The sequence below is a fragment of the Malaclemys terrapin genome, chromosome 20 (genome assembly GCF_027887155.1).
Source record: "Malaclemys terrapin pileata isolate rMalTer1 chromosome 20, rMalTer1.hap1, whole genome shotgun sequence".
NCBI lineage: Eukaryota > Metazoa > Chordata > Testudines > Emydidae > Malaclemys > Malaclemys terrapin.
Window position 1 is genome coordinate 981,079 of NC_071524.1, and position 135,803 is coordinate 1,116,881.

Genomic DNA, 135,803 nt, shown 5'->3' on the forward strand with positions numbered 1-135,803 from the left:
GGTTAAGGATATTACTGTGTAAGACTCTTTCACTGGTAAAAGGCCCCGCAAACCTGGAGAAGATTAGGCCCTGAGCCCTAGGAAAATTAACTGGATTACGCCTTAAGTCCACGGAAGGGTAAAGGTGGGGTGCCATAGAGTGTGGGTAACATGTTATCTATATACAGAGAGCCTTTGACAATAGCTCTTAGAGGCATGAACTGCCCCTATTCATGCTAGCTCAGTGGTTTGGGCATTGGCCTGCTAAACCCAGGATTGTAAATTTGATCCTTGGGGGGCTATTTAGGGATCTGGGGCAAAAATCTGTCTGGGGATTGGTCCTGCTTTGAGAAGGGGGTTGAACTAGATGACCTACTGAGGTCTCTGCCAACCCTGATATTCTATTATATGATTCTATGCTGAGTGATGTGTTAACTCTGAAACCTAATGATGACCGTCAAACCTTGAACCTGCCTCACTATTATCATTTATTTGTATCTTTAAGTAGCAACTAGAGACCTTAACTGAAAGTGGGGCTCAGTCATGCCAGGGGCTGCAGTCACAGAGTGACTGAGACAGGTGCCCCATCGCACCGGGCACTGCCCAAAAACAGAATCGCTGAGATCAGGGCCCCATCACGCTGGGCACTGCCCAGACAGGGAATCACCAAGACTGGAGTCCCATCATGCTGGGCTCTGCCCAGATACAGAATCACTGAGGTCAGGGTCCCATCATGCCGGGTGCAGCACAAACCAAGAGACACCCTAGCGGCTTCCGATCTATATAGACAGAGAGGAAGTATTCCTACATCTGCTTCTGAGCCCTTGACTTTGCATGTTTAATGGCTTCTTCGCAGATTGGTTTGGTTTTTTTTCCCTTGTGCATGTGGAAACGGAATTTCCCAGGTTTTTCTTCTGCAATTCCCTCCTCCCTCCCCCTGCAACCCTCCAAACCAAACCATCTGCTTCCACCAGCAGGCCGGAAAAAGGAGAGACAGCCCGAAAGCTAAGCCAGCTCCGGGTAGGCTGCTCCCGGCCAAATCAAAATGGATTTGCACAGAGACGGAGAAAAGAACTAAACTGGCCCAAGGGCAATTTCGCTGCCAAACTTCCACTCCGGCGCCCCAGCTGGTGTGGGTGCCAGCGCCACGTTTAAAAAAAGACATCAAAGTTTACACCGTTTTGAGGTCTATCCTGGGCTATTCTCTCCACAGCCTCTGCACTTCCAAACCGCTTTAAGGCACAGCCTGGAATAGCAAACAAGGTTGGGCCAGGAGCACAGACGGGGCCTGGGGTATTTAACCCTGGAAGGGGAACAATATGAGCATCTTTAAAAAAAGGGTCTTGGAATTGGAAAGTTCAGGCAACCTTAGCTAGAGATGGGGACAAAGCCGGACTAGACTCCAATTCCTTTCCAGGTCAACTTCCCGCCTGTATTACAGCTGTCGGGAACCCCAAAACTGAGACACCCCTGCATCTCCTCCTGCATTTCAGCCCCCAGGAAGATGCCATGCTGTGTGCTAAGCAGGATTCCCGCTACGGCACAGGGCCATTGCGGGTCGCGCCGGCGGTGCAGCGGGGGACCCCCATGGATACGTACGCAGGAGATACTCTGCGCTGTCGTGGTCGTAATCTGTGTCCTCGGGGAAGTGGTTAATTTTCACGCACACACCCCTCTTCAGGCCTGCAACAGAGATGGAGAAATCAGAGTTTGGGACCTCTCTCCCGCCCAGTATCCGGCTCAGACCAATGGGGATGCCGATGCTGCGAGCTTCCCCACAGCGGTGCCCAGATGGGGATGCTGATGCTGTGAGCTTTCCTACAGCAGTGCCCAGATGGGGACGCTGATGCTGTGAGCTTCCCCACAGCAGTGACCAGATGGGGATGCTGATGCTGTGAGCTTCCCCACAGCAGTGTCCCAGACAGGGACGCCGATGCTGCGAGCTTCCCCACAGCAGTGCCCAGATGGGGACACTGATGCTGTGTGCTTCCCCACAGCAGTGCCCAGCCCGGGATCCCCAAATGAAGGTACCTTCCAGGCAGCATATCCTCCAGAGGCCAGAGTGAGTGAGGCCCCCTGGGTCCTTCTTGTCCTTGTGGGGCATCTCCTCACTGGAGATGTTGGTGGTGTTACAGATGAAGGCGCGGGCGTAGAGCCAGTAGTCAGTACCAATGGCGATGGTCATGAGGCCGAAGGCTGCGAAGGCCCCGACGGTGGTGAGGAGGATCTGAACCCCCTTCTCACACCACACCACCCTCTCCTCATTCCAGCGCTTCAGGGACTCCAGCTTGACAGGGGGACGGGGTGGGGCCACCCACCCAACCAGACAACGGGGACTTCCTTGCACCAGCACCCTCCTCCCCACTTGTGGCTGGAGACAGGGGATCGTCTCTAGAACCCAGGAGTCCTGGGTCCTAAAACTCTCTAACCACTAGACCCCAATAACCTCCCACAGTGGGGGAAGAACCCAGGAGTCCGGGCTCCCTGCTCTAACCACTAGACTCCAATAACCTCCTGGAACCAGAGATAGTACCCAGGAGCCCTGGCGTCCAGCCCCCCCGCTCTAACCACTAGACCCCACTCCCCTCCCAGAGCACAGATCTTCTTCCTTAAGCGGGTGTCTCCTTCCTCGGCTTCAGTCCCTGGTTCTGGACTGGAGGCCGAGTGAGTCGAGGGGTGCGGGCACCCGTACTGGCAGCCCCAGGGGCGATTCCATGGGTGGCGCCAGCCCACCTGGTCTGTCCTCAGCGTGGGGCACGGTGCCAGCCGACCTGGGGGTGGGAGAGAAATGGAGAAGGGGGGAGATTAGCTGGGGATGGGCAAGGAGATGGCCTGACACCCAGCACCCCCACACACACATGCCCCACTGACACCCAGCACCCCCCATACTCCTCTGACACCCAGTACCCTCCACATACCCCTCTGACACCCAGCACACCCCCCACATAGCCCTCTAACACCCAGCAACCCCCCCTGCACCCATCTGACACCCAGCACCCCCCCATGTCCCTCTGACTCCCAGCACCCCCCACTCCCCTCTGACACCCAGCACCCCCACACACACATGCCCCTCTGACACCCAGCACACCCCCATACTCCTCTGACACCCAGTACCCTCCGCATACCCCTCTGACACCCAGCACACCCCCCACATAGCCCTCTAACACCCAGTACCCCCCCATGCCCCTCTGACTCCCAGCACCCCCCACTCCCCTCTGACACCCAGCACCCACACACACACATGCTCCTCTGACACCCAGTACCCTCCGCATACCCCTCTGACACCCAGCACACCCCCCACATAGCCCTCTAACACCCAGCACCCCCCCATGCCCCTCTGACTCCCAGCACCCCCCACTCCCCTCTGACACCCAGCACCCACACACACACATGCTCCTCTGACACCCAGTACCCTCCGCATACCCCTCTGACACCCAGCACCCCCCCACACACCCTTCTGATACACAGCACCAATCCCATCCCAGTATTCCATTCCCCCCACCAGCCTGCGCTCCTAACACCACCTGCCTCCCTGATCCACCCCCATGGCCTGTAAACTCCCCCTTCCCCACCCTGCGGCCCCCTGCATCCCCCGCTGCAGGAGTCCCTCCCGGGTTCCCCCTCCCCAGCCTGCACTGCTGTGGAGGGGTGCTGGGAGACTGGCAGCCAGGACTCCTGGGTTCTCTCCCCAGCTCTGGGAGGGAAGTGGGGTCTAGTAGTTAGAGCGGGGTGGGAGCCAGGACTCCTGGGTGCTGTTATTGGCTCTGTGACTCTGTCTCTTTCCCTCTCTTAACCTCATTGAAAACAGAGAAACTGAGGCAAACACTGTTTGCACCCCGCCAGCATGGGAAGATGAAGATGGGCAGGGTATTGGGGTCCATGAATGCTCCCCCTGGGCATCGAATGCCTCGAAGGACAAAGCGAGACCCACCCCAAGCCCGATATTCCTCTGTCTGGAACAGGAGCACTTGGCACGGCTGCATCCGGCCTCACTCCAAATTTCAGCAACTCTTCCAGGCACCAAAGGGCAGAGCCCTGTGGAGCCCGGGGGAAATTGGGGAAGCCGGAAGAGGACAAGTGGGGCCTGGCATCTGGTTAGTGCAGCCGGTCGCCTTCAGCCAGGCCTGTGGATCAAAGAACCAGCTGCCGGCAGAAACCGAGGCCTCCCAGCGGAGCAGCACACCCGAACCAGCGCTGCCCAGCGTCCCAGTAGACAAGGCCACGTAGACACCCTGAAAGAGTGATGTCCGGAAACAAGGGAAAGGAGTGAGGAGGAGAGAGAAACGGATGCCTTGTCATGGGGGAAGATAGATAGATAGATAGATAGATAGATAGATAGATAGATAGATAGATAGATAGATAAGGTGTATGGGGATGGATGGATGGATGGGGGTACGGGGATGGATGGAGAGACAGGGAGATGTGTATGGGGATAGATAGATAGATAGATAGATAGATAGATAGATAGATAGATAGATAGATAGATAGGGTGTATGCGGATGGATGGATGGATGGATGGATGGATGGATGGATGGATGGGGGTACGGGGATGGATGGAGAGACAGGGAGATGTGTATGGGGATAGATAGATAGATAGATAGATAGATAAGGTGTATGGGGATGGATGGATGGATGGATGGATGGATGGATGGATGGATGGATGGATGGATGGGGGTACGGGGATGGATGGAGAGACAGGAAGATGTGTATGGGGATAGACAGATAGACAGAGGCCTCCAAGCCCGACCCACCCTGCTCTCCTTGAATCTGTATTAACTCCTCAGCAAGGGGGAGGTCTCTTTGGGTTCTCCCCCAATCCAAGGATCTGCCTCCGTGTCTGGGTGCCTTCCCCACCCACTCACCATGCATTAGGTCCATATTCCTCCGCATCGGCTTCCCCGCACCCCCGTGCCCCTTACCTCTAGCCCCCACGAATCCCCCCTCCCTCCCTGCCCTGACCCCTTATCCTCTCTGTCAGCTCCTGGAAGATGGAGTCAGGGGTGCGGTTCCAGCGTGTGCCGTTAACCTCGGTTCACAGCGAGCGCACCAATGTGTGTGTCATTTACACAAGCGCCTGCCACGAATCGTGGCTAGAACACCCGTGCACGTGTCATTCCCAACATGTTCCATGCGCACACGACTCCGGCCACGTCTCTCCCTTCCGGTTCCCAAATGGCAACTGCGGCCTTGTCCACCCAGCCTGGCTCCTGTCTGAGGGTGTCAAACGGAACACAAGCGTGTGGGGAACACACACAGAGAACATCACACACACACGCACAAACATCACACTGGGACACACACACCATCACGTCACACACCGAGGCAACACCAAGACACAACATCACACACACACAGAGACAACATCACACTGAGACACACTCAGGCAGAACACACACAGAGTCAACACACCGAGACACACATACCATCATGTCACATACAGAGGCAACACCAAGACACATCATACACACACACACCACCACCACCACCAAGACACAGACAGGACAGACAACATCACACACAGACACACTTAACCAACCTGCCCAAATTAGTGAGTTGCCGAGAGAGAGAGGGGTGTGTGTGTGTGTGTGTGTGTGTGTGTGTGTGTGTGTGTGTGTGTGTAAATATCTCCTGCTCCCAAAAATCCTGGCCTGCTAATCAATCAGCCCCTCCACACGGTCCCCCCTCCCCTCCCTTTGTGCATTTCATTGCTTTCTTTGCAGCCGCTTGGAGATGCAATTTCCTTCCCAGATGCAGAACACAGTCCCCCCCACCCCATCTCCGGCAGCCAGAAGCCCCCCCCCCCCGCCCCCGCATCCCCGACAGCCATTGCCCTGACGGCTTGCAATAAAGCTACCCCCCTTCACCCCACCCCCCTTTTCACTTCAGCACCACTTGCTCCCAGTGCACCCATTAGCTGCCAACCATCCCCCCCCACCACCCGAGCCCGCGTGCGCCATGCGGCCAGGAAATCGCCCAGCAGATCTGTTGCATTTTCCACGCGCGTTTCCTCTGTCCCCCTCCTCTGTCCACACCCCTAAACTCCAGCCACTCTGCAGGACTGGGGCTCACTTCCCCTGCACCCCCACCCCTATCCAGCCCCCCAAATCCTTCCAATGAGTATCACTGGGGCTCACTTCCCCTGCACCCCACCCCCATACAGCCCCCCAAATCCATCCAATGAGTATCACTGGGGCTCACTTCCCCTGCACCCCAACCCCCGTACAGCCCCTCAAATCCTTCCAATGAGTATCACTGGGGCTCACTTCCCCTGCACCCCAACCCCCATACAGCCCCTCCAAAATCCAGCCACCGAGCATCTTTAGGCCTCATTTCTTCTCACCCACAAACCCCCCCAAATCCATCCACCGAGCGTCTTTGGGTTTAATTTCCCCTGCTCCCCCAAACACCCCTAAATCCATCCACTGAGAGTCTTCGGGTTTAATTTCCCCTGCCCCCCCAAATGCCCCCAAATCCATCCACTGAGCGTCTTTGGGTTTAATTTCCCCTGCCCCCCCAAATGCCCCCAAATCCATCCACTGAGCATCTTTGGGTCTCATTTCCCGTGCCCCCCAAAACACCCCCAAATCCATCCACCAAGCGTTATTAGGCCTCATTTCCCCTGCCCCCCCAAACGCCCCCAAATCCATCCACTGAGCGTCTTTGGGTTTAATTTCCCCTGCCCCCCCAAATGCCCCCAAATCCATCCACCGAATGTCTTTGGGGTTCATTCCCCCTGCCCCCCCAAACACCCCCAAATCCATCCACCAGCCTCTTCGGGGCTCATTTCCCCTGTCCCCCAAATCCATCCACTTGCGTCTTCTGGCCTCATTTCCTCCCCCCCATATACCCCCAAATCCATCCATGGAGTGTCTTTGGGGCTCATTTCCCTTGCCCCCCACCACCCTGAATCCATGCACGAGCCTATTTCAGTCTGCCCCCCCCAGCTCCTGCCCCCCAAGGAGGGGTCTCCACGCGTGGGCAGAGGCTGGCACGACCCCCGGCTCTTTGGGGGTCCCAGGCAGGCCCCCCCCCCGCAGCCGGGGGGTGCAGAAGCCGAGGCCGCGCGGGGGGGCGCCTTACCATGCGGATGCAGAGCGGGGTGGGGGGGGTCTCTGGTCCAGCGCCGGCCCCGGGAGCGGTCAGGGGGCGCGGGGGGCTCCGGGGCGCGTGGCGAGCTCGGCGGGGCGCAGGGCGCGGGCGCCCCGGTCCATGCCCCGCTGCAGAGCGGCTCGGGGCGGGGGGGGACGCAGCAGCCGGCGCGCACCCGGCAGCCCGCTCGTATGGCACCGGGAGGGACCGCGGGCGGAGGCTGAGAAGGAGCTGGGGGGGGAGGGGATGGGGAGAGGAAGGGGGAGTGGAGAGGAGGGGAAGGGGGCAAAGGGAGGTGGGAGGGGTGCAGGAGAGGAGTGGGGGTGCAGGGGGAGGGGACACGGTAGGGGGGAGGAAAGGAGAGGGAGGAGGGGATGGGGTGCAGGGGGAACTGAGGGGTGGGGGAAGGGAGATGGGATGGGGTGCAGGAGGAGAGGGAACATGGGGTGCAGGGGGGAGAGGACATGGTAGGGAGGGGGAAGGGAGAGGGAGGAGGGGATGGGGTGCAGGGGGAGGGGGAACTGAGGGGTTGGGAAAGGGAGATGGGATGGGGGTGCAGGAGGAGAGGGAACAGGGGTCATGGGGGAAAGGGACACGGAAGAGAGGGGGAAGGAAGAGGGAGGAGAGGAGTGGGGATGCAGGAGGGGTGGGGCACAAGGAGATGGGAGGGGGTGCAGGAGAAGAGTGGGGGTGCCAGAGGAGGAGACATGGAAGGGAGGGGGGAGGGAGAGGGAGGAGGGGATGGGGTACAGGGGGTGGGGAATCTGAGGGGTGGGGGAAGGGAGATGGTTTGGGGGTGCAGGAGGAGAGCGAACAGGGGGTGCAGGGGGGAGGGGACACGGAGGGGAGGGGGAAGGAAGAGGGAGGAGGGGATGGGGTGCAGGAGGGGAGTGGGGATGCCGGGGAGAGGACATGGAAGGGAGGGGGAAGGGAGAGGGAGGAGGGGATGAGGTGCATGAGAGGAGTGGGAGTGTAGGGGGGAGGGGACATGGTAGGGAGGAGGCAGGGAGAGGGAAGAGGGGATGGGGTGCAGGAGAAGAGTCGGGGTGCAGGGGGAGAGGACATGGAAGGGAGGGGGAAGGGAGAGGGAGGAGGGGATGGGGTGCAAGGGGAGGGGGAACTGAGGGGTGGGAGATGGGAGATGGGATGGGGTGCAGGAGGAGAGGGAACAGGGGGTCATGGAGGGAGGGGACACGGAGAGGAGGGAGAAGGAAGAGAGAGGAGAGAAGTGGGGATGCAGGAGGGGTGGGGCACAGGGAGATGGGAGGGGGTGCAGGAGAAGAGTGGGGGTGCCGGAGGAGGAGACATGGAAGGGAGGGGGAAGGTGGTGGGATGGGGTTCAGAAAGGGAAGGAAAGGGGGGAGGATGTGGTGCAGGAGGAGAGGGGGAGGGAATATGGGGAGGGGTCATGGGGTAGGGGAGGAGAGGTGGGGGAAGAAGAGGGGAGGGGGAAGGGAGGTGGGATGGGGTGCAAGTGGAGAGGGGGAGGGTCATGAGGGGAGGGGACATGGGGTGAAGGAGAGGAGAGGTGGGACGGGGTGCAGGAGTAGAGGGGGAGGGATGATGGGGAGGGGAGGGGAGAGGGGGTGAAGGAGGGGAGAGAACACAATTCGGGGGAAGGCAGGTGGGATGGGGAGGGGGAAGCAGGTGGGGGGGCAGGAAAGGAGGGGGCACAGGGAGAAGGGGAGGGGGCACAAAGAGGTGGGATGGGGGGGCATGCAGGAAAGGAGAGGTTGGAGGGCCTGGACGAGGCTGGGTGGCTGGATGGATATTTCCTGCTGGCTTCTGGGTGCGTGTCGTATGAGCTGTGCTCTACAATCTCTTGGCGTGTTCTGTGTGTGTGTGTGCGTGTTCTCGGTGTGCACTGGGTGTGGTCAATGCATGCCTCCCCTGCGTGCCCCGGGTGTGTCTCTCACATGCAGGTGCATCGTGCGAGCATCGGGTGCCCGTGTCTCACGTCTATCACGCATGTAGCGTGATCCCAGGAGATCCGCCCCTCTGTGGGGGAACAGCCATGTGAACACAGAAGGCCCGTCGGTCCGGCAGGCCAAGGGCTAACTCCATCCAGTGGCTGGAAGTCGAAGCTGGACGAAGCCAGACTGGAAATAAGGCGTCAGTTTTGAACAGGGAGGGGAATTCATCCTTGGAACAAGTCACCCCGGGTCCTGGTGGGTTCTCCAGCCATGGTGAGTTTTAAATCACATATAAAAGCCATGGTCTAGTTCAAACGGGAAGTACTCTGGGGACGTCCTCTGGGTTGCGTCATACAGGACTGGCTGATCACAGGGAGCCCTGCTGGCCTTAGACACTAGGAAGTTTTGAACTGTGCACCGTATGTGCTCATGCATGTGTCATGCGTGTGCATCATGTGCATGCACTGTGCTTGTGTCTCCTGGTTGTGCCTTGTGTTGACATTCACTGAGTTCGTGTCTCATGGGTGTGTGTCGTGTGTGCATGCACCATGTTTGTGTCTCATGTATAGGTGTGTCATGCATGTGCACGCACCGTGTTTGTGTCTCGTGTGTGCATCCTGTGTGTCAGGCACCTGCATAAAATGCATGCCCAATTTGCGTGGCATGCATATGCAAGATGTGTCTCGTGCGTGTGCGCCCTGTGCATGCATCGCATGTATCAGGGGTGTGCGCCGTGTCAGGCATGTGCGCCGTATGTGCACCGTGCGCGTGCATCACATGCACTGGGAACGTGTGGCGGCGTGCGGCTGTGCAGGGACGGGGATGTCATACGCTGTGCCGCAGCCTCCCCCTCCCCCTCCCCCTCCCGGTCTCCCCCACCCGCCTCCAGCTCCGGTCGCCATGCCAACGGGAATGCTCGGAGCCGGCGTGTGCTGTGCTGCACTTTGAGGGCCCCGCCCCCTCCCCCTCCACTGCGTGACAGGCTGTGGGGCCTCCCCCCAAAAAAATCCTGCGTTCTAGAGCAAGGTGCTAGCAAACCCCCATGTTCTGGAGTGAGTCAGGCAAATACAGCCGTGTTGTACAGCAACGGGCCTCGAGTCTGCAGCGCTCTGGTCCCATAGGTCCCAATGCTGCATCGCTCTAGAGCAATAGATCCCAGTGACACCACGCTCCAGAACAATAGATCCTGGAGCAAGATATCCCAATCCCACAGTGCTCTAGAGTGAGATTCCCAATCCTGCAGCACTCTAGAGCGAGATACCCATTCCCGCAGCACTCTAGCACAAGACATCCCAATACCTCAGTGCTCTAGAACAATATATCCTAATACCACAGCGCTCCAGAACCATAGATCCCAAAGCTGCAGCGCTCTGGGGCAAGAAATCACAATGCCACGTCGCTCTAGAGCAAGATATCCCAATCCCGCAGGGCTCTAGAGCGAGATACCCAATCCTGCAGCACTCTAAAGCATGGGATCCCAATCCCATCACGCTCTAGCACAAGACATCCCAATACCTCAGTGCTCTAGAACAATATATCCTAATACCACAGCGCTCCAGAACCATAGATCCCAAAGCTGCAGTGCTCTGGAGCAAGCTATCACAATACCACGTCATGCTAGAGCAATATATCCCAATCCCTCAGCGCTCCAGAGCGAGCTACCCAATTTGAAAGCACTCTAGAACAATAGACCCCAATGATGTGGCACTCTAGCGCCAGACACCGCGGTGCTCTAGATTCTAGAACAATAGATCCCAATACCGTAGCACGCTACAGTGCTGTGCTCTGTAAACTGCAGTGCTCTGGAGCAAGCTACTCCAATACTGCAGCGCTCTAGAATATATTCTTATCCTGCGGCACGCTACAGCAAGATATCCACTTCCGCAGCACTCTAGAACAATAGATTCCCAATACCCTGGCACTCTAAAGCAAGATACCACAATGTCACGTCGCTCTAAAGCAATGTATCCCAACCCCGGGGCATGCTAGCACAAGACATGTGCACTCCTGTGCAAAAACATGCCATTTGCAAACACCGGGAGGATGAAGGGGTGATCACCGGCAGCCAGCCTGGATTTCCCAAGAACAAATCATGCCATATCAGCTTGATTCCCTTCTTTGTTGGGGTAACTGCTTTGATGGATGGGGGGAATGCAGAGGACATAATACACCTGGACTTCAGCAAGTCTTTGGACACAGTCCCACAGGACATTCTGCTACGTCAGGTGGAGAAATGCGGGCTCGACAGAGCTACCATTAAGCGGATACAGACTTGCTTAGACAACCGCAAACAAAGAGTAACCGTTAATGGAGTGATGTCAGACTGGAAGGAGATCTCAAGTGGGGTTCAACAGGGATCTGTTCTGGGTCCAGTGTTGTTTAGTATCTTCATTAATGACCTGGCTGTGGGACTAGCGAGCAGACCGATCAGATCTGCAGATGACACAAAGCTGGGGGGGTTGCCAACACTTTGGAGGGTCGAGCTAAAATTCAGGGATCTTGATCCATTGGAGAACTGGTCTGTAGACAACAAAACAAAACTCGACAAAGACAAATGTAAGGGGCTACACTTAGGGAAGAAAAACCAAATGCACAAGCACAGGATGGGGGCTCACTGGCTTGGCAGCCGCACTGCTGAGACGGAGCGGGGAGTTGTGGTAGATCACGGCCTCAACGTGAGTCAGCAACGCGATGCCGTTGCAAAACAAAAGCAAATGCAATGTTCGGCTGCATTAACAGAGGTGCAGCGTGCAAGTCACGGGCGGTGAGAGTACCGCTCTGCTCGGTGCTGGGCAGGCCGGGAGTGCTGTGTCCAGTTCTGTGACCGCTGTATAGAAAGGATGTGGAGAAACTGGAAAAGGATCCGGAGGCGAGCAACAAAGATGATCAAAGGGCAGGAATGCAGCCACGTGAGCAAAGGCTGAAGGAACTGGGTATGTTTAGTTTGGAAAAGAGGAGATTAAGCGGGGACATGACAGCGGTCTTCAAATACTTGAAAGGCTGTGATAGAAAAGATGGAGAAAAGTTGCTCTCTCTTGCGCCAGAGGGCAGGACAAGAGGCAGTGGGTTCAAACTGCAGCAGAGCAGATTTAGATTAAATCTCAGGACAAACTTCCTAACCGTGAGAATAAAAGGACAGTGGAACAGACACCTTGGGAGGTCATGAAGCTCCTTCATTGGAGGTTTTCAAAGGGAGTCTGGAGCCACCTGTCCAGGATGGTTTAGACCCAACAAATTCTGCATCTTGGCCGGGGGGTTAGACGAGACGACCCTTGCGGTTCCTTCTGACCCCGTGGTTCTGTGAATCTGAGCGATCAAACCACGTCACTCTAGAGCACAGGGTCACAATCCTCAATGCTCTCGAGTGCAAGATCCCAACATAACAGCGTTTTAGAGCAAGATATCCCAGTCCCCGTGGTGCTCTAGAGCAGGGGTTCTCAAACTGCATTGCACCGCGATCCCCTCCTGACAACAACAATTCCTACACCACCCCAGGAAGGAGCACTGAAGCCTGAGCCCACCTGAGCCCTGCTACCCTGGGGTGGGGGCAGAGCCCAAGGCCTTCAGCCCCAGGCAGGGGGCCTGTAACCTGAGCCCCGTCTCTCAGTGCTGAAGCCCTTGGGCTTTGCGGGGTTCTGGCTTCAGCCCCAGGCCCCAGCAAGTCTAATGCCAGACCTGGCGATCCCATTAAAACAGGGTCCCGACCCACTTTGGGGTCCCGACCCACAGTTTGAGAACCACTGCTCTAGAACAAGGGAGCCCAATAACGCAGCACTCTAGAGCTCCCGATCCCAATGCCCCGGCACTCTAGAACAAGGGATCCCATATTGCAGCACCCTAGAACAAGGGATCCCAGTGCCACAGTGCTCTAGAGCAAGGGATCCCCACACCACGGTGTTCTGGAGCAATAGAGCCAAATAATGGGCCATGCTAGAGCAAGTCCACATGACACTGCAGGATTCTGGAGCAAGGCATCTGCACCTTGAACACGGCACCATTCTAGAGCAATGCCATAAATCCTGCATGCCCTCTCAAGCAGGGGTTCTCAACCCATGGGCCAGGCCCCAAAATGGGGTGGCCGGAATGTGCCAAGGGGTCCCGGGGTTGGCTGGGCTCAGTTCTGGGCATTGGGGCCTAGTGCACAGGGTCCCAGCGCCGCTCAGGTACCCGGCTGGGCCAAAGTTGAGTGTTTCATGCTGCCCCTCCCCCCAGTTGTTGGGGTGAGGGGGTGTTCCTCATCAGGGGGGTGCCAGCAAATACCGGCCCCCTCCAATGTAACCCTCACAGCCAGGTGATGCCCCATCTTCCATACCCCCATTCTGCTCCCCCGCCCCCCCCCCCCAGTATAGCTGCTTCCCCACAGCTGGGCGACTCCCCCTCTATCATGCATCCAGATGTTCCCCCGCTGCCCCCCCAACCCTTCTACCCCCCCCAACTCCTTCCCTCCAGCCCCCACCCACCCTAACCCAGGACCCCAAATCCCTCCACCCCTTTACGCTGATTTGCCCTCATGAGACTCCAAGGGGCACAGACCGAGGGGGCCCATCTCGCCCGGCAGCCCATCTCCTCCACCTGCAGCTCTGGGCTGACCAGCGCCTGGGGAGCCCTCAATGCTGCCCCCTGCTGGGGTGGGGGGGGACTTGTCAGACTCTGTGTGTGTGTAGGCCAAGACCCCCTCTGCAGTGGGAACCCAGCCTCCTGGGCGTAAAGGCTGCATTGCGGGACGGGCGGGGGGGATGCATCAAGTCTCAGGTTCTCTCCCCTGGGGCAACCACTGGGGGGAGGCCACTTAAAGGACACCCCTCCCTCCCCCCGCATGCATACTCCAGCACTGGGGGGTGGGGGACAGAATACCCACACATCTCTTTCTCCTACCTCCCCCCCCCCCCCCCCCCCCCCGTAATAGCCAGGCTCTCTGCGGGCGCTGCAGCTCGAGGTACCAGAGCCTGGCAGGTCACCATGGCGACCGTTAACCCCTGCTGTGCTGGTCCGCGGCCAGGCTGCTGAGCCATCGCCAGCCTCCGCCCGCTGGCGCCCTTTCAGCTGCCAGCCTGCCAGCGCCTTCGCTCCCCTCCCACGCCCTCCAGTCCTGGCTCCCTCCCCCCCCCCCCGCTCTAACCACTAGATCCCACTTCCCTCCCAGTGCTGGGGATAGAACCCAGGAGTCCTGCCCCCCCCCCCGCTCTAACCACTAGATCCCACTTCCCTCCCAGTGCTGGGGATAGAACCCAGGAGTCCTGCCCCCCCCCACTCTAACCACTAGATCCCACTTCCCTCCCAGTGCTGGGGATAGAACCCAGGAGTCCTGCCCCCCCGCTCTAACCACTAGATCCCACTACACTCCCAGTGCTGGGGATAGAACCCAGGAGTCCTGCCCCCCCCCGCTCTAACCACTAGATCCCACTTCCCTCCCAGTGCTGGGGATAGAACCCAGGAGTCCTGCCCCCCCCCACTCTAACCACTAGATCCCACTTCCCTCCCAGTGCTGGGGATAGAACCCAGGAGTCCTGCCCCCCCCCGCTCTAACCACTAGATCCCACTTCCCTCCCAGTGCTGGGGATAGAACCCAGGAGTCCTGCCCCCCCCCACTCTAACCACTAGATCCCACTTCCCTCCCAGTGCTGGGGATAGAACCCAGGTGTCCTGGCTCCCAGCCCCCACTCTAACCACTAGATCCCACTACCCTCCCAGTGCTGGGAATAGAACCCAGGAGTGGGTGTGGGGGGTGGATGGATGGAGGGAGGGGTATGGGAGTGGATGGATGGATGGAGGGCGGAGTGGATGGACGAGTGGGTGTGGGGGTGGATGGAGGGATATGGGCGTGGAGGGATGGGTGGGGTTGGGGGTGGAGGGATGGAGGGAGGGGCATGGGAGTTAATTGATGGGTGGGGATGGGATGGATGGAAGGAGGGAGGGGTATGGGAGTGGATGGATGGATGGGGGGTGCATGGATGGATGGAGGGAGGTGGGGAGTGCATGGATGGAGATGCGGGGGGGGTATGTTTGGATGGATGGAGATGTGGGGGGGGTATGGAGGGAGGGAGGGGGGGTGCATGGATGGAGATGTGGGAGGGTATGGAGGGAGGGAGGGAGATGGGGTGCATGGATGGAGATGCAGGGGGTATGGAGGGAGGGAGATGGGGGTGCATGGATGGAGATGTGGGGGGGTATGGATGGAGGGAGGGAGATGGGGGTTCATGGATGGAGATGTGGGGGGGTATGGAGGGAGGGAAGGAGATGGGGGTGCATGGATGGAGATGTGGGTGCATGGATGGAGATGTGGGGGGGTATGTTTGGATGGATGGAGATGCGGGGGGGTATGGAGGGAGGGAGGGAGATGGAGGGTGCATGGATGGAGATGTAGGAGGGGTGCATGGAGGGATGGGGGAACAGCCAGACAGCCAGACACGGGAGGTGTTTGAAATAAAGTTTATTGCAGTCTCTCAGTTCTATGTACATATGGTACAGAGTAAATAAGGGGGGGTTGGCCCCGGGCCCCCCCCAGCATGGGGGGGAGAAGAATATATGACAATAAAAAGGGGTCCCTCCTTGGTTACCAGTGTAGTATGCACATCCACCCATCCCCTCCCCGACCCCCCATCCCACCCTGCAGGCTAAGAACCTATTTCCCCCACACACACACTCTCCCATCACAGGTGCCAGCCGGATTCCCCCACCCCACCACCCGTTCACAGTGATTGGAGGGGTGGGGGGGTGTAGCTAGTTAGCTTTCCTCACCCCTGCCTCCACCATGCCCTGTGCCCAGGGGCCACTTCTGTGGCTAGATTTTTAACCCTTTCTTTTCCACCAGGTCCCAAGGGTGGGGGTGCCATGACCTTCCTCCTCGACCTCCCTTTGCCAGGTCTAAGTGCTGAGGGGTCCCCTGGTCCCCGGGAGCATTCAAGAGCAGGAGGTGGGATTTCTAAGGGTGGAGGAAGAAGGAGATTTCTGGCCCTTTAAGTGGTCAGGGGCAAAAGATGGTGTCTCCCACTTCCTGAGGGCACACAAACTGCCCCCACACACACTTCCGATATATCCCATAGACATCACTCCCCTGACAGAACTGGAGGTAGAACCCAGGCATCCTGGCTCCCAAGCCCCCTGCTCTAACCACTAGACCCCACTCTGCTCTCAGACCCAGGGAGAGAACCCAGGAGTCCTGATTCCCAGCCCTCTCCCTGCTCTGACCACTAGACCTCACTCCCCTCCCAGAGCCAGGGATAGAACCCAGGAGTCCTGACTCCCAGCCCCCTTGCTCTAACCACTAGACCTCATCCCCCTCCTAGAGCTGGGTCCCACCCAGCATATACCACCCTCTGCTGGATGCCATAAGAACAGCTCCTCTGTATGTCATAGTCCCATCATCATGACAAGAGATGAGGAGGGTGATTCTCCTTTAGGTCCCTGGCTGGGAGGCACTGCCGTGGGGAAGCACGCAAAGTCAGGTACAGATGACCTTGTCAAAGGAGCCCACAAAAATACCCACACGGGACAGGGACCGAACAGTAGCAACCAAGTCCACAGCAAGGGTCCTGGGTCCTGGCAGGGCCTAGCCAGCAGGAGGTGCCTAAACCCACCTGTGATTCCAGTTCCCCGCACTGATCCATCCCTGAAGGCCCAGGTATCTATAGCCTACCCCCTTTTCTTTCCTCCATCACCTCCCTCAGCCTCGTTTCTCTTCTCTCCACCTTCCCTTCACTCTCTCGTTTCCCTCTCCCCTATTTCCCTTTCCTCCTCCTCTCCACTGGCATTTTTCTCCTCCTCCGGCTATATTTGCTCCTTCCTCGTTTCTGCATGGATGGAGACACCTACCCCATCTACAAACACAGTCACCGTGGCAAAAGAAATGCAGCCCGAGATACACCCCAGCATGCGGAGGTGGCTAAAAGAGAAGGGAACTAACAGAGAAAGAACAAAAGAGAGTAGAGAAAGGAAGAGGAAAACAAAAGGGGGGTGGGGAAGGGACCTGTAGATGGACATATAAAGAAAATCAATAAAGAAGTGCCGAGAAATGAACAAAAGAAGGAATGGACGAAAGAGTGCAGAGAGAGGAAGGAATCAAAGAAAACTTGCAAATGGAAACAAAAGAGAAAAGGGACAAAAGAAAGAGTGCAGTGAAAGGAAGAAGGAAAGAGCCAGGAAATGGAAAAGAAAAAAGGTGGCGAGACTGGAAGAAGAAAGCAAATAGAAAGAAAGGAAAGATCAATGCAGAGCATGGGGGCAGCTGGCCTCAAACTGGGTTAACATGGCCCACGCTTGCTAAGAAAAGGGCTTCTTCGAACGTTCTTTGGAGGGAAGAGAAAGAGACGGGGCCCCCATCTGGCGGTTGAGGGGGGAGCGGGTCTCTGAGGGCGAGGTGTTGGCAGCCAGCCGCCGCCGTTGCTTTAGCCGGACGGACATTGGTGCCTATATTTTCAGCTCCCCTTGAGTCATCTCTCTGGGTTGGGTTGCTTCCGAGGGAAGAAAGTGGCCTGGGCCCTTCTCTGTGTCCCCATTTGCTGATGCGGTTCCCCCATCTGGTTCATTTGGAAAACAACAAAGATGGCGGAGGAGCCATTTCCTCTCAGGATCTGGGGGTGGGGGAGTGCGGGAGGGACCAGTGCAGCAACACAGAAAATGGCTGATGAGTGACTTCCTGTCAGGGTTGGCCATTGTGGGGCAGCAAAGGTGGCAGAGAAACCATTTCCTCTCATGACCTGCGGGGGAAGGGACTGGCATGGCAACAAGGAAAATGGCTGACGAGTGACTTCCTGTCAGGGTTGGCCATTCTGGAACTGAGGAAAATGGCATTAGGAGCCATTTCTTCTCAGGATCCATACCAAGGGGAGCTGGTACAATGACAACCAGAATAGCAGACGGGCAGTTTCCTAACCGGGGTTGGCCATTATGGGGCAAAAAAGATGGCAGAGGAGCCACTTCCTGTCAGGATCTGGGAGGAAGAGCTTGGAGCAGGGAGGGATCACTTCCTGTTAGGAATTGGCCCCTGTGGGGACAAAAAAAGTATCTGGAGCTGGCCCTATGATGACAAACAAAATGGCTGACAGGTGGCTTCCTGTTGGGAATCCCGGCACCTTCCTGTGGCAACCAAAATGGCCGATGGGGTGACTTCCTGTTGGGAGTCCTGCCACCTGCCCATGGCAGCCAAAATGGCCAACAGGTTGCTTCCTGTCAGCAATCTTGCCAAGTTCCCATGGCTACCAAAATAGCCAAAAAGGTGACTTCCTGTTGGGAATCCTGCAGTGACCAAAATGGCCAACGGGGTGACTTCCTCCTAGGAATCTCACCACCTTCCCATAGCTATCAAAATGGCCAACAGGATGACTTCCTGTCAGGAATCCTGCCAAGCTCCCACGGCAACCAAAATGGCCGACAGGGGGACTTCCTGTCACAAATCCTGCCAAAATGGCCAAATTGGGGAGGCCTCCAGGGATGGTGCAGAGGGAGCGAGAAAGGGGGGACAAGGAGAGGTTTCAGTCCAGTAGCACCCCGTCTGTGATCTATGGGTGGGCCCCACTCCGCGCAGTCTCTGGGGTGGGGGGCAGCTGGCAGGCCCCGGTGGGAGATGGTCGGGGGGACTGGCCTAGCAGGGCGAGGTGGATATGTGCATGTGCTCAGGGTACTTGATAGCAGGGGGGTAATTCTGGGTCATCTGGATGGAGACGTCGCTGGAGATGTCGGAGGGGCTGCGCCCGCGGTGCCACACCTCCGGGTGCAGGAACTGGCCCGAGTAGTCGGAGCAGTCGCTCAGGCGCGGGCGGTAGAAGGCTGGGTGAGGACGGTACATCTCCTCCTCCGCATAGCGCTTGGTGAACAGGTACACGGACATCACGCCGGCGCCCTGCAGGAGGTGGGGCGGGGGGACAGTGAGTGGAAGGGGAGGGAATGGGACAGCAGAACCCTGCTCCCCTCCCAGAGCTGGGGTGGAACCCAGGAGTCCTGGCTCTCCCCTGCCCCCAATCCACTAGATCACACTCCCCCCGCCCAAGCTGGGGATAGAACCCATCCTGACTCCCAGCCCCTGCCTGCTCTAACCACTAGTCCCCACTCTCCTCCCAGAGCCGGGCATAGAACCCAGGAGTCCTGGCTCCCAGCCCTCCTGCTCTAACCACTAGACCTCCCTCCCCTCCCAATTGGGCCCATCTACCTCATCTATTTTAAGGACTCCACAGTTTGTAATTTGAGGTCAGAGACTTTCTAGGCTCCCCCAACAGCTCTCGCCACTGCCCCCTGCTGGATAGATTAGAACTGCCCCCCTCCGTGTGTCACAGTCACCATACGGTGCCAGCAGAGGGGGATTCTCCGTTAGTTCAGCCTGCAGAATCAGGGAAAAGGGGTTCTAAGTCCTACCCCAGGGGGCAGCACAGAGCCAGCCAGGAATCTCCAGGGCCCCGAAGAGGAGGGGTTGGGATGAGGTGTGGGGCAAGGTCCAAACCTCTTTGAGGAGGAAGGAGGAGGCTGCGAAGGCGAAGGACCAGCCGTAGCGATAGTGGAAATACTGCTCCGACCCGCTGGGCCGATTCATCACCTCGTCGTTGATGCTGGAGATGTAGAGAACTAACCCCACCACGAGAGACAGGCCTGCAAGAGACAGGGCCAACGATAAAACTGCTGAGATGCAGCCCCCTCTGGGAGCTGTTCAGACAGGGACCCCTCGCCTCGCTCAGATGCGACCGCCTCTGGGGTGAGGCGTGGGGTCTGCTTATACAGGGACCCCTCGCCCAGCACTGAGAAGCAGCCCCACTAGGATGGGATGCAGGGGCTGTTTATACAGGGACCCCTCGCCCGGCTCTGAGAAGCAGCCCCACTAGGGTGGGGTGCAGGGGCTGTTTATACAGGGACCCCTCGTCCGGCTCAGAGATGCGGCTGCCTCTGGGGTGGGCATGGGGTCTGCTTATACAGGAAGCCCTCGCCCAGCACTGAGAAGCAGCCCCACTGGGGTGGGGTGCAGGGGCTGTTTATACAGGGATCCCTCGGCCCGCGCTGAGATGTGGCTGCCTCTGGGGTAGGGTATGGGGTGTGCTTATACAGGGACCCCTCGCCCAGCATTGTGGGGTGCAGGGGCTATTTATACAGGGACCCCTCGGCCCGCACTGATGCGACCACCTCTGGGTGGGCCCGGAGCCTGTTTACACGAGGACTATAAAAATGTCAGGATGGAAGGGACCTCAAGGGGGTCATCTAATCCAGCCCCCTGCACTGATGCCAGACCAAGTAAACCTAGACCAGTGCCGACAGGGGTCTAGCCAACCTGTTCTTAAAACCTCCCCTGACGGGGATGCCATAACCTCCCTTGGGAGCCGATTCCAGAGCTTTCCTCCTCTTAGAGTTAGAACATTTTTCCTAATGTCTAACCTACATCTCCCTTGCTGAGGATTAAGCCGATTACTTCTTGTCCCACCTCCAGCGGACGTAGAAAACACCTGATCACAGCCCTTTATAACAGCTCTTATGTGAAGACTGGTCTCGGGTCCCCGCCTTGGGCTTTTTTTTTCTGGACTAAACATGCCCAGGTTTTTAAAACGTCCCTTGGACCAGGTTTCTGGCTCCCCTCTGGACTCTGTCCAATCTGTGCCTCTGTCCCAAAGGGCGGTGCCCAGAACTGGACACAGCCAAGGTCTCCACCAGAGCGGGACAATCACCTCCCGCGTCTTACGTCCGACACGCCTGTTACCCAGCCCCAGAAGGACAGTCGCTTTTTTGGCAACTGCGTCGTTGCCTCGTATTCAGTTCATGACCTATTTTAACCCCCTGCCCCTTGCCAGCTAGTCCACCTTTTGTAGCCGTGCATTGGAATTTTCCTTCCCAAGTGAAGGACTTGGCCCTTGTCTGGACTGAATTTCATCTGGTCCATTTCAGACCACGTCTGCAATTCGTCCAGGTCGTTCTGAATGCTAATCCCATCCTCCAAAGGGCTCACAACCCCTCGCGGCTTGGGGGCATCTGCCAATGCCGCTCTCCGCTCCATAATCCAAGTCATTAATTAAAAGAGTGAATAGGACCGGACCCACGACTGACCCCTGCAGGCCTCACTAGAGCCACCTCCCAGTTATCAATGGTAACGACGCTTAGAGTACGGTCTTCCAACCAATGATGCATCTGCCTTATAGTAAATTCATCTAGAAAGAGCCACATTTCCCTAGTCTGCTAATGAGAATATCACACGGGCCTTGCTAAAAATCCAGATCTCTCACGTCTACTGCTTCCCCCCGTCCACTTGGCCAGTAATCCTGTCAAAGCAGGAAATGAGGTTGGCTTGGCGTGATTTGTTCTTGACAAAGCCGTGCGGGGCTGTTCCTTACAACACCGTTATCCCCAGGTGCACAGCAAACTGGTTCTTTCATATTTGTTCCAGTGTCTTTCTCTGGTGGGGCGTGGGGCCTGTTTATACCAGAATTCCACACCAGGTGCTGAGATGCAGCCACCTCTGGGGTGGGACACGGGGATTGTTTATATGGGGATCCCTCGCCCAGCCCTGATGCAGCTGCTTCTGAAGTAGGGCGCTGGGGGTGTTTACACAGGGACCCCCCACTCCTGGCACTATTCAATGGCTGCACCACACAAAACTTTGGGATGGGAATTGAAAGAGAATCTCACATCCAACCACAACCTCAGGCAGGATTTCGGGGGGCGCTGACTGCTAGGGGACAGCGCCACCTACTGAGCCCCCCACTCCCTGCAGGACAGCGCTTCCCTTGTGCCACACTGGGGCATTGGGGCCAGCCCTGACTCCCAGGGCAGAGCACCCCCTACCGAGCCCCCCCACCCCGCTCCCAGGCCCCTCACCAGAGAGGATGAAAAAGATGCCGGAGACGAAGGCCAGGATGGTTCTCTGTGGCCGGATGTGGCCGATGTTGCTGATGACGAAGGCCGTGAAGACAAGGAAGAGGCTGACCATGGGGAAAGGGGTGGCCGTGCGAACTGTCTCTGTGGGGGGAGGGGGACACCAGTCAGAGCACCTCCACCACTGTCCCCCACCCCATCCCAGGGGGTAGGACCACCCTCTCTCAGACCCCCCAACACTCTCCTTACCTCCCATCCCCCATGTACCCCACCTGCCCATGGGAACACCTCCTCCCGCATCTCCTCCTGTCCCCACTGCCCCCTACAAACTCCAGCTCTACCCCCCCTAGGTCCCACCACTAACAGCTCCCAACCCCACGGAGGACCTGGGTGCCAGGTAGCTGGGCTTCATGCTGCATGCCGTCTTGCTCGGAGCTGCCCACAGAGTCCTGGGACACGCCTGTGACACTGCTGCCATCTCCTCTCCACAGCATGTGGGACCTGACCCGTTTTCTCCCCGTGCACACCCTCTTGCTCGTGCGCTCTGTCTCAAAGGCCCCCGGGCTGGGAGGGGCCCCTCTCACTTACTCAAGATGTTCTCCGTGTTTTCCGTCACCAGGTTTATCTCGGGTTCCAGGAAGTACTCTGATGCCACGCACCGGCCTTTCTCCCGGCCTGCAGGGGGCAAGAGATGGCGTTACCTGGCAAAGCCCCAGCCAGGGCACTGCTCTGAGGAAACTCGCAGCACCAAGGAGTCACCAGCCAGGGCAATGCTACGGGGATGCAAAGAAGCCCTAGCTGGGGGCACTGCCGGGGAAGCTCAGAACACGGGGCTCGTACCGGCGAAGAAGCAGACCCTCCAGAGCCCGGCGTGCAGCGCCATCTTGATCTCGGTGGTCTGGTTCTGCTGCAGCACGATGCCCTCCTCCATGTAAAGCCAGTAGTCGGTGCTGACGGCGATGCCAACCAGCAGCAGCCCACAGGCCCCGAACACGCTACTGAGCAGCGTCAGCGCGCGGCTGCTGCAGTTACTCATCCTAAGGGACGGGGGGCGCCACACACAGCACGCGGACCTGGGCAGGGAGAGAGAAACAGGCTCAGTAGCCACAGCCAGCCATCCCCACACCCCTCCGCTCTAACCACTAGACCCCACTCCCCTCCCAGAGCCCGGGACGGAACCCAGGAGTCCTGGCTCCCAGTTAATCTGCACTCCCCACACCCCAGTGTCCCCCGCTGAACCCCCCGCCCTGCCCCCCGCAGCCCAGCGCCCCCCGCTGAGCCCCCCGCCCTGCCCCCCGCAGCCCAGTGTCCCCTGCTGAACCCCCCACCCCGCCCCCCGCAGCCCAGCACCCCCCGCTGAGCCCCCCACCCTGCCCCCCCGCAGCCCAGTGTCCCCCGCTGAACCCCCCGCAGCCCAGCGTCCCCTGCCGAGCCCCCCGCCCCACCCTCCGCAGCCCAGCCCTCCCTGCTGAGCCCTCCGCCCTGCCCCCCGCAGCCCAGTATCCCCTGCTGAACCCCCCACCCCGCTCCCCGCAGCCCAGCGCCCCTTACAGAGTCCCCCGCCCCACTCCCCACAGCCCAGCGCCCCCTGCCGAGCCCCCCGCCCTGCCCCCTGCAGCCAAGTGCCCCCTGCTGAGCCCCTGCCCTGCCCCCCGCAGCTCAGCACCCCCTGCTGAGCCCCCCAACCCACTCCCTGCAGCTCAGCACCCCCTGCTAAGCCCCTCCCCCTGCAGCCCAGAGCCCCCTAGCCTTGCCCTGGGCAATGGGGCCAGCCCTGAGGGTGAGGGTAGAGCACACACACAGTTGGATGTAGGGGCAGGTCTATGGGGCTCAGCCGCACAGCAGCCAGGGAGCCCCCTGGCCCCAGCACCTGGCCCAGGCAGAGAAGGGTCCCATTCTCCAGGGGCTGGGCTGCTCCCCTCCCTCCCCCGGTCCTGCATCAGCCGGAGCTGTCCGGAGCAGAGCTCTGGGAAATATTTTCAAGCCCCCTGGAGTTTTCACAGCATGTTGGGGGGGGTCCCCCTAACCCCTGTGGACGGGATCTGTTAATATAACCCCAGATAACAAACCAGCGCTCCTGAGAGACCCTACAATAACAAAACAGTATGGACAGCCCCCATGCCTCAGAGACCCACCATAACAAACCAGCGCTCCTGAGAGACCCTACAATAACAAAACAGTATGGACAGCCCCCATGCCTCAGAGACCCACCATAACAAACCAGCGCTCCTGAGAGACCCTACAATAACAAAACAGTATGGACAGCCCCCATGCCTCAGAGACCCACCATAACAAACCAGCGCTCCTGAGAGACCCTACAATAACAAAACAGTATGGACAGCCCCCATGCCTCAGAGACCCACCATAACAAACCAGCGCTCCTGAGAGACCCTACAATAACAAAACAGTATGGACAGCCCCCATGCCTCAGAGACCCACCATAACAAACCAGCGCTCCTGAGAGACCCTACAATAACAAAACAGCAGAGACAGACACAGCGACTGACAGACCCTACCATAACAAGCCAGCACTCCTAAGACACTCTACCTACCCCCGTCTAGCACTGTACGGGCTCCCCCACCCCACCACTGCATAGTGACTGGTCTCAGAAACACACCAACTGTGTAGCAAGCAGCCAAACAGCACACAACACAACTAACACAAACACAACATACCCTAGGACATCACACCTAAAGACACACTAGGCCCACACCCACCCACCACAAAACAGCCACCAGTACACACGACACAGACACTAGCGCAATGCACAAACACACACCACTCAGAAGCACATATTAGCACACACTAAAACTCAGTAACTGACACCAGCGCAACACACACCAGCCACTAGCGCACACTAACTACACTAGCACAATGCACACAGTAGTGCACATCAACACCACACACACACATGTTCAGAGAGGCACTAAGGAAATCACACCGACAATACTGACATTGCTCAGAAACTCTCACGAATGGCACACACAACTTGCCACCTACTGGAACAACCAAGCAAAATGTGTGTGCGCACCCACATACACGTACACACACATGCACAAAGATACACATGCAAAACTTCACAATGCACTCTACACAACATCTCCACAGGATGCATGCACACCTACACATAGAGCAGGGCTCATCCCCTCCAGCAGGGGGCAGCAGGGGCACACACACACACACACAATTTACAGTTCACAACGGCAGCAAACAATTCTCACACACCTACAGGGGCACATACCCTAGCACAACTCCTCACATGAACACACACACACCACAATATACTGTACACAACAACATCTCCAAATAAAGCATGTGCATACACACAGGAGCACTAATGATTATCACATACACTAGCACAACTCTCACTGCCACACACAGACACCCTCCCTCCATCCTTGCACTGGAAAATGGGTTGGGAAAATGAAACAACAACTGAGGCTAAAAGTCACCAGCTAGCGGTGCGGACAGAACTCCATAGGAGAGTACAGCAGGAGACATGCACATACATATAGAGTCACACACACACACACACACACACACAACAGGAGGCAGCACCACTCTTTCTTCCTCTCACACACACACTCCCATGTACTTATGTACATACACACACACACACACACACACCAGGTGTATGTACACACACAGACTCTCTCTCATACACACATAGTGTAGGTACACCCCTCCCAGTGTATCCCCTCTCTCTTTCTCACACACTCTCACGCACACATACACATACACACACATGGTGTACGTAAACCACCTCTCCCTCCTGGTGTGCCCCCCTCACATACACTTGGTGTACATACACACACACACACACACACACACCCTACACACAGTGTACTCACACAAACACACACATAATGTACATACACACACAGAGTGTACATACACACACACACACATACACGATGTACATACACACACACACACACCTGGTGTACCCAAACATACAATGTACATACATGCGCACACACACACACAGGGTGTACATACACATACACACACACCAGTGTACCCTCACACACACAATGTACAAACACACACAGACATGGTGTACCCCACACGTGTGCACACACACACACACACATTATGTACACACACACACACGATGTACACACACATGGTGTACACACCCCCAGTGTACCCCCCACATCCAGTGTACACACATACACACAGTGTACACACACACCAAGTGTACCCCCCACACACACACACAGTGTACACACATACACGATCTACACAGCCGGTGCACATCCAGCCCGCACCCCCGGCGCTCACCTGGCCCTTACTCCCGGGGGCGCTGGCCGGCCGGCGGCCCCCACATGCTCTGCCCCCGCCGCTCCGCTCCTGCGCCGGCCTCAGACCCTCCGGCAGCGGCTCCCCGGGCCCCCGAGAGCCATGGGCGGGGGGGGGGGTCTCCTCCGGGAGCCGCAGCAGCGGCAGGGGGGAGCCGGGGGAGCGCAGCGGGGGAAGGAGCCGGAGACCCGGGCGAAGGGATGCAGCAGTGTGGGGAGGGGGCAGAAGGGAACAGGGACCGGCGGAGGGATGCGGCGGGGGAGGGAGACAGGGACCTGGCGGAGGGATGCGGTATGTGTGGGGGGGGGGGACAGGGCCCGGCGGAGGGATGCGGCGGGGGGGGGAAGAGAGACAGGAGCCCAGCGGAGGGATGCGGTGGGGGGGGGGCAGGGCCCGGCGGAGGGATGCGGAGGGGGGGGGGGCAGAGGGAAGGGGACAAAGATCCGGGCGGAGGGATGCAGCAATGGAGGGGGGGAGGGGCCCGGCGGGGGGATGAGGTGGGGGGAGGGAAGAAGACAGGTGCCAGGCGGAGCGATGCGGCGGGGGGGGGGGGAGGGAACAGGGGCCCGGTGGAGGGATGCTCTGGGGTGGGGGAGGACTGGGGCCCGGCGGGAGGATGCGGCGGGGGGGGAGGGAACAGGGGCCCGGCGGAGGGATGCGGCGGGGGGGGCGGGGAAGGGAACTGGGGCCCGGCGGGGGGATGCGGCGGGGGGGCGGGGAAGGGAACTGGGGCCCGGCGGGGGGATGCGGCGGGGGGGCGGGGAAGGGAACTGGGGCCCGGCGGGGGGATGCGGCGGGGGGGCGGGGAAGGGAACTGGGGCCCGGCGGGGGGATGCGGCGGGGGGGCGGGGAAGGGAACTGGGGCCCGGCGGGGGGATGCGGCGGGGGGGCGGGGAAGGGAACTGGGGCCCGGCGGGGGGATGCGGCGGGGGGGCGGGGAAGGGAACTGGGGCCCGGCGGGGGGATGCGGCGGGGGGGGCGGGGAAGGGAACTGGGGCCCGGCGGGGGGATGCGGCGGGGGGGGCGGGGAAGGGAACTGGGGCCCGGCGGGGGGGATGCGGCGGGGGGGCGGGGAAGGGAACTGGGGCCCGGCGGGGGGATGCTGGGGGGGGGGAGAAGAGAGCGAAAACAAGCTGCGCTGGAGGACGGGGGTGCAGGGATGGGGGGGGGGGCGGGCTGGCTCCGGTCGGATCGCGGGGCTGGACCGGGCCGGACGCTCCGGAAAACGGCTCCGCTCTCGCTGCTGGAGAATCCACGGGAGCTTCCCCCCCCCCCCGCACCCCCCACGCGCCGCGGACACCGTGATGTCACGGGCCCCGCGCTTAAAGGGACAGACCCGGCCACCCCCCCCCTCCCCGCCTCGAGCCCCTCCCCCCAACCCCTTCCCCCAGCCCCTCCCCCACAGCCCCTCCCCCCAATCCCTCCCCTCAACCCCTTCCCACAGCCCCTCCCCCCATCCCTCCCCTCAACCCCTTCCCCAGCCCTCCCCCAGCCTCCAGCCCCTTCCCCCCATCCCTCCCCTCAACCCCTTCCCCAGCCCTCCCCCAGCCCCTTCCCCAATCCCTCCCCCAACCCCTTCCTCTAGCCCCTCCCCCACAGCCCCTTCCCCCCGATCCCTCCCCTCAACCCCTTCCCCAGCCCTCCCCCAGCCTCCAGCCCCTTCCCCCCATCCCTCCCCTCAACCCCTTCCCCAGCCCTCCCCCAGCCCTCCCCACAGCCCCTTCCCCAATCCCTCTCCCAACTCCTTCTTCTAGCCCCTCCCCCACAGCCCCTTCCCCCCAATCCCTCCCCTCAACCCCTTCCCCCAGCCCTCCCCACAGCCCCTTCCCCAATCCCTCCCCCAACTCCTTCTTCTAGCCCCTCCCCCACAGCCCCTTCCCCCAATCCCTCCCCTCAACCCCTTCCCCCAGCCCCTCCCCCATCCCTTTCCCCAGCCCCTCCTCCAGCCCCTTCCCCCCAATCCCTCCCCTCAACCCCTCCCCCAGCCTCCAGCCCCTCCCCCACAGCCCCTCCCCCAATCCCTCCCCCCAGCCCCTTCCCCCGCAGCCCCCCGCCCTTTGCTTCTTTCTTCCTTCGCTCCCGTCCTTCCTCTTTGTTTCTTCCTTTCTCAGTCCTTCCTTCCTTCTTTTTTCTACCCCCCCCATGTCCCCCACCCGCCCATTTCTTCCCCACTCAGGCACTGCTTCGTCTGGCTCCCGGACTCCTTCCTTCCTTCCTTTCTCGCTTTCTTTCTTTTCCAGGCCCTTGTTCAGGGCTTTGGGGCGCGACTCCTGGGGTCTCTTTCAGGGGCCGCTTCGCTTTTCCTTTCTTTCTCACTCACCCCCACACACACAAACCCCCCTCTCCCCCCCCCCAGACATCAAGGAAATTCACCTTCCTGGACAGTAGGAAGATTTTTTAAAAGAGGGAGGTGGGCTGGGAGCCAGGACTCCTGGGTTCTGTCCCTGGCTCTGGGAGGGGAGTGGGGTCTAGTGGTTGCGGGGAGCAGGACTCCTGGGTTCTCTCCCTGGCTCTGGGAGGGGAGTGGGGTCTAGTGGTTGCAGGGGGCAGGACTCCTGGGTTCTCTCCCACACACACAATGATATTTCCCCTTGGATTTGCTTCGAACGCACCTTTCGGGATTCTCTCCCCCCCCAGCCCTGGAGAGGATTCGATACATGAATGACACACCTGGGAGAGGGGACAGGCCCCGGCCCCATTCCCCACCCCCCTGAGCCCACCAGTCCCTGCCCTGGGGCTGTATCCCTGTCAGTGCCCCTGCAGGGGAAAGGCCCCGCAGCCTCTTCCTCAATCATTAGTAACCTCACGTCTGCTCTCCTCCCAGAGCTGTGGAGCCTGAGAATTATAATCAGTATTGTGGGAGCACAGAAGTGTTTGGAACACGATCAAACGCTGTCCAGACCGAGAGTCGCCGAGATCGGGGCCCCATCGGGCCGGGCGCTGCCCAGACACAGAGTCACCGAGATCGGGGCCCCGTCGGGCCGGGCGCTGCCCAGACACAGAGTCGCCGAGATCGGGGCCCCGTCGGGCCGGGCGCTGCCCAGACACAGAGTCGCCGAGATCGGGGCCCCGTCGGGCCGGGCGCTGCCCAGACCAAGAGTCACTGAGATCGGCCCCGTCGGGCCAGGTGCTGCCCAGAGACAGAGTCACAGAGATCGAGTCCCCATCACGCCAAGCGCTGCCCAGACCGAGAGTCACCGAGATCAGGGCCCCAGCGGGCCGGGCACTGCCCAGACCAAGAGTCACCAAGATCGGGGCCCCAGCGGGCTGGGCGCTGCCCAGACCAAGAGTCACCAAGATCGGGGCCCCGGCGGGCCGGGTGCTGCCCAGACACAGAGTCACGGAGATCGAGTCCCCGTCACGCCGGGCGCTGCCCAGACCAAGAGTCACCAAGATCGGGGCCCCGGCGGGCCGGGTGCTGCCCAGACACAGAGTCACGGAGATCGAGTCCCTGTCACGCCAGGCGCTGCCCAGACCGAGAGTCGCCGCGATTGGGGCCCCATTACACCAGGCACTGCCCAGACCCAATCACCGGTGTCAGGACACAGAGGAGTCGCTGCCTGCCCCGAAGAGCCCGCAGCATTGCTCTATATTAGCAGATGATAGGATGACACAAGGCGCTTTGTTTCCTTATTGAATCCATTCCCCTGCCCCCCCATCCCGCCCCAGAGCTGCAGGATGGAGAAACCTGAGCCGCAGACAGTGAAACTAATGGAGGCACCAGGACGGAAGAGGAATGAAGAAGAAGCTGCTAATTTCCATCGACCTGGCTAGCTCAGTCCTGACTCCCCCACCCCAGCTCTGCCGGTGCCCCTCACTCCCCACCCATAGCCCCTGCTAGCTCAGTCCTGACTCCCCCACCCCAGCTCTGCCGGTGCCCCTCACTCCCCACCCACAGCCCCTGCTAGCCCAGTCCTGACTCCCCCACCCCAGCTCTGCCGGTGCCCCTCACTCCCCACCCACAGCCCCCTGCCAGCCCAGGCCTGACTCCCCCACCCCAGCTCTGCCGGTGCCCCTCACTCCTGACCTGCAGCCCCTGCTAGCCCAGTCCTGACTCCCCCACCCCAGCTCTGCCGGTGCCCCTCACTCCTGACCTGCAGCCCCTGCTAGCCCAGTCCTGACTCCCCCACCCCAGCTCTGCCGGTGCCCCTCACTCCCCACCCGCAGCCCCTGCTAGCCCAGCCCTGGGCCCAAGGTCGGAGTCGGATTTCCCCGAGCTCAGCACTGCAGGCTCCGAAATGCTGAATGCTCGGTTCTTTCTCTGTCTGCCAGTGTCTGTTTCCAGGCCTGGTACACACACCCCCCCCCCACGGCACTGCACAGTCCCCTTGAGTGGCTGGCGTGGAACAGGGCGGTGGGGGAAGAAGGGGAAGAGCGGGGGTGGGTGGGTGGGTGGGGGATCTCCAGCCCTTGGCCCCATAACCTAGAAAGCCCCCACTGCCTCCTATAGCTCCCCCCGAGAGACGCCCCCCCAAATCTCCTCCCTCATAGCATCCTCCCCCTCCCTCCCACAGTGGCCACGCCAGCCCTTGGCCTCTCTGCTGGGGGGAGGGGGATGTGGCCCAGTTTGGAAGGGGGGATGGGGCTCTGCAAAGAACCTGCCTCGGAACCAGTCCAAGAACCAGCAAACTCATTACACGCATGAGCCACAGAATGAGACGGGGGGAAAGCCCGCACCCCATTCCCCATCCCCCTGAGCCAACCAGTCCCTGCCCTGGGGCCGGATGGGAGCCGGTGCCCCTAGAGGGGAAAGGCCCTGGGGCCCCATTACTATCCCTACCTGGAGGCCCCTTTAAATCCCTGCCGTGTTCCTGTCCCCCCCCCCCCCCCCGCATACGCCCAAATTTCATTTCTAAGCCACAAATCTTTTAATCTCCTCCTTGATTCCTACCTTGCAGGCAGCTGCCAGACCCCTGGGAGTTGGGGGGGGGGACGGCGGACAGGCCACAGGAATCCAGATCCTCCCTTTGTCCAGATGGGGGGGTCCAAAAAGAACACCCACTCCCCTCCCCACCAGCCACAGAACCAGGTTCACTGGTCTGGACAGAACGGGGGGGCTTGGCAGGGAAATTGCAAGGGGGCGTGAGCTCTGGGGCAATAGAACCAGCCCCCGAGGGGTGCAAGGGATGTCCAGGGAGATCCCGGGGGGTGGGGTTCAGAGCGGAGCCTGGAGGGGGCAGACGGGCAGCATGTGGGGCCCAGAGCAGGATGGGGAGCCCAAGGATGTGGGGATGGGAGCAGCAAACAAGATATGGAGAGGGGCAGCCCCAGCACCCCCTGGACCAGGCAGTCACCCCAAAACCCAGGAGTCCTGGCTCTCACACACACACACCCCAACCACTGGACCCTGCGCCCCTCCCCGAGCTGGGGAGAGAACCCAGGAGTCCTGGTGCACTCTCTCACACACACATACACACCAACCACTGGACCCCACACCCCTCCCAGAGTCAGGGATAGAACCCAGGAGTCCTGGTTCCCACCCCGCTCCCCACCCAGCACACGTCAGAAAGGAGCCAGAGGCGCTGCTCGTTGGATAAATACCTTTTATACCGAACTGCGGAGCTCAGCCGGGCTCTTTACATCCTGACACAGAGCGGGGGGGGGGGTTTCGACTGGGGGGGTGTGGAAGACTCAGACCAGGGCTAGACTGAACGAGGGAATGGGGGGGGCAGGGACCAAGAACAACCCCCCCCCCCATGGAATATGAGTGGGCTCATCTCGGGACAACAGCTCCCCTCACTTTGCATTCTCTGATCCTGCAGGAAGGGCTGGGAGCCTGGCCGCCTGGGTTCTCGCCCCAGCTCTGGAAGGGGAGTGGGGTCTAGTGGTTAGAGCAGGGGGGGGCCCTGATTAACAGCCCACTCCCTACAGCTCTAACCCCTAGACTCCATTCCCCTCCCAGAGCCAAGCTAGACCCAGGAGTCCTGGCTCCCAGCCCTCCTGCTCTAACCACTAGCCCCCACTCCTCTCCCAGAGCTGGGGAGAGAACCCAGGAGTCCTGGCTCCCTCCCCGTTCTCCTCACCTCCTCCAGGTGAGCCCTTGCCCCACACCAAGCCTGAGGCTGGGAAGGGTGGGGGAAGGGTGTCTCCTCCAGCCTGGGGATTGTCTGAGACTCTGACCCCGGGGCCCCAGCCCGAGCATTGGGGGGCACAGATGGGAAAAGCCGCGGTGGATTGGCCTGTGCGTTACAGCTGTAAATATAGGTGTAAATATATGTACTCCATGCACCAGAGAAGGGGGTCAGTATGTTGGGGGGGGGGGCATGTTAAGGAGAGATTGAGAAAGCAGTAATTGTCCCCCCTGACCTTCAAGCTCCCCCCAGGGTTATGTACAGGTTCAAAGCTATTTAGTACTGGGGGCCCAGCAGGGGGCGCTCTCCCCTGGCAGGCAGGCTGGTCCTAATGCCCCAGGGCAGTGCTAGGGGGCAGCAGGGGGCGCTCTCCCCTGGCAGGCAGGGCTGGCCCCGATGCCCCAGGGCGGTGCTAGGGGGCAGCAGGGGGCGCTCTCCCCTGGCAGGCAGGGCTGGCCCCGGTGCCCCAGGGCGGTGCTAGGGGGCTGTGCTGCAGGGAGAGGGGGGCTCAATAGGGGGCGCTCTCCCCTGGCAGTCGGTGCCTCCTGAACTCAGGCTCGCAGTTGTGTTTGGGTGTGAGATTCTCTTTCACTTCCTGTCCCAAACTTTAGGGTTTTGCTGCATAGCCATGAAATAGGGCCGGGCAAGGGGTCCCCATGTACCCGCCCCCTGCTCCCCACACCACAGGAGGCTGCATTTCTGTGCACACAACCCCGGGGGGTGTCAGACCATGTGAGGGGTAGATGGGGGGGAGCGCTCAGGTTCTGGGCAGGTTAAGCCAGGGGGGAGCCGGCGGGTCAGACCATGGAGATGGGGGAGGTGGGGGGGCGCAGCGAGAGGTGCACGAAGTCGGGGTTGATATAGGTGAAGCCCTGGAATTCGCTCTGGTCCAGCCCCGCCATGACCAGCTGGTCCGGGGGGGTCAGCGCCGGCACCGCCCGCGTGAAAAACTTGTCGAAGTTCTCGCCGCTCCTCCCGCACTGGGACAGACGGACGAACGGAGGGACACACGGAGACAGCCCGAGAGAGGCAGACGGACACGGACAGAGACGCAGACGGACAGACAATGAGAGACAGATCCAGACAGACAGCGACGGACAGCCAGCAAGACAGATTGGGGGGAGGAGGGGGAAGAGAGAGAAAGAAGAGCTGGGTTATTTCCCTTGGCCCCCACCCCTTCACTGTTCCCCCCACCCCATTACGCCACTCCCGCTCCTACTGGCTCAGACCCTAGTGCCCCTCCACTTCCCCCCCACAGCGCTCCCTCCCTGCAGTCACATGGGGCTAGGGCAGAGCTGCTCCCATGGGGTCCCCCTAATCACAGACTCTGTTGGGACCCCCAATTCCCCATAGGGCCCTGCACCTGCTCTGGGGGTGGCTACAGGGGGTGGCCAGGTGGGGTTGGGGGTTCATTGGGAGAGTGAAGAAAGCTGGGTTAGGGGTGGTCACTCTCCAACAGGGAGTGAAGGGTGGCGGGCTGGGGGGGGGTCACTCTCCAGGAGGGGGTGAAGGGCGGCAGGACGGGGGAGCAGAGAGAGCGGGATGGGGGGTCACTCTAGGCAGGGGGGTCACTTTCCAGGAAGGAGGAACACGGAGCGGGATGGGGTGGGGGTCACTCGAGGAGGGGGCCGGGATGAGGGGTCACTCTCCAGGCAGGAGTACCAGGAGCAAGATGGGGGGAGGGTCACTCACCAGGCAGGGGCAGGCTGCGGGGTCACTCTCCAGGAGAGGGTTTGGGGAGTAGGATGGGGGGGGGTCATTCTCCAGGCAGGGGTACATGGAGCGGGATGGGGGGGTCACTCTCCAGGAAGGGGGAACACGGAGCAGGCTGGGGGGGGGGGGTGTCACTCACCGGGCGAGGGGTGAAGGGCGGTGGGATCTCCAGGCGCTCCAGGCTCTCCCAGTCCATCCAGCGGAAAAAGCCGTGCTCCCGGATGTCCTGCTCCCCGGCCGGCCCCGAGCCCAGGCGTTTCAGGGGGTGCTTGGTGAGGAACTAGGTGGGGGGAGGAAAACATGGTGACATCAGCCACACAGAACCCCTGGACCAGCTGATCCGCCCCTCCCAGCCCCTTGGGGGCGGGCACCCTCCCCTCACCCCAACTCGCCCCCGCCACGGCTTCACCCCAGCCTGCCCCTCCCCCAGAAATTGCAGGGGTCAAAGGTCAGGGTGGCGCCCCCCCCCAGATATCACTCACCCCTTTGCAGATGGAGACGGCCTCGCGGGACAGCGACTTCGGGTAGGACACCGTGTGCTCCATGATCGCCTGGAAAAGCTCGTCCTCATCCTCCCCGTCAAAGGGGGGCTGGGGGGGAAGAGCAGGGGGGATCAGAACCAGTCCCCCCCCAGCGGAATCTGCCCCCCCCGCCCACCCCAGGGCACTGAGGCCAGGCTGCCCCACCAGCCTCCCCCTCCCCCCCCGGGTACTAGCACCAGGATTCACCCCCCCAGCTCCCCCATAGGATCTATGCCCCCAGCACCCCACCCCAGTTACCTGCCCCGCTAGCATCTCATAGAGCAACACCCCGAAGGACCACCAATCCACCGACTTCCCGTAGGGCTGGTAGGCAATTATCTAGGGCAGGGAGAAAGCAGGGGCAAGTTAGGAGGTTCCAACCCTGTATCACAGGCCCCCAACTCCATGACGGGGAGAAACCACCTTATGGCAGAGGAAACTCCCCCGCATAAGCCGTGAGCTACAGTGTCCCACACACACACGGAGATTTAAAAGGCGCACTTCCCCTTTAAGAGTATCCCCCACCTGGCATAGCAAACTGGGATTTGGGGGAAGAGAACATCTGCAATGGGGGGCGGTGCTAAAGCACAGGAGGCAGGACCAATGTTGCTACAGCCCCTCCCATTGGTTTATCCCTCCCCAGCTCCCAACCCTAGGAGATAATGTGGGGGGTGGGTGGGAAGGAGTCACTGCCAGGAGACCAACCCTCCAAAAAGCAGACACCCACTGTGCCACCCTATACCCCATGTTCACTACTTGCATATGGCTATTTTACATTTTGTACAAAGCATGCCTTGTGAGGCATTATTTGAAAACTCATAATCTGCTGAACATCATTGTCCTGTGATAAACTGTGTACCAACGTTGTATATGGAGTTATAAGATTTTATGGTATGATTATTACTGAAATGTGTTGTAATGCTGGGTGACACCCACAAGCCAGTTTCTCAGAGACAAAGGCACACTGGCTTGTCGGAGCCATTACCTGTTTATTCAGACATTCAACAGAAAGAGAGGGAAGGTATAAACAAAAGAATGTATCATTCATATAAAGGACCGATTGCACAGCCCGTATGCCAGGACACCGCCTAACCCCATGACCCAGCAAGGACAGAGGCCGGGCTTGCAGCCGGGGAGCTCAGATGCCCAGCTGGGAGCAGGGGGGTCGGGGCTGGAGAGGGGGAGCAGGCAGAGCCCACCTGGGTGCAGGGAAGACTGGGATGTGCTGGGCTGAGGGAGGCCAGGACTGAGGCCCTGAGAGTTTCCTGTGCTGTGTTCAACTCTCAATAAATCCTCCTGTTTTATGCTGGCTGAGAGTCACTCCGGTCTAGAGAATAGGGTTGCATCAACCCCTTCGGGGGTGGAGGCCCAGGGGGTCCAGAGCGAGTGGACTCCCTGAGGGGGCCCACGGCGAGAGAGAGATGTGCTAAGGCTCAGAGAGGTGTGGCTCCAGGAGGTGGAGGGGACTGACCCCGAGAGAGAGTGGCCCCCCGAGAAGGGCTGTCGCACTGAAAGGGGCACTCCCCCCGCGGCCCGCACAGGGCCAAGAGTGGGCACGATCTGTGCGTCCGTGACACAGGGCAATTCAACAGTCCAGGCCTGGTACCCCCTCCCCCCCTCCCGGTACTGCACAGTCCCCTTGAGTGGCTGGCATGGAACAGGGCGGTGGGGGAAGAGCGGGGCTGGGTGGCTGGGGGAGCTCCATCCCCACCAGCAGAGGTCCCCCCCCACCATTCCCCCATAACCAAGTGCTTGGGTTGGGCGTGGGAGGCTGGGGGTGACCCCCCCCCGGGTACAATCTGGACTGTGGGGTCTAGTGGTTAGAGCAGGAGGGCTGGGAACCAGGACTCCTGGGTTCTCTCCCCAGCTCAGGGAGTGGGGTCTAGTGGTTAGAGCAGGGGGGGGGCTGGGAACCAGGACTCCTGGATTCTCTCTCCAGCTCAGGGAGGGGAGTGGGGTCTAGCGGCTGGATCAGGGGCACTACCTCCGGGGCGATGTAGTCGGGGGTCCCGCAGAAGGTCCGGGTGGTCACTCCGGGGAAGATGTTCTCTTTGCACATCCCGAAATCCGTGATCTTGATGTGGCCCTCGGCATCCAGCATCACGTTATCCAGCTTCAGATCCCTGTGGGGAGAGACAGGGCTGGGCTCTCGCCTCCAGGGGGTGCCGGCTCCCATCCGGCCCCAGGGCAGGTGGGGAGCAGAGACTGTAGCCAACAACCCGGCAAAGGCAGTTTCCACTCACCGATAGATGATGCCCTTGTTGTGCAGGAAGAAGAGGCCGATGGCGATCTCTGCTGCGTAGAACCTACAAGGGGGGGGGAGGGAGTCGGGGGGGAGGGAGCCGGGCGGGGGGAGGACAGAACAATCAAAGGTGACTTGGAAAATCGTTTCATCACCTTCAACGTCCCTTCAATGTCTTCGCTGCTCCATGGCCACAGAGTGTTTCACGGAGACCCCTCGCCCGGTGCCGGAATGCGACTGCCTCTGGGGTGGGCACGGGGGCTGGGTATCCGGGGACCCCGGGCCTGGCGCTGGGATGTGGCTTCCCTGGTGTGGGGCGTGGGGGCTGGGCATCTGGGGACCCCTGACCCGGCGCTGGGACATGGCCCCTCTGGGGCGGGGGCGGGGTATCCGGGGCCGCGGGGGCTGGGTATCTGGGGGCCCCTGGCCCGGTGCTGGGATGCAGCCCCTCTGGGGCAGGGTGCACGTACATGGCATGAGGCTCCTTGAACTTCCCGACCTGCTGGATGTGGTACATGAGATCTCCGCCATTGACGTATTCCATCACGAAATAGAGCCGATCCTGGACGGGGCGAGTGAGACGGGGCCGTGGGGGACAGAACAGACCCCCAGGACCATCTACCCCAGTATCCCGCCCCGTCCCTGCCCCCTGAAGCAACTCCACGGGCCCACCTACCCCGGTATCCCGCCCCCTCAAGCAACCCCACGGGCCCATCTACCCCGGTATCCTACCCCGTCCCTAGCCCCCAGATCAGCCCCCAGGCCCATCTATCCCGGTATCCCGGAATCCCGCCCCGTCCCTGCCCCCTGGATCAGCCCCACAGGCCCATCTACCCCGGTATCCCACCGCCCCGGGGGGTACCGTGGTCTGGAAGGTGGAGTGCAGCTGGGTGAGGAAGTGTGGCCGGTCGCTGAGCGCCAGGACCCGCTTCTCCACCATGGTACATTCCACGTCATCGTCCTGGATGATCACGTCCTTCTTCAGGATCTTGATGGCGTAGAGCTCGTCCGTGCCCCGCCGCTCGGCCAGCATCACCTGGGGGGGGCCACAGCCCTGAGCCAGCCAGTCCCTGCCCTGGGGCCAGGTGGGAGCTGGTGCCCCCTAGAGGGGAGAGGCCCTGTGCCCCATTCCCCACCCCCTGAACCAGCCAGTCCCTGCCCAGGGCCAGGTGGGACCCGACGCCCCCTAGAGGGAAAAGGCCCCGTGCCCCATTCCCTGCCCCCCTGAGCCAGCCAGTCCCTGCCCTTGGGCTGGATGGGAGCCAGCGCCCCCCTGAGGCAAGGGCCTGGTTGTCTCTCTACTTCAGGAGGCCAAGGGCCACTCTAAGATCACAGCTTTGGGGATATGCAGGGAGAACGTCTTCCCCAGAGCGACCATCCGGACCTTCTGCGGGACCCCGACTACATCGCCCCGGAGGTAGTGCCCCCGATCCAACCACCAGACCCCACTCCCCTCCCAGAGCCGGGGAGAGAACCCAGGCATCCTGGCTCCCAGCCCCTACGGCTCTAACCCACCAGCCCCCACGCCCCTCCCAGAGCTGGGCAGAGAACCCAGGTGTCCGGGGCACCCTCACCTTGCCGAAGCTGCCCTTCCCCAGCACCATGAGGAAGTTGAAGTCAGAGATGTGGAAGCGGCTGGTCCCGAAGAAGCTGCCGTGCTTGGAGTCCGTGGGGCTGGGGGTGGGCGAGGGGCCCGGGCCGTGGCGCACCTTCTGTGGGGGGCACAGATGGGGCACGGTGAGCGGCTAGCCCCAGCCTTGGGGGGAGGGGAAGCAGGTCGGGGGGGCAGGGAGAGCTGGGGGGGGGGGCAGTAGCCACTGGGTCAACACTGGGGCCCTGGAGAAAATCTGCTCCCGGGCAGGGGAAGCCTGGAGCCCCGACCCCGGTTGGCGGCAGCAGCACAGGGCAGGGGCCAGAGCTTCTCCGGTCTTGGGGATCGGGGGGGGGGGGGGGGGGGGGAGAAAGGAGCAAACAAGTTGCAGGGCTGCAGCGGGGGTGGGGGTGGCAGAATGGGGCGGGACCATGGGTGGAATAGGGGCGGGACCCCGGGGAAGGGGCCGAAAGCGGTGGGGCCGTGGGCGTGGCCACCAGCAGAAGGGGCGGAACAGGGGCAGGGAGGGGCCCCCCACTTCCTCTGGCCCAGAGCCCCAGGAAACCTTAATCCACCTCTGCGAGGAGAGCTGGAGGGTGGGGGGAGGGGAATGGGGCAGTCAGGTGGCTCAGGGTGTGGGGGCACCATGATGGGAACGGGGGCAGAGGTGCTGTGGGAAGGGCTAGTTGTGGGGTTCGGGGTGACAGGACAGGGAGTGAATGGGGCAGGCACACAGCGGGGGGTCAGGAATCTGTTGGGGGCCAGGGTGGGGGTGGGGTGCCTGGGGGCAGAGTGGGGGGATCACAGTCCAGGGTCTCTCCCCCAGAGGCAGCCCCCCCTTGCACAACTGCACCCCCCCAAACCTTCCCCCACCCCTTTACCCACCTCCCCACAGAGGGGGATTCACTGGAGTCCCCCCAAACCCAGAGAGCAGGGATCCCCCAAACTGGCCCTGACTCTTTCCACCTGTGCCAGACGGCTCCGGTCACTGCCCCCCCAACAACAAGCCCCACCCTCGGAACCTCAGAGACTGTTTCCAAGCAACAGGAGTTAATTAAAGAAATACTCAGAGGGGGGTGGGGGGTGGGATTGGGAGCCCCAGGAAGTGTGAGACCAATGAGGCCAGGAGAGTGACACAGAGAGAGTGGGGAGAGAACCCAGGAGTCCTGGCTCCCGGCCCCCCTGCTCTAACCACTAGACCCTGTGCCCCACTGGGGTTGGCTTGAGGCTCTTTGCTTCACTTTGCTGGAGAGAGGGGGAACAGCCACCCAGACCATCCCCGCCCCCTCCCCCCGCGCCCCAGGCATTACCTGGTACAGCTCCAGGGGGTAGTTACAGGCCTGCAATAGAGGGGGGAGAGGGTCAGTGACCGAACGCCGCGTCCCCCAGCCCAGGAGGCCCCACCGCTGCTGGGGACAAGGAGGAAGGGAGGCCGGACCGGGAATCTGTCCCCGGGCACCGGGGTTCATGCCCCGACTCCACAGTCCTCTGGGCTTTGGGGGGTTATGTCACAGCTGAAAGATGGGGTCCCTGTGGTACAGCACCCCCTGCCGAACTCCCCACCCTGCTTCCTGCAGCCCAGCGCCCCCTAGTGCTGTGCTGGGGCAATGGGGCCAGTCCCCCCCCCCCCCGCAGCACGTGGGAGTTTCTCAGTCTGCCATCCAATAACTGAACTGGCCCGACCCTGCTTAGCCAGCGGGGCAGGAACAGGAGAGCTTTGGGGGAGGGGTTACCTCAAATTTCTGCAGCAGCCCACAATTTTCGGCATCAGCCACAGGGACATTGTAATACTCCCCCTCCTCCTGGTTGAGTAACTTGTACCTGAGACAGGGACAGAGACAGGCACAACACCGGGGGGGGGGGGGGGGGCAGGGGAAGAAAGAAAGAAAAGTGCAAAAGAAAGAAAGGAGGGTGCAAAGAAAAAAGGGAAAGTGTACAAAGGAGCGCAAAGAGTGAAAGTGTGCAAAGAAAGGAGTGAGAAGAAAAATGAAAGTATGCAAAGAAAGTGAAAGGGAAAAGAAAGAAAAGGTGAAAGTGTGCAAAGAGAGACGTGCAAAGGAAAAGTGAAAGTATGCAAAGAAAGTGAAAGAGCACAAAGAAAGAAAAAGTGAAGGGGTGCAATGAAAGTGAGAAGAAAGAAAAAGTCAAAGTGAAAAGAAAGAAAGTGAGAATGTGCAAAGAAAGGAGTGCAAAGAAAAAGTGAAAGTATGCAAAGAAAGTAAAAGTGAAGGGGTGCAAAGAAAAGCAAGTGCAAACATGTGCAAAGAAAGAAACACGGAGTGCACGTGTGCAAAGAAGAAGTGTGACAGTGCAAAGAAAATGAAAGCCGCGAGTGCAGAGGGGACGCAGGTGGAAAGGCCAGCGGTGCAAGAACCGCACGGGGAGGGAGCACGGGGACGCGGCAGCGCCGAGGCAGCCGGGCACAGCCACCGGGCGCAGACAAATACCCAAACAGACAGAACGGTGGAGAGAGAGAGCGAGAGTAAGCCATGAGCCTGGCTTCCCCCCTCCCCTGCACGCCCGCCCCGGGCGCAGCCCCTCCCCCCCACTTACCATCCGTCCGCGTGTCCCTTGAGCAGCTCCGACACGCCGAAGGACATGGCTCCCATGAAGTCATTGCGTGAGGTGCGGTCCCAGTCCCACACCTCGACGGACAGCCGCCGCTCCACGTCTCCCGGCCTCAGCGTGCTGGGGGGGGGGGACACAAGGGGAGGGGGATTAAACCACTGACCCAGCCACCTGCCCCTTTAAGTGGGGGGTGGGGGTGAATGTTTGCCCTCTGGACAAGAAGTGTGGATAAAAGCCCTACTATTGCTGCTGCCAGGGCAGGGGGGGAATCTTCAGGAGTGGATCGGACTGCTTTGGAGGGGCTACAGAATCCTGGTTTATTTTGGGGGGAGGAGGAATCATGGCTGACCGGGGGGGGCTACTGTCCCCCCAACCCCAGAAGAGGAGGGGGGCACTCTGGGTACATAGGGAGGGTACTTGGGGGGGGTTAGGATACAGACACCCGTGGGAGCTCCGGCAGGACCATGTTTCGTGGCTGTGTCCAGACACCCTGGGAGCTGTAGGACCCCCATATCTCCAGTCCAGGCACGTCCCAGGCACATCCCCACGCCCACCTGCCCGCCCGTGCCCGGGGCACTCACAATAGGAAGGTCTCGTTCCACACGGGGTTCAGAGTGGATTTCACAGTCCGGGTTTTCTGCTTGCTCACGTTCTTGGGGTCCGGAATGAGTTTCAGCTTCACGTAGGGGTCCGACAGCCCATTGGGGTCCATGGGGATGAGGTTCCGGGCCTCACCCACTAGGGGGGAGGGTCCACAGATCAGCACGTGGCACTGAGAGCTCAGTCTGACCCCCTTCTAGGAGCGGGGGCTGGGAGCCCAGACTCCTGGGTTCCATCCCCAGCCCAGCAAGGGGAGTGGGGTCTAGTGGTTAGAGCGGAGGGGGGGCTGGGAGCCAGGACTCCTGGGTTCTCTGCCTGGCTCTGGATGGGAGTGGGGTCTAGTGGTTAGAGCGGGAGGGAGGGGGGTGGCTGGGAGCCAGGACTCCTGGGTTCTCTGCCTGGCTCTGGATGGGAGTGGGGTCTAGTGGTTAGAGCGGGAGGGAGGGGGGTGGCTGGGAGCCAGGACTCCTGGGTTCTCTCCCTGGCTCTGGATGGGAGTGGGGTCTAGTGGTTAGAGCGGGAGGGAGGGGGGTGGCTGGGAGCCAGGACTCCTGGGTTCTCTCTCCACTGCTGACTGTGTTATGTTGATCCCAGACGGCAGTGTACGCGCTGTGGTATCCCGTGCCCTCCCGCCCACACCCTGGCCCGGGGGGAGCAGGACTGTGGTGGTGGTGGCGGAGGACGGCGTGCAGGGAGCTGCCAAGGAATCCCCGTTATGTAAGCATGGCTGGACGGGTTTCTTTCCACCTCCTACATGCTCCCACTGGGAGCGCGAGAGTGCGAGGGAGGGTGTGAAGGGGAGAGGAGGAGAGTGCTGAGCTGCATAGCCAGGAATAGAACCCAGGAGTTCTGGCTCCCAGCCCCCTGCTCTAACCACTAGCCCCCACTCCCCTTCCACACCAGGGAGAAAACCCAGGAGTCCTGGCTCCCAGCCCCTCCCGATCCAACCCACCAGACAGGCTGAGAGCACCTGGCAGCGCAGCACAGCGCCCCCTGGGGCTGGCAGTGACCGCCAGGAGAGAGCCCCCTACTGAGCAAATCCCCACCCCTGCCCCGCTCCCGGCCACCCATTGCAAAGCGAAATCCCACCACTAGGTGGCAACGTTAGCCACTAAAAGAGGGATAGATGGGGATGGGGTGTGTGGGGAGGGATGCCTGGCTAGAGAGGAGGGGGGTGGATGAACGGATGGATGGGCAGAGAGATGGGAGGATGGATGGGTAGATAGATAGAGACAGATGCGGTGGGGGATCGGAGAGACAAACAGACAGATGCGGGGGAGGGGTTGGAAAGATAGACAGCTGGGGGGGTGGAGAGACAGACAGATGCCGGGGGGGGGGTGTTGGAGGGACAGACAAATGCCGGGGGGGGGGGGGGGGTTGGAGAGACAGAGACTGACAGCTGGGGGGGGGTTGGAGAGACAGACAGACAGCTGAGGGGGGTTGGAGAGACAGACAGATGCCGGGGGGGGGGGGGGTTGGAGGGACAGACAGACTGACAGCTGGGGGGGGTTGGAAGGAGAGACAGACAGACAGCTGGGGGGGGGTTGGAGGGACAGACAGACTGACAGCTGGGGGTGCCAGCCCTGCTGTGCTGTGGCTGAGAAGCTCCCTGTGGCTGGCGGCCGACGGAGGCTCTGAACCCCACACGGGCACTCGGGTTGCCTTGAACTTTGCTGTGTTGGGGGGGGGGAGGCAGGAGGGGTAAGTCAGGGATCCAAATTTGCGGTGATCAGAGCTGGGGCACCCAGGACACAGCCCCCCACTCCACCCCCAGCCTCTTTCCCAAGCTGATCCGTTCTAGCCAGGGCCTCGGGGCCCCAACCCCAGCACCCACTTTGCCCCCACGGCATGGCAGCCCCGACAAGCGCCCGGCCCCTGGGGGTCTCCGTGGGGAGACCTGGTGATGGCCAAAGCCGAGGCCTGTGGAATAGACAGGTCCGAGCGCCGGAGCAAAGCCAGCTGGGGGCAGCGGCCAGGAGAAACCCCCTCCAGCGGCGTAGGTAGCGTCTACACCACGGCAGGGCCCGAGCTCCAGCCAGGCACCGTCGGTTCGAGTCCGACTCTTGGCCGAATTTGATGGAGATCTGCCCTGGGCGGGCCCGGACGTCATCTGGGGCAAGCCGAAAATTCCAAACCCACCCCCCGAGCCCCCGTACCGAAGACGCGGATCTCCTCCCCGCCGAGCGTCTCGATGCGGAGCTGCAAGCGGCCGCGGCGCTCCGTGTGATCCACCCCGCACAGGCTTGGCACACTCTGCACACAGCGCTTGTGCACGTTCATCTCGCAGCCTGCGGGGGGCGCCAGAAATTGAGGGGGGAAAAGGGTTCTCGCCCCTAGGCTGCCCCCCCCACAGCCCTAACGCCAGGGTTGGCACCTCCCCCCACCTGCCCCTGGGCCTCAGTCTCCCCCATATCTCGCTCCCGCCCACCCCCAGGCCTTGCCCCTCCTTCCTGCAACCCACCCACACCCCACATCTCACTCCCCCACTCCCATGCCTTGCCCCTCCCCCACATCTCGCTCCCTCCCCCACACCCAGGCCTTGCCTTTCCGCCCGCAACCCACCCCCACCCCACATCTCACTCCCCCACCCCCATGCCTTGCCCCTCCCCCACATCTCGCTCCCTCCCCCACACCCAGGCCTTGCCCTTCCCCCCGCAACCCACCCCCACCCCACATCTCTCTCCCCCACCCCCAGGCCTTGCCCCTCCCCCACATCTCCATCCCACCCCCCACCCCCAAGCCTTGCCCTTCCCCCCACAACCCACCCCCATCCCACATCTCGCTCCCCCACCCCCATGCCTTGCCCCTCCCCCACATCTCACTCCCGCCCCCAGGCCTTGCCCCTCCCCCTGCAACCCACCCCCACCGCACATCTGGCTCCCCCCCCCCGTAACCCCCAGGCCTTGCTCTCTGGTCTCTCCCGCCCGTTTGACCTCACTCCCAAATCTTGCTCCCAACCCTCCACAGCCCCCAGGCCTCGCTCCCACCCCCTCTCTGCCCCCCTCCCCCCAGACCTCACGCCCACTGCCCCCCATCCTCCAAGGCCTTGCTCCCACCCCCTCCCAGCTCACCCCTGCCCCTCCCCATCCCCCCACCTTGCTCCCGCCCCCCCACTCACAAGAGCACTTCATGCCCTGGTGCACCAGCCCGTAGAGCAGGGAGCCGCAGTGGTCGCAGAAGGTCGGGCTGCTGTAGCTGTGGGTCTTGAATTTGTGCTTGTTCCGGGGGTCCTGGGGAGGGGGAGCAGATAGATTTTTAGCCCCCCCCCCCTTGCGCAGGTGAGGGGGGTGCGAGCTCACGCTCTGTGCAGGCACCGAGTGTGAGTTTGCACGGGGGCGTGCAAGGCTAGCCATAAAGACCAGAGGTGCAAGCGGGAGGATGAACATTCTCACCCAAGGGCATGTCCGAGTGTGCGCATGGGAGCTGGCACGGGGAACGGGCGTGTGCACAAGTGTGTCGAAGCGTGCAGACGTGAGCTAGCACAGGGCAGGCGTGAGCGTATGTCCATGTACACATGTGAGCTTGCACAAAAGGCTTGCATTTGTATGCATGTGCAAGGGGTGTTAATGTGAGCTTGCACAGGGAATTGCACACATGGGAGTGTGCAAATAGGAGCCTGAATGGGGAGTGGGTGTGGATGTGCAAAGGATGGAGCATGCACAAGTGTGTGTCAGCATCCCGAGTGTGCACAACTTGCATTGATGCATGCACACGCATCTAGATGTGCACAAGAGAGCTTGAATATGGTATATGTGTGTGTGTGTGTGTGCACACGCACATGTGAGCTTGCATGGAGGGTGTGCATTTGTGTGAATGTGCAAGGAATGTAAGCATGAGCTTGCACAAGGAATAGCACAAGTGTGTGTGCAAATGTGAGCTTGTATGGGGAGTGGGCATGCATGTGCAAAGGGCAGAGTGTGCATATGTCTGTCTAAGCGTGCATATGGGAGCTTGCACAAAGGAATGCACTAGCATATCTGCGTGTGCAAATGTGAGTTTCCACGGAGAGGGTGCAAGTGTGCAGGTGCGTGCAAGGGGTGTGAATGTGAGCTTGCCCAGGGAACTGCACGAGCACTTGTGTGTGCATGCAGAGGTGAGCTAGCACGGGGTGAGCGTGCAAAGGGGGAATGTGAGCTTGCAGAGAGCCTTGCACGGGTGCCCAAGGGGGAGTTGCACACGGCAGGCATGTGTGTGTGCGCAAGGAAGGAGTATGAACCGGGGTGGGGTGTGTGCATGGAAGGGATACGACTGCTAACGACATTCCCGCTTCCTTTCCCTCCCGCCCTCTTCTCTTTCACCTCCCTTCCTCCTTCTCCCTTTCCAGGCCAAGGACAGTAGAATCTGGGCCGTGTCCGTGTTTTCCACCGTGCTCCGCCCCCCACTCGGGCAGTAAAAATAGCCCGTGAAATTGGGACGCTCACCTGGGGGGTGGGGGCGGAGCTGCCTCCTTCCCCACCAAAGAATTTCCTCCAAAGCCAGGGACAGAACCCAGGTGTCCTGGCTCCCTGCCCCCCCACCCCATCCCCGCTCTAACCACTAGACCCCACCCCCCTCTCAGAGCTGGGGAGAGAACCCAGGAGTCCTGACTCCCTGCCTGCCCCTCCCGCTCTAACCACTAGACCCCACCCCCCTCTCAGAGCTGGGGAGAGAACCCAGGCGTCCTGGCAACCATCTGTCACTCACATCTGTTTGGGGTCCTTTCCCGGCTCCCGGGCATTCGAAGGTGACAAATTCATGGCACCGTTTGTGTACCACGAAGCTGCAGACTTGGGGGGGGGGGCAAATGGGGAGGCAAAGAGAGCCATTAGCAGAGCAAGTTCAGGACAGTGCTGTGACACCCCCCCAAACCCCGCCCCATTCAGACCCCTCCCAGAGCCCAGATTTAGGGCAGGGAAATCCTGGATCAACGGACCCCTAGATTTGTAGGTTTATAGCACCTTCTCTCTGCTGTGGGGGGCGGGCCCCCCACAACCCTGGGACAGCCAGCACCAGAGGGACAGGCCAGCTGGGGGAGTAGGGGTGCATTTGGGGGGGAAGGCTCGGCATGTTGGGGGAAGGTTTGGGGGTGAATTTTGGGGGCAGGGCTGAGGTTGGGAGGGAAGGTTCTGTGGGGTCGGGGGTAAGTTTGGGAGGGATGTTTCGGGGGGTTGAGGAGAAGATTCAGGGGTTCGGGGGAGTTTTGGAGGACAGGTTGGGGGAGTCGGGGGGAGTTGAGGGGATAGGTCTGGGGAGTTGGGGGAGTCAGGGGGACAGGTCAGGGGAATCGGGATGATTTGGGGGGGACGGATCAGGAAAAGGCTCAGGGATGAGTCGGGGGGACAGGTTGGGGGAGTCGGGGACGGGTCGGGAGAAGGCTCAGGGACAAGTCTGGGGAGTTGAGGGGATGGGTCTGGGGACAGGTAAGGGGAGTTGGGAGAACGGGTCAGGAGAAGGCTCAGGGACGGGTCGGGGAAGTCGGGGGGAGTTGAGGGGACAGGTTCGGGGAGACGAGTCGGGGGGAGTTGAGGAGACAGGTTCGGGGAGTCGGGGGGACGGGTCGGGGGAGTCGGGGGGAGTTGAGGGGAAAAGTTCGGGGGGAGTCGAGGGGAGTTGCTGGAACGGGTCGGGGGTAGTTGAGGGGACAGGTTCGGGGAGTCAGGAGGACAGGTCGGGGGAGTCGGGGGGAGTTGATGGGACTGGTCGGGGGAAGGCTGAGGGACGAGTCGGGGGGAGTTGATGGGACTGGTCGGGGGAAGGCTGAGGGACGAGTCGGGGGGGGACGGCTCAGGGGGGCAGAGGACAGCTTGGGGGGGGTCGTTTCTCTCCCCTCCCCCCTCCCGCAGCATCTTAAGGCTCCAAGGAGCGAGACGGGGAGATTTGGAAGACGGGTCTCCATGGAAACAGGCAGGAGCAGAAACCACAAGTGCCAGGAGCTGGGGGGGCGGCAGATTGGACTTGGGGGGGAGTGGGGGGGGCTTCTCCATGCATCCTCGGAGCCGTCCAGCCCCCCCATGCCACACGGGCTGCTCCCTGCTCCCACTGCTAGACCCAGAGCCAGGGATAGAACCCAGGAGTCCTGGCTCCCACCCTCAGTCAAGCTTTCTGCCCTGGGTGGGGAGTGATGGGGGCCCCCAGGGATCTGGGCTGGGACGAAGCAAACTCATTACCTACGAGGGAGGGGGATGCAATGAACAATCCCCCCTTTGGGACTTGCCTGATGGCTCCCATGGCAACAGCTCCCCCACGTTGCCTCCCCCTGGCCAGCTGCACCAAAAAGTGAAGGGAGGGGGGTGGGTATCTGGGAACCTGCTGCATCCCACCGCTACCACCAGCCACCCCGGCTCTGCCTGTCTCCCAGGGGGCTGAGGCTCCAGGAGGCACCCTGAGCTCCCCCTGCCCAGGGTCCATCCAGAGTCCCGCCCCACATAGCCACACGCACCAGCCGTACCCTGGGGCAAATACATGCCCCCTGCCATTCTCCCCTCCACACACCCCGTGTGCACGCTCCCCCCGAATCACAACCCACCTTGACAGTGCCTCCTGCACACCCACCCCTGCACACACCCCAGAAATGCTCCACACCCCAGGGCCATCCCCGTGCACACCCAGCTACGCTTGTGCAAACGCACCCCTGCCTCGTGTGCACCTTTCCCCCGCACTGCTGCATATATACAAAGGGTCTGCATGCACACCTCAATCCACTCAGCCCAATGCACACAAACATGCACACACTCGTGCAAATGCAGACACCACACATTTGTGCAAAGACATGCACTTGTGCATATGCACACATTCACCTGCATACTCCTGTGCATATGTGCAATCGTGCATACTTGTGCAACCCCTGCACGTGTGCAAATTCACACACTAGTGCACATACCCTGCATCCTTGTGCAAATGCATACACTCATACAGATGCACACTCATGCAAATGCACACCCATTCACACGCCCAGCCACCAATCCCACAGATCTGCGCCCACCAGCTCTACCTTGCTGCACCAACACACACGTGTGCAAAAGTCAGCACACTCATGCCCACCGCCGACATGTCTAGCCAGTCGCGCCAACAGTCTCCACATGTGTGTAAAGGCACCCCCCACCTAGCCTCCGGCCACACACTTGTGCAAGGGTGTCTGTGTCACACACACCCCACGTGCCATCTTGGCACCTGCACACCTATCCCCACACCTTGACACACTCGTACACAGCCCCGGCAGCTTGACACTAACACCCCACTTGCTCTTGCACACCCGGCCCCCAAATACATCCACCACCACAGCCTTCCTCCCCATCACCATGCACAACCCGTCACGCCCCCCCCTTGACCCACCTCATGAGCACACACCCCCACCCACTGTCACCCCCACCCCCATGTGCACACACCCCCATCCATCCGTCACACCCCCCTCCAACCACCCCCATGTGCATGTTTCCCCCATCATGGCCCCCTGCACACACATGGCCCCCTCTTAGAGGACACTAAGAACCACCACCATCCCATCCATTTGGTCCCCCCCCCCAATCACTTAACACTCATATCCCGCCCCCACCACACTGGGCCTCACGTTGCCAGCTGGGGGAGGGGCAGAGTCCCCTAAAAACTCTGCCCCCACCCACTCTAGGACTAGCAGGAACCCCCCCTCCCGCCCACCCTGCCCAGAGCTGTTCATCGCTTGGCAACCGCTCCCCCAATTCATCACCAACCAATCAACTGCAGAGCCACACCCCCATTCGGAGCATATGGGGATTTCCCCATTATCCCCCACCCCCCCACACACCTACCTGCAGGAGGGGGGAGGCAGGAAGAAATCTCCCCACCCCATCCAGAACCCCCAGATCCCCTACACAGCCGCCCAGCTAGCCCCACAGGCCTCCTACCCCGCACGAAGCCCCCCCCCGATACCCCATAACCCCCACAGAACTCCCCTAAACACAAAACCCCCAGATCCTCCACTCCCAGCCCCCACAAATACACACTCTCCTCTCAGAGCCAGGCAGAGAACCCAGGCGTCCTGGCTCCCAGCCACCCCTCTGCTCTAACCCAGCAAGGCTGATGCCAAAGCCGCCCCCCATCCCTGGCTCAGGGACTCTGACCTCCTGGCCAGACACCCAAGAGCAAAACAATCCCAAGTCACTGGAGAGAACCCAGGAGTCCTGGCTCCCCTGCTCTAACCGCTAGACCCCACTCCCCTCCCAGAGCCAGGGAGAGAACCCAGGAGTCCTGGCCCCCAGGTGTCAAAGAAGCTTAAGGAATAAAGCATCAAGCATTTGAAAGGTCACCTGGTATTAGCTATTTTGGGGCATTTTAAAAACAGAAACAGAATTTTCCAGCCAGTCCCTAAAATAGCCAGAGTCAAGAAATCTAGTTCAGAGCCTAGAGCGCCATGGGGCTCTGTGCTGGGAACGGGCGGCAATGTTCCCCTCCCAACCCGCCGACATGCGACCACATCTGGGGTGCAGCGCGGGGGCTGGTTATACCATCACCAGTAGCCAGAAGAGAGGACCCTAAGGCTGAGAGTGGGAGTGACAGTCTCCCCCCGAGCATGGCTCTCAGTGGAGCAGGGGGGTCACTGACCCTGCAGGCTGGGGGTCTCTTACCTAGACACTGCAGTCCCTGCTTCCCGATCCCCCTGAAAGCAAGAGAGCAACACAATGTTACTTTGGACCTCACCGCTGCAGTGAGCTGCCCACACTCAGTGCACCCCAATACACATATTTAACATGCGCCCCACTCCTCGCCTCCCCCAACATCTGCTATGCCACAAAGTCGGAGGCTGGGAGCCAGGACTCCTGGGTTCTGTCCCAGGCTCTGAACCAGCCAGTCCCTCCAGATATGCTAAGACTAAAGGAAGGGTGGCAGCAGCAAACTCATGGGGGGGGGGGGGGCGCTAGGAGGTGCTGGGGGGGCGCTAGGGGGGGTCTCACCAGATGAAGTCCGTGCAGTGGCTGCAGAACGTGGGCTGGGGGGATCCTGGGGGGCGCTAGGGGGCACTAGGAGGTGCTGGGGGGGGCCCTAGGGGGGGTCTCACCAGATGAAGTCCGTGCAGTGGCTGCAGAACGTGGGCTGGGGGATACTGGGGGGGCGCTAGGAGGTGCTGGGGGGGCGCTAGGGGGGGTCTCACCAGATGAAGTCCGTGCAGTGGCTGCAGAACGTGGGCTGGGGGGATACTGGGGGGCGCTAGGAGGTGCTGGGGGGGCGCTAGGGGGGGTCTCACCAGATGAAGTCCGTGCAGTGGCTGCAGAACGTGGGCTGGGGAGATACTGGGGGGGCGCTAGGGGGCACTAGGAGGTGCTGGGGGGCGCTAGGGGGGTCTCACCAGATGAAGTCCGTGCAGTGGCTGCAGAACGTGGGCTGGGGGGATCCTGGGGGGCGCTAGGGGGCACTAGGAGGTGCTGGGGGGGGCGCTAGGGGGGGTCTCACCAGATGAAGTCCGTGCAGTGGCTGCAGAACGTGGGCTGGGGGGATCCTGGGGGGCGCTAGGGGGCACTAGGAGGTGCTGGGGGGGGCGCTAGGGGGGGTCTCACCAGATGAAGTCCGTGCAGTGGCTGCAGAACGTGGGCTGGGGGATACTGGGGGGGGGGCGCTAGGAGGTGCTGGGGGGGCGCTAGGGGGGGTCTCACCAGATGAAGTCCGTGCAGTGGCTGCAGAACGTGGGCTGCTTGAAGAATCGCGCCGTGAATTTGTGGCTCTTGACCTCGTGGATCAGTTTCTGGCGCAGCGCCCCCTTGCGGCAGAAGAGCGGCTTGGTCAGGCACTCCAGCTCGGTGGGCGAGGTGACCAGCGCCATGGCCCCACCTGGGCCCCCCAGCCTCGGGCGGGGGGAAGAAAGACAAAAAGAGGAAGGGGCCCTGGAGGGATGGAGGGAAGGGAGGGACTGGGTGGATGGAGGAGTGAATAGAGAGGAGGGATGGATGTAAAGAAGGGAGGTCGAAGGGATGGAGGGATGCACAGAACAGAGAGGGGAAGAGAGAAGGCGGGGGACGGACGGAGGGGTGCAGGAGGGAGAGGAGAGTTGGAGAGAAGAGGAGGCAGAGGAGGGAGGGAGGGAGAGAAGGGGAAGAGGCAGGGGACGGAGGGATGAGAGAAGGAAGGAAGGGAGGGATGAGAGGAGAGAAGGGGAGATGGGGGAATAGAGAGAAGGTAGAGGACGGATGGAGAGAAGGAGGGTAGAGAGAAGGAAGGAAGGGAGGGATGAGAGCAGGGAAGACAGAAGAGGAGGCAAGGGATGGAGGGAGAGAAGGAGGGGTAGAGAGAAAGAAGGAAGGGAGGGAGGGATGAGAGAAAGGGATAAAGAGAAGGAGGGATGAGAACAGGGGAGGTAGACGAGGAGGCAGGGGACCGAGGGATGGGGGGGTAGAGAGAAGGAGGGATGGAAGGGATGAGAGAAGAAGGGATAGAAGAGGAGGCAGGGACCGGAGGGCTGAAGGCGACGGCGGAGCGGAGGTTTCCAGCAGGCGCCGCAGGAGGCCGAGGTGGGGACGGGCGCGCCGGTACGGGAGCTGACGGCCGGTCGGGCCGTGTGTCTGCTGTGGGGGGAGAGCAGGATGGGGGGAGGCGGGTCTCTGACGGCTCCGGGGGGAGGAGTCGGCCTTAAAGGAGAAAGGGGCGGGGGGGCGTTCCCTGAGGGGGGCCTGAGGACACCCCCAAATGTGGAACCCCACCGTCCTGACACCCGAATCCCCCCCCCAGATCCCGGATCCCCTCAGATCCCCCCAGATCCCAGCTCTGGGAGGCTACGGGGAGGAAAGAGGAGTGAGGTGGCTGGGAGCCAGGACTCCTGGGTTCTCTCCGGGGCTCTGGGCAGGGAGCGGGGACTAGTAGTTAGAACGGGGAGGCTGGGAGCCAGGACTCCTGGGTTCTCTCCGGGGCTCTGGGCAGGGAGCGGGGACTAGTAGTTAGAACGGGGAGGCTGGGAGCCAGGACTCCTGGGTTCTCTCCGGGGCTCTGGACAGGGAGCGGGGACTAGTAGTTAGAACGGGGAGGCTGGGAGCCAGGACTCCTGGGTTCTCTCCGGGGCTCTGGGCAGGGAGCGGGGACTAGTAGTTAGAACGGGGAGGCTGGGAGCCAGGACTCCTGGGTTCTCTGCAGTGACGTGGGGCTGTTTTGCTGTTGCGTGCCTGGCCGGGAGGTCAGAGTCCCCTGGCGAGGGGTGGTTAATCGATAACCAGGGGGAGGGGGCGATATATACCCAGGCCTCGGGGGCACTGGCTTCACAGGGACGTCGCAGGACCCCGCCCGTCATGCCCCACGGTGCCCCCCTCCTCCTGCTGCTTCTGCTGCCCTGGGGCAGTCACTGCACCACAGGTGAGGGGCAGGGGACCCCCCCCCGGGCTCCCCATCCCTTCCCCCCACCCGCTGGGCTCACATGCTTCCTCCTCCCCTCTCTGAGGGTTCCCCCCGACGCCCCTCCCCCTTCTCCCCTCCCTCGTCAGGGTAACCCCCCAGCTCACTCCCCCCCACCAGCCCAACTCCTACCCCCACCCCCGCTGCCCTCGCGTCCCCCTTCCCCCGTCCTCAGGCCTGTCCCCCTCCCCCACTAGGGAACCACCCCCCGCAGGCTCCCTGCCTTGTCCCCCTCCCTTCCCCCAAGGGGTCCTTCCACCCCCTTCCCTACCCCCCAGGGAGGGGGCTATAGACTGGAGGGGGATCCCGCACCCCCAGGAAGGGGGGCTGTAGACTGGGGGGAGGATCCCGCAGCACCCCGGGAAGGGGGCTGTAGAGTGGAGGGGGGATCCCGCACCCCCCCCCCCGGGAAGGGGGGTACAGACTGGAGGGGTTGACCCTGCCCCCCCGAGGCTCAGACGCCTGCCCTTGTCCCATGTGATTTTGTTCCCAGGTAATTGTCCCGGCCGGGTCTTTAGACAGCCCTTTGCTAGAAACCAGGGAGGGCCCCAGTTCGCAGCTCCAGAGAACCGACCCCGGGGCCCCCACCACGGGCTGAGCAGGGTAGATAGATAGATAGAGGGGGGGGATGGGGATAGATAGATAGAGAGGGTGAAGGGAGATAGATAGGGGATGAAGGGGGATGGATGGATAGATAGAGGGGGTGGATGGGGATAGATAGATAGATAGAGAGGGTGAAGGGAGATAGATAGGGGATGAAGGGGGATGGATGGATAGATAGAGGGGGTGGATGGGGATAAATAGATAGATAGAGGGAGTGGCTGGGGATAGATAGAGAGAGGGGGTGAAGGGAGATAGATAGGGGACGAAGGGGGATGGATGGATAGATAGAGGGGGTGGATGGGGATAGATAGAGAGAGAGGGTGAAGGGAGATAGGGGATGAAGAGGGATGGATGGATAGATAGAGGGGGTGGATGGGATAAATAGATAGATAGAGGGGGTGGCTGGGGATAGATAGATAGATAGATAGATAGACGGGGTGGATGGGGATAGATAGATAGAGGGGGTGGCTGGGGATAGATAGATAGCGAGGGTGAAGGGAGATAGATAGGGGATGAAGGGGGATGGATAGATAGATAGAGGGGGTGGATGGGGATAGATAGAGAGAGAGGGTGAAGGGAGATAGATAAGGGATGAAGGGGGATGGATAGATAGATAGAGGGGGTGGATGGGGATAGATAGATAGAGAGAGAGAGTGAAGGGAGATAGATAGGGGACAAAGGGGGATGGATGGATGGATAGAGGGGGTGGATGGGGATAAATAGATAGAGGGGGTGGATGGGGCTAGATAGATAGAGGGGTGGATGGGGATAGATAGATAGAGAGGGTGAAGGGAGATAGATAGGGGACGAAGGGGGATGGATGGATAGATAGAGGGGGTGGCTGGGGATAGATAGAGAGAGAGGGTGAAGGGAGATAGATAGGGGATGAAGGGGGATGGATGGATAGATAGAGGGGGTGGCTGGGGATAAATAGATAGATAGAGGGGGTGGCTGGGGCTAGATAGATAGAGAGGGTGAAGGGAGATAGATAGGGGATGAAGGGGGATAGATAGATAGATAGAGGGGGTGGATGGGGATAAATAGATAGATAGAGAGGGTGAAGGGAGATAGATAAGGGATGAAGGGGGATGGATAGATAGAGGGGGTGGATGGGGATAAATAGATAGATAGAGGGGGTGGATGGGGATAGATAGATAGATAGATAGATAGATAGACGGGGTGGATGGGGATAGATAGATAGAGGGGGTGGCTGGGGATAGATAGATAGCGAGGGTGAAGGGAGATAGATAGGGGATGAAGGGGGATGGATAGATAGATAGAGGGGGTGGATGGGGATAGATAGAGAGAGAGGGTGAAGGGAGATAGATAAGGGATGAAGGGGGATGGATAGATAGATAGAGGGGGTGGATGGGGATAGATAGATAGAGAGAGAGAGAGAGTGAAGGGAGATAGATAGGGGACAAAGGGGGATGGATGGATGGATAGAGGGGGTGGATGGGGATAAATAGATAGAGGGGGTGGATGGGGCTAGATAGATAGAGGGGTGGATGGGGATAGATAGATAGAGAGGGTGAAGGGAGATAGATAGGGGACGAAGGGGGATGGATGGATAGATAGAGGGGGTGGCTGGGGATAAATAGATAGATAGAGGGGGTGGCTGGGGCTAGATAGATAGAGAGGGTGAAGGGAGATAGATAGGGGATGAAGGGGGATAGATAGATAGATAGAGGGGGTGGATGGGGATAAATAGATAGATAGAGAGGGTGAAGGGAGATAGATAGGGGATGAAGGGGGATGGATAGATAGAGGGGGTGGATGGGGATAAATAGATAGATAGAGGGGGTGGATGGGGATAGATTAAATAGCGGGGGTGAAGGGAGATAGATAAAGGGGGTGGATGGGGATAGATAGATAGATAGATGGGGATGAAGGGGAATGGATAGATAGAGGGGTGGATGGGGATAGATAGATAGAGAGGGTGAAGGGAGATAGATAGGGGATGGATAGATAGATAGATAGAGGGGGTGGATGGGGATAGATAGATAGATAGAGGGGGTGGATGGGGATAGATAGATAGATAGATAGATAGATAGAGGGGGTGGATGGGGATAGATTAGATAGAGGGGGTGGATGGGGATAGATAGATAGATAGATAGATGGGGATGAAGGGGGATGGATAGATAGATGGGTGGATGGGGATAGAGGGGGGCGGGTATGAGGCTGGATGGTGTAAGGGGCCAGGTGGAAAGACAGGTGTCTGGGGGATGGACACCCCTCCAGGCTCCCCAGCCAGTACGGAGGGGAGAATTCTGCACCCCTCCCGGCCCCCACCCAGCAGGGCCCAGAGGCACGTGCAGACCTGCGCCTCTAGCGGGTGGCTATGGTGGGGATTGCAGGGGCCCTTCCCGGTAAAGTCAGGGGGGCTTCAGAGGGAAATGTTTGTATGCGGCCCACCCCCTGCTTCAAACTTCTCCATTTCTAACAGTACGGGGTGGGCATCCCTGTGGTAACAGCTGGCTGGGAGCCAGGGCACCTGGGTTCTCTCCCCAGCTCTGGGAGGGGAGTGGGGTCTAGTGGGTTAGAGTTGGAGCAGGGCTGAGAGCCAGGACTCCTGGGTTCTATTTGCTGTGACATCCTTCCCCTCCTTTTGCACCTCAGTTTCCCAACCCATACAAACCACTCTAACAGCTCTCCTTCGTGTCCTGCCAGGCACAGATGGGCCCAGTCTCTGCCCAGCCCGGAGGGAGGAGCCAGCGGAGGGAACAGGCCAGACCTGCCAGAGGACCTGCACCCAGGACCGCGACTGCTCAGGCCGCAGGCAGTGCCTGTGCGATGGGGCCTGCGGGCTGAGCTGTGTGACACCCGGTAGGGGCCAGGGCTGCTGCTGACTCCCAGCCCCCTTCCCAGCTCTAACCTTCAGACCCCACTCCCCTCCCAGAGCCGGGACAGAACCCAGGAGTCCTGGCTCCCAGCCCCCTCTAACCACTAGACCCCACTCCCCTCCCAGAGCCAGGACAGAACCCAGGAGTCCTGGCTCCCAGCCCCCCAGTTCTAACCATTAGACCACACTCCCCTCCCAGAGCCGGGACAGAACCCAGGACTCCTGGCTCCCAGCCCCCCTGCTCTAACCACCAGACCCCACTCCCTGCCCAGAGCCGGGACAGAACCCAGGAGTCCTGGCTCCCTCCCTCCCAAATGTTTTTGTCCTTCCCAGGCCGGACCTGCCCATGGCCCGTGCAGATTGATAACGCCGAGACGCGTTTGGCCCAGGCTTCCCGTGGCTTCGGGGCCCTCATGGAGGTGACCTGCCAGCCGGGCTTCAGGCTGTCCAAAGGGGAGGGAGTGGCGCTGAGCCGATGCCAAGGGGACAGGAAGTGGAGTCTGACGGCACCCTGCGAACGTAAGGGACAGGAACGCCACCGCCAGTCACCAGCCAGGACCTTCACCATCATCCACCCTGCAGTGCCAAGCACCGTGACCCGACCTCCAGCACCGTCACCTAACATCCGCCCCCAACCCCGTCACCCTGCCCCCAACCCCGTCACCCTGCCCCCAACCCCGTCACCCAACAGCCACCCTCAACACCATCACCCTGCTCCCAACACCATCACCCAACATCTGCGCCAACCCCATGACCCCGCCCCAACACCATCACCCAACAGCCGTCTCCAATTCCACCACCCTGCCCCCAAGACCATCACCCAACATCCTCTCTGGCCCCAACTCCCACCTCTGTCACCCCTCCCCAACCCCGTCACCCCACCCCAACACCACCACCCAACAGCCACCCTCAATGCCATCACCTTGCCCCCAACACCATCACCCAACATCCACCCCCAACCCTGTCACCCTACCCCCAACCCCATCACCTTCCCCCAACACCACCACCCAACAGTCACCCTCAATGCCATCACCCTGCCCCCAACACCATCACCCAACATCCACCCCAACCCTGTCACCGTACCCCCAACCCCATCATCTTCCCCCAGCACCATCACCCAACACCCGCCCCCAATACCATCACCCCACCCCAACACCATCACCCAACATCTGCCCCAACCCTGTCACCCCACCCCCAACACTGTCACCTTCCCCCAGCACCGTCACCCAAAACCCGCCCCCAACCCCATCACCCCGCTCCCACCCCCGTCACCCAACAGCCACCCTCAATGTCATCACCCTACCCCCAACCCCATCACCTTCCCCCAGCACCGTCACCCAACACCCGCCCCCAACACCATCATCCTGCCCCAACACCATCACCCAACATCCGCCCCCAACACTGTCACCCCACCCCGAAGACTGTCACCCCACCTCCAACACTATCACCCAACACCTACCCCAGCTCTGTGACCCTGCCCCAATACCATCATACAACACAACACACTCACCCCACCCTTAACATTGTCTCCCAACAGTCACTCCCAACACCATCACTCCACCCCAAAACTGTCACCCAATACCAGCCACCAACACTGTCACCTTCCCCGAACACCATCATCCAACACCCACCCTCAACACCATCACCCCATCCCAAACAGTGTCACCCAGCACCTGCCCCATCATAATCACCCCACCCCAACACCATCACCTGACCCCAACACAGTCACCACACCCCAACACCTGTCCCCAACACCGTCACCCCAACACCTGCCAACAACACTGTCACCCTGCCCCCAAAACTCAACACCATCACCCACTCCCAGAACCCACCACCAACACTGTCACCCAACACAAACTACCAAAACACAATAGTGTCACCCACACCCAACACCTGCTGCCAACACCAACACCATCACCGTATACCAGTCACCAACACCCCACAACATCACTTCACACCTCCAGCCTTCTCCACCTTCCACCCTGCGTCATCAGCTGCCAACACTGTAACAGAAAAACCAACACACAAGGTCCTGGATTGTTTTTTCTTGTTTCCTGGTCTCTTTACAGATGTCCCAAAACTGGGGAGAGAACCCAGGAGTCCTGACTCCCAGCCCCGCTGCTCTAACCACTAGACCCCACTCCCTTCCCAGAGCTAGGGAGAGAACCCAGGCGTCCTGGCTCCCAGCCACTCACGCTGGCAGTTGCCAAGGGCAGGTTGCTCTCTAGGCAGTGAACTGATCAGGATGAGTCCCGGGGCCGATTCAAGGGTAATGGATCCCCTGGCAAGCAGAGACCTAGATAGGGAGGCAAAGCAGCTATCCTGGTCCTGCGTCCTCCCCCAGCCCGCCCCCAGGCGGAGCCAGGGGACCCAGCATCTGGAGCAAGAGGGCCGGCGCTAAATAGGGTTAAGGGGCCGCCTCCCCGGAGGGATCGAGCTCTGGGCCAGATGGAAACTGTCCCACCGCCCCCACGACAGTACACTTGGGGGAGGGGCTGGGAGCCAGGACTCCTGGGTTCTCTCCCCGGCCCCGGGAGGGGAGTGGGCTCTAGTGGTCAGAGCAGGAGGGGCTGAGAGGCAGGACTCCTGGGGTCTATCCCAGCTCTGGAAGGACAATGCGGGGTGGGGGGGGGCTGGGAGACAGAACCTTCACCTCCAAAACCAATTGACTCCCCTGAATTTTCCCCTCAAAGCCAAGACTCTGCCTCCTCCCCTAAAATGCCAGTGAAATAAGAGAAACTTTCCCCTCCGAGCCCCAGATGCTGCCCCCCCAAAAAAATTAGAGCCAGATCCTCAATCTAAACTCTGAACCCCCAAATTGGGTGACCCCTCCACTCCGAGGTGATCTCTGACCCTTGGGCTCCGAAGTCTTCTTTATTCTCCCCCCACCCCGCCACCCAGGAGAAAGATGGAGCCTGTTGGGGGGAGGAGAACCCAGGAGTCCGGGAGAAGTAGCACGCGGGGAGGGACCTACTCCCAGCGAAACCCATGGGGTTCCCCCCCTGGTCTGGGAATTACAGCCTCGGGGGCGGGAGGGGAAGGCTTTGGAGAAGGAGAGGTGGGGCTAAATAAGGGGAGGAGCCAAATGTGGAATGGGATGGGGCCTGCTGGGAGGGGGAGGAGGCAAATGGGGCAGAAGGGGAGGCATTTACACTGAGAAGGAGGGGCCCAATGTCTTACAATGGCAAATAAGGGAAGTGCAGGGTTTAATGGGACACTGAAGGGCCCAGTGGGGATGGAGTCTACTAAGAGGGAGGGGCAAATTGGAAAGGGGAGGGGCCTATTGGAAGAGGGCGGGGCAAGGGCCTGTCTCTTAAAGGGAGACTGCCCCGCCCCCTGGCGGTGTTTAAGGGGAAGGAACCTAAAAAAATCTTCCCCTTGCTGAGGCCTTTAATGGCTCTTTGTGTCTGGAGGATGCCAAGGGTTAAGGGGGGAGGAACTTGGCTGTGAGACAGGGGTGACCCCCCCCCTCAGTTGACTCCCCTCCCCCTTCCGTCCTCTGTTCCAGGGGATCTGACCCCGGCATCCTTCTGCAGCCCCCCGCCAGAGACCGACAATGGCTTTTACAGTGGCGCCTCCTACAGTGCAGGCGGGGAGGTGCGGTACAAATGCAAGCGCGGGTGAGTTTCCCCCCCCCCAGCTCTGCCGGTGCCCCTCACTCCCGACCCGCAGCCCCAGCCCAGGGCTCCCCCCAGCTCTGCCGGTGCCCCTCACTCCCGACCCGCAGCCCCGCTAGCCCAACCCTGGGCTCCCCCCAGCTCTGCCGGTGCCCCTCACTCCCGACCCGCAGCCCCTGCCAGCCCAGCCCAGGGCTCCCCCCCATCCCTGCTGGTGCCCCTCAATCCCGACCCGCAGCCCCGCTAGTCCAACCCTGGGCTCCCCCCAGCTCTGCCGGTGCCCCTCACTCCCGACCCGCAGGCCCCCAGAGAGCCCAGCCCCATCTCCACCCTCACCTCTCCCTCCCATCCAGGTACCGGTTGGAAGGCCCAGAGACCATCCGATGCCAGGAGAACCAGGAGTGGTCTGGACCTGCCCCGACCTGCCGCCGTGAGTAGGGGGAAGGGGGGCATGAGGGGCATCCCGGTTTCTCTCTGTCCCCGTCTGCCCCCATGCCAGGGCTGGCCATCCTCCCAGGCTCCAGCGCCAGGCCAGGCCCCCTCCCAGCTGGGAGGGAATGTGGGGGGCTGGGACTGTGCTCTTGGAAGGGGGTGCAAGGGAGCTTGGGGGATGCCCTAGAGAGAGAGATCCCCCCCATATACCCTGCATCCCTGTACCCTCCACATCGCTTCCAGCCAACCAGCCCCCACACCCCCATTCACCCACACACCCCTCCAGCCATCCAACCCCACATCCCTCCAACCATCCACCCCCACACCCTCACCTGCCCCATATACCCTGCATCCCGGTACCCCCCACATCGCTTCCACCCCTCACAGCCCCATCCGCCCCCCTCATACTCCTGTATCCATGTACGCCCCACGCAACCTGCATCTCTCCACCCAGCCCTTTGTCCTTCCCTCCCTCCACCCCCCGCCCCACTCTGTCCATGCTCAGGGCCTGTCCGTGACCCCGTCTCTCCCCCAGCCGTGTTCTGCCCGCCCCCCGGGGACATCACTGAGGGCTACCTGGTGGCGGTGGAGAAGCCTCAGTACCGGGCCGGGGAGCTGGTCTATTACCTCTGCAAGCGCAGCTACCTGCTGGATGGCACCAACCGGGTCACCTGCCGGGGCAACGGCACCTGGTCGCCCCGGCCCTTCTGCAGAGGTACCGCCCCTCCTCCGCTCCCCTCCTCCCCAGAACCCCCATCCGGAGCCATGGGCCCATCTACCCCAGTATCCCGCCTCCTCCCATCCTCCCCGGATCAGCCCCCGGGCCCATCTACCCCAGTATCCCGCCTCCTCCCATCCTCCCCGGATCAGCCCCCGGGCCCATCTACCCCGGTATCCCGCCTCCTCCCATCCCCCCCGGATCAGCCCCCGGGCCCATCTACCCCGGTATCCCGCCTCCTCCCATCCCCCCCGGATCAGCCCCCGGGCCCATCTACCCCGGTATCCCGCCTCCTCCCATCCCCCCCGGATCAGCCCCCGGGCCCATCTACCCCGGTATCCCGCCTCCTCCCATCCCCCCCGGATCAGCCCCCGGGCCCATCTACCCCGGTATCCCGCCTCCTCCCATCCCCCCCGGATCAGCCCCCGGGCCCATCTACCCCGGTATCCCGCCTCCTCCCATCCCCCCTGGATCAGCCCCCGGGCCCATCTACCCCGGTATCCCGCCTCCTCCCATCCCCCCTGGATCAGCCCCCAGGCCCATCTACCCCGGTATCCCGCCTCCTCCCATCCCCCCTGGATCAGCCCCCGGGCCCATCTACCCCGGTAACCCGCCTCCTCCCATCCCCCCTGGATCAGTCCCTCAGTCCATCTATCCTGGTATCCCACCACCTCCCTGTCCCCTGGACCAGAGCCATGGGCCCATCTACCCCAGTATCCTGCCACCCCCTGTGATCAGCCCCACTAGCCATCTACCCCGTCTCCCGCCTCCTCCCATCCCCCTGGATCAGCCCCCGGGCCCATCTACCCCAGTCTCCCGTCTCCCCGCAGCGCGCTGCCTGGTGCCGGCCCAGCGGAGCCGTGTGCTCTACCAGGGCCGCAAGCTCTGGATCCACGAGATCCCACAAGGGCAGGTCCAGCACGGGGAGATCGTCACCTTCTACTGCCGGAGCCAGAACCAGACGCAGACCCAGACCCAGAGCTGCAGCTACCAGGCCCCCGTGCGCTGCTTCGATGGCCTGCTGCCCCTGCCGGCCTGCTACGACGGTGAGGGGCAGGAGGCTGGGGGGGGCAGGGAGGGAGCCGTGGGGCGAGCTATGGGGCAGTGGGGGCAGGGAGGGAGCTGTGGGGGGGCCATGGGGAAGTGGGGGCAGGGAGTGAGCTGTGGGGGGAGCTATGGGGAAGTGGGGGGCAGGGAGGGAGCCCTGGGGGGGGGGCTATGGGGCAGTGGGGGGCAGGGAGATAGCTGTGGGGGGAGCTATGGGGAAGTGGGTGGCAGGGAGGGAGCTGTGGTTGGAGCTATGGGAAAGTGGGGGCATGTAGGGAGCCCTGGGCGGGGCTATGGGGAAGTGGGGGCAGGGAGATAGCCGTGGGGGGAGCTATGGGGAAGTGGGGGACAGGGAGATAGCCGTGGGTGGGGCCTTAGGGAAGTGGGGGCAGGGAGGGAGCCGTGGGAGTGCGAGATTTACTGTGGGGACAGGGAGCTGTAGGGAGGCAGCAGGAGAGGGGTGGGGTGGAGAGCTGTGGGGGGAGGGGTATGTCCACGGGCAGGGGGTGGGGGAGGTGGATCCTGGGGGGGAAGAGGGGAGTCCTGGGTGGGGGGAGATGAAGAGGGGTGGGATTCAGAGGGGAGCCGTAGGGGTTCTGGGGGTATTTTTACCGCACTCCCCTCCTCACCCGCCCTGTCTCGTTTCAGAGCCCACGTGGCTGCAGTACCAGTTCTTCCCCAAGCGGGTGGTGTCCGAGATCCGCCCCTGCTGAGCCCCCCGCGGCCCCCCGACACCCACACACAGCCTGACCAGATGGACCGCCCACACGGCGGGGAGGAGCCAGCGGCCAGCAGGGGACCCGTTGACAATGGTCCCTTCCTGGGAGGACCAATCGTGTGAAAGCTCCTCATGCGAGGACCCCAGAGTGCAAAGACTGCTTGTGCAAAGGTGCAGTTGTGTGAGGAGCCCGTCGGGCGAAGACCCCATTGTGCAAAGAAGCTTCCATCATGCAAAGGCCCCATCATGCACAGACTGCAATGCCAGGGCCCCAGCGTGTGAGGTCTCATCGTGCAAAGGCCCCGTTGTGCAAAGGACCCTCGTGCGAGAGCCCCATCGTGCACAGGCTGCAGGGCCAAGGACCCAGCGTGAGATGGTCCCATCATGCGAGGTTCCGTCATGCAAAGTTCCCGTCATGAGAGGGCCCATCGTGCAATGGTCCCGTTGGTACCAGGGCCCCATTATGCTGGGCGTGAAAGAGCTGTGGGGGGGAGGGGCAGTGGTAGGAGGCTTCCCTGTCCCCATTCAGTGCATTCCAGCTGGCAGGAGGATCCAGTCCTGGCTTTAGAGCCCATCTCCGACCCCAATAGAGAACGGGGGGGGGGGGGGCGGTGGGGGGCTGGCATGCCATTCCTGGGGGGAGGATAGAAAATCCGGGCAACTCCATTCCAGCTGGCAGTGGAATCCAGTGCCGGGTTTTCCCTCCCCTCTCCCCGCATGTCCCAGAGGACCAGTCCACGCTTGGGGAGGGGGGGCTGGGGAATCTAGTCGTGTCCATTCAGCAGCCAGGATAATCCAGTGCCAGGTTTTCTCCTCCATGTGGCCTCAGTGAAATCCCGGCCTGGATTTTCACACCTGGAGTGGACTCTGAGCCCATCTCTGTGGCAGGAGGTGGGGGGCCGCGCCGGGGAGGCCTCTGTTCTCTGGAGGGGGAAGGGGGCGGGCCGGGGGCTGTATGTTCACTTGTATTTATTGGCTGTGAGTTTGCCATTTTTAGTAGAGAAATAAAACAAAGCAAGACGCTGAAATCTCTCCCAGAATCCTCCGGGGCCTGGAATGGGGTGGGGAGGGAAATGCCCCACTAAGGGATGATCTTGGGGTTCACCAGAAGAACTCCCTGCTATGGGATAATATCAGAGTCACCCAGGGAATCCCTGCTACAGCATACCAGGGTTCACCCTGGGGGAATTCCACATATAGGATAATATGAGGGGTCACCTGGGGAACTCCCTGCTACAGGATAATAGCACAGGTCACCTTGGGAACTCTCCACTATGGGATATATCAGGGTACCTGGGGGTACCCCTCTGATATCAGGGTTCACCCAGGGAATCCCCCCCCGAGGGTAATAGTTTTCATTCTCAGGGTCCCCCCAGGATAATATTGGTTCACCCAGGATCTCCCTGCTATGGGATAATATTGGGGGGGTTCACCAGGGGACCCCTGCCCTGTGGGATAATATTGGGGTTCACTCAGGAGGACCCCTCTGGGCTCATACCAGGGTTCACCAGGCGAAATCTCCCTGCTATGGGAAAATATCCGGGTTGAAGGCAGGGAATTACCCCTTGTAAGCTCATTTTGGGGTTCAGCCAGGGGAACGTTCCCTTGACAGATAATTTCAGGGTTCAGCTGGGAAGCTCCCTGCTCCAAGGGGTCCCCCTTTTCCCTCCTCCCCAGTGCTTCTGCCACCACATCCCAAAATCCCTCTCCCAGGAATCCCACATGGGGGGGGGGGGCAAATTCCCCAGGGCTGGGTGGTGGCGTTGTGGGGGCTCACATGTCCCCTTCTCCCAGGCAGGCGGCTTCCTGGAATAGGGCCTGGGCAGCGTCCAATGCAGGCAGCCAGGGAACAAAAGGCCAAAGACCTGATACTATTCACGCACAAACAGAGCAGGGGCACGGAGGTGAAGGACTCTGGGAGGGGGGGGGGACAAGGATGGAGGGGATCAGTGTGTCCATCCCTGTCCCACCCAGACCACAGCCGCTTGCCTCCCCCAACCCCAGGAGCGGCGACCCCTGCTGTTAAACCCGGGACATGTCTTTAGCCTGCGGAACTGACCGCTACATGAGCACCAGGGGCTCAGGGGCAGCAGAACCTCCTGGGCCCAGTGTGAGGTCAGGAAGGGGTGTGGGGGTTCCCTCTTCCCCCAGACGCATTAAGTGTGGGGGAGTAGGGGGCTGGAGGAGCCTTTCCTTATGGGGAGTTATGCCTCCATTGCCCATGTGGGGCATTTGGGATCTTCCTCCTTTCACTTTGATACAGCTACAGCTGACCACTATCTGAGACCGAGGTAGATGGGCCCATGCCTCTGGTCTGGGGGGCAGGGAGCGGGTGGGATACCAGGGTAGATGGGCCCGTGGCTCTGGTCCAGGGGCCATGGAGGGGGCAGGATACTGGGGTAGATGGGCCCATGGCTCTGATCCGGGGGGCAGGATACCTGTCAGCTCTGTGTTCTTGGGGAACCAGGGCGCAGTATCCAGCCTGTCTGACTCACGAAAGACCTTCGCCCCCCCCCCCGCCTCTGCTTGCACCAAAGTCGATCAGAGACAGACTTACAAAAAGCAATGGAAAGGCTGTGGGAGACCCACCGAAACCCCTGGGACAAGGGTGACAGGATTAAGGAAACTCCCCTGGCCTCATCTGCATGGGAGATGGGACAAGGAGGCATCTCCATCAGCTACAGACTGGAGACCAGAGATTCCAAGGCAAGAACCGCAGGGAACTCTGGGGTCAGGGAAGCAGGGAAGCAGTGCATGATGGGGGATCTCTGCTCCAGATGTTAATGAGCCCACCCCCAGCTCAGCAGTTATCAGACCAATTCTAGTAACGAATCCTCCATTGGTATCCGAAATACTGAAGCTCCCTAACTGCACTGTGAGCTCCCTCCAAGGTACACCGTCCATGGCCAGGAATGATCAGCTCCTGTTGTGTAGCCTGAACAAAACAACTTTGGTCTTCTCCCTTGAGCCATCAATTTACTCACAAACACACCTAGTGTCTCCCCTGAACCATTGTTCTTGCCCTACAAAAACCCCTTCCCACGCTCAAGTCAGTGCTCTGATGCCTGGATCCAAACTCTGCATCAGTTCCATTGGGACGACATCTTCTCCTGACTGATCGTGCTGGGGGCTCCGCCTGTCTCCAGCACTCCGGACCCTCAGCTACCAACACCACCTGGGACCCCCGATCGAGTCAAGCTTCACGGAGTGGTGAGAACCCATCTCTCTCTCTCTCTCTCTCTCTCTCTAGGTGTAGCCTTCTGACCCTGACTTGTGTGATCAGTTATAATTTTTTAAACCTTTTATAATCAAATTTAAGTTTGATTTAATATTATAACAGTTTTGTTTGTTTGGCTCCCCTATGGTTATTACCTGGCAATAAATAACTGGTTGCTTCTCGCTCTGCCCCCGCCCCGTGGGTGTTGTTTGGCTTCCCCACTCGCCCTGCAGCGACGCTCCTCGTACCTAAGCTAAGTATCCCGGCAGCGCCCAAAAATCCTGTGGGGTTTGCTCATCACATGGGTTCCTGCCAGAACAACTGTCACGGGAAAGTGGGGACAGGGACATGCTGAACCTGGGACATCAGGGGGTGGCAGCTTGGAAATGCTGCTCGACCCAGTCTGCTGAGTCCAGGGTCAGCTTGGGAGTGCTGGTTAACCCGGTCCTCAGAGAGAGAGAGTGAGTGTGGGTGGGTGGTTCTGGGGCTGGAGGAACCCAGCCCAGGGGAACCGAGGCCCTGCAGCGTCGCTCCATTGGGAGGGGACTTGCAGCAGGGAGAGGTAGGTCTCCGTGTGAGAACACAAGTTGCACATTGATAGAAGTGCTCGACCTCCCTCTCCCCCCGCCCCGAAGAGTAACTCTAATAAATGAGCAAACCCCAAAGTACCTGGCAAATCTGGTAACACCGTGGCTCTGGTCTAGGGGGCAGGGAGGGCGTGGGATACTGGGGTAGATGGGCCCGTGGGGCTGATTGGGGGGCAGCGAGGGGGCAGGATACCGGGGTAGATGGGCCCGTGGGGCTGATCGGGGGGCAGGGAGGGGGCAGGCTATGTCCTGCGCTCTAGGTTGCCCATGGCCCTGAGGGTTAATGATTAGAGGCTGGAGGGGAACAGGGGCCTTATCAGAAGTCCAGGGAACAGCTGCGGTGGGGAGGATTTCCCAACCCAGGGGGCTGGGGGAAGGGGAGTAGAACAAACAGCACAGGAAGACATGGTTCCCATCAGCCCTTGGGGCCAGGAGGGGCGGCACCCCCTCCCCAGGGCAATCGGGGAGCCTAACAGGGGAGCCAAGGGTGGGGATGCTGTGGCACAGGTAGGGAAACTGAGGCAGAGAGAGGGGCAGCGACATGGCCAGTGTCATACAGCACAAGAATGGAAGAGCCGGGGAGAGAACCCAGGAGTCCTGGCTCCCAGCCCCACCCCCTCTAACCACTAGACCCCACTCCTCGCCAGGAGTCTCAGAGGCGGCGTTTGCGGGGGAGGGGATGGAAGCAAAGGGGCTGCCCTGGGGCGCTGTTTTCTGTTGGTCTCACAGCAGCCAGCAGGTGTCGCTGCAGCCCCAGCGTTTCAGCCAGTTCCACACTTGGGGGGGCTGCAGCCCAGGCAGGGCTGGGGCAGGGCCGGATCAACCTTTTGTGGGGCCCCCGTGGGGGCAGTGGAGCATGATGTAGGGGGGGTCGGTCCCCGGAGCGAGGGGCCGGCCGGGGGCAATGGGGCCTGGCGAGGCTGGGGTCGGTCCCTGGAGCGAGGGGCTGGCTGAGGGCAATGGGACATGGCAAGGGGGAGTTGGTCCCAGCAGCGAGGGGCCGGCGGGGGGCAATGGGGCATGGCAAGGCAGGGGTCAGTCCCTGGAGCGAGGGGCTGGCCGGGGGCGATGGGGCCTGACATGACAAGGGCGGCCTCGCTCTGCCCAGCCCATGCAGGGCGCTATTTACAAACCGGCGGTTAGCAGACGCACAGTGGCCTGCCTGGCCCAGTGCTACCAGCATGCCCCTTCCCCTCTGGGGCAGGCCCATGCAGTGCCACACAGCCCCCCTACCCAACACTGGAACACACACACACACACACACCCGATTCCAGAGCCCCCCTAGCCCCGCTATGCTCAGCAGCCCCCCCCCAAGCTCTCCCACAAATGCACAGCGCCCTGCACGCCACCACCCCTGCCCACAGCCCCACCACAACTGCCCACCCACCCACACAGACTCCCCACTCCCTCGTGCCCCAACACACAGAGATCTTCCCCACCCCCCTCACAGCTCAGCACCCCCTCAGATTTGCCAGAGACCCACTCCCACACGCCCTGCCTCCAGGCCACATTCTGGGCGGGGGGGGGGAGGGGGTGGATGGAGGGGTGAGCGGAGGGATGCAGGAAGGGGTGTGGGCGGAGGGATGGAGGAAGGGGTGCGGGGGAGGAATGGAGGGGTGGGTAAAGGGAGGGAAGGAGGAAGGGGTGTGGGGAAGGGATGGAGGAAGGGGTGTGGGCAGGATGGAGGGAGGCATGGGGGAGAGGGATGGAGGGGTGTGGGGGAGGGATAGAAGAAGGGCTGGGTAAAGGGATGGTTGGAGGATGTGGGGATGGATAGGGTCGTGGATAAAGGGAGGGATGGAGAGGTTGGGGGGAGGGAGGGAGTGCTGGGGGCGATGGCTGGATGATGCCCCACTGCATGCTGGGCCAGGGCAGTGTGGGGTGCGCTGCTCGCTGTGGGGCACCCCAAGTAGGTCCCGTTCAGCCCCCATACCAAGCAGCCTTCAGCGGGTGAAGGTGCCTACCGAGAATAGCTGGTCCCTGACTCACGCTGTGGACGCACCCCGCTTAGCTCATGTCCCCCTCCTCCCCCCCCCCATCCCGGGACCAATAAACCTCCCTTTCCTGAGAACAGATTGACTCATCCAGGCTAAAAACAGTTGGGGGAGGGGGGGCTGGGACTGGGAGCCAGGACTCCTGGGTTCTCGCCTCGGCTCTGGGAGGGGAGTGGTGCCTAGTGATTAGATGGGGGGGCGGGGAGGCTGGGAGCCAGGACTCTTGGGTTCTCTCCCCAGCTCTGGGAGGGGGTGGGGTCCAGTGGTTAGAACAGGCGGGGGCTGGGAGCCAGGACTCCTGGTTTCTCTCCTTGGCTCTGAGAGGCTTCTTGGCCCAGAATCAAGGTTCCCACATCCTACATCTGGTCGGGAACCCCACTGCGCTCCCACCCCACCGAGGCCGAGCAGGGCTCCAGCCGCATTTCTCAGCGCAACACGTAAAGACAGAACCGCTCCGGCCCACACAAGGCCAGCAGAAATCCCGGGCTGCCTCGACTCGGGCCTTGCCCATCTGCACATACCCGTCCTCGGGGAGAGGCGGACATGGCCCTGGCGTGGCAAACTGGCCTGCTGGCCCTCTCACCTGGGAGGCTGGCCGGTGTATTCAGTGCCGTGCCCAGCCTCCTGGCTGGGGTCCATATCAAACCTTCACGCCCTGGCCATGTCGGCCTGCCCTTGTCCTAGACTTGAGGGTCTTAACGAGTGTCGCTTGTTACCACGCATGCCGGTCGGTTGCCAAGGCAGCTTCGGGGTTAAGCGACCCAAGAACCTGGTATCAAACACCCCCCCTTGAGCCCAGTGGTCCCGGCGCCCCAAAACTCAGGGTGGCTGCCAGGCCATTAGGCCTCAAAGCTTTACATGAACTGTTTACGCCCGTGCCTTATGGCATATAGGTCCAGAGGCTACTGCTACACCAAATCCAATGCCACCGCTAGTGGTATGGGCTACAGGTCTAGTGGTCAGAGCGCGGGGGCTGGGCTTGGAGCCAGGACTCCTGGGTTCTCTCCCTGGCTCTGGGAGGAGAGTGGGGTCTAGTGGTTAGAGCAGGGGGGCTGGGAGGACAGGACTCCTGGGTCCTCTCCCTGGCTTTGGGAGGGGAGTGGGGTCTAGTGGTTAGAGCAGGGGGGCTAGGAGGACAGGAGTCCTGGGTCCTCTCCTTGGCTCTGGGAGAGGAGTGGGGTCTAGTGGTTAGAGCAGCAGGAGCTGGGAGCCAGGACTCCTGGGTTCTCTCCCTGGCTCTGGGAGGAGAGTGGGGTCTAGTGGTTAGAGCAGGGGGGCTGGGAGGACAGGACTCCTGGGTCCTCTCCCTGGCTTTGGGAGGGGAGTGGGGTCTAGTGGTTAGAGCAGGGGGGCTAGGAGGACAGGAGTCCTGGGTCCTCTCCTTGGCTCTGGGAGAGGAGTGGGGTCTAGTGGTTAGAGCAGCAGGAGCTGGGAGCCAGGACTCCTGGGTTCTCTCCCTGGCTCTGGGAGGAGAGTGGGGTCTAGTGGTTAGAGCAGGGGGGCTGGGAGGACAGGACTCCTGGGTCCTCTCCTTGGCTCTGGGAGGGGAGTGGGGTCTAGTGGTTAGGGCAGGGGAGGCTGGGAGCCAGGACTCCTGGGTTCTCTCCTTGATGCTCTCCCCTGACTGTGGAGGACAGGGCTGGCGGGGAGGAGAGGGCAGGAAGGGGTTAACACTAGCCAGACAGCAGCGCCTCCCGTCACTCCTTCCCCAGCCCAGACAGGGCTGTTTGAAGGAATCACCTCATTCCAGGCCGGCCTTGCCCAGCCCCTTCTGGCACCAGCCCCAGGAGCGCACCCTAGCCAGCTCCTCCCCGCGCTGGAAAACAGAGCCCCCCAGTTATACATAGCAATGACCTCACCCGGCGCTGGGACGTGGCCACCTCTGGGGTGGGGCGCGGGGGCTGGGTATATGCGGACCCCTTGTCCAGGGCTGAGATGCAGCTGTCTCTGGGGTGGGGCGTGGGCCCCTGCTTGTCCCAGTGGGGTGACTGGAGTTGCCAGCGCGGGAGATGGTGACATATCCTCTCTCTGGGTCTTTCCCCGGCCCATCCCTACGCAACAACAGCTGCGTTCAGAGAGCTCCCCACCGAGGAAACGGAGCTCTGAGCTGGAATTTCCACTGGGCCGGACGCCCGTCCCTTCTCCACGCCCAGCCTCAGCCGCAGCCTCTGCAGAGAAACAAGCCTTTCACTGCCGGGGGTTGCCCCGCATGGCCCCTCCTCCATGTTCACCCCACCAGTCAGCCTGCCCCCCAACTCTTGGGCGGGATCAAAGCCAGCTCCCCCTGGAGGGGAAAGGTCCCATTCCCTGCCCCCCTGAGCCAGCCAGTCCCTGCCCTGGAGCCGGATGGGAGCTGGCGCCCCCTAGAGGGGAAAGGCCCCACACCCCATTCCCTGCCCCCCTGAGCCAGCCAGTCCCTGCCCTGGGGCCGGATGGGAGTCAGCGCCCCCTAAAGGAGAAAGGCCCCCATACCCCATCCTCTGCCCTCCCTGAGCCATTTTTCCGTGTTCAAACTTCCTGCCCTGGCTTATCCTTATCGGCAAAGCTCTAAACAGGAGAGACGACAGACAAACACAGAAAGTACCTTTCAGTCATTTATTGTTTTCTCTCTATATATTTATACATATATAACCCACCCCCTGTAATTTGTTACGTCAATCGTGACACAAACACTTGCAACGAGGACCATAATACCTTTTGTCTGCGTTTATACCAGTGTAAAAAATAGATGTATAAAAAAACCAGATGAATGATACAAAAAGAGAGACTGGACAGATGTAAGCAGCTAGCTACATTCTAGCACGGTGAGGCACGGGTCCGGCGACATCACCTTTAAGATAATGGCCGCCAGGACTATTTAAAACCCCTGGATAAATATTCAAGAACCAAGCAAATGGGGGTTTGGGGGGGGGGTTTGGTTTTTTTTTTTTTTGTGTTTTTAAATATCCAGCTAGAGGGCTGATTCTGTGATTTACCTTTAAGGCTCCAACAGGCAAGGGTTTTTGACCGCCAGACAAATATTTTCATTAAAGGCTGCATGCCGTTTAACCACTAGAGGCTTTTTCTTAGGAAGGCGCCAGAGTGCACCCATTACCTTTAAGACTCCAGCAGGCAAGCATTTTTAACCACCAGACAAATATTTCCATTAAAGGGGAGTGGTCACCTCTTTCCCATCCTCCCTCCTGTTCCTCCCCCCACTTCTGCTGGGATTGGAGGTGTTGGTTTAAAAGGCCCCAGTGGTCCCTGGGCCCTGCCTGTCAGGCCACCAATTTTTCATCCGCCACAGCTCCCGCTGGAGAAAAGGAACAGAATGGCCCGTGGTCAGCCATGATTCCTCCCCCACTCCCACCCCCAGCCACCGTGGAGGGGAGGCAACGAGCATCTTAGAGGGCTGGGCTAAGGCAAAAAGGATAACATTGTTATTACAAGGGAGTGGGTACGCCTGGACGGGGAGTGCTGGGGGGGGGGGGGGGAGAAGGAAAAAGAATGAAAGCAAGAAAATGAGAGAAAAAGAACAAAAGACCAAGTGAAAGAAAAGAAAGTGAGAGAGAGCTCCAAGAAAAGAAGGAATAAATGAGAATGATCAAAAGAGAGAGAAAGAAAATAAATGAATAAATACATGACAGGAAAAAAAGGAAACGAATAAATGAATGAATGAGAGGAAATGAAAGAAACGCAAGAGAGCAAAGAATAAATAAGAAAGACAAAGAGAGGGATAAAGGAAAAGAATACCTGAAAGATAAAGACAGTAAATGAAATAGAAAAAGAATGAATAATTATAAGAAAGAAAGACAATAAACGAGAGAGAAAAAGGATGCAAGAATAAGGAAAGAAAAGAAAAGAATGAATAAATAAATGAATGAGAGGACAAGACAGACAGATGAGATCCGGAGAACCCGGTGGGAGACCAGCCCTTATCCCCAGCCCTCAGCCGGCCCAGCAGCCCCCGGCGCGGCTAGGCCTGGATGAAGATGAGCCGGGCGGAGTACACCAGGTCGGCCAGGTAGACCAGCAGGTTGATGGCCGTCAGCACGGCGACGGCCACCAACTTATCCCAGTCACAGAAGCGATTGCTGTGGCCGCTGCACCTGGAGGGCCGGTTCGGCTCGCCACCCTGATTCTTGTTGAACTTGTAGATGGGCCAGATGACGGTGGCCGTGGCATACATGAGCACAGCCAGCAGCGTGTAGCCACTTAGGAACTTATTGAAGGCACAGGGCAGCCAGCCGGTGCACTCCCCGATGCACAGCACAATGACCACCAGCGAGAGGATGAAACAGATGCAGTAGACGGCCAGACACCACTTCAGCCCCTCGTGTTGGTCGTAGGAGACCGGCTCGCTGATGAAGACGAAGATGATGCAGGCCACGAAGGTCTCTACCACCTTCAGCAGCCCGGGCACGGAGGCCATGTAGCCCGTCACCTCGCCCGGCTTGGCCCGGGTCATGGTCACCTCCACCGAGTAGGCCAGGCAGGTGAGGCAGGAGAAGACGGTGGCGGCGATGCGGTAGTCCTTGGTTTTGCCATAGGCGGCGTTGTGCTGGATGTGGGTGACCGGGTAGATGACGGAGGCCGAGAGGCACATGAGGGTGGCGTACATGGCGAAGGTGATGGGGAAGTTCTTCCAGGAGACGGGTATGCGGTGCTGGAGCCCGACGAACTCCACCAGCAGCACCAGCAGCGTCATGGCAAAGCAGAAGCACCAGCAGAACATGCACCAGTCACCGTTACGGCCATTCCAGCCCCCCTGGTGCACCACCAGGCTGAAGGTGACGCAGGCGAAAAGCGCCTCCAGCAGGCGGACAATGCCCACTTGCGAGGTCAGGGCCTGTGTGTTGCCCACGGACTTGACGCGCTGGATCGGCATGGCGGGGTCACCTGGGGAGGAGGAGATGGGGGAGGAGAGTCAGGGCGCGGTACAGGAATCCGGCATATGCACAGAGCTGGGCAATCTCCATCCACTCCAGCAGGGGGCAGCCGGGACGGATGGACAGACGGACGGACACACACATTCTCTCTCTCTCTCTTTCTAAGGGGGCTGTTTCAGTGCCTCTGGTCCGAGGTAGACACCCCATCCCCAGTCACCGGCAGGGCCCGGCTGAGCTGACCTTGGGGTTCATGACCCCAATGCCCTGTGGATAGCGCCAGGCTGAAAAGCTTGTGGAAAGGGGGCTGGGAACCAGGACTCCTGGGTTCTCTCCCCGGCTCTGGGAGGGGAGTGGGGGCTAGTGGTGAGAGCACGGGGTGGTGGGAATGTGCACCTCTGTAGCATGAATTGGGTGGGGAGGAGAAAGGGAGATGGAGGAAGAGAGGGAAGGAGAGAGCGGCCGAACGAAGGAGTGATGGAGGGCTCTGGGCTGGGACAGAAAGATGGGAGCATGATGGGGGGCCCCCCAAGGCTGCGTGGCAGAGTGGGGGATGGGTCCAAGCCACCCTGGAGGCACTGCCAGGCATAGGGCAAATTCACAGCGGGAAAGATCCCCCCCCGACCGGTCCTGGGAGCCAGTGCCCCCCCTCCAGCCCAACCTAGTGTCCTGAGGCCAGCGCCACCCCCTCCAGCCCCACATGGATCCTGGGAGCCGGCCCCACACATGTCCTGGGAGCCAACAACTGCCCCCCTCCCCCGGCCCCACCAATGTCATGGGAGCCACCGTCCCCCCTCCGGCCCCGCCCTGGGTCCTGGGAGCCACCGCCCCCCCCTCCGGCCCCGCCCTGGGTCCTGGGAGCCAGCGCCTCCCCCTCCCCCCCCCTCGGCCCCACACCATCTTGGGAGCCAGTGTCCCCCTCTCCAGACCCACCTAGTGTCCTGAGGGCCAGCCCCCCCCCCCGGCCCTGTCTGGATCCTGGGAGCCAGGGCCCCCCCCTCCTGCCCCCCCCGGGTCCTGGGAGCCAGGGCCCCCTCCCCCCAACTCCAACAGCTGGAACTGCTCAGCCAGGCCTAGAAATATCTTGTCATGGAGCAGGGAAGTGTGGGGGGGATACACATAGGTCCCCTCCCCCCGAACCAAGCGGTCAGACGGCTGCTCCCCAATATGTCCCACTGCTCCCCATTGCCACCCAATGCTGCCCTGCTCCCTCCCCACCTAGCTTCCACCCACTGCCCCCCCGCCACTCTCCCTGCTTGCTTGGATGCGGGGGTGAAAGGGTTTTGGCCCCTGGGGCAGGCCAGGAACCTTCAGATTGAACTGGGGGGGGGGACATATGGTTTATGAAGGGGGGCAGGGAGGAGCTGCGAGCCGGATACTTGGAGGGAGACCTGTTCCCGTACCCAAGTCCTGGGGTCCCTCCACAGCGGAGCAGTGGGCCCAGCCTGACGGTAGGGGAGGATGATCTAGTGGTTAGAGTGGGGCGGGGGGGCTGGGAGCCAGAACTCCTGGGTTCTACCCCTGACACACTGTGCACCCTTTGCACCACTCCTGCCCCTCTGTCTGCCTTAGTTTCCCCACCTCTGAGGAGAGGAGGGGCTGGGAGAACCAATCACTCAATCAAGTTAATTAGACACTGACAGCGGGGGTGATGGAGATGGAGATGGTGAAGGCAGTTAACGGCTCCAGTAGGAGCCATGTCACTTCCTCTCGGTCCCTCCCTCGCACAGATCCGCTATGTCGTTGTCTGTCAGGCGGGAGCGGTGGCTGGAAACTCGCCCAGCCCCGGCCCTGCCCATGACGCTGGGAGCCAGACACCGGATCCCGCTCTGCCTGGGAAGAAACTAGGCAACTGGGCTGGGAGCCCTGCTCCTCCCTGACCATGGAACCCAGGAGTCCTGGCTCCCAGCCCCCCCAGCCAACCCACTAGACCAGTGCTTGCCTGTCTCAGAGCAGCTCCCTTGGTCTCTCGGGTAGTGCTGGGCTGGGGGCCAGAGAGGAGGGGCAAAGGGAGGGGGAGGAAGGGCAGTGTGGGGGGGCAGCCTGCAGCCGCTGCCCTTATAAGGCCTAGAGAAAACCCATCCCCAGCATGTTATTTTCCACCTCCCTTCGGCATTTCAGGGCCTTGGTCACAGGCCTGGAAGGAGGCTGGGCTTCCCCAGCCAGGCGAGCGCAGCAGGACGCCTGGGTTCTGTCCTGCCTCTGTGCAGGCAGTGGGGTCTAGTGGTTAGAGCAGGGGCTGGGCGCCAGGACTCCCTGGCCCTGCTGGGCTATCTGGGGCGAGCCACTACCCCACTCTGTGCCTCTATTTCCCCAGCTGTGAAACGGGGCTCACGACCCCGCGCCTTCCTGCCCCGAGCCCTTTGAGCGAGGTCTACGGGCGCCCAGCGCTGGCCCAGGGCAGCAGATCCCCATAGTGCCAACAGCCCAGACAAAAGTCCCCCCACCCCCTTCTCCAACATTTCGATTCACACCTCCCTGGGCACTGGCCCTGTTCAGCCACAGGAAGTCCAGGTCTCGGCTCTCTCTGGCAGAACCCACGGCCCATACAACCCTGCTGATGCCAGGGCCCCACCCACTCTAACCACTAGCCCACACTTCTCTCTCCCTAGCCCGCAGAACCCGCCAGGCGGGGCTCCTGCATTGCCATGTTGTGTGACCTCCACCCCACCCCACCAGGGGCAGTTCTGAGCCCTCCCTATAGGGGGCAGCGGGACAGACGGACACGCCCCACCAGCCCGCCACCCCCTGCAGGGCCCACCCGCCAGTGGGACAGACAGACACTGCCTGGTAAACTCCTTCCCCCAGCCGTGAGCCCCCCTCCCATGTCACTCAAGGGACCAAGAGATCAGGGGATGAATGATAGGGGCTCACAGTCATCCCCCCCACAATCCCCTCTTCTGGGGGGCTGAGATTCTTCAGCTCCCTCCTTTTTGTGGGGTAACCGCCCCCCCCGGCAAAATATTTACCCCAGTGTTGGGCCAAAATTCCTATGGGGGAGGGAATATGTTAAGAGGCATGGGGGCAGTGTCCTGTGGTGGGGCTTTTTGGGGGGGACAGAGGGGTAGCCCCACAAATGCTGCACCCCAGGTTTGACAGTCCCGCCCAAATCTCAGTGCAACCAGGGTGTGGCTGGACCCTGAGCTGCCCAAAATATCCTGCCATCCACAGGGCATAGCAACCCCCCCCCAGAGGGACCAATCCCCCCCCCAGAGGGGCTGCCCCCAGCCCCAAATCACAACGGACCCCTCTAATCTTGCAGAGCACCAAGTCACCCCACCCGCTGCAGCCCCCCCCACATGCTCCACTCACCCCCCACTAAACCCCCCACTTTTTGACCCAGCCTCCAGAAATCCTCCCAAGCCACACACCCCTCATTCTCCCCACAACCCCCCCAAAATGGTGATGCCCCCAAACCCCACATTGGGCTGGGTCCCCCAAAAAGTTCCGCTCACCCCCCCCCCCCCAAAAATAACCCCTCGGTTCCGATCCAAGCCCCACACAGAGTCTGACACCCCCCACACGCCGCTCCCAGAGCTGGGGGTCCCCCAGACACGTTTCCATTGCGCTCTAGGCGCGATGCGTAGGAAGCGGGGGGCGCATGGAGCAAGAGATTTACCTGGCTGGGAGCCCGGAGAGGCGGCTGGGGCGCGGCGCTGGGGGCCCGGAGCGGATCTGGGGTGCGGCGCTGGGGGCCCGGAGAGGCGGCTGGGGAGCGGCGCTGGGGGCCCGGAGCGGATCTGGGGCGCTGGCTGCTCCGCTGCGCGCTAGCTGCAGAGATTTGGGAGCGCGGCGCTGGGCGGGGGGGTCTCTCTGCTCAGGGCGGAAAAGGCGTGGGGCGGGGGGCAGACACCCCGCCCAGCCGGGACAGTGGCGTACACGTGCCATCCCGGGGAAGGGTGGGGCAGTGTGTGTGTCCCCGCCCCTCCCCTTCCCGCCCACAGGCAGAGACGGGACCCCCGGGCATGGACTAGGGACATAACCCCGTGCCCGTGTCCCCCGACTCCCCCCCATGTACCCCCACCTTCCCTCACCCCGGCAGACACACCCCAGAGCTCCCCCCATGCACACAGCGCCCCATCCCCCAGAGCTCCCACCCCCCTGTGCACACAGCCCCCCATCCCCCAGAGCTCCCACCCCCATACACACAGCCCCCCCATACCCCAGAGCTACCAGCCCCCCATGCACACAGCCCCCCATCTCCCAGAGCTCCCACCCCCATGCACACAGCCCCCCCATACCCCAGAGTTACCAGCCCCCCATGCACACAGCCCCCCATCTCCCAGAGCTCCCACCCCCCCATGCACACAGCCCCCACATACCCCACTGCTCCCAGCCCCCCATGCACACAGCCCCCCATCCCCCAGAACTCCACACCCAGGGGCAGGATACCAGGGTGGATGGGCCCCGGGGGCGGATCCGAGGGGCAGCATACCGGGGTGGATGGGCCCCAGGGGCAGATCCGAGGGGCAGGGCAGGATACCGGGGTGGATGGGCCCCGGGGGCGGATCCGAGGGGCAGGATACTGGGGTGGATGGGCCCCGGGGGCGGATCCGAGGGGCAGGATACCGGGGTGGCTTGGCCCCGGTGCGGATCCGAGGGGCAGGGCAGGATACCGGGGTGGATGGGCCCAGGTGCGGATCCGAGGGGCAGAATACTGGGGTGGATGGGCCCCAGGGGCGGATCCGAGGGGCAGGGCAGGATACCGGGGTGGATGGGCCCTGGTGCGGATCCGAGGGGCAGGATACCGGGGTGGATGGGCCCCGGGGGCAGATCCGAGGGGCAGGGCAGGATACCGGGGTGGATGGGCCCCAGGGGCAGATCTGAGGGGCAGGGCAGGATACCGGGGTGGATGGGCCCCGGGGGCGGATCTGGGGCAGAGAGGTGAAAAAGGAAGTGATCCAGGGAGGGTGCAGGGCAGGGCCGGGCCCTGCAGAACGGTTGTTATGGTATTGCTCAGAGAATAAAGGTGTTTCCTGTGATTGCGGTAACTGTCACATCACTTCTGCAGTAGTGTCCCCAGCAGTGCCCCAGCTGAGGACTCCAGCGCTGCGAGCTTCCTCTCAGCAGTGCCCCACAGGCGGTAGCTGTGTTTGGTGGGACTGTTTTTGGTTTCCATGGTGACAGGAGTGGGGATGGGGGAGGGGCTTCCCAGCTGCACTCCACATCTGGCCCAACTTCTGTTACCAGCGGGTGGGGCAGGGGTGACAGCAGCGCCCCTCCCCCAATACCGGGATGTCCCACAGGAGGCCCCGCCCCTACAGGATCTCAATATTTGGTTGCCCAGACAACCCTAGTGCCGCCCCCAACTTCCAGCATCTGATCCAGGGGTTCTAAAACGTCATCGCACCCGGATCCGCTTCTGACAACAAAAATTACAGCCCCTAACGCCAGCCCTGCCGACCCCATTACAACGGGGTCGCGACCCACCGTTTGATAACACCCCTCCTGACCCCTATCGGGCCCCTCTCCCTGCCAGTGTGGCAGAGGGGAGCAGGGTCTAGTGGTTAGAGCGGGGAGAGGGGGCTGGGAGCCAGGACTCCTGGGTTCTCTCCCCAGCTCTGGGAGGAGAGTGGGGTCTAGTGGTTAGAGCAGAGGGGGCTGGTAGCCAGGACTCCTGGGTTCTCTCCCCGGCTCTGGGAAGGGAGTGGGTTAGAGCAGGAGGAGCCTGGGAACCGACAGAGCGCTCTGCACTGCCTTTTAGCTCTGCAAGCCAGGAGGACCCCCCACAAATGAAAATTCCCAGCCCCCTCCCCCCCCCCGACTGGCCAAGCCGCCCCACCCCCCACACTCCCTCCACAAGGCAGCCGCTGGTTCCACTTCCCCTTTCCTTGGTGGCAGCAGAGAACAAAAGGTTCATTCACCCCCCAGCCCGGGCCCAAAGCTCCTTCCTGGAAGGGGGGGGCAGGGAATGGGGCTGGGGGCCTCTCCCCTGTGGGCACTGGCAGAAAATGGGACATGGGGCCTTTCCCCTCTTGTCAGGACCTACCCAGAGCTGCCTCCTGTGGCCAGAGCCGGCATTGCAAGAAGCAGCCAACACTTTTCAGCAGCTCTCCTCCCGGCCCCTGCCCTCAGTCCACTTGGACCCCACTGGTTACAGCACGGACAGCGAGCCAGGACTCCTGGGTTCGCTAATTGGCTCTGGGAGATCTGGGCAGCAGGGAGCGGGGCAGGGGCTCAAAAGGGGGCGCTCTGCTCTGGCTGTCAGCGCTGGCCCCAGTGCAGTGCTAGGGGACATCAAGCCAGCAGTCCCCGGATACCCAGCCCCCGCACCCCACCCCAGAGGGGCCGCATCCCAGCGCCGGGCGAGGGGTCCCCGGATAACCAGCCCTCGCGCCCCACCCCAGAGGGGACGCACCCAGGGCGTGGGGAGCTCACACAAACGCCCAGCAGGAGGCAGCACTGTTTCACACAATACAACCTTGTGGCATTTATTACGGATTCCATCCCTCCACTGATACAATCCCACCGCTGGTTCCCATGCAGCATTCTCCACTTTGGGGTTGGGGGTCTGCCCTCTCCCGGTTCGGGGGGGAGGGGGAGGAAAAATTTCCATCTCACCGGGAGGGGGCAGCCTCACTCCGTATCTGGGCATGCTCCTTGGGGACCATCTGGCTGTGGTATGAGGGGGGCATGGTGTGCATGGGGCGGGGGGGTCGTGCATCTGGAGCAGGTCAATTTCAGAGTGTGAAATTAACCAGCTTCCATCCATGATTGATTGGCGGGAGAGACCTGAAGATTAGACAAGATTCTCAGAGTGGAGGTGTGGTTTGGGGGGCGGGGGACAGTGGGAGGGTCTCACCTCGCCCGACACCCACACCCTGCTGTTGGGCCAAAGGAACCGGCCACTTCAGCAGATGGAAAGGGGGACAGCTTGATCTGGTGTGGGGGGGCGTCAGTACTGGGGGTTCCCACCATAGCTCCCCGAGATCTAGGGCGACAGGCAGCCCGGGAAGGCAGAGGGGACGATGGTGGCAGGGTGCGTTCAACTGGAGAGGCGCAGAGGTGGAATCCAGTCCCAGGACAGTGCCGATGGGGACAGGGATGGGGGGAGAAGGTAGAGAAAGAGGGGAACAAGGGGGTGGAGGGAAGCAGCACACACTACAGGAGTCTGACCGGGATGCTATTTGCCACAGGAGACCCAGCTCCGACCCCAGCCTCTGCCTCAGGCCTCCATGGGCCGCCGGGCCCCCCCAGCCGCCCGCAGCCCCCCCGGCTCGGTGAACTGGGTCTTCTTGGGGGACGGTGTCTCCTCCTTGCTCAGCACCTGTGGGGAGGCAAACGAGTTAGCTTGATTCAGGAAGAACTGGGGAGGGAATCCAGGAGTCCTGGCGCCCAGCCCCCTGCTCTAACCACTAGGCCCAACTCACCTCCCGGAGGATGCGGTCTCTCAGTTCACTGTGGGTGAGGGGTCGCTCCTCTTCCTCACTCCCAGCTTCATATTCCTCCCTGGGGAGAAGATAAAGAGAATGAGGGGGCTAAGTATGTGTGAACTCCTGCGGGAGATAGAACCCAAGAGTCCTGGCTCCCAGCCCCTCACCCTGCTCTCACCACTAGACCCCACTCCCCTTCCAGAGCCAGGAGAGAACCCAGGAGTCCTGGCTCCAGACCCCCATCCTGCTGTAACCACTAGACCCCACTCCCCTCCCAGAGCCGGGAGAGAACCCAGGAGTCCTGGCTCCCAGCCCCCCAGCTCTACCCCATCCCTCTCCTGGGTCAGGTCTTTCTAGACCATATGTGCTGTGGATGGCAGGGTAGGAGCCCCCCCCAATCCCATGGCTGTAGGGGGTTGGGGACACGGTGCTTACCCAGCAGTGGGGGGCCGCAGGGGGTACGCTGTGGGGGCGTAACCCTCCACCTGCCCCAGGAGCAGTCGAGCCGTCTCTTCGGGGTCGTAGGGTAGATCGTAGTTCTGGGGGGAGGGAGAAAAAGTTGGGGGATGGTCTGGGGGTGGGGGGCTCATTTCCTGCCCCCCCCACATCCCCGTCAGATCATCCCATCCCCTGATCTCTGCCCCAGCACACATCCCCCGCACCTCATCCCATCCCCCCCACCCCATCCCACTCCCTGCCCCCGCCCACTTGGGACACACACACCCAGCACCGACCCCCGCAATTCCTCCCACCTGACATAGACCTGCCCCCTCAATCCTTCCCCCAGCACAGATCCCCCGCCCCTGGTTTCCCCATCCCATCCCATCCCCCAACGCTCCCCTCCCCGGCTCCCCCTCAGCTGGCACGGTCCCATCCCCCACCACTGTTGCCAGTACAGATCCCCCCCAGCTTCACCCCATCCACAATGTCCCATCCCCCAGCACCCCCCCATGCAGAACTCCCCCCCGCCCAGCTGCCCGTACCTTGGAGGCCAGGTAGGAGCGCATGGCCAACAGCTCGTGGGCCCGCTGCTCCAGGAGACCCAGGAACACGGGGATGTTCCCATCCCGCACCACGGCCGAGCCCCCCAGTGCCTCGTCCAGCACCAAGCACTGACAGTCCAGCTTCCTGAACAGCGACCTGATCCCTGCGGGGACAGACAGCCCGGACGCCTGGGTTCTACCCACAGCTTGAGGAGGGGGAGCTGGGAGCCAGGACGCCGGGTTCTATCCCTGGCTCTGGGAGGGGAGTGGGGTCTAGTGGTTAGGGGAGCAGGCGGGCTGGGAGTCGGGGCTCCTGGGTTCTCTCCCCAGCCCTGGGAGGGGATTTGGGTCTAGTGGTTAGAGCAGGGGGCTGGGATCCAGGACTCCTGGGTTCTACCACCGGCTTGCAGAGACGATGCGGGTCCCGGGACACCCCCCCCGGCTCCGTACCCTCTTTGAGCTGTTCCAGGGTTTTCCTGGCCACCTTCTCTTTGCTCAGCAGCTGCTGGGCCTCCTGCACGACAGCCTCCTGCTGCATCTCCAGCGCCCGGGTCTGCGCCCGCTGCTCCTGCTGCTCCTGCTCGTCCTGGGCCCGCGCCGCCTGGATCTCCCGGTGCACCTGGGAGGCCGCAGAAGGGTACAGGGAGGGCGTGGGAGGGGAGAGAGGCAGGCAGAGCTGGGTATGGCCCTCAGAGGGGGGGCGGGATTTGGCATGGCCCTGGAAGGGAGCAGGGTTGTCTATGGGGAACAGGGCCCCGGGGGCAGAGCCATGGGGGACAGAGGGGGAAGGGCTGTCTATGGGGGGGCGTGGGGGGCAGGACAGTCTATGGTGCAGAAGGCCCTGGGAGAAGTTGGGAGGATGCAGGGCTTTCTGTGGAGGGGCAGGATGCTGGTGGTCAATGGGGGACAGGGTCTATGATGGGGGACAGTGGGGGGCAGGGCTATCTGTGGGGGGCAGCGCCCTGGAGGGCATTGGGGCAGGGCTGTCTGCGGGGGGCAGAGCTATCGGGGGCTGGCCCCCCTCACCTGGGCGATTCGCTCCCCCAGTCGCTCCAGCTCGTTGTTCTGCTCGTTGACGTAGTTGAACTGGGCAAAATTCCGGTCCTCAACTGGGAGGGGGAGGGAGGTGTCAGAGGCCCTGACCGAAAAGAGCCCCCCACCCTCCCCCGACAGATCCCTTCCCCCTGACTGGAGAAACCCCATAGACACCCCCCCGGACCAGAGAGACATCCCCCCCCTCCGACAGACCCTTCCCCCTCCACCAGAGTCAGATCCCCCAACAGAGTCCAGCCCGCGGACTGGAGAGAGAGCCCCCCGCCTCGGGCCGGATCCGAGCCAGCGCCCTCTGCCCATCACCTGCTATGAATTTCTCCACCAGCACATCCAGGTCGTCCTCCCCTGTCATCTGTTGGATCTGCTTGAAGGCAGCTTCATAGGACTCCAGCAGCTCCTCCCTGGGGTCCCGGTGCTTCCCCTCGGCCTCCTCTTGCTCTGAACGGGGAGTAAACCGGACACGGTCAGAGCCCCTCAGTCACCGAACTCAGGAGTCCTGGCTCCCAGGCCCCGTGCTCTAACCACTAGACCTCACTCCCCTCCCAGAGCCAGGGAGAGAACAGAGGAGTCCTGGCTCCCAGCGCCTCCCCCACCCCCCGCTCTAGCCACTAAACCCCACTCTCCTCCCAGAGTCAGGAGAGAACCCAAGCGTCCCGGCTAGTACCTCTCTTGCGCTTGGCCTCCAGCGCCTCCTGGGTGAACGTCCGCTCCTGCACCTTGACATCCAGGAAGTGGCGTAAGCGCCGGTCGTGGTCCAGGACCCGCTGCAGCTCCTTCATCTCGGCCCCATGCTGGGCCAAGTCCTTCTCCGCCTTCTCCCTCAGCTGCCCCAGCTTGGTCTGGGCCTCATCCCTGCAGGACGGGAGGGGAGCAATAAAAGTGGGTACCCTGCCCACAGACAGCCAGCAAAGCCCTGGACAGAACCCAGGAGTCCGGGCTCCCAGCCTGCCCCCCTGCTCTCCCCACTAGACCCCACTCCCCTCCCAGAGCCAGGGAGAGAACCCAGGAGTCCTGGCTCCCCCACTTTATGCAGTAGGAGATACCAAGACCCCGGCCCTGCCCTTCCCGGGCCCCCATGAAGGGTGCAGGGGGCTCAGTTTCCACAGCCCGACTAGCCCTTGGCTTCTGCTGGAGTGGGCAGTGCCCTGAGGCAAGATCAGACAGGCCCGTGACATGTGTGCGGATGGGATGGCCGATCCTGAGTGCACGGAGCAGCGGGTGGGGGGGAAGATTGTGGGGCCAGCAGAGGGGCACCCTGGAGACAGGAGGGGTTGCTGTGGGTCTCCTTGGCACCATGTGTCCAGCAGGAGGCACCAGGGGCCAGCAGGGGGCGCTGTGGGCCAGCGGGAGGCGCTGTGGGCCAGCAGGGGGCGCAGTGGGGCTAGCAGGTGGTGCCGGGGGCCCTACCTAGCATCAAAGGCCGAGGAGGAGGAGTCAATCACGGCTCCAATGGCTTTCCGCGTCTCCTGCAGCTCCTGGGAATCAAAGGGAGAAGGTCATAGGTTTCTCTTGGCCAATCAGATCCTTCCGTTCTGGCCCCGTGTCATAGCAGGAGCTTCACTGGCCAATCAGACCTCTCCATCCCACACCACTTTCTTAACAAGACCTTTGTTGGCCAATTAGATGCCTGCTTCCCACTGGGGCCAGCATCAGCCAACCACAACCCTTCATTTTATGCACATCACCGGGGGGAGGGGTCCTATCAGACACCAATCAGAGCCCAACTGGTGGGTGGGACCAAACCCTGTGTGCACCTCCCAGTGGTGCCCATTGGTGCCTCAGTTTCCCACGTTGGGCTCTGTGGGGACTGATGGGTCCCTGGTCACCATGTGACAGGCTGGGTGCAGGGGGTACGTGCAGCTTGAACCATGAAGGGAAAGACGGGGTTAACAACCACCACCACCGGCTCTAACCTTTAGACCTCACTCCCCACCCCCAAGCCGGGGAGAGAACCCAGGCGTCCTGGCTCCCAGCCCCCCGCTCCTCTGGCAGAGCTCTCACCCTCTCCAGCCTGCGGTAAAGGTGTTCGAAGCGCCCACGTTCGATGCGCAGGGTCTCCAGCTCCTCGCGCAGGCTGGCGTTCAGCGCCAGCTGGGAGTTGAACCGGGCTGATGCCTGAAGAGAACCAGGGGTGCTGGCATTAGCCCCCCTGAGGGCCAGGGCGCCTGGTGAAGCCTCCCAAAGTGGAACACAGCCTCACTCCCCGGGGCCGGCATTTACACCCCATTCCCCTCCCCGAGCCGGGAGAGAATCCAGGCGTCCTGGCTCCCAGCCCCTCTGCTCTAACCCCTATCCTCCACTTCCCTCCCCAAGCCGGGAGATAACCCAGGCGTCCTGGCTCCCAGCCCCTCTGCTCTAACCCCTATCCTCCACTCCCCTCCCAGAGCGGGGGATAGAACCCAGCCCCCCCTCGCCTGCTCTAACCACTAGTGTCCCCTCCGGCAGTGACAGCCCTGCCCCCCCTCACCTTGTCCAGCTGGTTCTCCAGGGTGCGCACCCTCCTCTGGCCCTGGGCCTTGTGCCGCTGGTTCACTCCTGCACTGCCCGCCTGCTTCGCCAGCCCGGCCAGCCGCTTCTCCCAGCTCCGGATCTGCCGGGGGGGGACACACCGTTAGGAACCACAGCCCGAGCCCCACGGCCTCACTGCCTTGGGTGCCCCGTAGCACCCCCAAGAGCTTCTGGGTGATGCCCAGCAGTGCCTTTGGGATGGATAGAGGAAGGGGGCACCAAAGCCAACCGCCAGCCAGAGGAAGGGGGACATCTTGGCCTGATCCCCCAGGCTCTGTCCCAGAGCATGCTGGGATGCACTGTAGCATCACAAGAACACAAAAACGGCCATACTGGGTCAGACCAAAGGTCCATCAAGGCCATTATCCTGTCCTCTGACAGTGGCCAATGGCAGGTGCCCCAAAGGGAATGAACAGACAGGTTATCATCAAGTGAGCCATGCCCTGTCACCCAATCCCAGCGTCTGGCAAACAGAGGCTAGGGACACCATCCCTACCTATCCTGGCGAATAGCCATTGATGGACCTGTCCTCCATGAATCTATCTAGCTCCCTTTTGAACCCCGTTATAGTATTGGCCTTCACAACACCCTCTGGCAAGGAGTTCCAGAGGTTGACAGTGTGTTGCGTGAAAAAAATATTTTCTTGTGTTTGTTTTAAACCTGTTACCTATTAATTTCACTTGGTGGCCCCTTGTTCTTGTACTATGAGAAGGCGTAAATAACACTTCCTTAATTTACTTTCCCTATACCACTCATGATTTTATAGACCTCTATCATATCCCCCCTTAGACGCCTCTTTTCCAAGCTGAAAAGACCCCGTCTTATGAATCTCTCCTCATATGGCAGCCGTTCCATACCCCTAATCATTTTTGTTGCCCTTTTCTGAACCTTTTCCAATTCCAATATATTTTTTTGAGATGGGGTGACCACATCTGCACGCAGTATTCAAGGTGTGGGCGTGCCATGGATTTATATAGAAGCAATAGGATCTTTTCTGTCTTATTATCTATCCCTATCTTGATGATTCCCAACCTTCTGTTCGCTTTTTTGGCTGCCGCTGCACATTGAGTGGATGTTTTCAGAGAACCATCCACACTGACTCCAAGATCTCTTTCTTGAGTGGTAACAGCTAATTTAGACCCCATCATTGTATATGTATAGTTGGGATTATGTTTTCCAATGTGCATTACTTTGCATTTATCAACATTGAATTTCACCTGCCATTTTGTTGCCCAATCACCCAGTTTTGTGAGATTCTTTTGTAGCTCTTCGCAGTCTGCCTGGGACTTAACTATCTTGAGTAGTTTTGTATCATCTGCAAATTTTGCCACCGCACTGTTTACCCCTTTTTCCAGATCGTTTCTGAATATGTTGAATAGGACTCGGCCCAGTACAGACCCCTGGAGGACACCACTATCTACCTCTCTCCATTCTGAAAACTGGCCATTTATTCCTACCCCTTGTTTCCTATCTTTTAACCAGTTACCAATCCATGAAAGAACCTTCCCTCTTATCCCGTGACTGCTTACTTTGCTTAAGAGCCTTTGGTGAGGGACCTTGTCAAAGGCTTTCTGAAAATCTAAGTACACTGGATCCCCCTTGTCCACATGCTTGTTGACTCCCTCAAAGAATTCTAGTAGATTGGTGAGGCGTGATTTCCCTTTACAAAACCCATGTTGACTATTTCCTAACAAATTATGTTCATCTGTGTGTCTGACAGTTTTGTTCTTTACAATAGTTTCAACTAATTTGCCTGGTACTGAAGTGAGGCGTACCGGGTGCCTGTAATTGCCAGGATCACCTCTGGAGGCCTTTTTAAAAACTGGCGTCACATTAGCTAGCCTCCAGTCAGTTGGTACAGAAGCTGATTTAAATGATAGGTTACAGATGACAGTTAATAGTGCTGCAATTTCATATTTGAGTTCCTTCAGAACTCTTGGGTGAATACCATCAGGTCCTGGAGACTTATTACTGTTTAGTTTATCAATTTGTTCCAAAACCTCCTCTAATGACACCTCAACTTGGGACAGTTCCTCAGATCTGTCACCCCAAAACAATGGCTCAGGTTTGGGAATCTCCCTCACATCCTCAACAGTGAAGACCTATGGAAAGAATTCATTTAATTTCTCTGCAATGGCCTTATCGTCATTGAGTGCTCCTTTAGCATCTCGGTCGTCCAGTGGCCCCGCTGGTTGTTTAGCAGGCTTTCTATTTCTGATGTATTTAAAAAACCTTTTGCTATTACTTTTGGAGTCTTTGGCTAGCTTCAAATTCTTTTTTGGTCTTTCTAATTATATTTTTACACTTCATTAGCCAGAGTTTATGCTCTTTTCTATTTTCTTCATTACGATTTATCTTCCACTTTTTAAAGGATGCCTTTTTGCCTCTCACTGCTTCTTTTACTTTGTTGTTTAACCACGGTGGCTCTTTTCTGGTTCTCTTACCATGTTTTTTAATTTGGGGTATACATTTCAGTTGAACCTCTATTATGGTGTCTTTAAAAAGTTTCCACGCGGCTTGCAGGGATTTCACTTTTGGTACTGTACCTTTTAATTTCTCTTTCACTAACCCCTACATTTATGTGTAGTTCCCCTTTCTGAAATCATTCAAGGCCTTGTGGGTAATTCCCCGCATAGCATTGTGGGATAGAGGAAGAGCCACACCGAGCCTCTCCTCCACGCCCATCCCATCCTGTTCACTCACCAGGGAACAGGAGAAGGGGGGAGCCCTGCCAGGGACACAGTCTGATTGCCGCAGCCCCACTCCCGTCCCCGAGCCAGGAGAGAACCCAGGTGTCCTGGTTCCCAGCCCCTCTGCTCTAACCACTACATCACCCTACCAGTCCAGTGGTACCTCCTGGTCTAGCTGGGTCACCGTCCTCCTCTCGGCAGCCGCCTGCTCCTCCACCTGGTCCTGGTTCCGCAGCAGGGTGCGTAGGCTGCCGGCCTGCTCCTGCTCCCGCTGCCTGTTGGCACGGCCCTCCGCCACCCGCAGGTCCCACAGCAGCCCCTTCCGCTCCTTCTCTAGCCGCTGCAGGTCGGCCCTGCCGGAGACACCAGGGTGGCCAGCAGAGATGGGTGGCAGGGAGAGGCGCCGGGTGGCAGGCAGCGCTGGGGTGGGATGGTGGCAGCGGTGGGGCCCCATGGCGCAGGGTGGAGGGTAGGCGGGGTATGCTGGGGCCCAGCACGCAGGGGGCAGCGGGGGCTGGATCTACTGGAGGGTGTGGAGCATCGGGGGAAGAGGATGGAGAGAACTTGTGGGAGGGTGTGCGAGCTAGTGTGTGTGATTGTGTGTGTGTGTGTGTGTGTGTGATGTGGTGGGTGTCAGTGTGCGGGATCAGGTGGGAGATGGTGTGTGCGTGATCTGGTGGGTGTCAGAGAGATCTGGTGTGTGATCTATGGTGATCTGGCATGTGTTGGCGGGATCTAGTATGATCTGGTGTCTGCGCAGTGTCATGTGCGAGTGGGATCTAACATGGGATCTTGTGGGCAGGTAAGTCTGGGTCACCTGGTATGTGTGTGTGAGCTACGGTTTGAGTGTGGGTGTTCAAGTGTGCGAGTGTGATCTAATGTGAGCTTGTCTGACTGTATGCCTCTGTGTGATCTACTGCGTGTGATCCAATGTGGGACTCGTGTGTGTGATCTCGTCCGAGTGAGTGTGAACATGTGAGGGGAGCGGGGCGGAGGGCAGTGACCCAGTCTAGTGTGTGTGTGTGTGGGGGGGGAGAGTGTTGCTAGGCCCACGTGGGTTGTTAGGGGGCTGAGTGTTACATCAATAACGCATCAGTGTGCAGAGGGGAGTGTGTCAGTCTGTGTTACGGTGTGTGGGGGGTGTCAGTTGCGTTGTATAGGTTTGTGTGTTGAACCTGCCACCCAGCCCGGTGACCCCGACCCCTGGAATGTTTCCTGGGTCCCTCCCTCTAGCCTGGTGACCCCGCCCCCTGGGATCATTCCCAGACCCCTCCCCCAGCCCAGTGACCCTCCTCTCAGGGATAATTCCCAGGTCTCCTGCCCCAGCTCGGTGACCTGGGCCCCAGGGACCGCAAGGGGGTACGTACAGCTGCTTGCGGATGGTCTCCTGGGACTGCAGGGTGTAGGCATGGCGGTCACCCTCTAGCAGCCGGAACTGGCGCTGCAGCTTGGCCAGCTCGCTCTCAGCTGGGGGGGGGGTGAGATGGGGGGGGCAGAAAAGGGGGGAAGGGAATCGTTAGAGAAGGCAGCAGATGAGTCTGAGGCCTTTGTCATCTGAGGACAAGATTATCTTGTCACACCAAGGCCCCGTGACGTCAAGCCAAGGCCATGCCCCATCACACCAAGGCCCCATCATGTCATGCCAAGGTCTGCCATGGCCTCACCCTGTCACGTCAATACCCCCATCCCATCACGCCAAGACCCCTTATCATACCAAGGTCCCACTTCCTCATTCCAAGGTCCCACATTTTGGGGTGAAGCGTTGGTGTCATCCCAGCCACAGGACAATGCTCCGGACTGGGACAGAGTTGGGGGTGGGATATCAGGGGATCGGAGGGGCTAAAGGCAAAGGGCAGGGCCAGGTTCTCATCTCAGCCCCCGCCTCAGGGCCAATCCAGAGTCACTCCTATTTGCAATGGGGACAAAGCCAGGTTCTGATCTCAGCCCCCTGGGGTCAATCCAAAGTCTGTTAAGTTCAGCAGTCTGACTAAGTGGGGTGCTGCCCCCCTCCCAGATGCCTTCCCCACAGCCTCTGGCTGCTGGGATGACTCATCCCCAAGGCGGCCTGGCAGGGGGGGGGAACCCCTCACCCTGGCTGGGCTGATGGGGTAGTGCTGGGAGGGCCGGGGTATTGTTACCGCCAGCTCCTGGGACCGAGGGCATGGGGCAGGGATCGGACAGAGATGTGGGGCAGGGAGAGAAAACAGGGAGGGCACTAGAGTGGTGGGGTTACGAGTAGGGAGCCCCATGTGGCACTGGGACAACAGGCTGTGAGGGGGGGCACCCAGGGGGCTAGATAAAGGGGCGGGACCATGCTGGGGGGCACTGGAGCCAGAGCACAGGGGACAAGACCGCACAGGGGGGCATCAGGGAGGCAAAGCACAGAGGGTGGGACCATGCAGAGTGCGTGGGGGGGGGCGCAGGAAGGTCATGTGATGGGTACCGGGGGTAGAGCACGGAGATGGGGCCGTGTGGAGTCACTGGGGGGACAGCGCACGGGGGCGGGGCCACACATGGGCACTGGGGGTGCAGAGCACAGGGGGCAGGGCCACGCGGAGGGCACTGGCGGCAGGTCCACGCTGGAGGCAGCGGGATAGCTCCCATTCTGTCTGGTGGCAGCCAGGAGATGCCAATCCCTAGACTTCCCACAATGCCCTGGGGCACAGCCATTACCGATGCCCTCCAGGTCCAGGTCGCTGCCCTCCGAGCGGGTACTCGAGGCAGATCGGTGCAGCGGCATCTTCTCCTCCTCCTCTTCGCCGACAGGTGGCCAAGAAAGAGACTGAGGAGAGAGAGAGAGAGGGCTTTTAACTGGAACCCGGCTGCCATGGCCCAGAGAGAGACAGGGGTGGAGGGGGCGCGGCTGGACACTGGGGGCACGCCGGGGGTGCCCAGCCCAGCACTGGGGCATCAGGAGAGGGGGCAACCTCCCGAGGCTCTGGGGCAGGCCTCGCACTGTCAGGCATGTAGCTGATTCTGGGAGGGGCTAACGCTGCCCCCGTCCCCCACCTCGTGCTTTGGAGGGGCTGGGGAAGGCGTGGGGCTGGTGCATAGGGGCTAGGAGGGTTTAAGGAGTTGGAGGGTGGAATGGGATTGGGGGGGAAGGTTCAGGGAGCTGTGGAGTTTGGAGGGGGGTCATTTGGGAGCAAAGAATCAGGTGGTTCTGTGGCTGGGGGCAGGTTCAGGTGGTCAGGGTGAGTTTGGGGGAAGGTTTGGAGAATCGGGGGGAGTGGAGGAAAGATTCAGGGGTCAGAGGTGAATTTGAGGGGGAAGGGTCAGGGGGTAAGTGGGAATTTGGGTGGGTTATAATAAATATATGGAGATATACCTATCTCATAGAACTGGAAGGGACCCTGAAATGTCATCAAGTCCAGCTCCCTGCCTTCACTAGCAGGACCAAGTACTGATTTTGCCCCAGATCCCTAAGTGGCCTCCTCAAGGATTGAACTCACAACCCTGGGTTTAGCAGGCCAATGCTCAAACCACTGAGCTATCCCTCCCACCCTGGGTTCAGGGGGTCAGTGGTGAATTTGGGGGGGAAGGTTCAGGGGGTTGGGGTGAGTTTGGGGGAAGGTTCAGGGGGCTTGGGGGAAAGTTCAGGGGTTGGGGTAAGTTTGGGGGGAAGATTTGGAGGCTCAGGGGAGAGTTTGGGGGGAAGGTTCAGGTGGTAAGTGGGAATTTGGGGGGTCAGGGGGTCGGTGGTGAATTTGGGGGGAAGGTTCAGGGATCGGGGTGAGTTTGGGGGGAAGGTTTGGGGGCTCAGGAGAGAGTTTAGGGGGAAAGTTCAGGGGTCGGTGGTGAGTTGGGGGAAGGTTCTGGGGGGTCAGTGGTGAGTTGGGTACAAGGTTTGGAGGCTCAGGGGAGAGTTTGGGGGGAAGGTTTAGGGTGGGGGGGAGATCTGGGATCCGATTTCCTTCCTAGCCCCAGTACCCCCCACCCCTGGGTGCTGGGATTTACCTCACTCTCCGGCAGCCAGTCCGGGGGGGATGGTCAGTGGGCTCGCGGGGAGCCCAGCCCGTGCCAGGCACAGGGAGGTGCGGGGATCACGCCTGGCCTCTCCTCGCCTGCCAGCATCGCCGCCCCCCACACCCGCACCACCTGAGTTGTTAGCAACCGTCTCCAGGAAGCAGAAATACCTCAGCCAATGGTGGGAGAGGACGGAGCCCTGGGGGTGGGAGAAAAGGGGAACATGTCAGATTAGGGGGAACAGGAGAGCCAGGCTGGAAAATCCCCTTTATTCCCCCCCACCAACCCCACACCTCCCTTTCCCCCACTCCACCCCACACCCATCCCCTCTCCCCACCGCACCCCAATCACAAACACACCTCCATCCCTCCCGCCCCCAGCCATGCAGAATGTCTACACTGCAGGGGACTGGGAGCCAGGACTCCTGGGTTCTATCCCAGCTCTGGGAGGGGAGTGGGGCCTAGTGGTTAGAGGGGGTGCGATGGCTGGGTTAACAGGAAGGCATTTATTTCCAAGCTAGGGAGCCCCCAGGTGCCTGAACCGGGGATGGCATGTTGGGGTGGGGTCCTGCTGGGGTGCGGGATGCCAGGATGTGGGGGAGGAGCCGAGGGGCTGTGGAGCTGGAGGCTACAGGGTGAGGGAGGACACGTGACACTGCTCCCTTCCCCAGCGGCTCTGTGTCCGGATGGGATGGCTGCTCTGTCACAACCACAGGGGGGCGCCACTGCTGCTCAGAGTTGTTTCATTTCACAGGTCGCGCTAAGACTCTGTCCCGTGTCCGCCCCCTCCTGTCATGCCAACATACCATCATGTCATGCCAAGGCCCTACCCCAAAGACACATCAGGTCACACCAAGACACTGTCCCATCTCACCGTGGCCCCAGAAACTCCCGCCACACCCCAGCGACAGCAGGCCATGGCAAGCCAAGGCCCCGTCATACCAAGGCCCCATCAAGTCACACCATGGCCCCACTACACCACAGTCCTGACAGGTCACACCAAGGCCACATCACTCCAAAGACCTGTCACACCAAGGACCCGGCAGATCAAGCCATCACGCCAAGGCGCCGTCCAGTCACACCAAGGTCCCGTCCAATCATAGCAAGGTCTCAGCAGGTCATGCCAAGGCCCCAGTGACCCCGTCTCGTCAAGGCACTGTCATGCCAAGACCCTGTCCAGTCACACCAAGACCCCGTCACACTAAGGTCCTGTCACGCCAAGGCCCAGTCACGCCAAGGCCACGTCAGGTCACGCCAAGGCCCAGTCACGCCAAGGCCACGTCACGCCAAGGCCCCGGCAGCTCACACGAAGGCCCTGTCAGGTTGGGTGACCAGATGTCCTGATTTTATAGGGACAGTCCCGATTTTGGGGTCTTTTTCTCACATAGGTACCTATTACCCCCCACTTCCTGTCCAGATTTTTGACACTTGCTATCTGGTCAGCCTACTGTCAGGTTACATCAAGGCCCCATATCCTGCCCTGGGGGGTGATGGGGTCTCACCAGGAGGCCAGGCCAGGGGGCGGGGCTAAGCCAGGGGGCGGAGCCTGGCGCCACTCCCTCCCCCAGGCTCCTGAATCACCACTCTGAGCAGGGCCAGGCCGACATTGCGCATGCGCTATCCCAACAGCTCCCTTTTTCCTTCCCCCACCCTCCACCGAGGCCTCGCCCAGTGCGCAAACCCCGCCCCTTTCGGCTGCCCCCGTCCTCCAGCGGGCGCCCCGCGCATGCGCGGTTCCTCCTTCCCTTTTCTGTGGCGGGAGTCGGGATGCGAGTTGTGTGCTGAGACTGGGAAGTGGACGGAGGGCTGGGCCTGGGAGCATGGGGGCACGTACACAGCTGGGGGGGCGGGTGCATTGGGAAGCAGGGTGCACGGGTAGGAGGCCAGGGGCATAGGGAAGCAAGTGCACAGCTCGGGGGCTGGGCGCATTGTGGCACGTGAATAGCTGGGGGAGCCCGGTGTATGGGGCGGGGGATGCACAGCTGGGGGATCTGGATGCATGGCGGGGGGGATGCACAGCTGGGTGCATTGGGGAGTAGGGTGCGCAGCTGGGGGATCTGGATGCATGGCGGGGGGGATGCACAGCTGGGTGCATTGGGGAGTAGGGTGCGCAGCTGGGGGATCTGGATGCATGGCGGGGGGATGCACAGCTAGGTTGCCGAGTGCATTGGAGAGTGGGGTGCACAGCTGGGTGCATTGGGGAGTGGGGTGCACAGCTGGGGAGGCAGGTGCATGGGCAGGGTCCTGGTACAGCTGTATGAATACAGCCAAGAGAGGGTGGGGCTGCTGGGGGCTGCGTGACTCATGGGCCTCTGGTCACCCCCCCACACACACCACGCGACACCCCACCACAGGAAACCACCAAACCCCAACACTCCACCCACCCATCTGTGTTTGTCCCATCACAGCGGTTGCCATTCTGCTTGCGGTGACTGTTGCCAGGGCACCGCGTGCCTGATTGGGCAGGGGACAGGATGTTGGGTGGGGAGATGATGATACCTAGGTCTGCTTTCCTATTGCCCGATCTCCGCCCCTTTGGGCTCTCAGCTTGGGCTACCTGGGGTCTCCACCGGGGGCCCCCACAACAGCCAGGCGGGGGGCGGAGGTGCAGCTGCATCCACGGGCATTTGCCTCCTGCTCACTGCTGGGTTCTAGACCCCGTTCCCCTCCCAGAGTTGGGCTAGAACCCAGGAGTCCTGGCTCCCAGCCCCCCTGCTCTAACCACTAGACCCCCACTGCCTGCACAGAGCTGGGGATAGAACCCAGGAGTCCTGGCTCCCAGCCCCCCATCCGCGCGTTTTAACCACTTCCCAAGATAAAAAGCTGTTTATTTCTATTCCTGGTTCCCCAGCACCGGCTCCTTATTTTGGGCAAACCTCAATGGGGAAGTGAAAGCCCCAGTTGCCCAGGGGAGGGAGAATCCTATTAACCCTTTACAAGTGGGGTCCACTCCACAGACCCCATTAACCTGCCCCCTTTGCTGTCTAGGATTGGGGTCCCTGGCTGGCCCGGGGGGCTAGGGTCCCATAGCCCTTCCCATCTGCCGTCCGTTCGGGGGGCGGGGAGTGTTAGCAGTGGCGGGGACTGTGAAATTTACGAGGTTCTGTTCAAATGTTGGGGGGGTCTTTTATGACGGGGCACAAACTCCTGCAGTTTGCTTCCCCACGTTACCTGGTGGGGGAATTTTGGGAGGAATGAATTTTGGCGGGCAGCAAAGTCTGAGTCTGTGTGTGTGTCTGTGTGTGTGTGTGGGGGGGGATTCTAGGCATTGTTATGGGGGGTTAGCACGTTGAGGGGGGGTGGAAAGCTCTGGGGTTTCCCTGCGTTCGGGGATGCCCCCCCCCCGGGGGAGGGGAAATCTAGGGGGCTGTACTTCGCCAGACACACGCCAGCCCCGTCCGGCCCCTCCCTGCTGGGGCGGCTGCCAGGGGTAGGGCTGGAGAAGGGGGGGACGATTCAGACGGGCAGAGAGAGAGGGTTAGAGACAGCCGGCGCGAAAGAGGAGAGACCCCCCCAGCCCGTCTGCAGCGCCAGGTATCCCCCACCCCCTCCCGCGCGGGGGGTCTGCCCCCTGCCCCCCTAAACTCCCTTCTGCGGGATCTGCCCCGCCTAACTCCCTGCTGGGGGACCAGCCCCCTGCCCCCCTTAACTCCTTGCTGGGGGACCTGCCCCCTTTCCCTCTGTCCTGGGGAGGACCAGTCCCCTGCCTCCCTTAACTCCCTGCTTGGGGACCTGCCCCCATTCACTCTGTCCTGGGGGGACCTGCTCCCCTTAACTCCCTGCTGAGGGACCAGCCCCGCCTAACTCCCTGCTGGGGGACCTGCCCCCTTTCACTCTGTCCTGGGGGGGATCTGCCCCCTGCCCCGTTAACTCCCTACTGGAGGGGAGATGTCTCTGTCTGTCTGTCTTACTGGCTTGATCTCGATGTGGACATTTCCTTTGCGGAGTGTAGAAGTTCTGCGCTGGCTGCTGTGTGGGGAGGGGGGGCGGAGGGGAGGGTCCCAGGGCGCTGGCTGCCCCCCCTTCCATGCTCTTGGTTTAGAGGGGAAGAAACAACCCCTGAACCCCTTGCCCCGTGCACTATGCGGCCCCTGGTATCCCCTCCCACCCACAGCATCCCTGCCCCTCCACAAACAGCTAGAGCCCCTCCCCCAACACACACAGTGCCCCCCACCCTACCCAACCCCCCCAGCACCCGCAGTGCCCCCCCAGGTATACCCAACCCCCCCAGCACACACAGTGCCTCCCCACCCCACCCAACGACCCCAGAACATGCAGCGCCCCCCCGATATACCCCCCACAGCACACACAGTGCCACCCCACCCAACCCCCCCAGCACCCGCAGCGCCCCTCCCAGGTACATCCAAACCCTCCTGAGCACACACAGTGCTTCCCCACCCCACCCAACCCCCCCAGCACACACAGTGCCTCCCCACCCCACCCAACCACCCCAGAACACGCAGCGCCCCCCACAGATATACCCAACTCCCCCAGCACACACAGTGCCTCCCCACCCCACCCAACCACCCCAGAACACGCAGTGCCCCCCCAGGTACACCCAACCCTGCCTGAGCGCACACAGCCCCAGAGGAGGGCTCTGTCTCCGGATCCATCCAGCCCTTGGACTCTGCTCCAGTTGGTGTCTGTGGACCCCCATCCCACTAGAAGCTGGGCTGAGACCAACAGACACCCACAATGGGGTAGAAGCCGGCACCCCCTGGAGGGGAAAGGCCGCGTGTCCCATTCCCTGCTCCCCATAACCAGCCAGTCCCTTCCCTGGGGCCAGGGGGGAGTCGGTGCCCCCTAGAGGGGAGAGGCCCTGTGCCCCATTCCCCACCCCCTGAACCAGCCAGTCCCTGCCCAGGGCCAGGTGGGACCCAACGCCCCCTAGAGGGGAGAGGTCCCATGCCCCATTCCCTGCCCCCCTGAGCCAGCCAGTCCCTGCCCTGGGGCCAGGTGGGAGCTGGCGCCCCCTAGAGGGGAGAGGCCCCATGCCCCATTCCCTGCCCCCCTGAGCCAGCCAGTCCCTGCCCTGGGGCCTGGTGGGACCCGGCGCCCCCTAGAGGGGAGAGGTCCCATGCCCCATTCCCTGCCCCCCTGAGCCAGCCAGTCCCTGCCCTGGGGCCTGGTGGGACCCGGCGCCCCCTAGAGGGGAGAGGCCCTGTGCCCGTTCAGTGAGGCAGCCAGTCACACCCAGGCCAGCACCACTGCAATCAATGGTCAAGTTGTTTGTGTCTCTTCAATGGTGTCTTGATTTAGAACAGAAAATACTAACTTGTGGCTGAATGGCCCCGGGCTGGGAGCCAGGCCAGTCACCAGTGCCGCCGGGCAGGGCTGGGGCTGCCTTTGAGGGGGTTACTGTGACTCAGAGCACCCCACAGTGCCCCTGTGTGGGTGCCGTGCTGCAGGGAGTGGGGCTGGGGGCTCAGCAGGGGGGGCTGGGCTGTAGGGAGTGGGGCTGGGAGTCAGGAGGGGGCGCTGGGCTGCAGGGAGTGAGGCTGGGGGTCAGGAGGGGGCACTGAGGAGCAGGGAATGAGGCTGGGGGCTCAGGAGGAGGTGCTGGGCTGCAGGGAGTTGGGCTGGCAGCTCAGAAGGGGGCGCTGGGGAGCGGGGTGGGGGGCTCAGCAGGGCGCACTGGGCTGCAGGGAGTGGGGCTGGCGGCTCTGAAGGGGGCGCTGGGGAGCGGGGCAGGGGGCTCAGCAGGGCGCGCTGGGCTGCAGGGAGTGGGGCTGGCGGCTCTGAAGGGGGCGCTGGGGAGCGGGGTGGGGGGGGTCAGTAGGGCATGCTGGGCTGCAGGGAGTCAGGTTAGTGGCTCAGAATGGGGAGCGGGGTGGGGGGCGCTGGGCTGCAGGGAGTGGGGCTGGCGGCTCAGAAGGGGGCGCTGGGGAGCGGGGCGGGGGGCTCAGCAGGACGCGCTGGGCTGCAGGGAGTGGGGCTGGCGGCTCTGAAGGGGTCGCTCTCCCCATCAGCACAGACTCTATGGGGCGTTGTGCTCACAGATGCAGCATGTTTGAAATGAGCTGTAATACTGAGTCTATGCTCTGTAAATAGCCCCTATTTCCCCCACAAATTGGGGGGTGAACCCTGCCACAGTCACAACCAATTCATTTTGGCCTGCCTCAATTCACCGGCGGGGGGTCCCCGTATACCCAGTACCCGTGCCCCACCCCAGAGGGGCCGCATCTCAGTGCCCGGTGAGGGGTCCCTGTATACCCAACCGCCGCACCCCACCCGCAGAGTAGCTGCATTTGAGTGCCAGGTGAGGGGTCCCCATATAACCAGCCCCCGCGTCCCACCCCAGAGAGGCTGCGTCTCAGCGTCGGGGAAGGGATCCCCGTATAAAGAGCCACCGGCACAGAAACATGGGGTGGGGGGAGCTTGCCTGAATCCAACCCCAGAGGCCGATGGAGTCAGGGAGAGGGTGGGATTCCCACACGCCCCAGCTGAGAGGCCAGCAACACATTGGGAATTCCTGAGTAGGAGGAAATATTCAGTACTAAATTGATGGGCCCTGGTATCCACCCCCCCCCCCCGCCCCCCCAGATTAGACCCCCGGGCCCATGAACCCTGGTATTCTGCCCCCTCCGTGTCCCTCAGATCAGACCCCCGGGCCCATCTACCCTGGTATCCTGCCCCCTCCCTGCCCCCAGAACAGACCCCCATGCCCATCTACCCTGGTATCCTGCCCCCAGAACAGACTCCCGGGCCCATCTACCCCGGTATCCCACCCCCTCCCTGCCTGCCGAATCAGACCCTCAGGCACATCTACCCTGGTATCCTGCCCCCTCTCTGCCCCCTGAATCAGACCCCCGGGCCCATCTACCCCAGTTTCCCGCCCCCTTCCTGCCCACCAGATCAGACCTCCAGGCCCATCTACCCCGGTATCCCACCCTGCCATCTGATAAATGGGGAGGTTGGGAGCCAGGACTCCTGGGTTCTCTCCCTGGCTCTGGGAGGGGAGTGGGGTCCAGTGGTGCAGATGGGGGCGGGATGCTGGCTGGGCATGTCCTACGGTGGCTGTGGGGAAATCCAGCCCCACACCCAGCGCTCACATGATCCTGGAGCATCTGGAACCCATTAGGGGAGGCTGGGACAGAGGGATGTTTGTGTGTGTACATGGGGGGGGGGGGGAGGGGAGTCAGAGATTCAGGGCGGGACGGTGCCGGGGTGGGAGGGGGGCTGGGAACTTCCCGCCTCAGAGTTAGTCTTCCCCCTTGGATTGGAACCGGGAAGTGCGTGGGGACGAGCGGGAGACTGGGAAGTGGGGCGCGGAAGGACTGGAGGGTAGCCAGGAATCTGGGGGGACAGGGGTGTGGGCTGGCTTCTGGCTGGTTTGGGGGGGGGAAGGCCTGGTGGGTGTCCTGACGAAGGGGGTGTGAGGATCTGGTCCAGGCCTCAGGAGGTGTTTGGGCATGGCCAGGTTCCCCATTGACACCCCCTATCTCTGACCCCCCCAGCACTCGCCATGAGCTTCCTCCTCTTTGCCATCTCGGCCCTGCACGTCCTCATCCTCGTGCTGCTCTTCGTCGCCACTCTGGACAAGGTGAGACGCCCCCACTCCCAATGCCAGACAGAGGACCCAGGAGTCCTGGCTCCCAGCTCCCCTGCTCTAACCACCAGCCCCCACTCCCTCCCCAGAGCCAGACGGAGGACCCAGGAGTCCTGGCTTCCAGCCCCCACTGCTCTAACCACCAGCCCCCATTCCCTCTCAAAACGAGGCAGAGAAACCAGGAGTCCTGGCTCCCAGCTCCCCTCTTTTAACCACCAGCTCCCACTCCCCTCCCAGAGCTAGGGAGAGAACCCAGGAGTCCTGGTTTCCAGAGCTCCTGCTGTAACCTCTGGACCCCAGGCTGGGGGAGGGGAGGGCATCTCAGGGTCCTGTGCTAATCCCCCTTATCCCCCCAGTCGTGGTGGGTGCTGCCGGATGATGAGACTGTCAATCTGTGGTACGACTGTCTGTACGACAACAACACCCAGAGCTGGGTGTGCGCCTCTGTTGCCGACAGCCGTGAGTGGGGGTCCCGGAGCAAGGAATGGGGGAAAGGGGGGTGGTAAGCATGAGGGAGATGGTAGGGGAGTGCCACGGGGTGATGATGGGATGGGGCAGTCCCAGATATTCTGGGCCAGCCACGCCACACCCCAGAAGGGCCGCATCTCTGTGCCAGGCAAAGGGTCCCCAGATAACCAACCCCTGTGCCTCACCCCAGAGGGGCCGCATCTCTCCGCTGGGCAAGGGGTCCCCATATACCCAGCCCCCGTGCCCCACCCCAGAGGAGCTGCATCCCAGCGCTGGGGTGGGGTCCCGTATACCCAGCCCTCGCACCCCACCCCAGAGGGGCTGCGTCCCAGTGCCGGGCAATGTCCCCATATACCCAGCCCCCACGCCCCACCCCAGAGGGGCCGTGTCCCCGTATACCCAGCCCCCGTGCCCCACCCCAGAGGGGCTGCATTCCAGCACCGGGGGAGGGGTCTGTGGTCTCACCAGTGGCTGTTTTTCGGTCCCCAGAGTGGCTCCATGCCGTCCAAGCCCTCATGGTCCTGGCTATGTTCTTCTCCAGCTTTGCCTTCGTCCTCTTCATGTACCAGCTCTACACCATGGAGCGCGGAGGGCTCTTCTATGCCACCGGCGTCTGCCAGCTCTTGGCCTGTGAGTGCCCAGCCCCCGCGCCCTGCCCCAGAAGGGCCGCATCACAGCACCACTTTTCTCCTTGGCTCTGGGAGGGGAGTGGGGGCTAGTGATTGGGTTGGGGGGGCAGGGAGCCAGGACTCCTGGGTTCTATCCCCAGCTCTGGGAAGGGAGTGGGGGCTAGTGGTTGGGTTGGGGGGGCAGGGAGCCAGGACTCCTGGGTTCTATCCCTGGCTCTGGCAGGAGAGTGGGGGCTAGCAGTTAGTGGGGCTGGGCTAGGAACCCGGACGCCTGGCTGCTCTGGCCTGAAGCTGCCCCTCACCCCTCCTCTCTCTGTTGTCCCCCGTCCCCCGGTGCAGGTATCTCGGTGTTCACAGCCGCCTTGATCTACACCATCCACGTGGGCAAATTTCACCTGGACCGGCAGCCGGGCGGCTCCTTCGGCTACTGCTTCGTGCTGGCCTGGCTGGCCTTCCCCCTGGCGCTGCTCAGCGGCGTCATGTACATCCACCTCCGCAAGAGGGAGTGACCCCCACCCCTGTCACAGGGGGGCTGCTCCTGACCATGGCCCATGCCAGTGGAGGGGGAGTCACCCCCAGGGGCTGATCCCTTCCCCCTGCCCCATGGCGGCCTGGCCGTCACACGCTGCTGGGGCCCGGGAACCTGTCCTGGTCACACCCAGCTCTCTTCGCCTTGCCCATGCCAGGGCCCCCAGGGTCAGGGCCCCCTTTGCATGGGCACCTGCTCTCCTCCCGCCCATGGCGAGGACTCCCTCCTGCCTCCATGATAAGGCCCCATGGCCACCCCTGCTCCCCTCTCCGCAGCCCGCTGTGGGTGGGACAACCCTGGTCATGGAAGGGATCCCCCCCGGCGGGGGTGACACTGTCCAATCATCTCACTGAACATGCTGGGGATGGGGTTCCCCTGGCCATGCCTTATAAATATGGGTGCCACGCATACAAATCTGGGGGGATCACACCCCTTGCCCATGCCTGGCAGAGATGCCCTGGTCTCAGACCACCACCAGACACATGCCCTGGTGTCAGATCCCCCATGGGCACACACCCTGGTCTCAGATCGAGCCAGCGCCGGCTTCCCGCGGCTGCAACCCCTGGCTCACTGCTTCATTCTGCTCCCACTCGGGCGTCTGGATGGGTGGAGCTGGGCACCAGGGCATTGGTGCCCAACTGAGGGCCCCCCCGCTCCCATCAGGGCATCTGCTCTCACTGTCCTGGTCCAGAACGTGGCTTACAAATGTGGGCTCCACCCCTTTGTGACAGGTGTGGTACCCTCCCCTCCGCAGAAAGGAGGTAGGCACCCGGGGGGTGGTCCTAGGGGAGGGACACCCCTTCTTCCTCAAGATTGGGATTTCCGGGCTCCCATGGAGCCTTCCTTTGGCAGCATCTCAGTACACGGCTTCTGTCCAGCCACGTGCCAGCCGCAGCCCCGCGCCTGGGCTCCATCATTTATACCTTTGGACAATAAAAAAGTGACCTTATTGATCCGCCTGGTGGCTTTGATAGCACTTATGCATGGAGCAAGGGATTGTGGGTACAGCCGGGCCAAGCGATTTGTGGCAGAGCCACAAACACCCCCGTGTGACTGATTCCCTCCAGGAGCAAGGGATTGTGGGTAGGGCCAGGCCACGTGGCTGCCCCCCTGGCCACACCAACTCTCTAGGTCACCCAATGGAGGTGGAAATCACCCACGCGGCGGGGAGGGGGGGGGCAGCGGCTTTGCCCCCAGGCTGGCATGCCCTCTGAAGATCAGGGATCAAACAAGAAACCTCTTTATTGCACTGCAAATACAGTAGAAACTCCCTTCCCCGCCGAGAGGTTTTCAGGCCAGGGAATAAAGCTGGGCTCCTAGGGCTAAGACATTTTACCATCGCTCAGCGGGGGTGGGAGCCTGTGCTCCGGGAGGGGAGTGGGGTCTAATGCTCAGAGCAGGGGGGGCGGGAGCCAGGACTCCTGGGTTCTCTCCCCGGCTCCGGCAGGGGAGTGGGGTCTAGTGGTTAGAGCAGGCTCTAGGGAAAGGTGCTGGCTTAGAGCCTGACTAGTCAGGAGTTAACGTGGCCAGCTGCCCCCCTGGCGTGAACTGGCCCTGGCTCCATCAGAGGCAGTGGGAGGTGTGCTGCGTGCAGCCCCACCCCTGGCGACTAAAGTGTTTTCAGTTCGGGGAGGAGGCCCCGCGTTCTTCCACTCCTGCCTGAAAGTCTCTTTCTCACACACAAATCGAGGCCAGGCGCTGTGAAAATCGGCAGCAGAGGAAAGCGCGGGAGGAGCCCGAGCGAAGCAGCCCCTGCCACCCGGCCGGCAGGTCTGAAATCAGGGCCTGAATTCTGCATGCAGCCCCGCTGGCTCGGGCGGGCCGATCTCGCTCCTCTCGCAGCAGTGCAGACGCTCGCTCCAAGAGAGGCGCCAGGTGCGAATCCATGTGCCACCGGCAGCCAGCGCTGGGGTCCGGGCACACAACAGGGAGGGTTCGGCCGGGTGGGCTTTGGGCGCACTCTTGCCGCCAAAGAGAAGGGGGATCCAGGGTCCAAATCCCTTGCTGGGGAGGGGGCTGTAATAGGGCCAGAGCCCTCCGGGCTGAATGGGCTTTGATCCATTGGTGTCAATGGACCGGCGCTCCCCTGCCAATTTCCCAGCATCCTTCTTGAATGGTGGCCAACAGAACCCCTCGGGCACCAGGCGGCCTAGAGGGGGTTAATGACCCAGCAATCCAGCCCTGGCAGTAGCTGGGTAACGGCAGGGCCATGCCAAGCATGGGAGTGGGCGGGACTCCCAGAATGCACCAGGAACATGCTTAGAGTGTGTGCACGGGGGGGGGGGGCTCAGTTCTCCTCCCTCCCAAGGTGTTGCATGCTCGATAGAGGGCCCCCTCCGGTGCTGTCCCTGCCCTTCCCTCCAGAGTGGCTGTAGTGCAGCTGGGAGAAGGGACCGGGGGTGCCCACACTGCAAACAGCCAGAGGGCGTCAGTGGGACCCAGGGGCCATGGCGGGATCAGCCTGGTGTCCCCCCTCTAGGCTGAGCAGGTGCCGGCAGGCGCGGTCGGCGCAGAAGGAGACTTCCAGGCCCGAGTGGAGCTGCAGCCACGACTGGACGTGCTCCTGAAGGCCAGCCACGATCTCAGGGTCTGGGGAGAGAGGAGACCTGGGTCACCCCTGGGGAGAATGCCCCCTGCTGGGGAACCCCCCCCCACTGTCAGCCCTGCCCATAAGAGCGCCCCCTGCTGGGGAACCCCCCTCACTGTCAGTCCTGAACCCCCCCCAGTGAGAGCGCCCCCTGCTGGGACCCCCCCACACAGTCACCCTGCCCCGCCCATGAGAGCGCCCCCTACTGGGAACCCCGCCCACACTGTCAGCTCTGCCCCCCCATGAGAGCGCCCCCTGCTGGGGAACCCCGCCCACACTGTCAGCCCTGCCCCCCCATGAGAGCGCCCCCTGCTGGGGAACCCCGCCCACACTGTCAGCCCTGCCCCCCCCATGAGAGCACCCCCTGCTGGGAACCCCCCCACACACTGTCAGCCCTGCCCCCCCCATGAGAGCGCCCCCTGCTGGGGAGACCCTCCCAGTCTTAGCCCTGCCCCTCCTGGGTGATATAGCTCTCTGCTGGGAGACCCACACACACTCTCAGCCCTGGGGTCCCCCCAACCTGATGGGGAGACACTCCCACCCAGCCCTGCCCCCTGAGTGAGAGCACCCCCTGCCGGGGAGACCCCGTATCTCAGCCCTGCCTCCTGCTGAGAGCGCCCCCTGCTGGTCCCTACCTGCAAGGCCGTGCGGGGACCGGGCTGGCAGCCGGCCCAGGAAGCTGTGTGCCAGGATCAGCTCCTTGGCGTGCTCCTCCTGCGCCCGCAGCACCAGCGCCCCCAGCAGCTCCGAGTTGTTGGAGGTGCTGCGGTAATACAGCATGTGCGCCAGCTCCAGGGAGTGGATGTTCCGCCGCTGCCCGAACACCTGCGTGGGGAGCACGGGGTCAGGACGCCTGGATCCTAGCCCTTGCTCGGGGAGGGAAGTGGGGTCTAGTGGTTACAGCGGGGAGCCCGGACTCCTGGGTTCTATCTCCTAGCTCTGGGAGGAGAGTAGCTGCAGTGCCAAGGCCCGGCAACTCGGTGGCTCCTTTCAGACGCCGACGGGAGCTTTCAGGCCGTGTGGTCTCATGGGTAGGGCACTGGAGCCCTGACCTGCTGTGGGACACCGTCAACTAAATTAGTCAAGCCGTGCCTCAGTTTCCCCTCTTCCTCTCTGCCTTGTCTATTTAAATTGTGAGCTCTTTGGTGCAGGACCTGTTTCTATGAGAGTACAGAGGACCCAGCCCAACGGGGTCTGCACGACGCGATGGGGGCCCCGATCTCGGGCGGGAGGCGGGGTCTGCGCGGCGCCCAGCACGACGGGGGCCCCAATCTCAGGTAGGAGGGGGTCTGCGTGGCCCCAACCTCGCCAGGGCACCTACCTTCCAGGCGCGGAAGGTCATGAAGGCGGCGAAACAGAGCAGCAGGAAACTGGTGCCGATCTTGAGGTCGGACAGCACCACCATGCCGACGTTGACGAAGAGGACCAGCCCGCTCACCACCAGCGTGACGTTTAGCAGCGTCTTGTAGAAGATGGACGTGCGGATCCTCACGGCCGGCAGCAGCTGCTCCAGCGCCTCCAAGGGGATGTCCTTGAAGCACTTCAGCACCAGGTGGGCGTTCCTGGGCCGGGCTGCCACCAGCACCCGCTTGAAATAATGCCTGGGGGTGGGCAGCACCATCAGCAGGCTGGGATCTAGGGCCAGGCACTGCGGGTGCAGCCCCCCAAATCATGGCTCGGGCCATGACCGACAGGGTCAGGGAAGGGAGGTCGCGACCCTGGATGAATCCGTGGGGCCAGCACTGATTGCTGGAGGAGAGCCCTCCACTCCACTCCTGAGGCACTGGGGTCAACCCTGACTCTGAGAGGAGAGCACCCCCTACTTTGGGGTGAATGCTGACTGCCAAGGGAGAGCACCCCCTATTAAGTCCCCTGCCCCATTCCCTCAGCACAGCGCCCCCAAGCCATTCTGCTCCTAGAGATCCTGGCTGGAGGGGTTAGAAGAGGGGGCGTACTTGCCTTTCCGCGGGGGTTCGTGCCGTGCCAAACAGCCCCTTCCGAGGCCCCAGCGTGGATTTAATCGGGAGGACTCCAACACGCTGGCCGAGTGCCCAGAACCGGATGTACTCGTACTGATCCAGGTTGACCGAAACCTGGGGAACAAAGGGAAACCTACAGCCACAACACACAACGGGACGGGTTGCTAAGCCTGGGTCCTCCCAACACGACTGGCCCTCGAATGCGGCCGCTTCTGCGGAGGACCACAAAAGCTGGTTATACGGAGACCCCTTGCCGGGCACAGAGACGGGGCCCCTCTGGAGTGGTGCATGGGGGCTGTTTATCCAGCAATCCCATGCCCAGTGTTGAGACGCAGCCCCTTTCGGGTGGGGCACAGGGGCTGTTTATACAGGGACCCCTGGCCTGTTGTTGAGATGCAGCTGCCTCTGGGGTGGGGAATAGGGTTTCTTTATTGCACAGCTCAGGGAGAGAAGGGAAATCCTGTATACCTGATGGGATTATAGGCAGGCAGGAAGGTCTATCCTGAAGTGGTAACCAAGGGAGGGGCAGTTGCAGGGGGCAAGAGGCCTGCTGGCCCAGTAGCAGGGCACGGGATCAGGGGCAGAAAGGAATTTGCTTTTCCCATGTGTTATACTGGGGCAGTGCCGGATGGGCCGTTCCCCTCCCCAGAGGTGGCCGCACCTGGACGTCATCCTGAGGGTGATGCACGATGAGGGCGTAGGCCAGGGCATCCTCCGACAGGCTGTTGAAGTTGGCTTGATCCAGCACCGGTTCCAGCTCAGTCAGGACCTGCCGCTCCTTAGCCAGGCGCTCGGTGTCGCTCAGAGCCAACTCTGGCAGGGTGTCCCGGTCGGGGTTAATGGGGTCATAGAGAGCCTGTGGAGGGGCAGCAGGAAGGTACAGCTGTGTGCGACACCCGACCCCAAGGATCCCACAGCACCATGTCTGAAAAGGGATTTGTTCACACCACGCTGAGATGCGGCCAGCCCTGGGGTGGAGCGCTGCGGCTGTTTATACAGGGACTCTCACCCGGTGCTGAGATGCAGCCGACTCTGGGGTCAGGGGCAGGGTCTGCTTATACAGTGATCCCTGACCCAGTGCTGAGATGCAGCTGCCTCTGGGGTGGGGAGTGGGGTCTGCTTATACTGCAATCCCTCACCCGGCGTTCAGATGTGACTGCCTCTGAGGTGGAGCAGAGACTGTTTATAGAGAAAATCCACAAATGGGCCCCTGCCCTGCTCCTTGCAGCACAGACCCCCTAGTGCTGCCCTGGGGCCAGCGCTGACTGCCAGTGGAGAGAGCCCCCTACCCACCATGTTTTCTTTCACCAGCTCCCATCTGAGCCCCAGCCCGGCTTAGCTATTCCAAAGGGGACTCCGTACAACAGACACCTTACCTGCAAGCGCACCAGGAGGGAATGGTAGCGATGCAGGAGGGAAGAGTCCACCCGCGCCACGAAGGCCAGGAAGGAGGCGCGTTCAGCGTCGCTGGAAGAGTGGAACTCCTGGAGGGACAGTTAGCGCCAAGTGTGGATTCACCAGGGACCAGCATCCCTGGATCTCAGAGGTATATCCTGTGCTGTGTGCGAGAGCCGTCTCCTGTGCTGCTCCGACCGCGTAATTGAGAGGCAGGCACCTCTGGGGTGGAGCGGTATGGCTGTTTATATAGAGACCCCTCGCCTGACACTGAGCTGCGACCGCCTCTGGGGTGGGGCTGTTTATACAGGAACCCCTCGCCCGGTGCTGAGATGCGACCACCTCTGGGGTGGGGCTCTTTATACAGCGACCCCTCTGGGGTGAGATCAGCTCTGACTCAGAGAGGATTGCCCTGTACCAAGTCACCCACCCTGCTGCCGCCAGGTGTTTCCCAACGGTCTCCCCGCGGTGTGCTGCCCCAGCCTGGCCCTGCTTCGCTTTGTGGCCCCCCGGGGAGCGCCCTGTACCTTGAGAAGGGTGCTGACCAGCTGCCCCTTGGTGAAGGGGATGAATCGCTCCCTGTACTGTTCAGCCCACCCCTGGGGCTCCACAGGCTTCCACATCCTCCGGTACTCTGCCATCCGGGAGGCGAGGGTGGCTGTGCCGCGGCGGGGCGGCCCCGGCACCCCTGTCCCCAGGGCGGCCCAAGCCACACCCAGCATCCTGCAAGAGAGGGAGGCATCAGCCCGACACAACACAGCCACCATAGCCCTGCAGTGGGCAGCTCCAGCTCTGTGGCCAGCTCGGTCCTCAGCCAAACTGCGGGTCTCGGGGCCGGTTTATATAGGGATCCCTTGCCGGGCACTTAGGTGCGGGTACAGGGGCTGTTTGTACGGGGACCGCTTCACTCCGTGCTGAGATGCGGCTTCTCTGGGGTGGGGCACAGCAGCTGTTTATACAGCAACCCCTTGCTTGGTGGTGAGATGCAGCCTCTCTGGGGTCGGGCATGGGGGCTGTTTATTCAGGGATCCCTCGCCCAGGAACCGGGCTGAGACCCAACCACTCAGTTCACACATGGGCCAGCAAGCAGAGGTCAGATGAGAATGACTTTTAGCACTCAGTTTGGGAGAGAGGGGAACCAACACCCTCTGGAAGAGGCAGGCCCCACGTCCCATTCTCTGCCCCCCCCCGATCCAGTCAGTCTCCTGTCTTGGGGCCAGATGAAAGCCAGCACTCCCTGGAAAGGCCGTGTCCCATTCCCTGCCCCACTGAGCTGGCCAGTCCCCCGCTCTGGGGCCATAAAGGAGCTGGTGCCCCCTAGAGGGGAAAGGCCCCATGCCCCCGTTCCCCAACCACCCACCGCCGCCCAGCGGCCATATCCCTGGCCAGTGCGAGCCTGTTTCTCTGTTGCGTCCGTTCCCAGGAATCAGGTCTTGGGAGACTCTTCAGATTCCTCCATGGCACCATTTAAACCCTCTGCCCCAGCAGAGAAGCGGGTAGGGCTGCAGGAGCTGTGGGGGGGGGACCCCAGGAGAGTTCAAAGGTCGCCAGCCCCGGGGCAGGAGTAGCAAAGTTGGCTTGGCTGCTGTGCAAGGTTCAAAGGTCACCGAGGGTGTCTTGCCACTGTGCAGGGTTCAAAGGTCGCCAGCCGTGAGTGCAGGGTTCAAAGGTCACCAGCTGTGGGATGGCAGCACCGAGGGCATCTTGGCTGCTGTGCAGGGTTCAAAGGTCGCATCCATGCACCCGGCTTGACCGCTGCAGGAAGGTCAGAGGTCACCGGGCCTGCAGGGACCAGTCACAGAGGTCAAAGGTCACCAGACACCACCTGCTGCGGGGGGCCACGTGCCCCCCTCCCGCCCAAGCCACGTGCCCCCTCCGCCCAAGGACCGCGACCCAGCCAGGCCCCTGGGGCTGGGTTAACAACGTGCAGAGCAGGAAGAAATCCCCATGCAACAGCAGCAGCCCCCTAACCTTGGGCAAGGCGGTGTTGACATTGAGAGTCTGCGCATGCGCACCAGAACCTCCTCGCTCGCTCTGTCCCCTTCCCTCTGCCCCGCCCGTGCCTTTCCACGGTGCGCATGCGTGCCTTCCTTCCTGCCTCCCAGGCTGCGCGTGCGCACCGGCAATCTCGCTCGGCTCTGCCCTCACTCCCTCCCTCCCTCTCCCTTTCCCGGAAAGCCCGCGCGGCTGATTCGAAAACCCGGCGCGCGCTCCTGCTTCTGCCCTGGCTTCGGCCCAACCCACTCCAACGGGCGTTTCCAACCGCCGCCTCAGCGGCAGAGTTCGAAATAGGGGCGTGGCCAGGGTCTAGCCAATCAGGCGTCGAGCCCTTCGTTTCTCTTTCTCTCCCCTTCCCCCTCCCCTCGGGGATGCGGGGGGCGAGGACGGGCTTGAAGGGAAAAGGCGGGAAAAGGGGACTGAGGAGAGACTTTGAGTGGGGATAGGGACAGGTGAGCAGGGAGCTGGGTCCCTGAGGCGAGAGTCCCCTGGAACCTGCCATGAGCCCCCCAGTACCGGCCCCCATAGAGAAGCCACAACTGTGGTCATGCCAACCACCCAGTGTCAGAGAGACATGAGGGGGCAACAGCTGAGGTCATGCCAACCCAACCCCCCCATGTCAGAGAGAGCTTAGGGGGGCACAACAAGGGTCATGCCAACCCTGCAGTGTCAGAGAGACATGAGGGGAGCACAGCTGGGGTCATGCCAACCCCCAATGTTGGAGAGAGCAGAGGGGGCACAGCCGAAGTCACGCCACCTATGTCAGAGAGAGCTGAGGGGGGCACAGTGAGGGTCATGCCAATCCCACAGTGGGAGAGAACTGAGGGGGGTACAGCCAAAGTCACGCCAACACAACCCCCCTATGTCAGAGAGAGCTGAGGGCGGTACAGCGGGGGTCACGCCAACCCCTCAATGTTAGATAGAGCTGAGGGGGGGCACAGTTGGGGTCCCACCAACTTCCCACTGTCAGAGAGAGTTGAGGGGGGCACAGTCAGGGTCACGCCAACCCCCCGAATATCAGAGAGAGCTGGGTGGTGATAGGGGACAAAGCCGGGGTCATGCCAACCCCTCTAACGTCAAAGAGAGCAGGGCTGCGAATTGAAAGGGTACATAGGGCACAGCTGGCATCATGCCAGCACTGCCACTGTCAGAGATTTGGGTTGGGATGTGACGGGTGCTGGGGTGATGGCAACCTCCTCGCATCAGATGGTGCACCTGTTTGTGAGGGAAAGCAGGATGTGATGGGGGCACAACTGTGATCACACCAATCCTGCCTCTGCCAGAGACACGCTAACCCCACAGCCAGGGGTGGGCCAGAGAGCAGAGCCAGGGTTATACCAACCCCACCACGATCAGGAAGAGCCTAGAAGTTAGAGGGTCATAAGCAGGGCTGGGGTCTCACCCCCGTCATAGCAGCAAAGGAGATCAAGGGTGGTAGCAGGCAATGCTGGGATCATGCTAACCCTGGTGCAGTCAGGGACAGGTCAGAGGGCACAACTGCGGTGATGCCATAACAAGGTCATTGGAGTTAAAGGAGAGGTGGGGATCACACCAACCCTGCCTTGTTTAGGTGCAGCAGGGTAGGGGGGGCTCAGATGGCAAAGACAGGGCCATGCTAAGCCTGCAGCTGTCAGGAATGATGGCAACGTGAGAGGCCGGAGGGAAAAGCCAAGATTATTCCCACCAGAGGGTCACGCTAACCCCATCCTCACCGTGGTCAGGGACAGCAGGAATCTGAGGGAGTCAGTGTGGTGTCACCCCTGCCATGTTCCTGGATACTCACCTGGGAGGAGGTCCCTAGCTGGGGAGGATCAGACAGCAGAACTGGGGTCTTGCCAACCCCAGTTCAGGCAAACTCTGGCATGGTCTGAGATAGTGGGATGGGTCAGCACAGAGTCCATGAGCCCCGCCATAACCAGAGTTACCTGGCTGCCAGGGGTCAAAGGGCAGAATCAGGGTCAAATCCCTGTGACTCACAGATACCTGGGAGGGGGGGAGGGCTTAGAGGGTAAAGTGAATGTCATACTTACTCCACCAAGTACTCTGGAATGCCTCCTGCCAAATTCCCTGCAGCCAGGCAGGGTTAGTCAGAAGTAGGAGAGGGATGAGCCGGGCTTACATGAATTCCATGGAGGTAAATTAGGGGCATCCCGCTGAAAATAGGACAGGGGAGCATTATTAGGGTTCAGCCGTTGGCCCTTTTTCCTGTGTGACTGAGGGAACTAAAGATCACCTAGCAATGGGAACACTAGACACCTCTCCTTGCTGTCTATCACCACTTCTAATCTCTTGTCTGTTGCCTTGCATCCTGAAGATCAATCTTCACCCTGAGGCAGGTGAGAAGACAGCAGGATGAGGAGGGTGAGCTTGAGTCCGCCGGAGCTCCCGGAGAACAACGTGGTCCACTTCCTGAGGCAACCTCGGACCATTGCTAGGATCCTAGCTGGGGTGAGAGAAACCAAGAGAAAAAGCCCACCTCCAGGCCCTGGGGGTGGAGATTTAGCCTCACAACCAACACTGGCTTAAACCTTGACAAAATATGCCCTAATAATTATGAACATGTATATGATAGTAGCGGTCAAAAGGCCCCAAGGAGGATTTGGTCCCATTGTGCTCGGTGCTGTCCAAACTCAGAGTCCTAGAGAGCTTGCAAACTGAAGTCCTCTATTCCCAGAGCAGATGGATGGACACAACAGACCCCTACCCACACCCCCTCTCATGGTGTTTCCAATTCTGTATGAAACTGGGGCTTTTGAAAATAAAACACCCCAAAGTAATAAATGTTTTCAAACTTCAGAGTTCACTCAAGCTTTGGGGAAGACGCCCAATCTCTTCATATTTCAACCAAGCCAAGCCAGCCCATTTGTCTATGTAAAAGGGGTGGTCCTACTGGACTGGATCTCAGGTGTCCTGGGTTCTCTTCCCAGCTCTGCCACTGGCCTGCTGGGTGACCTTGTCTCCCACTCCGTGCCTCAGTTTCCCCATCTGTGAAATGGAGATAATAATACTGACTTCCTTTGTAAAATGCTTTGATATTGATTGATGAAAAGTACTAGCTAGAAGCTGCTTATCACTTTCTTTCACTGTTCATTGACTAGCAATTGATTCCTCCAGTCACATTAATTTTTGCTTCGTGGCTGGGATGCAAGTCTGGTGACAAGTGCTCAGGTCCTGCAATCATTATTATCAGTGTTCATTATATCACAGAGATGCCTCAAGGCCCCAGAACACATTATAAGCTTTTTGGACTAGGGACTGCTTAAAATAGACAGGCAGGACTACAGCCCCCATTTCATAGAGTGGGACACAGTTATGAGGACACACAGAGCCTAGACTTGAACTCAGATCTACTGAGTCACAGTCTGTTGCCCTCCCCCAAGAACATCCTCTCATGAGAGCAAAGCTTATTCTTTTTTGCTACAGCAGAGTGGGAGGCCAGTGTTCAGGCACCCCCAACAACACCCCAAACAGAAAAGATGTCCAAGGATTTCTCTGCCCAAGCTGATAATCTTTTATCAGAGCCCAGTGCTGTGAGGCGCTGAGCAACCTCAGCAACTGTTGAAGTAGATTGGAGTCACAGAATCATAGAAATTCAGGTCACCTAGTCCAGCCCCCTGCACTGAGGCAGGACCAAGTAAACCTAGACCATCCCTGACAGGTGTTTGTCCAATCTAGATGATTATGATGGACCCTTCTGGCTTTATAGTCTATAATCTGTTCTTAAAAACCTGTAATGACAGGGATTCCACAGCCTCCTTTGGAAACCAATTCCACAGCTTAACTTCCCTTAGAGTTAGAACATTTTTCCTAATATCTAACCTAAATCTCCCTTGCTGCAGATTAAGCCGATTACTTCTTCCCTACCTTCAGTAGACACGGAGAACAGCTGATCACAGCCCTCTTTATAACAGCCCTTAAGGTATTTACAGGCTGTTCTCAGGTTCCCCCTCAGGCTTCTTTTCTCTAGACTAAACATGCCTAGTTTTGTAACCTTTCCTCCTAGGTCAGGTTTCCTAAATCTTTGATCATTTTTGTTCCTCTTTATTATTTATATTGTGGTGGTGCCTAAGAGTCCCAGTCACAGAGCAGGACGCCTCTGGCGCTAGGTGCTGTACAAACACAGGACAAACAGACAATGCTTGCTCCAGAGAGCTTCACTGCTCACCACTTCATTTTAGGTTTCAGAGTAGCAGCCATGTTAGTCTGTATCTGCAAAAAGAACAGGAGTACTTGTGGCACCTTAGAGACTAACAAATTTATTTGAGCATAAGCTTTCGTGGGCTACAGCCTACTTCATCGGATGCATGTAGTGGAAAATACAGTAGGAAGATATATATATATACACAGAGAACATGAAACAATGGGTGTTACTATACACACTATAAGGAGTTAAGGTGAGCTTTTATCATCAGGAGAGAAAAAAACTGTAGTGGTAATGAAAATGGCCCATTTCCAGCAATTGACAAGGAGATATGAGGAACTGGGGGGGGGGGGGAGAAATAAGCATGGGGAAATAGTTTTACCTTGTGTAATGGGCCATCCACTCCCAGTCTTTGTTCAAGCCTAATTTAATGGTGTCCAATTTGCAAATTAATTCCAATTCAGCAGTCTCTCGGAGTCTTGTTTTTGAAGTTTTTTTGTTGTAATATTGCGACTTTTAGGTCTGTAATCGAGTGGCCAGGGACAGTGAAGTGTTCTCCAACTGGTTTTTTAATGTTATAATTCTTGACGTCTGATTTGTGTCCATTTATTCTTTTACGTAGAGACTGTCCGGTTTGGCCAATGTACATGGCAGAGGGGCATTGCTGGCACATGATGACATATATCACATTGGTAGATGTGCAGGTGAACGAGCCTCTGATAGTCTGGCTGATGTGATTAGGTCCTATGATGGTATCCCCTGAATAGATATGTGGACAGAGTTGGCAACGGGCTATTACAGAATCACACAGTTTGGGATTGGGGACCCATTGTGGTGGGTGCTGAACAAATAGAGACAGTCCCTGCCTCAAAGATCTTACAGTGTAAAAGAGGAGCTGGCAGGACAATCATATTACCCACCAGTTGCCACAGCCCTACACATAAGAACATAAGAACGGCCATACCGGGTCAGACCAAAGGTCCATCTAGCCCAATATCCTGTCTACTGACAGTGGCCAATGTCAGGTGCCCCAGAGGGAGTGAACCTAACAGGCAACGATCAAGTGATCTCTCTCCTGCCATCCATCTCCATCCTCTGACAGACAGAGGCTAGGGACACCATTCCTTACCCGTCCTGGCTAATAGCCATTAATGGACTTAACCGCCATGAATTTATTCAGTCCTCTTTTAAACTCTGTTATAGTCCTAGCCTTCACAACCTTCTCAGGTAAGGAGTTCCACAAGTTGACTGTGCGCTGCGTGAAGAACTTCCTTTTATTTGTTTATTATTATTTATTATTATTACACAATCCCAGCAGTGTGTCTGTCTACCTGTGGTTAACTCTTTCCCTTTTTGCCACCCCAGCTCTTCTCGCTTATCATATTTGCCTCCCTGGTGACCGACGGCTACCAGAATTTGACAGCTTCATCCCAGCTGCGCTGCGTGCTGAATGACAATAGGGTGGCCTGCGGCTATGCCATCACAGCCGGAGTCCTGGCCTTCCTGCAATCCTTCCTCTTCCTGGCCTTCGACGCTTACGACAACATCATCATTAGCCAGAAGGTCAAATCTGTCATCCTGAGTCTGGACCTGACCTTCTCCAGTAAGTGATTACTCCCCCAAATCCAAACGTCCCTCTATGGGGTTGGTCACCAACAGCTCAGCATAGCACAGCAGCAAGCCCCTCTTCACTCACGCACTTTCAACCTTTTCCACTTTGGCCAGAGCCAAAGGGCTTCAAATCTTGCCATTGAGACATCTTTGTTGCTGTCCCACTTCCCAGCTGGACTGGATCAGACCCATTGGTCTGTCTTCATCCTCTGCCAGTACCACATCAGATCAACTGTCTATTAAGCATGGTATCCTCTCCGCAGACATTTTCAATCAGAAAAGCAGCCCGTTTAAGGCAAGTACCCCCGCCATCAGGTCTGAGCAGAGGCGCGGTATCCCTAGCTCACCTGATCAGGCTAACGATCCGTCTAGTCTGCTGCATCTGCCCACAGTCTGCCTGCTGCACTGGATCACACCAATAGTCCTTAGCTAGTGTTTTTCATCAGTAGACCTCAAAGTGCTTCACAAAGGGAGGTAAATATCATCATCTGCATTTTACAGATGGGGAAACTGAGGCAATGAAGTGACTTACCCATGGCTGAGACAGGAATTGAACCCAGGTCTCCTGAATCCCACCTCAGGGGAGTCCAGTGATCCATCTAGCTTGGTATTCTGTCTCCTTCTAATGTCTCAGAGGAAGGCAAAACACCTCTTTAATACACCCACCAATTTTCCAGTGATGTTCATCGGAGATAAAAATGCCCCCCAGCTCCTCAGGCAGCTTATCCCCTGGAGCAGTAGGTGTCATTGAGTTTCCCATTCACTTGGTTGTACAATAACCACCGGAGAGCATTTTATGATATTTTTCAGCTGCTTTATTCTTTGAAATGCAGCCCCATTCTCTCAATCACTTGTGGAGGTTTGCCTCAGACAAATGGGAAGGGGAACACTCACCCTGAGCTTTTGCATGGACCTTTGACAGCTCCATTCCCACCTCACCATAACTCCCCAACACACCTGTTTGCATTGCCCATAATCCCGCTCTCTGTCTTTCCAGTCATCTGGTCGTGCATATGGTTCGTTGGCTTCTGTTTCCTGGCCAATCAATGGAACAGGTCTGCTCACCACTACCTGCTGGGAACCAGCTCAGCCCGCGCCAGCATTTCCTTTGCTTTCTTCTCCATCCCCTGCTGGGTAAGAAATTCTCACTTCTCTGTCTCGACTCCAGTCCTTTCCAGAGCGAATACACCCCGTTGATCCAGCAATCATAGCAGAGCCCCTGCTGCGCTGCCTTGTAAAAGGAATGTTTCACTACTGGGCAGGAAAGAAAGGAGATTTCCCCTCTTAAGTGAGACAGAATTGGCCCTTTCTGGGAAATAGCACTAACTTAAGAATGAAAGTGGTATAGGGGTGCTACTGTGATTCCTGTCTATTTCTTTCTTCCTGCATTAGAGGGCTCATCACTTAACATGGTTGTAGCACTTTACATTTCCAAAGCAATTAACCCTTTTAACACACTCTGGAGGTAAGCAGGTATATGGGGAAACAGAGGCACAGAGCCAGCTGTGGTAAGAAGCCAAGTGCGCCTGGATCATTTGCTGGCAGCACCCATGTTTACCCCACTAGTCCACACAGGTTCTACCCACAGCTGTGACTTCCCATCCTGATGACAGGAATCCTTGGCTTGTTTCATACCAAGACACCACCCCCTTTATATTTTGCCAGTTCACCCTTCTTCACGCCTGCCTTGAGAGGTGCCAGAAAGAAAGCCTGATGCCTTTGTCTTTAAGGGGAGCAGCAGCTGCTGAGTGCCTCTTGGGATCAGGCCCTTAACAGACACTTGCAAATGGGTGACTCATACTTTCCTCAACGGGCTGCGGACCTAGTCACTTGCTCTCAGGAAGGGCCTTCTCACCAGATCTGTTATGGACCTTTCCTGTCTCTCTCACTCATGCGCAGGCACCAAATGAATTGAATGATTCAGGATTCAGCTAGTATTCCAGATCAGGAAGTGGGGGATTCCAGTGCCAGAAGGGGGAGCCTTCATCAGGAAGGGCTGAACTGATCAGTTTACAAACTGAGGGCCAGATCCTTAGCTGGAGTAAATCAGTTGTTACTCCAGTGAAGTCAACAGAGCTATATGGATTTACACTGCCTGGGGAACTATCCCTGGAAGTCATTCTGAGGGCCTGTCTTCACTGCAAAGTTAATCTGAGTGTTGCCACTAACTTGAGTCCCATACACACAACAGTCCTTGAGTGTGGGGTGGTGTTCCTGGCCCAAGAGGGGGCATAGGCTAAAACTCTAGGAAGCACAGCTCATCAGCTCCTAACACCTCTTTCCAGTGTAGAGGCAGGCTAGCTCCACTCAAGTGCTGCTACCCCCCTTTGCCCAGAAAGGACAGACAAGTTCTCCTGTAATTCACTGGGAAAGAATAGAGAGCAGCTCAGCTTACTGCAGTGCTCAGAACCGCCAGATGTGCCCCCCGAGGTCCATGCACCGCACATGTGCCGATGCGGACACAGCTGGTAGTTGAGTTGTAATTTGAGTGTAGCTAACCTGAGTTAACTCTGCAGTGAGGCCATTCCCTAAGCCTAAATGGAGATGTTCGGACTAAGAATGACATGTGTGTGACAGGTCTCCCCATCTCTGCCTTGCAGGTGTACCTGGGCTACCGAGCCCTGAGGGGCCTATGGGCTGAGCCCCCCATTCCCTACAAAAAGTCCTTGGACGAAGGCACTGTGGCCCTGACCACGCTCTCTTCTGTCACCACCACCTCCATCTCCAACAGCATGGAGTATCATAGCCCCATCGAAGGCAGAAGAGCCAGCTCCACCCCCTTCCCGCAGACTCCAAGGGGAAACCGGCTCACTTTCCTGAATGACAATTAGAGATCTATTTTTTTCACCCTGCAGTAAATAAAGAGAGGCTTTTGCTTTCTCAACCAGAACCTGAGTGGCTTAATTCAAATCATAAGGCAAGAGGGAAGGAGACTTGAGACACAGAGAAGCAGTGTTGAGATGAAAGCCAACAACCACGGGTGTCAAACTCATTTGATGCAAAGGGACAAATTCCGCGTATAGTTCTGGCCCTAAATACAGGGGTCCATTCCCCCGCCACCCCGCTGATGCCAATTGGAAGTTTGCAAAGATCGAGGATAGAATGTGTCTAAATTAGTTACCGTTCTTTGTCACATTTGGTGACACTAAAGTGAGAAAGATATACCCAACTCCTTAGAGGTCAGTGGTATTTCTGCACTCTTCCTTTCCCCCATCCTCCTTTCTCTCCCTCCTCATCTTTGTGGCTCTGCTGTTCTTTCTGCCGCATTTCCTTCCCTGCACCAGCTGCTTCTTCTAAAAGGACCAGCAGCAACACAGTTACATTGACAATGTCGCGGCATTTGAATCAACATGTCAACAAAGTGCAGGAGCAAGGAGTTCATGCATCTCCAAGCTGTTGTTTCAGGCTGCCTGCAGACTCAAGTAGGCAGCGCTGCTTTGGTTTAACCCAAGGGTGAAAGTAGTTACAGGGACTTACCAGTAAAGGGCTGGGCTGGGGCTGGCCCCCAGAAGGGGCGTGGCCTGAGGCGGAAGGGATGGGGTCAGGGGTCAGAGCCAGCCCCGGCCCACCTCATACCGGTAAGTCCCTGTAGCTGTTCCCTTTGCTCCCCCCTTCCCGGCGCTTTAAGGGTCCTTTGCCGCGGCAGTGCTTTAATGTTGCTATGCCCCCCAAACCGGCAGGGCCGCTGATGCGGGAGGGGCGCAGCAGTGTTAAAGCGCTGCTGTGGCAAAGGACCGTTCTTATTTAACGTCCCTGCCTCTTTTGCCTCCCCTGTCGGAGGCCCTGCCAGTACGGACCCTACCAGCAGGGCCGCTGACTGGGAGGAAGGGGCAGGGATGTTAAAGCACTGCCGCGGCAGCGCTTTAATGTTGCTGCCCTTCCCCCACCCAGTCGGCAGCCCTGCTGGCAGGGGAGGCAAAAGGGGCAGCGGCAGGGACATTAAAGCAGTGCCGCGGCAGCACTTTAATGTAGGGTGAATACGGGCCAGTATGGGTTCTTACCAGTACGCCGTACCGGCCAACTTTCACCCCTGGTTTAACCTCAGTTCCCAGGGGAAGGTTTTCCTCACAACCAGGAGTGCTGGAAACTTACTTTTTAAAAAATGGGTAAAGCTGAGATTTTGCATCTTCTGAATGTGGCATAGGGGCTGTAAGTTCCTTTGAAACCCCTGGAACAGGACTTACTTTGAGCTGAGCAGAAGTAAGTGATTCCCAAAGAACTCAGAATTACTGCTGGGCAGAAAATGGTTTCTATTGCCACAGACAATTTCCACTTTTGGGCAGGAAAAAATAAATCAAAACCTGAAATCTTCAGTTCAAATATGCTGCTGCGGTGCCTCATGGAATTTGTAGTTTGGGTGCCATTCTGCTCCATAAGACAGGCTCCCTGGTTGGATTCCATCTCCCATGATGTATGATCGTCTCTCCTCTCACTGAAGGGAGGTGGTGCATCATGGGAAATGAAACTCAGCTGGGAAGCCCAATCCATAGAGGAGACTGGAAATATTGAGGCACCCAAACTACAATTCCCATAAGGCACTGCAACAGCATCTCCATAAGAACTGCCATAGTGGGTCAGACCAATGGTCCATCTAGCCCAGTATCTTGTCTCTGACATTGGCCAGTACCAGAGCTTCAGGGGGAATGTACAGCACAGGACAATTTTGGAGAGATGCAGCCCTGTCTTCTCATCCCGCATTCTGGCAGCCAGAGCTTTCAGGTCGCCTGAAACATAATGTTGCGTCCCTGATCATCTTGGCTAATAGCCAGTGATGGACCTATCCTCCATGAACTTATCAAATTCTTTTTTGAAACCAGTTATACCTTTGGCCATCACAACATCCCATGGTAATGAGTTCCACAGGTTAACTGGGTGTTGTGTAAAAAAATCAAATAAAAATATTTCAGGTTTGAAGCATTCGTTTTTGGATGAAACAATTCAAAATTACCTGTGGAAAAAACAGACCCTTTTTCAACAAAAATTCCTTTAATCAAAACCCCACTTTTCCATGAAAGAAAAACAAAATGTTCCAATGAAAAACATTCAATGGCACACACAGCAACACCATGTTTAGGACAGGAAGTGATGGGGAGCCCTGTATCCAATCGAAACTGCCAGAATAACAGAGGGGAGACAAAGAGGTGACCACACACAGGACAGGAAAACAAAGCAGGTTTCTCTTTTATTGATTTTTTTTTCCAAAAAAAGGCACTAAGTTGATTAAAAAAAAAAAAATTGTTTTCTTCTGTTTATTTAAAGTGAACAAGGAATTAACCATCAATTATGTACAAAACAAGGAGATTTACAGAGTTTAGTGTGTTGCACCCTCTTTGCCAATAAAAAAGAAGGAATAAACAGAGACAGATTCAATTCCCACCTCGAAATGAAAAAAAAATGGATTTTTATCAAAAGGAACCAGAGGCTATTTCAATGCCTTCCCTGTGGTGTGAAATAACACCCCCACCCTATGCCTCGAAAACAGCACCCCAAAAAAACCTGGCCTCCATCCGAGCAGACATTGGCGAAACCACGCCGCAGGCACCAAAGACCTCAGCGAGCCTGTCTGGCTACACAACCGGGGAATCAGCCAAGAGGGAAGAGAGGAGCCCATTTAAAACGTCCCCGGCTGTTTATAAAAATAAGGGAAGAGGGAGAAAAAGAAGAGAAAGGGCAGGGGAGATGGGGTTGGGTGTTTTCAAAAGGCAAAAAACTACAAACTCTCAAACCCAGAGATCCGTCTCGACCAAAAAAGGCCTGTTGACTGTTTCCTCCCAAATCCCCACGGTCTCTCGCTCGAGTGGCTAACAGTTCCAGGTGACAGTAAATACAGGAGAGCTCAGCTCGACTTGTGGCTGGTTCAGTTGGTCAAAAAACAAAAAAAGAGTCAGAAACGGTACGTGTCTGTCGTCTGCATGTGAACAGGCTTCCTCCTAGGGGCTGACGGAGGGCAGCGGGAGCAGGAGGCCACTACGCTGGCAAACTCAGCTTCTTCCCCTTTAGAACTGTGGGAGGAAGGATTTCAGCGTTTCTTACACCTTTGGTCTCAAGGCATTTTACACCTTCACCCACCACTGAGAGGCAGCCCCTTCTAGGGTGGGGTGTGATAGCTGGTCACAAAGGACTTGCTGACCCAGAGGGGACATGCAGCCACCTGTGGGTGAGGTGCAACAGCTGCTTGTACAAGGAGCCCTTTCTCAGCACTGAGATGCAGCCACCTCTGGGGTGGGGGCATGGCAGCTATTTAGCAGCACACAGCCATGTTGGAAAAGTATGACAAACGAGAACAGAGAGCAAATGCCAAGTCCTGAATTTTAGGCACTCAAACAAGGGCCTGATTCGCAGAGGGGCTGAACACACTCAGCTCCCATCGATCTTGGAGCACCTGGTCCCTCTGACAAAATCCAGCCTCTTCCCCAAAGTGGATTTTGATGCCTAACTTTAGGCAGCAGCATTTGACAGGGTTGGCTGGCACGGTGGGCTGGCATAGCAGGGGCGACAGGGCCATGGGATAAAATTGCCACTGTACAGGGATTTGCCAGTCCGACTCCCCCAATGAAGTCCCACAGAGCCTTTAATGACCACACCACAGATCCCCACTGAATTACTAGTGTTAGCCCAGAAGCACAGGTCATTCGGCCCCAGCTCCTCACACATGCCCACCCTGGGAGGTGGTGAGCACGGCTGTTTCCAGAAGTGCTAACTGGGGTATAGCGAGGGGAAGCAACTTGTTTTCTCCCCAGACCACACAGCGAATCAGTGACGGAGCCAAAATAGAACCCAGAAGTCCTCACTTCCAGCTGCCCCCCTGTAAACCACTAGACCCCACTCCCCTCCAGGTGGAAGGACAGAACCCAGCAGTTCTGGCTCCTAGTCCCCCCCCGCTCAAACCCACGAGACCCCACTGCCCTCCTACAGCTGGGGATAGACCCAGGAGTCCTGGCTCCGAGCCCCCCCCCCCCCCCCCCCCCCCCGCTCTAACTGCTAGACACCACTCCTCTCCAGAACTGGGGAGAGACCAGAGGAGTCCTGCTCCCAGCCTCCAGCTCTGACCACGAGATCCCTGTCCCTAATCTCCGCACGCACCTTTTGTGATGTAGAGGTAGAAGAAGTCGCAGTAGAGGATGGTCTGCACCCAGCCCGGCCACGATGGCGATCAGGTCAAAAAAGCCTCCTGCTGGTAGCGCCAGATCCAGTTGAAGAGGTAGAGGGTGCGGTACATGCCCAGGGCGAAGAGATAGTGGCTTGGTGATGGTCTCCGCCTCGCCCGTCTTGCTCACCATGAACAACTGCGGCAGGATGGCCACCGACTCCAGGTAGATGGAGAACGTCCAGAGGATCTTAGGACCCACGCAGCGACGGGGAGAGAACCGGTTAGAACTTGCGCCGGAGTCCGTGGGATCCCCCCGCGCCAGACTCTAGGCGGGAGACACCCTCCCTCCCTGCCCGCCCCCAGAGTAACCAAGCCCCGCCCAAACAGCCTGGCGGTGCCCCCACCGAGGGCATGGGGCTGCCGTTACCTCCAGCGGAGTGAAGTCGTGGTTCACCAGGAAGGCCAGCACAGCCGTGGGCACCACAAGGAACTCCACCCGGAAGGTGTCGTGGTTCCCGTCGTATGTGGCCTTGAACTTGCTGTAGATCAGCCACACCGTGGCGTAGGAGCAGGTGATGTACACGACCTGGAGACAAGAGGCGGAGCTGGGTGGGAGCCCAATCCTTCCCGCTGGTTATCCCGGGCGGCGGGGGAGCAGCCGCGGAGAGGAGCCCGCCATAGCACTGCACAAACCCAGCACAACGAGGTAGCCCCCACCCCAAGGTGCAATGACATGGGTTGTGTGCCTCTAGTGCAGACAGGGACCCTTCACCCAGCGCCGAGATGTGGCCCCCTCTGGGGTGGGCGCTGGTTATATGGGGTCGCTTCGCCTGGCACTGGACGCGGCCCCTATGGGCTGGGGCGTGGGAACTGGGTATATGGGGACCCTTAGCCCGGGGCTGGAATGCAGCCCCTCTGGGCTGGGGCATGGGGACTGGCTATAACGGGTACCCTTTGCTGATATATGGTCCCTCTGGGGTGGGGCGTGGGAACTGGGTATATGGGGACCCTTAGCCCGGGGCTGGAATGCAGCCCCTCTGGGCTGGGGCATGGGGACTGGCTATACGGGTACCCTTCGCTGATACATGGCTCCTCTGGGGTGGGGGGTGGGCGCTGGTTATATGGGGTCGCTTCGCCTGGCACTGGGACGCGGCCCCTATGGGCTGGGGCATGGGGACTGGCTATACGGGTACCCTTCGCTGATACATGGCCCCTCTGGGGTGGGCGCGGGGGCTGGTTATACAGGGACCCTTTGCCTGGCGCTCAAATACAGCCCCCCTTGGATGGGGCACGGGGGCTGGTTATACAGGGACCCCTCGCCTGGTATTGAGACGCGGCCCCTCTGGGATGGGACTGATTATACAGGGACCCCTCGCCCAGTGTTGAGACGCAGTTCCTTTGGGGTGGAACGTGGGGGATTCTTACATGGGGCCCCCTCACCGGTGCTGAGACGCAGCTGTGGGGGCTGGTTATACAGGGACCCCCGACTGAGACATGGCCCCTCTATGGTGGGGTGCGGGGGCTGGTTTTATGGGGACTCCTCACCCGGCACAGAGACAAAGAACCAAGCATCCTACGGAAACCCAGGGGAAGGGCGGGCGGGAGCTGATGAGGGGTGTGTGCGAGGGGGTCGGAGAGGGCCTGGGGGGCAGATGGCGGAGGGGGGGGCTGGGGAGCCCCCAGGCACAGTGATCAGGCCTTACCTTCATGGAGGTGTTGTAGAAGGAGATGAAGTTGGTGACCAGGTCCAGGTAGCGGGTGGTGAACACGACAGCAAAGAGAATCTGGCTCTTCCCAGAGATCCCTGCCCGGGGGAGAGAGATGAAGTGGGGGTCAGGGGGCTGTGGGTCGGGAGTGAGGGGCACCTGCAGAGCTGGGGGGGGGGGGGAGCCCAGGGCTGGGCCAGCAGGGGGGCTGCATGTCGGGAGTGAGGAGCACCAGCCATTCCGGGCCTATTCTATCCAGGGCCTTTCCCATCTGCCCTGCCCGTAGATTGCTCTGCAGTCCAGGGGAAGCTGCTGACGCCAGCCTGGGGCTGCCCCACACATACCAGGCCTCTGGCTTCACCACATCGCAGCCCCCTGCAGTGTGTGTGTGTGCCTGGGGGTCTGTGCCCCATACAGACGTTCCCAACAGAGAGGATGGGTGTCGGGGGGGGGGGAGCAGCAGGAGTGTAATTTTTGGGATCTCTACCCCCCTTCTCACCCAGCTTCCATATCACCACCCTCCTCCCCTTCCCCCACAAATCAACCCCCCCCCCCGCAAAGCCACTGGGGGTGGAATGACCCAATCATTGGGGCTTTAGATACCCCCTTTCCCCAGCCCTCCAACACCCCCCAGAGGAGGGGACATAACCCCTCAAACTTCCCCCAAAGGCAGCTCTTCAAGTGGGGAACCCCATTTCCTCCCGTCCCCCAAGTCCTCCACCTTCCAGAACCCCATGCCCCTCAAAAAGAAGCCCCCCAAAACCCAGCCGAGGCTATTCCCACCCCACCTCAAAAATACACGAGTGTGGGAGTGCACTGAACCCCGCAAATCAAAGGGCCCATCCCCCCCCTTCACGAGGGGTGTCCGCTCCCCAATATGAAGTTTAATTATCCCCCAAATCTCTCCCCCAATTAGTTCTCCAAATAAGTCAATTCCAAGTCCGATCTCAAAAGGGGGGGGGGTCTGTTTGTGGGGTGGGGAGGCCCCCAATTTACTTATACACCTCCGTGCTCCCCCTATAGTTTAGGGGTTACCTTGCTCCCCCAGAGTTCCCTCCACTTCCCAACTCCCCCCCCAATCAAGGAGCCCCCCCATTTTGGCTTTATCGCACACTCGCCCCCCAAATTTGCAAACCTGAGGGATGACCAGGCCGCCGAAGGATGGGCGGGCTGGGGAGCCCGGGCACCCCCACAATGCCCCCCAAAGCCCAATGACGGAGGGGTGCGCTGGGGGCCATGCACCCCAATAACTCCCCGTTGTCACATGGGAGGCGGAGAACCACCCTGCTCCGGGCAAGGGGCTGGGCTGAGCCAGCGAGGACCCCTCCAAAGAGAGCCCGGGGGAGTTTCCCAGGGGAGACCCGGAGGGGTAGTTTGGGGGTGCAGAGCAGGGGTAAAGGGGGGCCTCCTTACCCGCACAGGACCTCGTCTTCCAGATCTTCATCAGCAGGATGATAATAGCCAGAAGGTGGGAAATGTCCCCCAGGAATCGGAAGATGTTCATGGCGGCTCGGGGAGGGGGCGCCGAGGGGGCTTTGGGGGGGCTGGCTGGCGAGATGGGGGAGGGGCGCCCCTTGCTGTCTGGGAAGGGCCCGGCTGGAGTGTGTGTGGGGCTGAGGAAACAAGGCCCGAGCAGGACGAGGAAGGAGGAGCAAAGAAAATCCCCTCCCCCCCGCGGGGCTGGGCTGAAAGCGGGGAGAGAGGTGACAACGTGTCCTGCCCCTCCCGGAGCCGGGGAGAGAACCCAGGTGTCCTGGCTCCCCCTCCCGCCCGAGCGAGAACCCAGGAGTCCTGCCTCCCCCACCCCCCGTTCTAATCCCTATACCCCCTCCCCCCCAGCCGGGGAGAGAACCCAGGAGTCCTGCCTCCCCCACCCCCCTGTTCTTCTAACCACTAGACCCCACCCCCCTCCTGGAGCTGGGAGGAGAACCCAGGAGTCCCGGCTCCCAGGCCCCACAGCCCTGCTTCAGGAAACCAAACTGAATGACCTGAATGCCACCCCACAGCTCCCCAAATTTGCTGTCATCCAAGTTGCCCCTCTCTTTGCAACAATCCTCCCCCTGCCGGCCCCATAGAGGATATCCAGAGTAAATGGGGCTTTGGGAGGTCGTCCCCCTCCTCTGCTCTCAGCTCAGGGACACCCCTCATGCCTGCCCCCCAAATCTCAACCCAACCAAATACACAGTGATGTCACCTTGACAAGCACCTCTGGCCCCGATGCCCCAGGGGGGCGCTAGGGGGGCGCTGGGCTGCAGGGAGCGGGGCGGGGGCTCAGCAGGGGGCGCTGTCCCCCATTGTCTATGCTGGCCTCAATGCCCTAAGGCAACGCTAGGGGGCGCTGTGCTTTTGGAATTGCCACATTTCTCATAAAATAAACATATCAGAGTCAGGACTCCTGGGTTCTATCCCAGCTCTGGGAGGGGAGAGGAGTCCAGTGGTTACACGGTGGGGGGCTGGGAGCTAGGACTCCTGGGTTCTCTCCCTGGCTCTGGGAGGAGAGTGAGGGCTGGTGGTTAGAGCAAAGAGGGCTGTGAATTAGCTCTGTGGTTCTCCCATCCATATGGGGGGGGGGGTATAACGTCTCCCTCTCTCCCCCAGGTTGCCCCAAGGGAATGGGTTCATGCTGTATGGGCATCTAGCCCCCCCCCCAAACAACCCCCCAGGTACAGCCCAGCTGGGCTTTGCCCATCCCCTGGAGCTGGAGGGTTGAGCCTGGGGGGAAGGTGTTTCTGCCAGGCTGCGGTGGAGCATCTGTCAGGGGGCATAGCTAATGGGGGGTGGGGTGATTTGGGGGTCCCCCCCCAGGCTCCAGCTTTGTTGGATGCCCAGCACACAGGCTCGTGCCACCCACAGCTCTCCATGCTGTGCCTTGCAGGAGAGCCGGGCCGGCAGTGCCCAGCCATGGGCAGAAGCCGGGTGGAGGAGTGCGAGCTGCCTGGTCACCATGCCCTGCTTGCAGTTGATGCAGGGAGCAGCTGGGAGGGGTGTGCCTGCCAGGGCTGGAGAGAGATGGTGGAGAAATTATGCTAAACCCCTGCTCTACCCACTAGACCACACTCCCCTTCCAGCCCCCCTGCTCTAACTCTCCACATGCCTTTTCCAGGGACCCCTTGCCCGGCGCTGAGATGGGGGCTCTCTGGAATGGGGCATCGGGTCTGTTTGTACAGGGACTGCTTACCCAGGGCTAAGATGCGAGCCCTCTGAAGTGGGGTGCAGGGGCTGGTTATATGCAGAGGCTGGTTATACAGGCAGGGCTGCCCAGAGGATTCAGGGGGCCTGGGGCAAAGCAATTTTGGGGGCCCCGTCCATAAAAAAAAGTTGCAATACTATAGAATACTATATTCTCGTGGGGGCCCCTGTGGGGCCTGGGGCAAATTTCCCCACTTGCCCCCATCTCTGGGTAGCCCTGTATACAGGGACCCCTTACCCAGGGCTGAGATGCGGCCCCTCTGGGGTGGGGCACTGTGGCTGTGTAACAGCCACACAGAACGTTTAGGGCAGGAAGAGAAAGAGAATCCTGCATCAGATGCAGGCTCCAGCGGGGGATATAGGGAGGGCTACGCGGAGTCCCTCCGATTGTGGCATGGCCCGGACACCGGGGTCTGCTAAGGGAAAAAGGCTCTGGGGCCCATCCATGATTCTCAGTTAATGTAGCCGAGCCCCTTCTGGCCAGCAGGGGGCAGCGCCAGCTCAGGAACAGGCCTAGCCAGCCTTGGTGTGCTACCCAGCCAGCCGGCCCTGGGCAAACTCCAGCCACTGGTGTGTGCAGACACAGAGGGGTCGCTTCTGCCCCACTACATGGGGACGGAACCCCGGCATCCTGCCTCCCAACCCCCGCATGTGCTGGGGCAGACAGAGCCAGGCAGCAGAATATAGACAGGCCATGGGCCAGGTTTTCCCAGCTCTAGCCACTAAGCCCCACTCCCTTCCCAGGGATAGAACCCAGGCACCCTGGCTCCCAACCCCACACGCTAACCACTAGGCCCCACTCCCCTCCCAGAGCAAGGGATAGAACCCAGGTTTCCTGGCTCTCAGTACTTTCCTCATAAGCTCATCTGTCTCCATGGGCTGCCCAGCAGCTGGGGGCCCTGGAGGCAGTGCCCTGGGCTGGGGGTGGGGGGAGTGATAGAGGAGAGGGGTGCAGGTGTTTATTGCCTCTGGCTAGAAAAGTGGGGAGGCAGCTGGTGCTGTGGGGGAGCTGGCGTGGGCGGGTACTATTCCCCTCACGCTGCCAGGGTCGAGCAGCTGGCGCTCTGCAACAGTCATGCTCCCCTGTTTGCTAACTACACTGGTTAATTGCTTTCCGATCCACATGAGGGGAATGGTAAGCAGGATAGCCAGCCTGCTGGGGGGTGGGGGGGAATCAGGACTCCTGGGTTCTCTCCCTGGCTCTGGGAGGGGAGTGGGGACTAGTGGTTAGAGCGGTGGGGGCTGGGAGCCAGGATTCCTGGGGGCTTGTGAGAGGAAATTCATTGAGGTTTCTAAAAGGCCTCGGGTAGGCACTTAGAAAAGGCTAAAGATAGATTAATAACGCCAGTTATAGCTTTTATAAAATGCAGCTGCCTCTGGGGTGGGATGCAGGGGCTATTTATACAGGGACCCCTCGCCCAGCACTGGAACGTGGCCACATCTGGGGTGGGGTGTGGGAGGCTGGGTATACGGGGCTCCTCACCTGGCACTGAGATGCAGCCCCTCTGGGGTTGAGTGCAGGGACTGGTTATACGGGGACCCTTCACGCCGTCCTGAGATGCGGCCCTTCTGGAGTGGGGCGTTGGACATGGAGGCTGTGTAACAGCTCATGGGAACATCTGGGGCAGGAGATGAAGTTTCCCGTTGAAATGTCAGGAGAATTATGGGCACCACTTTTGGAGTGAAAAAGCCAAGGGACGGGGCGCTTGGCACCACCAGTAATAATACAGTGCCCCCAGGCCTGGGCAAGCAGCGGGTCACCGGTGGAGCTGCATGTGGGATGAGTTCCCCTCCCGCACTGTTCCTGGTGCCTAATGAAGGGGGTTTAGGGAGATGATTAAGGGGGCCATGGAATGCCAGGAATTTCAGGGGCCAACTGCAGGGCACCAGTGGCTTAGCACCACCTCCCCCCTTGAGGGACGGTCAGATCAGCCCCCCGTCCCCGCAGCATCCCAGCTGCCCTAGGCCCTTTCCCCGCTCAATCTCCTTCACCCCAGCCCTCCCAGAGCCAGGGAGAGAACCCAGGAGTCCTGGCTCCCAGTCCCCCCTGCTCTAACCACTAGACCCCACTCCCCTGCCAGAGCGGGGCTGGGACTGATCGGCTGTCTCCACACACCCAGCTGGCGCTCTGCCGTTACATTTTCTATCGGCCGTGTCTATTTTTTCCTCCTTTCTTCCTCCTTCCCTTGTTCTCTGCAGAGAGCCCGAGCGTCACGAATGGGGGACGGGGCCTTTGTTCCTGTGAGCCGCCTTGCTCCCCGCTGCTCCTAACCAGCCCCAGTCGCAATCCGCAACAGCTTCCATCGTCGTGCCGGCTCCAGCGGGGCGTGGGGACTGGCCGGACAGCACCGAGAGAGAAGACAGCTGGACTGAGGTGCTAGGGGGGTACTGGGCAGGGGGTCAGCAGGGGGCACTCTCCTCTGCCAGTCATTGCAGACGCCGGTGCTCCAGGGCCCGGCTGTGTTGCAGGGAGCAGGGCGGGTGTTCAGTAGGGGGTGTTCTTCTCCCCTGGAGGTGCTGCCCCAGGGCTAGGCATCTCCCCGGCTTGGCCCACATGGGTGAATCTTTCTGTAAACACCCACTGGCTTTGGTGAAACCTGGTGCAAATTTACCCCTCTACAGGCCTGTGAGCTTCTGAGCCCCCCCAGAACCACCCAGCGCCCCATAGCACAGCTCCCTTTTGGTTCAGGGCTCTCTGCCAGCCAGGGGAGTGCCCCCCTTTTTAGCACAACAGCCTCTAGGTTCAGCCCTGACTGCAAGGGGAAGATATCCCAGCTACACACCCCTTACACCAACCACTTCCCATCTGGTCTCTCCTCCACCCTCCTAATTTCCTGGGCCCTGCTTAGCTTGTAGAGAGCAGCTGGTATCACAACTCAGGGTGCTATAGGGGCAAATTGGTGGCTGGCTTCTCTGGACATGGGGGAGGGAGGAAGTGTGGAACTTTGTGTATCTCCCACACACACCCCTCGGAGACATACATCCCTTGCACACACATACGCACACCCTCCTCTGCTACACACACACACCTCTGCTACATACACCCCTTGGACACACATACACACAAAAACATACCCCTCTACTACATACACACATGCACACACACCCCTCTGTCACACAACCTCACACACCCCTCTGCTACATACACCCCTTGGACACACACACACACCTCTGACACATACACCCTCACACACCCTGTGCCACATACACCCTTTGGAGAGACACACACACACACACACCCCTACCTCTACTACATACACACATGCACCCACACCCCTCTGTCACACAACCCTCTGCTACATACACCCCTTGGACACACACCTACACACCCCTCTGCTGTATACACCCCTTGGGGACACACACACACACCCCTCTGCTACATACACCCTTTGGACACCCCCTGCCCCTCACCTGCTTACCTTCTCTCATTGCCTTGCTCTGATGGGGGGACGGGACCTCAGACAGCAGGGCTGGGTGGGTTGAGATTTGGGAGATGGGGGGGGCAAAGGGATATCTATCTCTTCCCACAGCCTCCCCCCTTTCTGCTCCAAGCTCTCCCCTCCCACTGCGCTCCATCCCTCTCCCTTCACAGCCCCCCTTTCACTACAGGGGTGATTCCTGTCCCCCCCAGCCCCTTCCTCCGGCGGTGGCTGGCTTGGGGGCCCCCCTCCGCTTCAGGCAGCCACGGCCCGCAGCGCCGGGCTCCAACCTGCGCTCGCCTGGCTGGGCGGCGATGGGCTGTGAATGTTAATGACCCTGGCGCTGTGTGTGTGAGTGTGAGTGTGTGTCCCAGGCGGTGTGTGTGTGTGTGTGTGTGTGTGTGTGTGTGTGTGTGTACGCGCCAACCGGGGCGGGTGTAGCTCTGCGTTAGAGGAGTCAAACCACCCGCTCCCCCCCCGTCCCCACTGCGCGCTCCCCGGGCGCACGGAGAAAGGTGACCCAAGGGGAAGGGGAAAAAACCAGCCAAGCGGTGTCCGGGCGAGCAGGGAGGAGACACGGGCCGGCGGATCGGCCATTCTGGAAGGAGGAGAGGAGAGGGGCCCTCCCCGGCCCCCCTGCCGGAGAAACTGGGGCGGGGGGGGAGGATCGGGGCTCCGGGCGCCCGGAGCCGAAGCAGACGCGTTTGGCATCGCGCTAACTTCGGATGCAACATGTGTAGCGGCTGCCGGGCGGCGGAGCTGGGGCTGCTGCAACCTTGAAGAGGGACAGACGGGGGGCGGCGATGTCGCCTCCTGGGAGCTTTCCCCGCGGGGGGGTTTAGCCTGGGTTTTCTCCAGGCAGGACAAAGTGGGGAGGGGGGGAGGGGGAGGGAATCCGCCGCTGCCCGGGTTGCGGAGCGGGTGTCGCTCCGGATTTTGCACGGCTCCGGCTCTGCTGCAGAGGTTTCTGAGCTCCCAGCCCTGCTGTGCAACGGAGGTGTCATGAAAAGGTAAGAGGCTTCCCCCTTCCTCCTGGGCTAGGGCTGGGACACACACCCCCAGACAGACTCACTGACACACACACACACAACCTGACACACACACCCTGACGCCCTGACACACATACTGACCCTGACACACACACACACTGACCCTGACACACACACAGACACACAAACATCCTGACACAGACACACAAACACCCTCACACACACACACAGACATTCTGACCCACACACACAGACACTCTGACACACAGGCACCCTGACACACAGAGACACATAAATAGACACCCTGACCCTGACACAGACACAAACACTCTGCCACACAGACACATATCAAAACACAGAGACATCCTGACAGACAACCTGACACAGACACCCTGACCCACAAATAGACACCCTGACCCAAACAGACAGACATACACTCAGACACCCTCACACACACACACACAGAGGTTATTATGCAGGTGCAGTAGGCACAGACGGATTGTGCATTTCTGGGCTGTGTGAGTGGCTTGTGGCTGTGCAGAGGCCATTTGGCTGTCAAGCAGCAGAGAGAATTTCTCTTTCATTATCTATTTATCCATCCCCAGACACAGCACCTATCTATCTATCTATCTATCTATCTATCTATCTATCTATCTATCCCCATACACCCCATCTATCTATCTATCTATCTATCTATCTATCTATCTATCTATCTATCCCCATCCACCTATCTATCTATCTATCTATCTATCTATCTATCTATCTATCTATCTATCTCCATCCACCCTATCTATCTATCTATCTATCTATCTATCTATCTATCCCCATCCACCCCCTCTATCTATCTATCTATCTATCTATCTATCTATCTATCTATCTATCCCCATCCACCTCCTCTATCTATCTATCCCCACACACCCCATCTATTTATCTATCTATCCCCACACAGCCCATCTATCTATCTATCTATCTATCTATCTATCTATCTATCTATCTATCTATCTATCCCCATCCACCTCCTCTATCTATCTATCCCCATACACCCCGTCTATCTATCTATCTATCTATCTATCTATCTATCTATCCCCATCCACCTCCTCTATCTATCTATCCCCATACACCCCGTCTATCTATCTATCTATCTATCTATCTATCTATCTATCCCCACACAGCCCCTCTATCTATCTATCTATCTATCTATCTATCTATCTATCTATCTATCCCCATCCACCTCCTCTATCTATCTATCCCCATACACCCCGTCTATCTATCTATCTATCTATCTATCTATCTATCTATCTATCTATCCCCATCCACCTCCTCTATCTATCTATCCCCATACACCCCGTCTATCTATCTATCTATCTATCTATCTATCCTCCCCTGCCCAAACTGCAGATTTTCTAGCTGTTTCCCCCCAGCAATGTGACTGTCTTGTCCCCATTCTCTGGGGCTGATCCCTATTTCCGCCTGGGGCATTTGGCTCCCCCGGCGGAGCAGGAATCGGGGCATCCCGGTCGCCTTTCCCAAAATGCCTCTCTGAAAGACAGACAGCCCCCTGCGCCGTTACCCCCTACCCCTGAGGCTGACGCTTTGGGGAGCTGAAGATCACGGCATTCCCCCGGTCCCTGCCACCTGTTCCTTGTGAGACGGGCACTATTTTCATTCTCGGCATTTCACCCGCCTTCTTCCATACATGACTGGTCCATATACCCCCAGTGGTGCTTGTATCCTGTCCAGATCAGAGCTGGGAAGCAACCCAGCAGGAAGCATAGCCAGACCAAGCAGTGCATGGGTGAGGCAGACAAACAGGGCTTCCTTCGGGTCCGGACGCTGGTCCGTATACACGCTCTAGTCCGTAGAGGCAGTTGTCATGCAGGTAAGCTGCCTCTTGTCTATAGGAGAAGGTGGAACCTGTCCTTAGGTGATCCTGTGAAGATCTCTGAGATAGATTAGATGAAACTGGTCCATATAACTGGTCTCTACAGTGGGAGGTTGAATGGTCCCATATAAGCAGTCTCTATATTAGAAGGTACTCCAGCAAGATTGATTTGTCCATATAAGTGGTCTCTATACTATAGGGGAGTGCAGTGAGGGTGAAATGGTCTCTATGAGTAGTCCATATAACTAGTCTCTATGCAAGTGAGGGGTTTTGTGAGGGTGGAGTGGTCCATATAACCGGTCTCTGCGAGTGATGGGGTCTGTGCAGGTGGAGCGGTCCATATGAGTGGTCCATATAACCAGCCTCTATGCAAGGGAGTGATTTCATGAGGGTGGAGTGGCCTATATAACTGATCTCTATACAAGGGGAGGCTCTGTGGGGGTGAAGAAGCAGTCCATATAAGTGGTCCATATAACCCAGTCTCTATGCTAGAGGGATTTGTGTTGGATGTCTGGCATTGGATAGCCAGTGTGTATGGAGAAGCAGTCTCTGTGTAAGGATGGAGCGGTCTGTATGAGCAGTCTATATAACCAGTCTCTATGTAGGGGTGGACTTTGTGTGGGTGGAATGGTCCATATAACCAGTCTCTATACAAAGGGTGTGGGGGTGGAGCAGTGTGTATGAACAATCCATATAACTAGTGTCTATGTGTGATGGGGGTTTATGGGGGTGGATCAGTCCATGTGCGTGGTCCATTGAACCAGTCGCTATGCTAGAGGGATATGTGTTGGGCATTTGGCATAGGGACGGGTAGGTTGTCTATACAGATAGGCAATCTCTATGCAAGGACTTGGATAGGGCAGTGTGTATGAACAGTCTATATAATCAGTCTCTATGCAAGAGGGGGTTCTGTGGGTATGAAGAAGTCCATTGGAGTGGTCCATATAACCAGTCTCTATGAGACGGGGGCTCTGTGGGGTGGAGTTGTCCATTGGAGTGGTCCATTGAACTAGTCGCTATGCTAGAGAGGTTTGTGTTGGGTGCCTGGCATCGGTTCGGGTAGCCAGTCCATATAGACTGGCGGTCGTTACACAAGAGCCTGGGGGCTCAGTAGGGGCAGGACAGTCCCTATCATTGGTCACTATAGGAGGGTGTACCTGGACGGGGTGTAAGAAGGATTTGAGTGGCAGCAGGACGAAATAGGAGTGATTTCTCAACTGGTCATTGTAATAATCACCGCCTGTCTGGAGGTGAAAGGAGAAATGTCTCAGTCCCTTCAGGGAGCTGGCACTCTACCTGTTCTGCAGTGAGAGAAACTGAGGCACACAGAAGGGAAGGGTCTCACTTGAGGGAGCTGGGATTTGAACCCAGGAGTCCTGAAGCCCACCCCATCCCCCACTTCAACCACTCTACGTCCCACTCTCCTCCCAGAATCTGCCCCCACATCCCTTTGCTCCCCTTCCCCTGGGGGCATCTTTCTTTCCGTCACACAGTCTGGAGCGGTTCACAGCCGTGCGGACGCACCTCAGGGCAGACAGGGCATGGGCCCCAAACTAGTGGTGAGTGTTGTAATCCGATTGTGCCAGCCACGTACCCAGTGTGAACCCCTCAGGCCCTACCACAGCCTTAACACAGAGTCACCAACAGTGCCGCTGGGCGCGCCAGTCTGTCTTGCCATTCAGGCGAGCCCGCCCTTGTGATAGATGGTCCCTTACACCAAAACTCGCAGCAATATTCAGATTGCTCCCAGTCCCCAAGGCCTGGTCACTTACCCCAGGTCAATTGCACCTGAGATCTCGCAGCATTGACAACGCCTGTAGCCAATCCTGGAATAAACTAACTAAAGATTGATTCATTAGGAGAAAGAAATAGAGCAAGTGACAAGGTTAAAGCAGGTAAACACACACACACACACACACACACACACTAAACTAACTAAAGATTGATTCACTAAGGGAAAGAAATAGAGCAACTGACAAGGTTAAAGCAGGTGAACACACACACACACTCACACACAAATGAGATACAGTTTTAGGTAGGGGTGCCAGAACAGGGGGCCTGGCCTCATCGCTTTTTATCAGGATGAGCGACGGAGGTGAGGGGGCAGAGAGGAGCGAGCGGGGGGCGGGGTCTTGAGGGGAAGAGGTGGCAGCGGGGCCTTGGGTGAAGAGGCGGTGTGGGGGCGTGGCCTCAGGGAGAAGGGGTGGGGCTTTAGGGGAACAGGCAGAACCAGGGGCGGGGCCACAGTTCAGGTGCCGATGGCCCACCCTCGTTTAGGAAGGTTCCCCCGCTCCTGGTCTTCGGGTCCGGGACAGTAGCTGCTCTGATGTGCAAGCTCTGTATGACCTTGAGGACTGACCCAAGCCAATTACCTTGGGGATCCCTTGCTTATGCTTAGAAATATGCTACAGTTTTCTTTTGCTCAGGGATTTTTATTCCTTCCCCCCGGAGTTCAGAGCTGTGATGGGACGTCCTCTCTTTGTGGGCATCTGGGGAGCCCTCACCAAAGTCTTTTGTCCCCTGATGTTCCATAATGGTTTGTCTGGCGTCTGCCGGCCTTCTTGTGCTGGGCAGGAGTCGATGCCTCGTGGGGTGGACTGGGATTTCTCTCCTGACTCGGGGAGGCGGTGTCCCAGCTTCAGAGCAAACAGGTTTAGAGTTACAGAGCAAATATTTTAAATATTACCTGGGAAGGTGGGACACAGGTGTGATAAGTGAGATTAAGGCAGGCAGCA

At 59.9% G+C, this 135,803-nt stretch overlaps 11 protein-coding genes across 16 annotated transcripts in view; 4 read left to right on the forward strand and 7 right to left on the reverse strand.

Annotated features, from left to right (window-relative positions):
* Positions 1-516: 516 nt before the first annotated feature.
* Positions 517-8,996, reverse strand: LOC128826314 (uncharacterized). The gene is made up of 6 exons (XM_054009560.1): positions 8,985-8,996; positions 3,911-4,014; positions 2,672-2,750; positions 2,011-2,410; positions 1,579-1,662; positions 517-578 (listed from the first exon to the last, which is right to left on the reverse strand). The coding sequence occupies exons 1-6, from the start codon at positions 8,994-8,996 to the stop codon at positions 517-519; spliced, it is 741 nt and encodes a 246-aa protein (XP_053865535.1).
* A 6,398-nt stretch (positions 8,997-15,394) lies between these two features.
* CACNG7 (calcium voltage-gated channel auxiliary subunit gamma 7) lies at positions 15,395-26,350 on the reverse strand. Its single transcript, XM_054010197.1, has 6 exons — positions 26,047-26,350; positions 22,602-22,834; positions 22,350-22,436; positions 21,765-21,905; positions 19,414-19,559; positions 15,395-18,819 (listed from the first exon to the last, which is right to left on the reverse strand). The coding sequence occupies exons 2-6, from the start codon at positions 22,795-22,797 to the stop codon at positions 18,562-18,564; spliced, it is 828 nt and encodes a 275-aa protein (XP_053866172.1). The 5' UTR covers positions 22,798-22,834; positions 26,047-26,350; the 3' UTR covers positions 15,395-18,561.
* A 5,240-nt stretch (positions 26,351-31,590) lies between these two features.
* On the reverse strand, positions 31,591-51,139 carry PRKCG (protein kinase C gamma). Of its 2 annotated transcripts, none has more exons than XM_054009993.1 (18): positions 50,973-51,139; positions 49,950-49,981; positions 46,054-46,136; positions 44,489-44,600; positions 43,527-43,658; positions 41,352-41,508; positions 40,756-40,890; positions 39,936-40,023; positions 39,513-39,542; positions 38,186-38,323; positions 37,474-37,647; positions 37,082-37,173; positions 36,613-36,675; positions 36,354-36,492; positions 34,628-34,708; positions 34,331-34,438; positions 33,988-34,128; positions 31,591-33,115 (listed from the first exon to the last, which is right to left on the reverse strand). In XM_054009993.1, exons 1-18 carry the CDS (start codon positions 51,137-51,139, stop codon positions 32,933-32,935), a joined length of 2,055 nt encoding a protein of 684 aa, XP_053865968.1. In that variant the 3' UTR covers positions 31,591-32,932. The 2 variants fall into 2 exon arrangements, with proteins under 2 accessions (XP_053865968.1, XP_053865969.1); XM_054009994.1 differs by lacking the exon at positions 50,973-51,139 and adding an exon at positions 50,277-50,308.
* A 582-nt stretch (positions 51,140-51,721) lies between these two features.
* Positions 51,722-62,706, forward strand: LOC128826627 (beta-2-glycoprotein 1-like). 2 transcript variants are annotated; one of them, XM_054010006.1, is made up of 8 exons: positions 51,722-51,824; positions 55,969-56,124; positions 56,474-56,659; positions 59,649-59,760; positions 60,111-60,187; positions 60,725-60,904; positions 61,738-61,953; positions 62,603-62,706. In XM_054010006.1, exons 1-8 carry the CDS (start codon positions 51,722-51,724, stop codon positions 62,665-62,667), a joined length of 1,095 nt encoding a protein of 364 aa, XP_053865981.1. In that variant the 3' UTR covers positions 62,668-62,706. The 2 variants fall into 2 exon arrangements, with proteins under 2 accessions (XP_053865981.1, XP_053865980.1); XM_054010005.1 differs by lacking the exon at positions 51,722-51,824 and adding an exon at positions 52,348-52,656.
* An 8,345-nt stretch (positions 62,707-71,051) lies between these two features.
* On the reverse strand, positions 71,052-77,164 carry MYADM (myeloid associated differentiation marker). Its single transcript, XM_054010010.1, has 2 exons — positions 76,955-77,164; positions 71,052-73,348 (listed from the first exon to the last, which is right to left on the reverse strand). The coding sequence occupies exon 2, from the start codon at positions 73,335-73,337 to the stop codon at positions 72,426-72,428; it is 912 nt and encodes a 303-aa protein (XP_053865985.1). The 5' UTR covers positions 73,338-73,348; positions 76,955-77,164; the 3' UTR covers positions 71,052-72,425.
* A 2,574-nt stretch (positions 77,165-79,738) lies between these two features.
* On the reverse strand, positions 79,739-92,037 carry ODAD1 (outer dynein arm docking complex subunit 1). 2 transcript variants are annotated; one of them, XM_054009999.1, is made up of 15 exons: positions 91,900-92,037; positions 90,616-90,724; positions 89,310-89,409; positions 88,106-88,295; positions 85,212-85,334; positions 84,746-84,859; positions 84,152-84,219; positions 83,409-83,596; positions 83,048-83,182; positions 82,718-82,800; positions 82,142-82,310; positions 81,692-81,855; positions 81,144-81,247; positions 80,706-80,784; positions 79,739-80,602 (listed from the first exon to the last, which is right to left on the reverse strand). In XM_054009999.1, the coding sequence occupies exons 2-15, from the start codon at positions 90,680-90,682 to the stop codon at positions 80,501-80,503; spliced, it is 1,686 nt and encodes a 561-aa protein (XP_053865974.1). In that variant the 5' UTR covers positions 90,683-90,724; positions 91,900-92,037; the 3' UTR covers positions 79,739-80,500. The 2 variants fall into 2 exon arrangements, with proteins under 2 accessions (XP_053865974.1, XP_053865975.1); XM_054010000.1 differs by lacking the exon at positions 84,746-84,859.
* Positions 92,038-95,353: 3,316 nt separating this feature from the next.
* EMP3 (epithelial membrane protein 3) lies at positions 95,354-102,031 on the forward strand. Of its 2 annotated transcripts, none has more exons than XM_054010013.1 (5): positions 95,354-95,441; positions 99,365-99,450; positions 99,813-99,915; positions 100,414-100,554; positions 100,893-102,031. In XM_054010013.1, exons 2-5 carry the CDS (start codon positions 99,373-99,375, stop codon positions 101,060-101,062), a joined length of 492 nt encoding a protein of 163 aa, XP_053865988.1. In that variant the 5' UTR covers positions 95,354-95,441; positions 99,365-99,372; the 3' UTR covers positions 101,063-102,031. The 2 variants fall into 2 exon arrangements, with proteins under 2 accessions (XP_053865988.1, XP_053865989.1); XM_054010014.1 differs by lacking the exon at positions 95,354-95,441 and adding an exon at positions 99,092-99,139.
* Positions 102,032-102,306: 275 nt separating this feature from the next.
* TMEM143 (transmembrane protein 143) lies at positions 102,307-109,077 on the reverse strand. Of its 2 annotated transcripts, XM_054010004.1 has the most exons (9): positions 109,015-109,077; positions 108,404-108,825; positions 107,571-107,766; positions 107,025-107,132; positions 106,310-106,504; positions 105,629-105,762; positions 104,991-105,270; positions 104,305-104,494; positions 102,307-103,671 (listed from the first exon to the last, which is right to left on the reverse strand). In XM_054010004.1, the coding sequence occupies exons 2-9, from the start codon at positions 108,508-108,510 to the stop codon at positions 103,511-103,513; spliced, it is 1,371 nt and encodes a 456-aa protein (XP_053865979.1). In that variant the 5' UTR covers positions 108,511-108,825; positions 109,015-109,077; the 3' UTR covers positions 102,307-103,510. The 2 variants fall into 2 exon arrangements, with proteins under 2 accessions (XP_053865979.1, XP_053865978.1); XM_054010003.1 differs by lacking the exon at positions 109,015-109,077 and having other exon boundaries at positions 108,404-109,001.
* On the forward strand, positions 107,042-117,674 carry SYNGR4 (synaptogyrin 4). The gene is made up of 5 exons (XM_054010012.1): positions 107,042-107,194; positions 111,356-111,489; positions 114,548-114,785; positions 115,791-115,927; positions 117,394-117,674. The coding sequence occupies exons 2-5, from the start codon at positions 111,394-111,396 to the stop codon at positions 117,622-117,624; spliced, it is 702 nt and encodes a 233-aa protein (XP_053865987.1). The 5' UTR covers positions 107,042-107,194; positions 111,356-111,393; the 3' UTR covers positions 117,625-117,674.
* A 2,282-nt stretch (positions 117,675-119,956) lies between these two features.
* KDELR1 (KDEL endoplasmic reticulum protein retention receptor 1) lies at positions 119,957-125,234 on the reverse strand. The gene is made up of 5 exons (XM_054010011.1): positions 125,003-125,234; positions 123,587-123,687; positions 122,311-122,469; positions 121,877-122,130; positions 119,957-120,795 (listed from the first exon to the last, which is right to left on the reverse strand). The coding sequence occupies exons 1-5, from the start codon at positions 125,091-125,093 to the stop codon at positions 120,678-120,680; spliced, it is 723 nt and encodes a 240-aa protein (XP_053865986.1). The 5' UTR covers positions 125,094-125,234; the 3' UTR covers positions 119,957-120,677.
* Positions 125,235-131,126: 5,892 nt separating this feature from the next.
* The window catches only part of GRIN2D (glutamate ionotropic receptor NMDA type subunit 2D), a 22,774-nt gene continuing 18,097 nt past the window's right edge, over positions 131,127-135,803 (forward strand). Inside the window, 1 exon segment of the mRNA XM_054009992.1 lies at positions 131,127-131,207. The gene's annotated coding sequence lies outside the window, so the exon portion shown is untranslated.

Coding starts and splice junctions, on each gene's coding strand:
- LOC128826314 (XM_054009560.1), bottom strand. Junction 2,411..2,671: donor AATCGCCCCTGGGGCTGCCA/GTACGGGTGCCC, acceptor ATTGGGGTCTAG/TGGTTAGAGAGTTTTAGGAC. Junction 1,663..2,010: donor GAGGATATGCTGCCTGGAAG/GTACCTTCATTT, acceptor TCTCTGTTGCAG/GCCTGAAGAGGGGTGTGTGC.
- CACNG7 (XM_054010197.1), bottom strand. CDS start 22,797: ATGAGTAACTGCAGCAGCCGCGCGCTGACGCTGCTCAGTAGCGTGTTC. Junction 21,906..22,349: donor AAACACGGAGAACATCTTGA/GTAAGTGAGAGG, acceptor CTCCCCCCACAG/AGACAGTTCGCACGGCCACC. Junction 19,560..21,764: donor CATCTTTTTCATCCTCTCTG/GTGAGGGGCCTG, acceptor TGTCTCTTGCAG/GCCTGTCTCTCGTGGTGGGG.
- PRKCG (XM_054009993.1), bottom strand. CDS start 51,139: ATGGCGCTGGTCACCTCGCCCACCGAGCTGGAGTGCCTGACCAAGCCG. Junction 36,676..37,081: donor TTCAAGGAGCCTCATGCCAT/GTACGTGCACCC, acceptor CCCCCCTTGTAG/GTTCTACGCAGCAGAGATCG. Junction 34,129..34,330: donor CCGTCTCCATCTGCAAAGGG/GTGAGTGATATC, acceptor CCCCCCACCTAG/TTCCTCACCAAGCACCCCCT.
- LOC128826627 (XM_054010006.1), top strand. CDS start 51,722: ATGGAAGGGATGAGAGAAGAAGGGATAGAAGAGGAGGCAGGGACCGGA. Junction 56,660..59,648: donor TCTGACGGCACCCTGCGAAC/GTAAGGGACAGG, acceptor CCTCTGTTCCAG/GGGATCTGACCCCGGCATCC. Junction 60,905..61,737: donor GCCCCGGCCCTTCTGCAGAG/GTACCGCCCCTC, acceptor GTCTCCCCGCAG/CGCGCTGCCTGGTGCCGGCC.
- MYADM (XM_054010010.1), bottom strand. CDS start 73,337: ATGCCGATCCAGCGCGTCAAGTCCGTGGGCAACACACAGGCCCTGACC.
- ODAD1 (XM_054009999.1), bottom strand. CDS start 90,682: ATGCCGCTGCACCGATCTGCCTCGAGTACCCGCTCGGAGGGCAGCGAC. Junction 89,410..90,615: donor CCTGGACCTGGAGGGCATCG/GTAATGGCTGTG, acceptor CCCCCCCCCCAG/CTGAGAGCGAGCTGGCCAAG. Junction 83,183..83,408: donor GGAGGCCAAGCGCAAGAGAG/GTACTAGCCGGG, acceptor CTCCCCGTTCAG/AGCAAGAGGAGGCCGAGGGG.
- EMP3 (XM_054010013.1), top strand. CDS start 99,373: ATGAGCTTCCTCCTCTTTGCCATCTCGGCCCTGCACGTCCTCATCCTC. Junction 99,451..99,812: donor TCGTCGCCACTCTGGACAAG/GTGAGACGCCCC, acceptor TTATCCCCCCAG/TCGTGGTGGGTGCTGCCGGA. Junction 100,555..100,892: donor CGTCTGCCAGCTCTTGGCCT/GTGAGTGCCCAG, acceptor CCCCCGGTGCAG/GTATCTCGGTGTTCACAGCC.
- TMEM143 (XM_054010004.1), bottom strand. CDS start 108,510: ATGGTGCCATGGAGGAATCTGAAGAGTCTCCCAAGACCTGATTCCTGG. Junction 107,767..108,403: donor GATATGGCCGCTGGGCGGCG/GTGGGTGGTTGG, acceptor CCTCTCTTGCAG/GATGCTGGGTGTGGCTTGGG. Junction 104,495..104,990: donor TGACCTTCCGCGCCTGGAAG/GTAGGTGCCCTG, acceptor CTCCCCACGCAG/GTGTTCGGGCAGCGGCGGAA.
- SYNGR4 (XM_054010012.1), top strand. CDS start 111,394: ATGAGGAGGGTGAGCTTGAGTCCGCCGGAGCTCCCGGAGAACAACGTG. Junction 111,490..114,547: donor TTGCTAGGATCCTAGCTGGG/GTGAGAGAAACC, acceptor TTGCCACCCCAG/CTCTTCTCGCTTATCATATT. Junction 114,786..115,790: donor TCTGGACCTGACCTTCTCCA/GTAAGTGATTAC, acceptor CTGTCTTTCCAG/TCATCTGGTCGTGCATATGG.
- KDELR1 (XM_054010011.1), bottom strand. CDS start 125,093: ATGAACATCTTCCGATTCCTGGGGGACATTTCCCACCTTCTGGCTATT. Junction 122,470..123,586: donor TCTACAACACCTCCATGAAG/GTAAGGCCTGAT, acceptor TCTTGTCTCCAG/GTCGTGTACATCACCTGCTC. Junction 122,131..122,310: donor ACGACTTCACTCCGCTGGAG/GTAACGGCAGCC, acceptor GTGGGTCCTAAG/ATCCTCTGGACGTTCTCCAT.